The sequence below is a fragment of the Staurois parvus genome, unplaced genomic scaffold (genome assembly GCF_062004578.1).
Source record: "Staurois parvus isolate SC_StPar_1 unplaced genomic scaffold, SC_StPar_1.0 ptg000263l, whole genome shotgun sequence".
Taxonomy (NCBI): Eukaryota; Metazoa; Chordata; class Amphibia; order Anura; family Ranidae; genus Staurois; species Staurois parvus.
Genome location: NW_028318059.1, coordinates 1,758,885 through 1,903,063, shown reverse-complemented (window position 1 = coordinate 1,903,063; position 144,179 = coordinate 1,758,885). Strand labels below are relative to the sequence as shown.

The following is a 144,179-nucleotide window of genomic DNA, read 5'->3' as shown; positions in this document are numbered from 1 at the left end:
AGGTCCCGTTGAGTCCCCGTGAGCCCGCTTACCGTGGGTGTCCCTACAATCCGCATGTCGCAGAGTGCCATGAACTCCTGAGTGTCCTGATTGAGTGCCTTTCATAATAGTTCAATAAAGCTTTGTGTGTTCCCTGTCTTCTTTGTGTGTTCTGTCCTGCCTACTCCTCCGTCACACTGTACTATTCAGTTTTCTTTTGAATTGACTGTTTTATGTCTTTTAGTTATACTACGACGCACAGGTTGCGTTTTCCTTAGTCATTGTTTTCTATGTTACTTTCTGTTGAAACAGCATGGTTTCTTTGATATGGTTCCCTACATATGTTTGCTTCATATTCAAACCACAGCAACATGTCTTTACGATTATACTCTTGCAATGTTAAAGGCTTAAATTCAGTGAGGAAGAGGTCAATAGCCCTTAGAGCAGGGGTGGGCAACTGTGGCCCTCCAGCTGTTCGTGAACTACAAGTCCCATCATGCCTCTGCCTTTGGGAGTCATGCTTGTAACTGTCAGTTTTGCAATGCCTCATAGGACTTGTAGTTCTACAACAGCTGGAGGGCCACAGTTGCCCACCCCTACCTTAGAGATTTCCGCCAGTCTAAAGCTAATCTTATCCTAATTCAAGAAACACACTTTAAAAAAGGTAGCTCATTCCACTTTGCTCTTAGGTACTTTCCCACAGCATTTTCCGCTATGGATGAAACAGGTAAAACAGGAGTTGCCATCCTCATTAAAAAGGGATGCCCGAGTCGGGTAATATCCTCGGTTTCAGATCCTCAAGGTAAATATATACTGCTCCATTGCCAATACTGTGATAAACATCTTACGATCCTTATACAGTGATAAACATCCTGTGATCCTTAATGTTTATGCTAAAACGCTAATCAATCAGCATTCTTTACTGACATTTTCTCCCCGCTTCTGAGTACATAACATCCTTTCACGATCCTTGGTGGGGACTTCAATCTGTCTATGTCGGCTATCGAGATAGGAAGTCCCTCCGGGGTCAATTATCCTCAAAACATGTTCTGAAGCAATCTACATCTTTCCGTCAATGGACAAGGGGACACAAACTGCTTGACATTTGGAGAATACAGCATCCGACTGCCAAACAGTTTTCTTTTTGTTTCAGTTTTCTTCCTCCCCAGGGCACCACATCTATACCATGCTAGACTATTTTTTACTCTCTTCTCCTCTACTTAAACAAACGGTTAATACTGATATAGTCCCAAATTCCTGGTCAGACCACTCTTTATTGACATTAGATTTGTTTCTGGATCAACTACATGCATGCATGTCACTGGCGCTTGAACAACACACTTTTACGAAATGTGGAGGTTGCCACCTCCATTTCCAAAGCCTTCCGTGAATTTTTCTACCTAAATGTAGGTTCAATGTCAGCCTCCTCAACATTGTGGGAAGCTCACAAAGCATTCATTAGAAGTTGTTTTATTATGGAAAGCTCACGTCTTAAGAAGTCAAGGCTCCACCAAAGAATTGGTCTTATGACCCAATTAGTCAATGCAGAGAAAAAGCTTATAGATATATCCACTGTATCGAAACTTCAATTAGTGATTTGACTTAAGGAACAACTCAAGCTCCTTGAGGCTAATTCTGTTGCCCAGCAACAGGAATTTTACCATTATGCTAACAGGCCCCATAGGATGTTAGTTAATACTGTAAGTTGAACACAGTGGCTAAATGGTTAGCACTTCCGCCTGGCAGTACTAGGGTCGTTGGTTCGAATCCCAGCCATGGCACTACCTGCCTGGAGTTTGCATGTTCTCCCTCTGCCTGCGTGGGTTTCCTCTGGGTACTCTGGTTTCCTCCCACACTCCAAAGACATGCTGGTAGGTTAATTGGATCCTGTCTAAATTGTCCCTAGTATGTGTATGAATGTGAGTTAGGGACCTTAGCTTGTACGCCCCTTGAGGATTAGGGACTAATGTGAATGTACAATATATATGTAAAGCGTTGCGTAAATTGACGGCGCTATTTAAGTACCTATAATAAAGAAATAAGTTGAAAACTCAATCGTACCTGAATTTTTGTTTCAGGCAGATGGTACCCCTACGTTTTGTACACAACAAATAGCACAAGTGTTTGGAAAATATTATCAGAAACTTTACAATTGTCCAGCATCAGACATACATACTCCTTTTCATAAAGACTGCTTTGACACTTTCATTTCCACCCTTCAAATTTCCAAATTAAAAAAGGAGGATAAATTGGTCTTAAATGCACCCATTACTATGGAGGAATTATGTGCTAATGTTAAGGAGTTGCCATCTCATAAATCACCAGGACCAGACGGATTCTCATACGCATATTATAAACATTTTATTGCTGATCTAGACCCTACCTTATTGGAATTTTGCTCCTTCTTGTTGAAAGGAGATATCCCACACCCACAATTCCAACATGCCTATATTTTGTTCATCCCCAAACTGAGGAAAAACTTAACGTCTCCAGCCAATTACAGACCAATAACACTTTTAAACACAGATTACAAAATCTTTACAAAAATTTTAGCAAATTGTTTAGCCCCTCTGCTACCTAGACTCATTCATAAGGATCAGGTGGGTTTTATTTTGGCGAGACAGGCAGGAGATAACACTAGGCGTACAATTAATTTGATAGATGTACTCCAGGGCGCACAAACTCCAGCATTATTACTAAGTTTAGACTCTCAAAAAGCTTTTGATTGCTTGGGATGGCCTTACATGTTTGAATTGCTGCGTTATGGGGGAATCCAGGAGCATTTTTTCAATGCTATCCAGGTGCTATTTTCCAATCCAACCACTCAGGTTAAACTCCCTTATGCCACTTCCACCACTTTCCCTATGCTGAATGGTACTAGACAAGGCTGTCCCCTGTCCACACTCCTGTTTGTGTTATGCCTCGAACCACTGGCAGTGGCAATCAGGACACATCCTGACATAGCAGGAGTTACTGTGAAAGGGAAAGAATATAAACTCTCACTTTTTGCAGATGATGTTCTCCTAACCATAACCAAACCTCACTTGTTGCTGCTTCCTTTGTATAAACCTTTACAATCCTTTAGGGATGTCTCTGGCTATAAAATAAACACTTCAAAGACGGAAGCCATGCCCCTAAATATTTCACCCCAAGATCTCATGTAACTTCAACAAAATTACCCTTTTCACTGCTCTCGTGCACTGTGTCTCGGCTATTAAATACCTTGGTATTCACATTACTCCAACCTATGCCCAGCTATTTGAAGCTAACTATCCCCCATTATTTTGGAAAATCTATACTCTTCTTAATCAAAGATATCCTTTTTGGGTAGAGTAAATGTCTTAAAGATGACCGTTCTGCCGAAACTGCTCTATTTTTTTGAGACCCTACTAATTGTGATCACCCTTGCTCAATTACAGGACTTACAGAAAGCATTTCTTAAGTTTATCTGGTACGTTAAAAAGCCTAGGATAGCAGGGATGGTTCTTTTATCCTCTAAAACTTCTGGAGGTCTAGCAGCACCAGATATTACCAAATATTACTTAGCTACTCACTTGAGACAAACATTAACATGGTTTGCCTAGAAGCCCCATAATAGATGGGCAGAGATTGAACTAAATTGTATCCGTCCGATCCACCCTTGCTCACTGCTACGTCCACATCATTACAGTGCACCCCTCCCCCCAGCATCTCTGTTGTTAGAATTCATGAAATTCACCCTTAAGATTTGGTTAACCTGTGTGAAAACACACCAATTACTGTCTGGATGCTCCCCATTGTTGAATATATTGTAAAATCCAGAGATTCCGGATAGCTTGTCCTATCTGCAAATACACCCTTGGGCTGATTGTGGAATATTTCAGCTTCGCCATTTGATCAACCATGCTTCACGCAGGATTTGATCGTTTGAAAAGATTAGAGCATGGAAATACACAATACCTATGTCAGCCAGATAAACCTATTTTGTAGTTTAGTCAACATTAGACTGCCCCACTGACTTTGAGAGGATAGCTATTAAAGGTCCCTCCCAGCAATATCTTATCATCTCTCTATATAAACTGCTTCTTAATACGGAACATGTGGCTGAGAAGCCGCACCAATATATGCAGAGATGGGAGGAAGAACTTCAGTGTTCAATTCCTTTAAAATGTTGGCAAGCGATATGGGACTCTGCTGCCAAATCCTGTCCATGTGTTGTATACAAAGGAAATATATAAGGTGTTGATGCATTGGTATAAGACTCCCGTAGTACTCCACGCAATTAGCCCAAGTATATCTGATAAAATGCTGGAAATGTGTGGATGGAGTGGGTACATTGTCACATATCTTTTGGTTCTGCCCGCAGATTGTGGGATATTGGGTTATGGTTCAAAGGGTTTGGGAACACGTACTCAATGTTGCTCTCCCCCTAGGTCCACTTCATTATCTTCTGAGCCTACCCTTTAGGGATATTCCCAAACCATCTAAATGGTTGGGACAGCACATTTTGATAGCTGCTAGAAGGGTGATACCGCATTTTTGGAAGTCGGTAGACGCACCATCTCAAAACCATTTCTTAGGAGCAATCTCTGAAATAAGGGAAATGGAGTATGTCACTGCCCTAGTAGGTGAGCATTCTGGTATTTTTCACTCTATTTGGGGGTCATGGGATTATTCTCCTTTTGGTAGATTCTCTCCTTCCCCTCCTCTAACATCCCCTCCTATATAATCTGGACTCTAGATTATAAACAAAAGGCCTTTGACAAATATTGTAAATCACTGTAGTTTGAAGATAGGCAGGTTTATAATGATTCATGATCTCAAAAAATGCTGATTGACATTAAGTTCATATATATTCATGTTTCTCTTGACATTGCTTATTTTTGAATTGATGATAGATTTCTGGCGCTGTAACTTTTATACACATTGTGTTTCTGTTGAAAATGTGTAATGTTTAAAAAATTGGGCTTTGGCACTTAATAAAAATTTACAATTGAAAAAAAACAAAAAATCACCAGTATGGATATTTAATATAGGAATACCAGGTACCTGGGAATCAAGGGAAGCACATCCCCACAGGAACTGACAACACAAATAAAAAAATAATGGATTTTCAAGGTGCCAAAAGCATGCAAGGAACATGTATAAAAAAAAAATCAACATTTTATTACAACATAAGTCTTGTTGAAAACAACACTTTCAAAGCATTGATAAGTAGTAAAACCATCAAAGAAAATAAACGTGGCTTGAATAAATGTGCAGTCACTTCAACTCAAACAAAGGACAACAATTACAGATATATAATATACACATAAAGACATAAAGAGAAAAAGAAAAAAATGTATACAGAAATATACAGTACAATAGTGAATGGATAACTTGGAAGGCATCTTACCGGGAGTGCTCAAGATCACTTAATGGGTAACAGTACAGCTCCTTATGGTGTGTCATTTTTATAGGTTTATTATGAAAGCAGTACAAGTAATTTTGCCAAATGGCCACATTTTCATCCACAGTTCTTTTCCCGACCGCCAAACAACTATCATAGTTCACTATGTGAAATGTGATTGTGGGCCTTTATTGGAAAAGCCCACCTTTTTCCAAAGGATTCATGACCATGGTGCCATTATTTCCAAAATAAAAAACTAAAAGGCTCTTCGCCCCGCTGCACCCCACAATGCCCTGCGCTCTTACAGGGCACTGTGAGAGCAATCAGTGGTGAAAGCAATGCTTAGGCCAATCACAGCACAATTGGGCGGAGCTAGCTCCGCCCACTCGTTTACATCCAGCAAATATCAGATTGCGACGAGTGCTCGGCAGGTGCGGACAGGTCGGTGGTTTTTTTTTTATTATGGTGAGTCAACGCCATTGTGGCAATGCTGAATGCCATGATTGATGGTGGATTACAATGATGGAACCATTTTTTTTTAATTAAAATACTTTTTTTTGTTCAATTAAAGGAATTTTTCAAAAGTCTGGCGTCTTTATTTTTTCTAAATGTAACCCTTTAGTTCCTCTTACTCATTCATAAGAGGGGCAGCATCAGGGTACCCTGATACTAATGGCCCACCCTGCCCACAGACCCCCACAACCACCGGGCCACGGTTGTGGGGAAGAGGCCCTTGTCCCCATCGAGATGGGGACACCATCCCAATGCCAAGGGCCTGCAACCTAGTAGGCTGGAGGGGGAGGGTGCTAGATCACTCCCCCTTTCCTGCCCAGCCAGGCTTATGCTCAGATCAGGGGTCTGGTAGGAATCTATGGGGGATCCCATGTTTCCCCCCCCCACAAGTCCCAAAAACTTGCATTGAGTTCGAAGTTTGCAGTTGAACATTCATTAGGTTTGAACGTTCCACTGCGAACCAAACATGGGTGTGTTCAACCCATCACTGATAGCAGGATCTTCTGATATGGTGTGCATGTGAATGACGTCACCTTTGGGAGGTGGATGTGCACATGCGCATTGGAGCCATTAGGCATCCACATCCCATGATGTCAGACACTGGTGGGATGGGAAGCGTATTTAAATCCCAGTATGCTGCGGTCATTTTGCCGCAGCTTCTGCCACCGGGTATGCCATTTGGATTATTCCTCATATGATGCTGTTGCTGGTAAGAATGACAAGTACTATATATGCCCCTTTGGGCAGTTTATATCAAGGTCAATGATTTAATCGTTAAGCCTCTTTTGAGGTTATTGTTTATGTCTTTCTTTGCTCCCTTTTTTGTGTAGCACCATTATGCAACTAGTGGTCGGACTCCCCTTATTTCAGATTGTGATAATGCTTGCACTGTGTGGGTTTGTGGATTAGGCGGTCAGGCTGTTACATTATAATTCATTGGACCTTTCATGTTTGCTTCTCTTTCATCTTTATTAAGCGGAAGGTATAATGGAGGTGTTACTTTGCTTCATATTTCTGTTATCTGCTAGAAATTTAGACTTCTAAATTAATTTGTTTTTGTGCTGTTGCTTATCTGTAGGGTGATGCATATGTGCGTTTTTCCCCTCCTATGGCTTGCTAATATACCTGTAGGTACTCCTAGTGGTGCATAAACAGAAAAATGCATTTTTTGGCTGTTACCCATTAAGTGATCTTGAGCTCTCCCAGTAAGATGCCTTCCAAGTGATCCAACTCACTATTTCTGTATACATTTTTTTCTTTTTCTCTTTATATCTTTATTAGAGATGAGCGAAGTATTCAAAAATTCGATTCGACTGATTCGGCGAATTCGTGGAAAAATTTTGATTCGAGTCGAATATATTCGCTGTGAATTTAACTTAAAAAAGGGTGTTTCTAGGCTTCAGAGAGACTTAATATTAGTGCAGAACACTGTACCTTTAATTTAAATGCCCTTGGAGTCTGCTGGGGAAGAGAAATAATACTGTCAGTCAGTATGACATGCAGATGAGTGCCGTCGATCTTAGAATCACCGCACACTTCACTCATTTGGGCAGTCACGGGGCCAAAACCAGAGTGTGGAGCCACAGTGTGGCGGTGGAGGCAGCAGCAATGGGAGGCCATACAGCACCCTATGACAAAAATGGAAACCACCAGCAGTGTGAGGAGACCTGAAAGTGGCACATGGCAGAGTGTGGCGATAGAGACAGCAGCAATGGGAGGCCGTACAGGGACCCATGACACACTCTGGACCTGGCAGCAGCATGAGGAGGCGGTACAGGGGCCCATGACAGATTACGGGCCTGGCAGCAGCATGAGGAGTCAGTACGGGGGCCCTTGGCAGATTACGGGCCTGGCAGCAGCAATGGGAGGCCGTACAGGGACCCATGACACACTCTGGACCTGGCAGCAGCATGGGGAGGCGGTACAGGGGCCCATGACAGATTACGGGCCTGGCAGCAGCATGAGGAGTCGGTACGGGGGCCCATGACACACTCTGGACCTGGCAGCAGCATGAGGAGGCGGTACAGGGGCGCATGACAGATTACGAGCCTGGCAGCAGCAACTTGGACAGGAGGACGTTCAGCTTCTGCACCGTCGGGTGCGTGCTCGCAAACTGTTGTCTCTTGGAAACGGATTCCAAGAAAGACTGCTGACGGAATCCGTGAAGAGGAGTAGCAGGAGAAGGAGCATCTGAACAAGCGGAATATGCCAACAAGCGACAACAGGGGCCCATGACAGATTACGGGCCTGGCAGCAGCATGAGGAGTCGGTATGAAAGTGGCACATGGCAGAGTGTGGCGATGGAGACAGCAGCAATGGGAGGCCGTACAGGGACCCATGAGAGACTCTGGACCTGGCAGCAGCATGAGGAGGCGGTATAGGGGCCCATGGCAGATTAGGGGCCTGGCAGCAGCTATGGGAGGCCCGTAATCTGCCAGCACCCTATGACAAAAAATGGAACACACCAGCAGTGTGAGGAGACCTGAAAGTGGCACATGGCAGAGTGTGGCGATGGAGACAGCAGCAATGGGAGGCCGTACAGGGACCCATGAGAGACTCTGGACTTGGCAGCAGCATGAGGAGGCGGTATAGCGGCCCATGGCAGATTAGGGGCCTGGCAGCAGCTATGGGAGGCCCGTAATCTGCCAGCACCCTATGACAAAAAATGGAACACACCAGCAGTGTGAGGAGACCTGAAAGTGGCACATGTTTGGGGCATGATTCATGGCGGATTTAGTCAGTTGTGTCAGGAACTGGTGGTTTGAAATCCAGACTAATCCACGCCTGATTCATTTTCACAAACGTGAGTCTCTCCACACTTTGGGTGGACAGTCGTGTCCTCCGCGGAGTTGCAATACCTCCTGCCGCACTAAACACGCGCTCCGATGTCACGCTACTGGCCGGGCATGACAGCCTTTCAAGGGCAAATTCAGCTAGTTGGGGCCAAAGGTCAAGTTTCGTTGCCCAGTAGTCAAGGGGATTGTCTACCTCGGTTGGCAGGGTGCTGTCCAAGTAGGCCTAAGCCTGTTGTTTGAGGTCCTGCTCCAGGTCCACCTGATGCTGCTGCTGCTGCGGCTGGTTAGTAGTTTCCTCACTGCGCTGGTGAAGAAAGCTACTCATCATCGACTGCAGACTGAGGCAGCCGCTGCTGGTGGAGCTGCCACTGCTCCTACCACCCCACCCCTCCCCTGCTGCCATGGCAGCGGAACGCGAGCGCACAGGGCCCACAGTGTCTGAGGATGGACGTTGGCGCAGACAGGCAGAGACCAGCTGACTACATAGGTGGTTTTTATAGTACGTTATTTTGGCCTCCCTCTCAGCAGGTGTGAAAAAGGCCACCATTTTTGAACGGTAGCGAGGGTCCAACAAGGTGGACAGCCAAAAGTCATCCCTCTGTCTGATGGTTATTATTCGGCTGTCGCTACGCAAGCAAGCGAGCATGCTATGGGCCATTTGTGCCAAGGAATGCGAGGGACTCCCTGCCTCCATCTCCACAGCATACTGCCACGGTGCGTCTGGGTCCTCTGTCTCCTCTTCCTCCTCCTCTACCAGATGCTCCTGCTCCTCCACTCCTGTCCGCTGAGTGGAAAAACCACCCATTTCACTCAATAATTCCTGAGCACCAATGTCCTCCTCTACCTCCTCCTCTTCTTCCTGTCCTGCCCCCACAGGGGTCATGTGGCGTTGAGATCTGTGCGCCACGTCTACCGCACCCTGACCAGTCATTGTTAACAGCATTTGTTCCAGGACGTGCAACAGAGGAATGACGTCGTTCATCCCATAGTCCTGCCGACTCACGAATAGCGTGGCCTCCTCAAAGGGCCTGAGCAAGCGCAGGTGTCACGCATGAGCTGCCAATGGCTGACATCTAAGTTACACAGGGAGTACCTTTATCCGCTTTTAACATCAGGAAATCTGTGATGGCCTTTTGCTGTTCGTAAAGGCGGTCTAACATATGTAGGGTTGAATTCCATCTTGTTGCAACGTCACAGCATGAGGAGTCGGTATAGGGGCCCATGGCAGATTAGGGGCCTGGCAGCAGCTATGGGAGGCCCATAATCTGCCAGCACCCTATGACAAAAAATGGAACACAACAGAAGTGTGAGGAGACCTGAAAGTGGCACATGGCAGAGTGTGGCGATGGAGACAGCAGCAATGGGAGGCCGTACAGGGACCCATGAGAGACTCTGGACCTGGCAGCAGCATGAGGAGGCGGTATATAGGGGCCTATGGCAGATTAGGGGCCTGGCAGCAGCTATAGGAGGCCCGTAATCTGCCAGCACCCTATGTCAAAAAATTCAACACACCAGCAGTGTGTGAGGAGACCTGAAAGTGGCACATGGCAGAGTGTGGCGATGGAGACAGCAGCAATGGGAGGCCGTACAGGGACCCATGACAGACTCTGGACTTGGCAGCAGCATGAGGAGGCGGTATATAGGGGCCTATGGCAGATTAGGGGCCTGGCAGCAGCTATAGGAGGCCCGTAATCTGCCAGCACCCTATGTCAAAAAATTCAACACACCAGCAGTGTGAGGAGACCTGAAAGTGGCACATGGCAGAGTGTGGCGATGGAGACAGCAGCAATGGGAGGCCGTACAGGGACCCATGACAGACTCTGGACTTGGCAGCAGCATGAGGAGGCGGTATATAGGGGCCTATGGCAGATTAGGGGCCTGGCAGCAGCTATGGGAGGCCCGTAATCTGCCAGCACCCTATGTCAAAAAATTGAACACACCAGCAGTGTGTGAGGAGACCTGAAAGTGGCACATGGCAGAGTGTGGCGATGGAGACAGCAGCAATGGGAGGCCGTACAGGGACCCATGACAGACTCTGGACTTGGCAGCAGCATGAGGAGGCGGTATATAGGGGCCTATGGCAGATTAGGGGCCTGGCAGCAGCTATGGGAGGCCCGTAATCTGCCAGCACCCTATGTCAAAAAATTGAACACACCAGCAGTGTGTGAGGAGACCTGAAAGTGGCACATGGCAGAGTGTGGCGATGGAGACAGCAGCAATGGGAGGCCGTACAGGGACCCATGAGAAACTCTGGACCTGGCAGCAGCATGAGGAGGCGGTATATAGGGGCCTATGGCAGATTAGGGGCCTGGCAGCAGCTATAGGAGGCCCGTAATCTGCCAGCACCCTATGTCAAAAAATTCAACACACCAGCAGTGTGAGGAGACCTGAAAGTGGCACATGGCAGAGTGTGGCGATGGAGACAGCAGCAATGGGAGGCCGTACAGGGACCCATGACAGACTCTGGACTTGGCAGCAGCATGAGGAGGCGGTATATAGGGGCCCATGGCAGATTAGGGGCCTGGCAGCAGCTATAGGAGGCCCGTAATCTGCCAGCACCCTATGTCAAAAAATTGAACACACCAGCAGTGTGTGAGGAGACCTGAAAGTGGCACATGGCAGAGTGTGGCGATGGAGACAGCAGCAATGGGAGGCCGTACAGGGACCCATGACACACTCTGGACCTGGCAGCAGCATGAGGAGGCGGTACAGGGGCCCATGACAGATTACGGGCCTGGCAGCAGCATGAGGAGTCAGTACGGGGGCCCTTGGCAGATTACGGGCCTGGCAGCAGCAATGGGAGGCCGTACAGGGACCCATGACACACTCTGGACCTGGCAGCAGCATGGGGAGGCGGTACAGGGGCCCATGACAGATTACGGGCCTGGCAGCAGCATGAGGAGTCGGTACGGGGGCCCATGACACACTCTGGACCTGGCAGCAGCATGAGGAGGCGGTACAGGGGCGCATGACAGATTACGAGCCTGGCAGCAGCAACTTGGACAGGAGGACGTTCAGCTTCTGCACCGTCGGGTGCGTGCTCGCAAACTGTTGTCTCTTGGAAACGGATTCCAAGAAAGACTGCTGACGGAATCCGTGAAGAGGAGTAGCAGGAGAAGGAGCATCTGAACAAGCGGAATATGCCAACAAGCGACAACAGGGGCCCATGACAGATTACGGGCCTGGCAGCAGCATGAGGAGTCGGTATGAAAGTGGCACATGGCAGAGTGTGGCGATGGAGACAGCAGCAATGGGAGGCCGTACAGGGACCCATGAGAGACTCTGGACCTGGCAGCAGCATGAGGAGGCGGTATAGGGGCCCATGGCAGATTAGGGGCCTGGCAGCAGCTATGGGAGGCCCGTAATCTGCCAGCACCCTATGACAAAAAATGGAACACACCAGCAGTGTGAGGAGACCTGAAAGTGGCACATGGCAGAGTGTGGCGATGGAGACAGCAGCAATGGGAGGCCGTACAGGGACCCATGAGAGACTCTGGACTTGGCAGCAGCATGAGGAGGCGGTATAGCGGCCCATGGCAGATTAGGGGCCTGGCAGCAGCTATGGGAGGCCCGTAATCTGCCAGCACCCTATGACAAAAAATGGAACACACCAGCAGTGTGAGGAGACCTGAAAGTGGCACATGTTTGGGGCATGATTCATGGCGGATTTAGTCAGTTGTGTCAGGAACTGGTGGTTTGAAATCCAGACTAATCCACGCCTGATTCATTTTCACAAACGTGAGTCTCTCCACACTTTGGGTGGACAGTCGTGTCCTCCGCGGAGTTGCAATACCTCCTGCCGCACTAAACACGCGCTCCGATGTCACGCTACTGGCCGGGCATGACAGCCTTTCAAGGGCAAATTCAGCTAGTTGGGGCCAAAGGTCAAGTTTCGTTGCCCAGTAGTCAAGGGGATTGTCTACCTCGGTTGGCAGGGTGCTGTCCAAGTAGGCCTAAGCCTGTTGTTTGAGGTCCTGCTCCAGGTCCACCTGATGCTGCTGCTGCTGCGGCTGGTTAGTAGTTTCCTCACTGCGCTGGTGAAGAAAGCTACTCATCATCGACTGCAGACTGAGGCAGCCGCTGCTGGTGGAGCTGCCACTGCTCCTACCACCCCACCCCTCCCCTGCTGCCATGGCAGCGGAACGCGAGCGCACAGGGCCCACAGTGTCTGAGGATGGACGTTGGCGCAGACAGGCAGAGACCAGCTGACTACATAGGTGGTTTTTATAGTACGTTATTTTGGCCTCCCTCTCAGCAGGTGTGAAAAAGGCCACCATTTTTGAACGGTAGCGAGGGTCCAACAAGGTGGACAGCCAAAAGTCATCCCTCTGTCTGATGGTTATTATTCGGCTGTCGCTACGCAAGCAAGCGAGCATGCTATGGGCCATTTGTGCCAAGGAATGCGAGGGACTCCCTGCCTCCATCTCCACAGCATACTGCCACGGTGCGTCTGGGTCCTCTGTCTCCTCTTCCTCCTCCTCTACCAGATGCTCCTGCTCCTCCACTCCTGTCCGCTGAGTGGAAAAACCACCCATTTCACTCAATAATTCCTGAGCACCAATGTCCTCCTCTACCTCCTCCTCTTCTTCCTGTCCTGCCCCCACAGGGGTCATGTGGCGTTGAGATCTGTGCGCCACGTCTACCGCACCCTGACCAGCCATTGTTAACAGCATTTGTTCCAGGACGTGCAACAGAGGAATGACGTCGTTCATCCCATAGTCCTGCCGACTCACGAATAGCGTGGCCTCCTCAAAGGGCCTGAGCAAGCGCAGGTGTCACGCATGAGCTGCCAATGGCTGACATCTAAGTTACACAGGGAGTACCTTTATCCGCTTTTAACATCAGGAAATCTGTGATGGCCTTTTGCTGTTCGTAAAGGCGGTCTAACATATGTAGGGTTGAATTCCATCTTGTTGCAACGTCACAGCATGAGGAGTCGGTATAGGGGCCCATGGCAGATTAGGGGCCTGGCAGCAGCTATGGGAGGCCCATAATCTGCCAGCACCCTATGACAAAAAATGGAACACAACAGAAGTGTGAGGAGACCTGAAAGTGGCACATGGCAGAGTGTGGCGATGGAGACAGCAGCAATGGGAGGCCGTACAGGGACCCATGAGAGACTCTGGACCTGGCAGCAGCATGAGGAGGCGGTATATAGGGGCCTATGGCAGATTAGGGGCCTGGCAGCAGCTATAGGAGGCCCGTAATCTGCCAGCACCCTATGTCAAAAAATTCAACACACCAGCAGTGTGTGAGGAGACCTGAAAGTGGCACATGGCAGAGTGTGGCGATGGAGACAGCAGCAATGGGAGGCCGTACAGGGACCCATGACAGACTCTGGACTTGGCAGCAGCATGAGGAGGCGGTATATAGGGGCCTATGGCAGATTAGGGGCCTGGCAGCAGCTATAGGAGGCCCGTAATCTGCCAGCACCCTATGTCAAAAAATTCAACACACCAGCAGTGTGAGGAGACCTGAAAGTGGCACATGGCAGAGTGTGGCGATGGAGACAGCAGCAATGGGAGGCCGTACAGGGACCCATGACAGACTCTGGACTTGGCAGCAGCATGAGGAGGCGGTATATAGGGGCCTATGGCAGATTAGGGGCCTGGCAGCAGCTATGGGAGGCCCGTAATCTGCCAGCACCCTATGTCAAAAAATTGAACACACCAGCAGTGTGTGAGGAGACCTGAAAGTGGCACATGGCAGAGTGTGGCGATGGAGACAGCAGCAATGGGAGGCCGTACAGGGACCCATGACAGACTCTGGACTTGGCAGCAGCATGAGGAGGCGGTATATAGGGGCCTATGGCAGATTAGGGGCCTGGCAGCAGCTATGGGAGGCCCGTAATCTGCCAGCACCCTATGTCAAAAAATTGAACACACCAGCAGTGTGTGAGGAGACCTGAAAGTGGCACATGGCAGAGTGTGGCGATGGAGACAGCAGCAATGGGAGGCCGTACAGGGACCCATGAGAAACTCTGGACCTGGCAGCAGCATGAGGAGGCGGTATATAGGGGCCTATGGCAGATTAGGGGCCTGGCAGCAGCTATAGGAGGCCCGTAATCTGCCAGCACCCTATGTCAAAAAATTCAACACACCAGCAGTGTGAGGAGACCTGAAAGTGGCACATGGCAGAGTGTGGCGATGGAGACAGCAGCAATGGGAGGCCGTACAGGGACCCATGACAGACTCTGGACTTGGCAGCAGCATGAGGAGGCGGTATATAGGGGCCCATGGCAGATTAGGGGCCTGGCAGCAGCTATAGGAGGCCCGTAATCTGCCAGCACCCTATGTCAAAAAATTCAACACACCAGCAGTGTGAGGAGACCTGAAAGTGGCACATGGCAGAGTGTGGCGATGGAGACAGCAGCAATGGGAGGCCGTACAGGGACCCATGACAGACTCTGGACTTGGCAGCAGCATGAGGAGGCGGTATATAGGGGCCCATGGCAGATTAGGGGCCTGACAGCAGCTATAGGAGGCCCGTAATCTGCCAGCACCCTATGTCAAAAAATTGAACACACCAGCAGTGTGTGAGGAGACCTGAAAGTGGCACATGGCAGAGTGTGGCGATGGAGACAGCAGCAATGGGAGGCCGTACAGGGACCCATGACACACTCTGGACCTGGCAGCAGCATGAGGAGGCGGTACAGGGGCCCATGACAGATTACGGGCCTGGCAGCAGCATGAGGAGTCAGTACGGGGGCCCTTGGCAGATTACGGGCCTGGCAGCAGCAATGGGAGGCCGTACAGGGACCCATGACACACTCTGGACCTGGCAGCAGCATGGGGAGGCGGTACAGGGGCCCATGACAGATTACGGGCCTGGCAGCAGCATGAGGAGTCGGTACGGGGGCCCATGACACACTCTGGACCTGGCAGCAGCATGAGGAGGCGGTACAGGGGCGCATGACAGATTACGAGCCTGGCAGCAGCAACTTGGACAGGAGGACGTTCAGCTTCTGCACCGTCGGGTGCGTGCTCGCAAACTGTTGTCTCTTGGAAACGGATTCCAAGAAAGACTGCTGACGGAATCCGTGAAGAGGAGTAGCAGGAGAAGGAGCATCTGAACAAGCGGAATATGCCAACAAGCGACAACAGGGGCCCATGACAGATTACGGGCCTGGCAGCAGCATGAGGAGTCGGTATGAAAGTGGCACATGGCAGAGTGTGGCGATGGAGACAGCAGCAATGGGAGGCCGTACAGGGACCCATGAGAGACTCTGGACCTGGCAGCAGCATGAGGAGGCGGTATAGGGGCCCATGGCAGATTAGGGGCCTGGCAGCAGCTATGGGAGGCCCGTAATCTGCCAGCACCCTATGACAAAAAATGGAACACACCAGCAGTGTGAGGAGACCTGAAAGTGGCACATGGCAGAGTGTGGCGATGGAGACAGCAGCAATGGGAGGCCGTACAGGGACCCATGAGAGACTCTGGACTTGGCAGCAGCATGAGGAGGCGGTATAGCGGCCCATGGCAGATTAGGGGCCTGGCAGCAGCTATGGGAGGCCCGTAATCTGCCAGCACCCTATGACAAAAAATGGAACACACCAGCAGTGTGAGGAGACCTGAAAGTGGCACATGTTTGGGGCATGATTCATGGCGGATTTAGTCAGTTGTGTCAGGAACTGGTGGTTTGAAATCCAGACTAATCCACGCCTGATTCATTTTCACAAACGTGAGTCTCTCCACACTTTGGGTGGACAGTCGTGTCCTCCGCGGAGTTGCAATACCTCCTGCCGCACTAAACACGCGCTCCGATGCCACGCTACTGGCCGGGCATGACAGCCTTTCAAGGGCAAATTCAGCTAGTTGGGGCCAAAGGTCAAGTTTCGTTGCCCAGTAGTCAAGGGGATTGTCTACCTCGGTTGGCAGGGTGCTGTCCAAGTAGGCCTAAGCCTGTTGTTTGAGGTCCTGCTCCAGGTCCACCTGATGCTGCTGCTGCTGCGGCTGGTTAGTAGTTTCCTCACTGCGCTGGTGAAGAAAGCTACTCATCATCGACTGCAGACTGAGGCAGCCGCTGCTGGTGGAGCTGCCACTGCTCCTACCACCCCACCCCTCCCCTGCTGCCATGGCAGCGGAACGCGAGCGCACAGGGCCCACAGTGTCTGAGGATGGACGTTGGCGCAGACAGGCAGAGACCAGCTGACTACATAGGTGGTTTTTATAGTACGTTATTTTGGCCTCCCTCTCAGCAGGTGTGAAAAAGGCCACCATTTTTGAACGGTAGCGAGGGTCCAACAAGGTGGACAGCCAAAAGTCATCCCTCTGTCTGATGGTTATTATTCGGCTGTCGCTACGCAAGCAAGCGAGCATGCTATGGGCCATTTGTGCCAAGGAATGCGAGGGACTCCCTGCCTCCATCTCCACAGCATACTGCCACGGTGCGTCTGGGTCCTCTGTCTCCTCTTCCTCCTCCTCTACCAGATGCTCCTGCTCCTCCACTCCTGTCCGCTGAGTGGAAAAACCACCCATTTCACTCAATAATTCCTGAGCACCAATGTCCTCCTCTACCTCCTCCTCTTCTTTCTGTCCTGCCCCCACAGGGGTCATGTGGCGTTGAGATCTGTGCGCCACGTCTACCGCACCCTGACCAGCCATTGTTAACAGCATTTGTTCCAGGACGTGCAACAGAGGAATGACGTCGTTCATCCCATAGTCCTGCCGACTCACGAATAGCGTGGCCTCCTCAAAGGGCCTGAGCAAGCGCAGGTGTCACGCATGAGCTGCCAATGGCTGACATCTAAGTTACACAGGGAGTACCTTTATCCGCTTTTAACATCAGGAAATCTGTGATGGCCTTTTGCTGTTCGTAAAGGCGGTCTAACATATGTAGGGTTGAATTCCATCTTGTTGCAACGTCACAGCATGAGGAGTCGGTATAGGGGCCCATGGCAGATTAGGGGCCTGGCAGCAGCTATGGGAGGCCCATAATCTGCCAGCACCCTATGACAAAAAATGGAACACAACAGAAGTGTGAGGAGACCTGAAAGTGGCACATGGCAGAGTGTGGCGATGGAGACAGCAGCAATGGGAGGCCGTACAGGGACCCATGAGAGACTCTGGACCTGGCAGCAGCATGAGGAGGCGGTATATAGGGGCCTATGGCAGATTAGGGGCCTGGCAGCAGCTATAGGAGGCCCGTAATCTGCCAGCACCCTATGTCAAAAAATTCAACACACCAGCAGTGTGTGAGGAGACCTGAAAGTGGCACATGGCAGAGTGTGGCGATGGAGACAGCAGCAATGGGAGGCCGTACAGGGACCCATGACAGACTCTGGACTTGGCAGCAGCATGAGGAGGCGGTATATAGGGGCCTATGGCAGATTAGGGGCCTGGCAGCAGCTATAGGAGGCCCGTAATCTGCCAGCACCCTATGTCAAAAAATTCAACACACCAGCAGTGTGAGGAGACCTGAAAGTGGCACATGGCAGAGTGTGGCGATGGAGACAGCAGCAATGGGAGGCCGTACAGGGACCCATGACAGACTCTGGACTTGGCAGCAGCATGAGGAGGCGGTATATAGGGGCCTATGGCAGATTAGGGGCCTGGCAGCAGCTATGGGAGGCCCGTAATCTGCCAGCACCCTATGTCAAAAAATTGAACACACCAGCAGTGTGTGAGGAGACCTGAAAGTGGCACATGGCAGAGTGTGGCGATGGAGACAGCAGCAATGGGAGGCCGTACAGGGACCCATGACAGACTCTGGACTTGGCAGCAGCATGAGGAGGCGGTATATAGGGGCCTATGGCAGATTAGGGGCCTGGCAGCAGCTATGGGAGGCCCGTAATCTGCCAGCACCCTATGTCAAAAAATTGAACACACCAGCAGTGTGTGAGGAGACCTGAAAGTGGCACATGGCAGAGTGTGGCGATGGAGACAGCAGCAATGGGAGGCCGTACAGGGACCCATGAGAAACTCTGGACCTGGCAGCAGCATGAGGAGGCGGTATATAGGGGCCTATGGCAGATTAGGGGCCTGGCAGCAGCTATAGGAGGCCCGTAATCTGCCAGCACCCTATGTCAAAAAATTCAACACACCAGCAGTGTGAGGAGACCTGAAAGTGGCACATGGCAGAGTGTGGCGATGGAGACAGCAGCAATGGGAGGCCGTACAGGGACCCATGACAGACTCTGGACTTGGCAGCAGCATGAGGAGGCGGTATATAGGGGCCCATGGCAGATTAGGGGCCTGGCAGCAGCTATAGGAGGCCCGTAATCTGCCAGCACCCTATGTCAAAAAATTCAACACACCAGCAGTGTGAGGAGACCTGAAAGTGGCACATGGCAGAGTGTGGCGATGGAGACAGCAGCAATGGGAGGCCGTACAGGGACCCATGACAGACTCTGGACTTGGCAGCAGCATGAGGAGGCGGTATATAGGGGCCTATGGCAGATTAGGGGCCTGGCAGCAGCTATAGGAGGCCCGTAATCTGCCAGCACCCTATGTCAAAAAATTCAACACACCAGCAGTGTGAGGAGACCTGAAAGTGGCACATGGCAGAGTGTGGCGATGGAGACAGCAGCAATGGGAGGCCGTACAGGGACCCATGAGAGACTCTGGACCTGGCAGCAGCATGAGGAGGCGGTATATAGGGGCCTATGGCAGATTAGGGGCCTGGCAGCAGCTATAGGAGGCCCGTAATCTGCCAGCACCCTATGTCAAAAAATTCAACACACCAGCAGTGTGAGGAGACCTGAAAGTGGCACATGGCAGAGTGTGGCGATGGAGACAGCAGCAATGGGAGGCCGTACAGGGACCCATGAGAGACTCTGGACCTGGCAGCAGCATGAGGAGGCGGGTTATAGGGGCCTATGGCAGATTAGGGGCCTGGCAGCAGCTATAGGAGGCCCGTAATCTGCCAGCACCCTATGTCAAAAAATTAAACACACCAGCAGTGTGAGGAGACCTGAAAGTGGCACATGGCAGAGTGTGGCGATGGAGACAGCAGCAATGGGAGGCCGTACAGGGACCCATGACAGACTCTGGACTTGGCAGCAGCATGAGGAGGCGGTATATAGGGGCCCATGGCAGATTAGGGTCCTGGCAGCAGCTATGGGAGGCCCGTAATCTGCCAGCACCCTATGTCAAAAAATTGAACACACCAGCAGTGTGTGAGGAGACCTGAAAGTGGCACATGGCAGAGTGTGGCGATGGAGACAGCAGCAATGGGAGGCCGTACAGGGACCCATGACAGACTCTGGACTTGGCAGCAGCATGAGGAGGCGGTATATAGGGGCCTATGGCAGAATAGGGGCCTGGCAGCAGCTATGGGAGGCCCGTAATCTGCCAGCACCCTATGTCAAAAAATTCAACACACCAGCAGTGTGTGAGGAGACCTGAAAGTGGCACATGGCAGAGTGTGGCGATGGAGACAGCAGCAATGGGAGGCCGTACAGGGACCCATGACAGACTCTGGACTTGGCAGCAGCATGAGGAGGCGGTATATAGGGGCCCATGGCAGATTAGGGGCCTGGCAGCAGCTATAGGAGGCCCGTAATCTGCCAGCACCCTATGTCAAAAAATTCAACACAACAGCAGTGTGAGGAGACCTGAAAGTGGCACATGGCAGAGTGTGGCGATGGAGACAGCAGCAATGGGAGGCCGTACAGGGACCCATGACAGACTCTGGACTTGGCAGCAGCATGAGGAGGCGGTATATAGGGGCCTATGGCAGATAAGGGGCCTGGCAGCAGCTATGGGAGGCCCGTAATCTGCCAGCACCCTATGTCAAAAAATTGAACACACCAGCAGTGTGTGAGGAGACCTGAAAGTGGCACATGGCAGAGTGTGGCGATGGAGACAGCAGCAATGGGAGGCCGTACAGGGACCCATGAGAGACTCTGGACCTGGCAGCAGCATGAGGAGGCGGTATATAGGGGCCCATGGCAGATTAGGGGCCTGGCAGCAGCTATGGGAGGCCCGTAATCTGCCAGCACCCTATGACAAAAAATTCAACACACCAGCAGTGTGAGGAGACCTGAAAGTGGCACATGGCATAAGAGACTGTGGATTTGGCAGCAGCATGAGGAGGCGGTATAGGGGCCCATGGCAGATTAGGGGCCTGGCAGCAGCTATGGGAGGCCCGTAATCTGCCAGCACCCTATGACAAAAAATGGAACACACCAGCAGTGTGTGAGGAGACCAGAAAGTGGCACATGTTTGAGGCATGATTCATGGCGGATTTAGTCAGTTGTGTCAGGAACTGGTGGTTTGAAATCCAGACTAATCCACGCCTGATTCATTTTCACAAACGTGAGTCTCTCCACACTTTGGGTGGACAGTCGTGTCCTCCGCGGAGTTACAATACCTCCTGCCGCACTAAACACGCGCTCCGATGCCACGCTACTGGCCGGGCATGACAGCCTTTCAAGGGCAAATTCAGCTAGTTGGGGCCAAAGGTCAAGTTTCGTTGCCCAGTAGTCAAGGGGATTGTCTACCTCGGTTGGCAGGGTGCTGTCCAAGTAGGCCCAAGCCTGTTGTTTGAGGTCCTGCTCCAGGTCTACCTGATGCTGCTGCTGCTGCGGCTGGTTAGTAGTTTCCTCACTGCGCTGGTGAAGAAAGCTACTCATCATCGACTGCAGACTGAGGCAGCCGCTGCTGGTGGAGCTGCCACTGCTCCTACCACCCCACCCCTCCCCTGCTGCCATGGCAGCGGAACGCGAGCGCACAGAGCCCACAGTGTCTAAGGATGGACGTTGGCGCACAAAGGCAGAGACCAACTGACTACATAGGTGGTTATTATAGTACGTTATTTTGGCCTCCCTCTCAGCAGGTGTGAAAAAGGCCACCATTTTTGAACGGTAGCGAGGGTCCAACAAGGTGGACAGCCAAAAGTCATCCCTCTGTCTGATGGTTATTATTCGGCTGTCGCTACGCAAGCAACCGAGCATGCTATGGGCCATTTGTGCCAAGGAATGCGAGGGACTCCCTGCCTCCATCTCCACAGCATACTGCCACGGTGCGTCTGGGTCCTCTGTCTCCTCCTCCTCCTCCTCTACCAGATGCTCCTGCTCCTCCACTCCTGTCCGCTGAGTGGAAAAACCACCCATTTCACTCAATAATTCCTGAGCACAAATGTCCTCCTCTACCTCCTCCTCTTCTTCCTGTCCTGCCCCCACAGGGGTCATGTGGCGATGAGATCTGTGCGCCACGTCTACCGCACCCTGACCAGCCATTGTTAACAGCATTTGTTCCAGGACGTGCAACAGAGGAATGACGTCGTTCATCCCATAGTCCTGCCGACTCACGAATAGCGTGGCCTCCTCAAAGGGCCTGAGCAAGCGGCAGGTGTCACGCATGAGCTGCCAATGGCTGACATCAAAGTTACACAGGGGAGTACCTTTATCCGCTTGTAACATCAGGAAATCGGTGATGGCCTTTCGCTGTTCGTAAAGGCGGTCTAACATGTGTAGGGTTGAATTCCACCTTGTTGCAACGTCGCAGATCAGGCGATGCTGTGGAATTCCGTTTTGCCGCTGCAGCTCAAGGAGGGTGTGCTTTGCGGTGTAGGAATGGCTGAAATGCATGCAAAGTTTACGTGACATTTTAAGGATGTCTTGCAGTGGGATGGTGGATTTTAGGAACCGCTTGACAACCAGATTGAACACGTGAGCCATGCATGGCGCATGGCACAACCTTCCTTGACTCAGAGCAGACACCATGTTCTTTCCGTTGTCGGTCAACTTGGTTCCGATTTTGAGTTTGCGCGGAGACAGCCATCTGTCGATTTCTCTGTTCATTACACTGAGAAGTTCCTCCCCTGTGTGACTACGTTCGCCAAGGCATACCAGGTGCAGCACAGCGTGACACCGTTGCGCCCTGCACATGTGATATGCCGGTCGGGTAATGGGACTTGGCACGGGGGTGGCGGCTGAGGACACGGCGGAAGAAGAGGTGGTAGAGGCGGACATCTTTGCCGGACCAAGGACGTGCAAACGTGGAGGCAAAAGCGGCGTGACCTGTCCAAGTTACTGGTGCGGCTGTGACGGCACCACGTTCACCCAGTGGGCCGTAAATGACATGTACTGTCCCTGACCGTAGTTACAGCTCCACACGTCGGCGCTGCCGTGCACTTTGGCAGAGACCGACATGCTCAAAGACTGGCCCACCATCTCTTCTACATGTGAATGCAGGGCTGGCACTGCCTTTTTGGCGAAGAAATGACGGCTTGGCACTCTCCACCGCGGCGCGGTACAAGCCATCATTTCTCGGAAAGGTGCTGAGCCCACCACTTGGAAAGGGAGGGACTGCAGCACCAGCAACTTGGACAGGAGGACGTTCAGCTTTTGCACCGTCGGGTGCGTGCTCGCAAACTGTTGTCTCTTGGAAACGGATTCCAAGAAAGACTGCTGACGGAATCCGTGAAGAGGAGTAGCAGGAGAAGGAGCATCTGAACGAGCGGAAGATGCCAACAAGCGACAACTCCCCTCAGCAGAGGTGTTGGAGCCTTGACTGGCTGATGGAGGGCGATTGACGTCGGGTGACGGAGCAAGTAACGGAGCGGGTGATGGAGCGGGGGCTGGGGCGGGCAGAACCGCCGTATCTTTATCACGGTTTTCCCAGGCCACCAAATGGCGACGATGCATATGCTGCCGCAACGCTGTAGTCCCAACATGGGCCCCCTGGCCACGCTTGACTTTCTGGCCACATAGTCGACATACGACTACATTTACTTCCTCTGGCGGCTTGACAAAAAATTGCCACACCGCCGAGTAGGAAACTTTGCCCCCGATACTCCTCACTGGCTGACTGCTGCTTCCTCCATGCACACCGGCACCACTACTGGCCGTGGTGGTAGGCTGCAGTGGAGCTGGTGCTCTACTCCGTGGCCGTTTGGCTCCACTGACACTGCTGCGACCCTGCTGCTGTCTCCTGGGCAACCCACCGACTGTTTCGCTCGCTGCCAAGCTGCCACCCTCTTCTCCTGATGATGCGGAAGAAATTGCCTGATGACGACGAGGCTGCCAAGTGCGATCAACCTCCTCATCATCAAGTAGGGTCTCCGCCTCACTACTAGCCCCCTCGGCTGCGTCTGGGTCAGGAGACAGACCTGTCTCTAGACCGGCTACCAAGCCACTCTCCTCGCCACTACTTCTTTGCCTGGCTGCTGAAAAGGCGGATGTCTCCCCCCGTTCCTGACCGCCCTCTGTTAGCTCTTCCTCACTGTACAGTGGGGCTGAGCCCACAGCATGCGATACTTCGCTTGGTGAGGGAACACCAAAGGACAGGGGCAGGTAGAGGACACGTGATTTCAGTGGGCTTGGTCCCGGGCCATGCCAACTAACGGTTGTGTCTGACGTACCCACCGACCGTTGGCTGTAGGTGTCAGATATGACCTGGGAAGAGGAAGATGACCGAGCCAACCAATCGACGACGGCAGGGTTGTCGGTGGAGACACGACCACTGGATGACACCGGGAGCACTGGCCTCTGGCTGCGAATAGTGCTGCCTCGACCCCTTCCTCTGCTGCCACGTCTGCTCGCTCCTAAAACATTGCCTCCTCTGCCACTCCTCTGCATGTTGTCTGAAATACTCTTTAATTCAACGATTCTGTGTCCCTGAGTAACAATTCTGTGTCCCTGAGTAACAATTCTGTGTCTGTCCCTGAGTAACAATTCTGTGGCCCTAAGTAACGGTTCTGTGGCCCTCAGTAACAATTCTGTGTCCTTCAGTAACAATTCTGTGTCTGTCCCTGAGTAACAATTATGTGGCCCTAAGTAACGGTTCTGTGGCCCTCAGTAACAATTCTGTGTCCCTGAGTAACCTTTCTGTGGCCCTAAGTAACAGTTCTGTGGCCCTCAGTAACAATTCAGTGTCCCTGAGTAACAATTATGTGGCCCTAAGTAACAGTTCTGTGGCCCTCAGTAACAATTCTGTGTCCCTGAGTAACAATTCTGTGGCCCTAAGTAACGGTTCTGTGGCCCTCAGTAGCAATTCTGTGTCCCTGAGTAACAATTCTGTGTCTGTCCGAGTAACAATTCTGTGGCTCTAAGTAACAGTTCTGTGGCCCTCAGTAACAATTCTGTGTCCCTAAGTAACAAATCTGTGGCCCTAAGTAACGGTTCTGTGGCCCTCAGTAACAATTCTGTGTCCCTAAGTAACAATTCTGTGGCCCTAAGTAACGGTTCTGTGGCCCTCAGTAACAATTCTGTGTCCCTAAGTAACAATTCTGTGGCCCTAAGTAACGGTTCTGTGGCCCTCAGTAACAATTCTGTGGCCCTCAGTAACAATTCTGTGTCCCTCAGTAACAATTCTGTGTCTGTCCCTGAGTAACAATTCTGTGGCCCTGAGTAACGGTTCTGTGGCCCTCAGTAACAATTCTGTGTCCCTGATTATCTTTTATGTGGCCCTAAGTAACGGTTCTGTGGCCCTCAGTAACAATTCTGTGTCCCTGATTAACGTTTCTGTGGCCCTCAGTAACAATTCTGTGTCCCTCAGTAACAATTCTGTGTCTGTCCCTGAGTAACAATTCTGTGGCCCTAAGTAACAATTCTGTGGCCCTAAGTAACAATTCTGTGGCCCTCAGTAACAATTCTGTGTCTGTCCCTGAGTAACAATTCTGTGGCCCTAACTAATGTTTCTGTGGCCCTAAGTAACAGTTCTGTGGCCCTCAGTAACAATTCTGTGTCTGTCCCTGAGTAACAATTCTGTGGCCCTAACTAATGATTCTGTGGCCCTAAGTAACAATTCTCTGGCACTCAGTAACAATTCTGTCTGTCCCTGAGTAACAATTCTGTGGCCCTAATAACGTTTCTGTGGCCCTAAGTAACAGTTCTGTGGCCCTGATTAACGTTTATGTGGCCCTAAATAACGGTTCTGTGGCCCTCAGTAACAATTCTGTGTCCCTGATTAATGTTTCTGTGGCCCTAAGTAACGGTTCTGTGGCCCTCAGTAACAATTCTGTGTCCCTCAGTAACAATTCTGTGTCTGTCCCTGAGTAACAATTCTGTGGCCCTAAGTAACGGTTCTGTGGCCCTCAGTAACAATTCTGTGTCCCTGATTATCTTTTATGTGGCCCTAAGTAACGGTTCTGTGGCCCTCAGTAACAATTCTGTGTCCCTGATTAACGTTTCTGTGGCCCTCAGTAACAATTCTGTGTCCCTCAGTAACAATTCTGTGTCTGTCCCTGAGTAACAATTCTGTGGCCCTAAGTAACGGTTCTGTGGCCCTCAGTAACAATTCTGTGTCCCTGAGTAACAATTCTGTGGCCCTAAGTAACGGTTCTGTGGCCCTCAGTAACAATTCTGTGTCCCTGAGTAACAATTCTGTGGCCCTAAGTAACGGTTGTGGCCCTCAGTAACAATTCTGTGTCCCTCAGTAACAATTCTATGTCTGTCCCTGAGTAACAATTATGTGGCCCTAAGTAACGGTTATGTGGCCTTCAGTAACAATTCTGTGTCCCTGAGTAACGTTTCTGTGGCCCTAAGTAACGGTTCTGTGGCCCTGAGTAACAATTCTGTGTCCCTGAGTAACAATTCTGTGTCTGTCCCTGAGTAACAATTCTGTGTCTGTCCCTGAGTAACAATTCTGTGGCCCTAAGTAACGGTTCTGTGGCCCTCAGTAACAATTCTGTGTCCCTGAGTAACGTTTCTGTGGCCCTAAGTAACAATTCTGTGGCCCTCAGTAACAATTCTGTCTGTCCCTGAGTAACAATTCTGTGGCCCTAACTAACGTTTCTGTGGCCCTAAGTAACAGTTCTGTGGCCCTCAGTAACAATTCTGTGTCCCTGAGTAACGTTTCTGTGGCCCTAAGTAACAATTCTGTGTCCCTCAGTAACAATTCTGTGTCTGTCCCTGAGTAACAATTCTGTGGCCCTAACTAACGTTTCTGTAGCCCTAAGTAACAATTCTCTGGCACTCAGTAACAATTCTGTCTGTCCCTGAGTAACAATTCTGTGGCCCTAACTAACGTTTCTGTGGCCCTAAGTAACAATTCTCTGGCACTCAGTAACAATTCTGTCTGTCCCTGAGTAACAATTCTGTGGCCCTAAGTAACAATTCTGTGGCCCTCAGTAACAATTCTGTGTCTGTCCCTGAGTAACAATTCTGTGGCCCTAACTAATGTTTCTGTGGCCCTAAGTAACAGTTCTGTGGCCCTCAGTAACAATTCTGTGTCTGTCCCTGAGTAACAATTCTGTGGCCCTAACTAACGTTTCAGTGGCCCTAAGTTAAAATTCTCTGGCACTCAGTAACAATTCTGTCTGTCCCTGAGTAACAATTCTGTGGCCCTAATAACGTTTCTGTGGCCCTAAGTAACAGTTCTGTGGCCCTCAGTAACAATTCTGTGTCCCTGAGTAACGTTTCTGTGGCCCTAATAACGTTTCTGTGGCCCTAAGTAACAGTTCTGTGGCCCTCAGTAACAATTCTGTGTCCCTGAGTAACGTTTCTGTGGCCCTAAGTAACAATTCTGTGGCACTCAGTAACAATTCTGTCTGTCCCTGAGTAACAATTCTGTGGCCCTAACTAACGTTTCTGTGGCCCTAAGTAACAGTTCTGTGGCCCTCAGTAACAATTCTGTGTCTGTCCCTGAGTAACAATTCTGTGGCCCTAACTAACGTTTCTGTGGCCCTCAGTAACAGTTCTGTGGCCCTCAGTAACAATTCTATGTCTGTCCCTGAGTAACAATTCTGTGGCCCTAACTAACATTTCTGTGGCCTTAAGTAACAATTCTCTGGCACTCAGTAACAATTCTGTCTGTCCCTGAGTAACAATTCTGTGGCCCTAATAACGTTTATGTGGCCCTAAGTAACAGTTCTGTGGCCCTCAGTAACAATTCTGTGTCTGTCCCTGAGTAACAATTCTGTGGCCCTAACTAACGTTTCTGTGGCCCTAAGTAACAATTCTCTGGCACTCAGTATCAATTCTGTCTGTCCCTGAGTAACAATTCTGTGGCCCTAACTAACGTTTCTGTGGCCCTAAGTAACAGTTCTGTGGCCCTCAGTAACAATTCTGTGTCTGTCCCTGAGTAACAATTCTGTGGCCCTAACTAACGTTTCTGTGGCCCTAAGTAACAATTCTCTGGCACTCAGTAACAATTCTGTCTGTCCCTGAGTAACAATTCTGTGGCCCTAACTAGCGTTTCTTTGGCCCTAAGTAACGATTCTGTGGCCCTCATTAACAATTCTGTGTCCCTGAGTAATGCTTCTCTGTCCCTAAGTAACGTTTCTCTGTCCCCAAGTAACGTTTCTGTGGCCCTAACTCTGTCCCTAATACAGAGCGGTCTGCCTCTCTTGAATGACTGGAGGCAAATGAAGAATTCTAAAATGGCCGCTATGTGGCCCTAAGTAACGGTTCTGTGGCCCTCAGTAACAATTCTGTGTCCCTGATTAACGTTTCTGTGGCCCTCAGTAACAATTCTGTGTCCCTCAGTAACAATTCTGTGTCTGTCCCTGAGTAACAATTCTGTGGCCCTAAGTAACGGTTCTGTGGCCCTCAGTAACAATTCTGTGTCCCTGAGTAACAATTCTGTGGCCCTAAGTAACGGTTCTGTGGCCCTCAGTAACAATTCTGTGTCCCTGAGTAACAATTCTGTGGCCCTAAGTAACGGTTGTAGCCCTCAGTAACAATTCTGTGTCCCTCAGTAACAATTCTGTGTCTGTCCCTGAGTAACAATTATGTGGCCCTAAGTAACGGTTATGTGGCCCTCAGTAACAATTCTGTGTCCCTGAGTAACGTTTCTGTGGCCCTAAGTAACGGTTCTGTGGCCCTCAGTAACAATTCTGTGTCCCTGAGTAACAATTCTGTGTCTGTCCCTGAGTAACAATTCTGTGGCCCTAAGTAACGGTTCTGTGGCCCTCAGTAACAATTCTGTGTCCCTGAGTAACAATTCTGTGGCCCTAAGTAACGGTTCTGTGGCCCTCAGTAACAATTCTGTGTCCCTGAGTACCAATTCTGTGGCCCTAAGTAACGGTTGTAGCCCTCAGTAACAATTCTGTGTCCCTCAGTAACAATTCTGTGTCTGTCCCTGAGTAACAATTATGTGGCCCTAAGTAACGGTTATGTGGCCCTCAGTAACAATTCTGTGTCCCTGAGTAACGTTTCTGTGGCCCTAAGTAACGGTTCTGTGGCCCTCAGTAACAATTCTGTGTCCCTGAGTAACAATTCTGTGTCTGTCCCTGAGTAACAATTCTGTGGCCCTAAGTAACGGTTCTGTGGCCCTCAGTAACAATTCTGTGTCCCTGAGTAACGTTTCTGTGGCCCTAAGTAACAATTCTGTGGCACTCAGTAACAATTCTGTCTGTCCCTGAGTAACAATTCTGTGGCCCTAAGTAACGGTTCTGTGGCCCTCAGTAACAATTCTGTGTCCCTGATTATCTTTTATGTGGCCCTAAGTAACGGTTCTGTGGCCCTCAGTAACAATTCTGTGTCCCTGATTAACGTTTCTGTGGCCCTCAGTAACAATTCTGTGTCCCTCAGTAACAATTCTGTGTCTGTTTCTGAGTAACAATTCTGTGGCCCTAAGTAACGGTTCTGTGGCCCTCAGTAACAATTCTGTGTCCCTGAGTAACAATTCTGTGGCCCTAAGTAACGGTTCTGTGGCCCTCAGTAACAATTCTGTGTCCCTGAGTAACAATTCTGTGGCCCTAAGTAACGGTTGTGGCCCTCAGTAACAATTCTGTGTCCCTCAGTAACAATTCTGTGTCTGTCCCTGAGTAACAATTATGTGGCCCTAAGTAACGGTTATGTGGCCCTCAGTAACAATTCTGTGTCCCTGAGTAACGTTTCTGTGGCCCTAAGTAACGGTTCTGTGGCCCTGAGTAACAATTCTGTGTCCCTGAGTAACAATTCTGTGTCTGTCCCTGAGTAACAATTCTGTGTTGCCCTAAGTAACGGTTCTGTGGCCCTCAGTAACAATTCTGTGTCCCTGAGTAACGTTTCTGTGGCCCTAAGTAACAATTCTGTGGCCCTCAGTAACAATTCTGTCTGTCCCTGAGTAACAATTCTGTGGCCCTAACTAACGTTTCTGTGGCCCTAAGTAACAGTTCTGTGGCCCTCAGTAACAATTCTGTGTCCCTGAGTAACGTTTCTGTGGCCCTAAGTAACAATTCTGTGTCCCTCAGTAACAATTCTGTGTCTGTCCCTGAGTAACAATTCTGTGGCCCTAACTAACGTTTCTGTAGCCCTAAGTAACAATTCTCTGGCACTCAGTAACAATTCTGTCTGTCCCTGAGTAACAATTCTGTGGCCCTAACTAACGTTTCTGTGGCCCTAAGTAACAATTCTCTGGCACTCAGTAACAATTCTGTCTGTCCCTGAGTAACAATTCTGTGGCCCTAAGTAACAATTCTGTGGCCCTCAGTAACAATTCTGTGTCTGTCCCTGAGTAACAATTCTGTGGTCCTAACTAATGTTTCTGTGGCCCTAAGTAACAGTTCTGTGGCCCTCAGTAACAATTCTGTGTCTGTCCCTGAGTAACAATTCTGTGGCCCTAACTAACGTTTCAGTGGCCCTAAGTAAAAATTCTCTGGCACTCAGTAACAATTCTGTCTGTCCCTGAGTAACAATTCTGTGGCCCTTATAACGTTTCTGTGGCCCTAAGTAACAGTTCTGTGGCCCTCAGTAACAATTCTGTGTCCCTGAGTAACGTTTCTGTGGCCCTAAGTAACAATTCTGTGGCCCTCAGTAACAATTCTGTGTCTGTCCCTGAGTAACAATTCTGTGGCCTTAACTAACGTTTCTGTGGCCCTAAGTAACAATTCTCTGGCACTCAGTAACAATTCTGTCTGTCCCTGAGTAACAATTCTGTGGCCCTAACTAACGTTTCTGTGGCCCTAAGTAACAATTCTCTGGCACTCAGTAACAATTCTGTCTGTCCCTGAGTAACAATTCTGTGGCCCTAAGTAACAATTCTGTGGCCCTCAGTAACAATTCTGTGTCTGTCCCTGAGTAACAATTCTGTGGCCCTAACTAACGTTTCTGTGGCCCTAAGTAACAGTTCTGTGGCCCTCAGTAACAATTCTGTGTCTGTCCCTGAGTAACAATTCTGTGGCCCTAACTAACGTTTCTGTGGCCCTCAGTAACAGTTCTGTGGCCCTCAGTAACAATTCTGTGTCTGTCCCTGAGTAACAATTCTGTGGCCCTAACTAACATTTCTGTGGCCCTAAGTAACAATTCTCTGGCACTCAGTAACAATTCTGTCTGTCCCTGAGTAACAATTCTGTGGCCCTAATAACGTTTATGTGGCCCTAAGTAACAGTTCTGTGGCCCTCAGTAACAATTCTGTGTCTGTCCCTGAGTAACAATTCTGTGGCCCTAACTAACGTTTCTGTGGCCCTAAGTAACAATTCTCTGGCACTCAGTATCAATTCTGTCTGTCCCTGAGTAACAATTCTGTGGCCCTAACTAACGTTTCTGTGGCCCTAAGTAACAGTTCTGTGGCCCTCAGTAACAATTCTGTGTCTGTCCCTGAGTAACAAATCTGTGGCCCTAACTAACGTTTCTGTGGCCCTAAGTAACAATTCTCTGGCACTCAGTAACAATTCTGTCTGTCCCTGAGTAACAATTCTGTGGCCCTAACTAGCGTTTCTTTGGCCCTAAGTAACGATTCTGTGGCCCTCATTAACAATTCTGTGTCCCTGAGTAATGCTTCTCTGTCCCTAAGTAACGTTTCTCTGTCCCCAAGTAACGTTTCTGTGGCCCTAACTCTGTCCCTAATACAGAGCGGTCTGCCTCTCTTGAATGACTGGAGGCAAATGAAGAATTCTAAAATGGCCGCTATGTGGCCCTAAGTAACGGTTCTGTGGCCCTCAGTAACAATTCTGTGTCCCTGATTAATGTTTCTGTGGCCCTCAGTAACAATTCTGTGTCCCTCAGTAACAATTCTGTGTCTGTCCCTGAGTAACAATTCTGTGGCCCTAAGTAACGGTTCTGTGGCCCTCAGTAACAATTCTGTGTCCCTGAGTAACAATTCTGTGGCCCTAAGTAACGGTTCTGTGGCCCTCAGTAACAATTCTGTGTCCCTGAGTAACAATTCTGTGGCCCTAAGTAACGGTTGTAGCCCTCAGTAACAATTCTGTGTCCCTCAGTAACAATTCTGTGTCTGTCCCTGAGTAACAATTATGTGGCCCTAAGTAACGGTTATGTGGCCCTCAGTAACAATTCTGTGTCCCTGAGTAACGTTTCTGTGGCCCTAAGTAACGGTTTTGTGGCCCTCAGTAACAATTCTGTGTCCCTGAGTAACAATTCTGTGTCTGTCCCTGAGTAACAATTCTGTGGCCCTAAGTAACGGTTCTGTGGCCCTCAGTAACAATTCTGTGTCCCTGAGTAACAATTCTGTGGCCCTAAGTAACGGTTCTGTGGCCCTCAGTAACAATTCTGTGTCCCTGAGTAACAATTCTGTGGCCCTAAGTAACGGTTGTAGCCCTCAGTAACAATTCTGTGTCCCTCAGTAACAATTCTGTGTCTGTCCCTGAGTAACAATTATGTGGCCCTAAGTAACGGTTATGTGGCCCTCAGTAACAATTCTGTGTCCCTGAGTAACGTTTCTGTGGCCCTAAGTAACGGTTCTGTGGCCCTCAGTAACAATTCTGTGTCCCTGAGTAACAATTCTGTGTCTGTCCCTTAGTAACAATTCTGTGGCCCTAAGTAACGGTTCTGTGGCCCTCAGTAACAATTCTGTGTCCCTGAGTAACGTTTCTGTGGCCCTAAGTAACAATTCTGTGGCCCTCAGTAACAATTCTGTCTGTCCCAGAGTAACAATTCTGTGGCCCTAACTAACGTTTCTGTGGCCCTAAGTAACAGTTTTGTGGCCCTCAGTAACAATTCTGTGTCCCTGAGTAACGTTTCTGTGGCCCTAAGTAACAATTCTGTGGCCCTCAGTAACAATTCTGTGTCTGTCCCTGAGTAACAATTCTGTGGCCCTAACTAACGTTTCTGTGGCCCTAAGTAACAATTCTCTGGCACTCAGTAACAATTCTGTGTCTGTCCCTGAGTAACAATTCTGTGGCCCTAACTAACGTTTCTGTGGCCCTAAGTAACAATTCTCTGGCACTCAGTAACAATTCTGTCTGTCCCTGAGTAACAATTCTGTGGCCCTAAGTAACAATTCTGTGGCCCTCAGTAACAATTCTGTGTCTGTCCCTGAGTAACAATTCTGTGGCCCTAACTAACGTTTCTGTGGCCCTAAGTAACAGTTCTGTGGCCCTCAGTAACAATTCTGTGTCTGTCCCTGAGTAACAATTCTGTGGCCCTAACTAACGTTTCTGTGGCCCTAAGTAACAATTCTCTGGCACTCAGTAACAATTCTGTCTGTCCCTGAGTAACAATTCTGTGGCCCTAATAACGTTTCTGTGGCCCTAAGTAACAGTTCTGTGGCCCTCAGTAACAATTCTGTGTCCCTGAGTAACGTTTCTGTGGCCCTAAGTAACAATTCTGTGGCCCTCAGTAACAATTCTGTGTCTGTCCCTGAGTAACAATTCTGTGGCCTTAACTAACGTTTCTGTGGCCCTAAGTAACAATTCTCTGGCACTCAGTAACAATTCTGTCTGTCCCTGAGTAACAATTCTGTGGCCCTAACTAACGTTTCTGTGGCCCTAACTAACAATTCTCTGGCACTCAGTAACAATTCTGTCTGTCCCTGAGTAACAATTCTGTGACCCTAAGTAACAATTCTGTGGCCCTCAGTAACAATTCTGTGTCTGTCCCTGAGTAACAATTCTGTGGCCCTAACTAACGTTTCTGTGGCCCTAAGTAACAATTCTCTGGCACTCAGTAACAATTCTGTCTGTCCCTGAGTAACAATTCTGTGGCCCTAATAACGTTCCTGTGGCCCTAAGTAACAATTCTGTGGCCCTCAGTAACAATTCTGTGTCTGTCCCTGAGTAACAATTCTGTGGCCTTAACTAACGTTTCTGTGGCCCTAAGTAACAATTCTCTGGCACTCAGTAACAATTCTGTCTGTCCCTGAGTAACAATTCTGTGGCCCTAACTAACGTTTCTGTGGCCCTAACTAACAATTCTCTGGCACTCAGTAACAATTCTGTCTGTCCCTGAGTAACAATTCTGTGACCCTAAGTAACAATTCTGTGGCCCTCAGTAACAATTCTGTGTCTGTCCCTGAGTAACAATTCTGTGGCCCTAACTAACGTTTCTGTGGCCCTAAGTAACAATTCTCTGGCACTCAGTAACAATTCTGTCTGTCCCTGAGTAACAATTCTGTGGCCCTAATAACGTTTCTGTGGCCCTAAGTAACAGTTCTGTGGCCCTCAGTAACAATTCTGTGTCTGTCCCTGAGTAACAATTCTTTGGCCCTAACTAACGTTTCTGTGGCCCTAAGTAACAATTCTCTGGCACTCAGTAACAATTCTGTCTGTCCCTGAGTAACAATTCTGTGGCCCTAATAACGTTTCTGTGGCCCTAAGTAACAGTTCTGTGGCCCTCAGTAACAATTCTGTGTCTGTCCCTGAGTAACAATTCTGTGGCCCTAACTAACGTTTCTGTGGCCCTAAGTAACAATTCTCTGGCACTCAGTAACAATTCTGTCTGTCCCTGAGTAACAATTCTGTGGCCCTAACTATCGTTTCTTTGGCCCTAAGTAACGATTCTGTGGCCCTCATTAACAATTCTGTGTCCCTGAGTAATGCTTCTCTGTCCCTAAGTAACGTTTCTCTGTCCCCAAGTAACGTTTCTGTGGCCCTAACTCTGTCCCTAATACAGAGCGGTCTGCCTCTCTTGAATGACTGGAGGCAAATGAAGAATTCTAAAATGGCCGCTATTTATAGCTCGACCATTACACAGTGCTGGCTGCCTTTCTGCTGATTGGCTAATGCGATCACATGTCATTAAGGAATGCATTATGGGTCAGCGCGCCTTGTCTGCGCGCCTTCCCAGACATCCCCGCTCCGTCGCCGCACATGTCCGCCGCCATTTTAGGAAAAATTTCGATTCGCGCGTCCGAAGTAGGCTATTTTTCGGATTCGGCGCGAATCGAAAATTTTCCAATATTCGACTCGAATTCCACTTCGCCTACTTCGATTCGCTCATCTCTAATCTTTATGTGTATATATGTCTGTAATTATTGCCCTTTGTTTCTAGGGCCGTTTCTATGCAGTTCTTTAAAATCTCTTGAAGAAGCCAATGGTTGGCAAACATTTTGAGTTGAACTGACTGCACATTTATTCAAGCCACATGGATTTCCTGTGATGGTTTAGCTACTTATCAATGCTATGAATGTGTTGTTTTTACCAAGACTTATGTTGTAATAAAATGTAGATTTTTGATATATGTTCCTTGTATGCTTTTGGCACCTTAAAAATCCATTTTTTTTACATTTGTGCTGTCAGTTTCTGTGGGGATGTGGTGCCCTCGATCAGCAGGTACCTGGTATTCCTATATTATGTATCCATACTGGTGTTTTTATAAGTGCTTGCATTAACTTTCATTCAACCAAATTTGTCAGAGGGGCTGGGGATATTCTTGGAGTTTTATTAATGTATATTGTGACAGTGCTGTGCCCTGCCAAGATGTGAAAAAAGTTTGGTATCTCCAAGGATTCTCATCTAGGCAGGTCAAGGGTATCCAGGGTGCTTGTATCACAGAGAGGAAACTGTTTTCCTCTCTGGTTGTTAAAACCTGGTTTCCCGACCTGGAGCCTGGAGATTTATTAAAGACTTTGGGTGGGATGAAAATCTCCAAACTTGGGTTCTGATTGTTGGAACAACCAGCACACTCATTGTGTTCTGCAATTTTTATGAGAATCAGGATTATAGGTTGTGGCTTTTCTTGAGAGACAGAAGGTCTCCTTTCCCCAGGAGTCAGGGAGGCTTCATGGGGCAGCCAGAGCATCTACGTCTGGCCAATGCAGGAGGAGATGGTGACAGGACTGCAAAGAGTGGAAAGTGGGTAAGCTGTGAGAGAGCTAGGTCAAAGAAGCTGAGTGAGTTGATCGGGGGGATCAAACCTAAGGCTTGAGGCCTGAAGAAACCATTGTGGCAAGAGTGAGCCAGGAGAATGAAGTATTTTGTCTTGCAATTAACAGTGAAGGTGGAAATCCCAGTGAGGACTATGGATTTTTGTGAACCTTTTCCTCCTTCTTAAAAATGGGCCACCTAGCCCTAAAACTACATTTTGGAGTGGACTCAATTCACTGGGAAGCACTACAACTGTCCTAAACAACCCCAAACACCACAATATATTGTATACATTGATGAGCCATAACTTTATGACTACCCCCCTAATATTGAATAGATCCACTATTTGCCACCATAACAGCCCCAATCTGTCAAGGAATAAACTCCACTAGACCTCTGAGGGTATGCTGTGGTATCTGGCACCAAGTCATCAGTAGCAGATCTTTTAAATCCTGTAAGTTGTGAGGTGGGGCCTCCATGGATCAAACTTGTTTTTCCAGCACATCCCACAGACGCTCCATTGGATTGAGATCTGGAGAATTCAGAGGCCAAGTCCATACTTCAAACTCATTGTGTTGTATTCCCCAAACTATTCTTGAATCATTTTTTCAGTGTGGTAGGGCACATTCTAATGCTGAAAGAGGCAGCTCCCATCAGGGAATACCAGGTCTATGAAGGGGTGTATTTGATCAGCAATAATGCTTAGGTGGTACATGTCAAGTAAAATCCACATAAATGGCAGGACCAAGATTTTTCAGCATAACTTTGCCCAAAGCATTACACTGCCTCTTCTGGCTTGCCCTCTCCCTATACTGCATCTTGGTGCCATCTCTTCCCCAGGTAGGCAATGCACATGTACCTGGCTATTCACATGATGTAAAAAAAAACATGCTTCATAAGACCAGACCACCTTCTTCCATTGCTCTCTGGTCCAGTTCTGATGCTCATGTGCCCATTGTAGACACTTTTGCCTGTGGACACCGATCTGCATGGGTGCCCTGACCGGTTTGGGGCTATGCAGCCCCATAAACTGCAATGCCCATTGTTCCTGCTTTTAACACGTCAACTTCAGTGACAACATATTCTCTTGCTGACTAATGTATCCCACCAACTTCCAGATACCATTGTAATGAGATAATCAATCTTATTTACGTAACCTTTCTGTGGTCATAAAGTTTTGGCTAATCAGTGTATGTTAGCTCCAAACTGTAGTTGACAGGCTGATCAACTGAATAGCTGACATAGCTGATAGTTTCAGCTCTAATAATAAAGGTATGCCCTTGAATTGCATACATCATTTTGCACCATTGAGATAGCACCTTTGTTGACTGATGGTTCAGAAATTAGAGACTTTATTGAGGGTCTTACATTATGGTGGTGTACTCTTTGTTAACATTCTAGTGTCATTGGAGGAAGTTGCAAGGTTGTAGATCCAATTCCTCAATCAGCCTATATGCTGTATATGTGCTAATTTCTTAGAAAATATTTAGAGCAATTTCAGACTCTATTGATTTTATTACCTTGTATCTTCTTCACATTTGAGCACTGACATTTTTACCTTGTTATTTAGCATAAATATTGAAATCCAATGCCAATAGTCTTCACAGTGTGCTTGCTGTATATTTCAAGGAAAAACCATACAGCAGGTATCCTCCCTTTTCCCAGAAAGATCCATGTATATCATGTATTGGTCACAAGAGCAGGTTCACAAATGAAGAGCATCATGCTTACTCCGCTATCCAATTTCAAGTCTACATCAGGTATATTACACATCTATGGCTGATTTTATTTAGAACAATCATATGTCCATCATAGATAATGTAAATCAATTGCAATGTTCAATGAGATTGCCTCCATTTGGGTTTTTCTGTCAACCTATACATTGAATCAGTGTTTGTATATTCTATCTTGCAATCCATTGACTTATATTTACAATATCCTTTCAGAAAAATGGATAACTTGATTTACAATATGTGTTTTATACCACTGTATATCTAGGCAGCATCTGGCTGTTCCCAGTACAATGTTGACAAGACTGGTAGAATAGTGATTCTATTTGATAATCAGGAACTTACAAAGGTCGTATACCTTTCCTGCATGAGTACAATCAAAGCTTTGATGTTGAACAGTCAAGCAAATCTTTAGGGTCATGCAGTAAAAATAGGTATAACTATATGAAGACCATATAGGTAAGGAATATAGACATCATACAGCCAGAATTTCAATATGTTCTATTTATTTTCCATGCAGATATTGATCAGAGAGGGGAGTTGTCTTTAATACATACGCACGTTTTCATTGAGGAAGTCGTTCATTAAATTTTTCTACCATCAGCCCATTTATCTATGTTAGTACAACACAAACACATATATTAAAAAACCCATGAGTCTTGGTTGAATCCATAACTAATCATTTTAGTTTGGTTCAAATATAGATTTTTGATTGGGGATTCCCAAACTATTGACAATTTTGAGACCTCGAGGCCTTTTTTTGGGAGGTGTCAAACCCTTACATATACCCAATGAAGTGACTGGCCTCAGGTGATACCAGAGACTATACAAATCCTCTACTTGTAGCACTACCCCCTTAGGGGCTGCTGGATTTGATTTGGATCCTCCTATGCTCTGCATGGCCAGGCAACACACATTTTCCACACTTTGCACACTGGTGTCAAAGAAGACAAGAAGAACTTGGTTTTGTGTTTTTATTAAGGGGTTAAGAACTTGGATGGGGTCTGGAGGTACTGTATATGGGATGCCCCAGGTACTGTAGAACCTGAGAAAAACTCCTTAGCAACTATGTACAAAATGCAGATAGCAACAATCTCTTCTTAGAGAGAGCGCTAAAGGTTTTTTTTGTGTTCCTCCTCAGACCCCGGATGATTCCTCCTCTTCACCCAGCTGCCTGAGGTGTCCCTCTGCAAGGGGGCTCAGAACCTGGCAATTTAGCACAAGCAGTCCTGGATGAGAAGCTTGCTGAGTCTTTCACCTGACTGCCCTCTCCCTTTATCCAGCCCAGGGGTTGTAAGAGTACTCACATTGTCCTTTCCTGCCAGTTTAGTGGGTTGGTGGCTGCCTTTAGGCCTTTTGCTGTACTGGCTCCTTCCCTGCTGCTCAGGATGCCCTCCCCAGGAGATGGTGGCAAGTCCTCTTTTCCAGCAAGCTGCCTTTAAGTTGTACCTGTTTATATACAGCTGTCTTTCCCCTACATCCATTCAAAGTGAAGACATTACACAGGATCTCACAGTTTTGAACAGCAGGGGTTACACATTGCTGAGCTCAGTGAGGAGAGCACTGAGAGATAATTGAAGGAAAGGGACACGCCCCCTTCACACAGCACATAGTAACAGAACTGAGACTATGAATCTGCTAGTGGTCCCTCCTCTGTCACCTTTTTTCTCTTGGTGTCAGGAAAGCTTGTCAGAAGTGATTCATGCTATTAGAAGAGGAAAGAGCAGACAGAAATGACACTTGGTGATCCAAATTGAGACAATTAAGTACACTCCTATAGATTAGTATAGAAATAATTTTTTCGCTTTGCATGTGATGGATATCAGAGTCGCTTCCATTGGGCACCATAACTAACTTAAATATTCCTGTCTTTAGCTGTTATGAGTACTTGAGTTGTGAGTACAATAAAAATGTTACCGCATTGACTGTATTACTAGAGTTGGAGTTTTCTTCTCAAACAGTAAGCAAATCAAAATGTGTACACAGAAATTAAGCTTTAATCAATATTTTATTAACAATAGGTTAAGATGTCTGCAAGTAAAACTAGAATACATTTTCAGGAAATTATACATTTTGCCCTTTAGAGCAACACATGTGGACTTAAATAAATAACAGAAAAATAAATAGATAATCTCTTAAATCTGTACTTGTCCTCTCACATTGTACAATGACGGGCTATATAATATTACTTATTAATTCATTACAAAAACTTTAAACATACCTCTATGTCCAAATTCATATTTTAAGAAAAGGATAGTGAAATGAGTACATTTTCTACTGTATTTATAACGTGGACTTTTCCTCTTAATTATAAAAAATTAACAGATCATTTTGGCTTTTTAAAAAAAATAAAGAATTATTATTAAATCATGATAATGTAACAAGTGCAGTAACCAATTGCAACTAATCAAATTCTATCTTCCTAGTTTTACTAATTCTTCACTTATATGTGATCACTGGATTTACCTGATGATTTTGAAATAAAAGTCATGACATATTTAGCTCTCATAAGATAAGGTATTCTTCTAATTGGCTTTAACACACAGTTTCTTCAATATGGGTTTAATATGTCAGATTCTATTAGCCTAGTTATAAACTTAGGAAAACATTTTAGCAAAGAGTTTTTTCATCATCATCATCATCATCAGTATTCTATTTCAATGTATTGTTTATAACTGTTAAACAATGTTACATAGAAAGTTATTTATATAATAAAATTATGTTACAATATAGCATTTCTGAGATAATTTAAATGAACTGATTACATAGAAATCTATTTTATATAATAACATGCTCTGAGGGCCCATTCACATTACTGTGTTGATGTATTGCATTGCTTTATGTACTTGTGCAATTCAGTGCCACTCATACTGCACAGAACCCTAATGCACTTTGTTGATAGCTGTGCATTGCAGCACAGCACATTGCATGACAACGCAGTGATGTTCATTGTACTGCTCTGCCAGAAATGGTACATATACCATTTTTGGTGAATTTTGGTGCAATAGGTAGCCTGGTTAAATAAATGGGCTACCAAGCACAATGCATATAGTAAACCTGGGTTCACACTTTTCTAGTTTGGTGCATTGCTGTTTTTTTGTGTATTAACATGAATTGTGTTAATGCAGGCTGTTGAAATGACTGGGTTGGCAGTGCATAAAAATGTTCAAAAATACATTTGGAAACACAACATGCCACAAAATGCGCTGTGGTTACTGCAATGCATTGCCAAAACGTTTGAGCCCAGGATCATGGACCCTAAAACCTACAGTATGTACACTACCTTTGCAACAGTTTTTGTATACAATACAGAAATCCAAATCTGTATATTTTCATGGCTTAAGTCATTATTCTGTACTAGACAGTTTGGCATTTTGTATGCGATGCTCTGTATTATATTGTTTTAGCTGTCACATATTTTGTAGCTTCTGCTTATGATTAGTGCAAATAATTTAAAATATTTAAAGTGGTATTAAAGCCTTGTTGTTTTTTTTTAAACATGCTATGTGCAGTAGTTTTGCACAGAGCAGTTCCGATCCTCCTCTTCTCGGGTCCTGGCTTCTCTCCCTTGAGCAGTGCTGCTTGCTCTGGGGCATGGATGTGCCTGCTCCTGAGGCACTGCTCTATGCATCCAAAAGACACATAGAGCCGCGGCTTGACCCTACCCCTCGCTCTCTCCTCATTGGTTCACTGGCTGTGATTGGGGGAGGCATAGAAGGTTTTTCACTTTCATGCATACAATACATGAAGGTAAAAAGCCTTCATCCTTTAATATCACTTTAAGAAAACCTATCAGATTGTACCACCTTGCATTAACAATAATCTTTAGGTAATGCCTCCAGTACACTCGCAGTCCAAGTGCATCTCAATGGGGTGCTGAGGTTCTGCATTAATTTGGGGGAAGTAGAAGGGTGATCCTATGAGCAGATTTTTCAAAAAGTTTGCATTTGCATACGGTAGGTGTTAAAGTATGCATAACCTAAAAGCAAAACTTTTTTTTTTTTTAACTTTGGACAGTTTGGAGAGGGATTAGAACACCTATTAGGTTTTTATTGCTATCCGCGTCCATGTTAGCGAGATTCATCCTCTCTGTTAGTCCTGTTTGTCATTATCATTGTAAGTGAAAGTGGAAGAGAATCCCAAATTTTGGGATGTCCCCAGAAAAGTAATAGAGAGAAAAATCTTCCAATGGGGACACTAGTTCTGGTGATCTGGGGGTCCAAAATGGATTCCCTTAATTTGCATGGATTTCCTCTCACTTCCTGTTTTAACTACGGGACAGGAAGTAAAGGTAAATTTTTCCAATGGGACAGAGATGGCAAAATAGTTTTACTTTAAGGTTTTAAAATGTCCAGGGCATCCTGTAACAATGTACTCTGAAGTCCCTGGTGGAAATCATCATCTGCAGAACCTAATCTTCATTGTTAGGGTTTTAGTTGTCTTTTAATAAAATATTGTGTGAAATGACCTAAAATTAATAATTTTCTGGGAAATAGTAATATCATTGTGACGAGTGACATGTTATGGAATCATGCCTTTCTACATTCTTCAAAGAAATACTGTATGGGCAATGTATAATATGAGGAATATATAGCACTTTCCATTTAAATATTTAGTCTACACAATATATAATAAAATGTATACTTTGTAAAACATTTTCAGCCTCTAGGCTGGGATCAGCAGTGCGGAAGAGCATATGGGCCGCTGGAAAGGTACATACACAGCACCAAGTTTTATAGATTGCCTTGAGTTTTAAAGTGAAAAAGTTTTGTAGTGACAGGGTCTTTTATAATTATTCAGGTTAAAAAATATTAACTATATTATAATTTTGCTCACAATGTAAAAAAAACAACATTTATGACAATTTTTGTATTTCTTTTTTCGCTCACACTGCTCACCTGTCCATATATAACACTCATCAACTCCAGTCATGTTAAGAATACATACACTCCTGTAAATCTACTGTACACATTGCAAGAATATTAGTGAAATCATTGCACATCCTTTACTGCTTTTGTTGTGTAGATTTTGAAATAAACCAAGGTGTCTGAATTATATAACCAAAAGATCAGTCCAACTAATAAACAAAAATGTAAAAACTACAAAATGCTGTGTTTAACAATTATACACATATTCATTTTTAAAAATGATTTGTAGTATTTGCCTTTAAAAATAATCTTTATAACCAATTAATTTAATTTATAATCTAATCCTAATTTATAAAAATAATAGGAATAATTTTTGAGTGCTCATTACACTGCCAACAAAGACAATGGCCTTAAGCTAACCATGCACAGTAAGTGCTGATTCACATATCTGTGTTGCGTCGGGTTTCCCAGCTAATTGACACAGTAGCTGTATACCCATTGAGGTCAGGTTTACATCAGATTCAGGACAGGATCAGCTCAGGACTGTATCTTGTTTACACATGTCAGGTTTAGAAACAGTTCCGATAGACGTCAATGACCTGAACTGGACCTTTAAAACCACATATATATGAACTGGCACTTTTTTTTTTTAGCTCAGAGCTTAGAACTTGATTTTTTCTTAGCTCAGCCTATGGACTGAACAAAGTAATATGAACAGATTCCTCCATGCACAGAGTAGATGTACAAATCTCCCATTGCGGCTATTGTTTTTTGTTGTGGGCTTAATGAAACAGATCTAACAGATACTTCCAGCAATTCTATAGAATGCAGATGCACAAATCTGCTGCTGCTGCGGCTTTTCAGAATACCCAAACATCTTCATCTATTTGGATGCAGCCACCATTCCATTGACAATATTCCATCTGGCTCTGTTGATTTTTCAAGCTCATTTTGTCGAGCAGGAGGGTGGCAAGAGGGTAACCAATGGGGCAAATTTCATCCAGTTCACCAGAACCAGCCAAATTTTGCACAGTGCATGTCCAGCCTTAATTCACTGAAGTCAATACAGCAAGCACTAGAAATTTAAATCGATCAAGCAAAATCATTTTTAAATATATAACATCTTTTTAGCATACCAATTAATACCATAAGTATATCTTATTATTTAAATAATATGTGGATGTGACATTTGAAAAATGTAGGGGTTTTATTTATAATCCATACATTCATATTAATAGACTGTATATACTATATTTATTTTTTTATTTACAATTTTATGTTTTATCTTTAAACTGCCTTCAACATATTTCTCTTTACATTTTGTAAAGCCTTGAGGTGGTAGATCTTTAGAGTTTCTTCACTTATGTATTTCTTTCATTTATCTAGAAGGCCTACATCCTAGAAATGATTTGTTGATCAGAGCAATGTTATCCCTTATGTGTCTGTATGCACAGGGTTACACAAGCAGGTAAACAACAAGGTAAATACATTTTACCATTGCTGGCAGCATGAGTAAATCAGTCCCACTAATTGCAAAGGTTCCTTAATATTGGCACCCCAGCCACTGCCTTGCAAACATGTACCCAAGGTGCATAAACATTATTTATGCCAAAAATACATGATGGCCTCAGTGTTCAGTACAGAATAAAATATTATTGAGTAAAGGATATAATCAGTATATTCTTTCCCCAGTTCAATTCACCCACCTTATACTCTCTCCTTAGATCCCTACTCAGTTTAGTCTAGATAATCCCTAAACTATAATCTGAATATATCCAGATTTAAAGGGTGTGCTGTATGAATCAGCACTACTTGTATATTTCTTAAAACATACATATACATAAACCTCTGATATGATATTAGTTGATCAGTAAGCATTTTCTAGCTCATGATGATTGGATTTATGTCTAATCCTGGCAAGATGAGGCTTCTTGTTCTTGGAAGTCCTCGCTGTTTCCTTGCCAATATTTTTCAGCTCTGACTGGTTGTGGAAGCGAGTGTAGCGCTTGCAGCGACATGATGTGACCACTCTAATCTTGTATGTCCGTACTTCATTGTCGGGGCATAGGAGCTGAATACGTTGTGTGTGGCTGTGGGCTGGCACACAACGGTAATCTGATGAGCTCTGGCGCCACCACTTTCCTCGACCGATGGAGTTTGGTAGGAGATGAGAGGGTAAGCATTGACCAGAACAAACTAACTCTTTGGTTGGCTTTAAGCTGCGGCATGGACCATCTGTTATATACTGCATGGAATGCAGCTCTCTACAGCTGAACTCAGAAAGGTCTGAAAAATAAAGAAAAAATAGACTTTATGTACATACTGATAATGTGACATAACTTTAAAAGTTAACTCATACAGTATATAGTGAGCATCAGATAAGAATTAAATTAAAATTTCCTTCTACCACATACCAGAGTGGAGCAATCCATTTTGAACAGTTGTACAAACTCCTTTCCTGTACTGAAAATATTTAGTTTGAGCTTCTCACTGAGTGCATTAGAAGCTGCAGCAAGGCAGATAGAACACCTTATTTCCTAGCTTGAGGATGCCCAACATCAATATCCACAACAGGGTGCTATGATGTTTTTTTTTTAGAATCTATGTACAACACCCTGTCACAGCATGAGGAAAGTACTGCCAATAACCGGTAATTGTCAGAGAAGTGATGATCAGTGCCCTGATGATCAATGCCATCCACCTGTGCCCATCAGTGTCATCTACCTGTACCCATCAGTGCCGCCCACCTGTACCCATCAGTGCCACCCACCTGTGCCCATCAGTACCACCCACCTGTGCCCATCAGTACCACCCACCTGTGCCCATCAGTGTCACCCACCTGTGCCCATCTGTGTCACCCATAAGTGCTGCCCAGCAGTGCCACCCCATCAGTGCTGCCTATCAATGCTATCAGTGCTGCATATCCGTGGCACCTCATTAGTGCCCATCAGTGCAGCCTCATCAACGCACATCAGTGAAGGAGAAAAATTACCTGTTTGTAAAATTTTATAATAGAAACAAAAACTTTTTTTTTTTTGCTCTTTTGTTTTTTATAGTGCAAAAAATAAAACACCCACAAGAAAGCTCTATGTGTGTGAAAAAAAATTATAAAATGTCATATGGGTACAGTGTTGCATGGCCGCACAATTGTCATTCAAAGTGCGGCAGCGCTGAAAGGTGAAAATTGATGGCAAGCAGAATTCAGACAAGCTCAACAGCACCAGAACATCAAGAGCAGACCTAACTAATCCATCACAGAACTCTGTTAAGCAGAGAGCTCAAATAGATTTCCCTAACAGCCTCTCTGTTAAGCAGAGAAATACAGCTATGCCTAACCTAACTATACAAATCCTAGCACCTGATTAGGAAGGTTCTATTTTTACAACAGTGTGCCCCTTTATATCAGAGTTTCCCCTTACTTCAGAGCCCCCCTTGCATCAGTTCCTCCTTTACATCAGTGTCCTTTCTTACATCCTTTATATCAATGTGCTCTCTTACATCAATTCTCCCTTACGTTAGTAATGTCTTCTATGAATCAATGTCCCCCCTTATATCCATTTCTCATTTTACATCAATTCCCCACCTTATATCAATGCCCCCTCACATAAATGCCCCCCTTACAATAGTGTCTTCCTTGCATCAGAGCTCTCCCCTTGCATCAGTGCCCCCTTACATAAGATTCCCCCCCACTCATTAAATCAGAGTATCCCCTTACATCAGAGTATCCCCCTTACATCAATTCCCCCACCCCTTTACAACAGTGTTATTGCTGGGAATGTCCTACATTTCAGTATAGAAAGAAGGAAGTGATCTTCCAGCACACACAACACACAGTGCTGTACAGTCAGTGACGAGCCTTCCTTCCTAGTCCAGCTGTCATCTGTTGATGTGGAGAAGGAAGGATCAGCTGGGCTCCATTCTACTCCATCCTCTGGATCCTAGAAGAAGACAAGCTGTGCCCGCCCGAGGAAGGTCTTGCCTGGCTCGGTCGGTTGCTTCTTTCTCATGCATGCACACATTTTCCAGGCAAGGTTGCAGAGTGCACAACAACCTGAGAGATGAATTTCTGGACTGCCACTCAATGAGAGTCAATGCCATCGCTGGGCAGGAGTGGTGATGTTGTCACTAATCCTGTCAGCGGCGGCGCCCCTCTAGTTTTGCCCCTGAGTGCAGGGAAAGGTTCCTGACAAGTAGGGTCAGATCAGGCACAATGGCTAACAAGAGGAAACATCCAGGCTAATAACATGGAGCTCTTTCTAACAGCATTATAGTGCTTTTTTGGTGCACTGCAAACAGCCACCCCTTCAGTGGAAGCCCACTTTTGATAATACAAGCCAAAGAAAGGTAACGCCATCTGACATATTGTCTTATTTCAGTGCCTAAAAGATCTGTCGTTATTCATTACTGCTAACATATATACAATATACAAGATGATAGCAACATTAAGAACTGTGTGTGTTCTCTAGGTATCCTGGGCCTAGGCCCTGCTGAAAAGCTGCTCCAGCCTGTAAGCATTGTGGAAAGCTATCACCAGTGGTTCAGAGCAGATAACCTAAGCCAAGCTTATTCACTCACTATACATGCCAAGAAAAGTATCATTGCACTGGAGGTGGAAGCAATGTGTCCCATATAGTATACATATATTATAGTCCTCATTATCTGTATATGTGATTGTTTAAAGTATATTTATAGCCATACATTTTTTTTTCAGTTTTGGGTAAAAGAGAGAATGGTTGGTTAAAACCCATGTGCTCTTTTTTTGGTCTGCACCCCATTGGGGAGATTTCCCTTACTTTCCTTTCCTGGGGACACAACAGGAAGTGAAAAGAAATCCTATTCTAGATAGTTATTAAAGGAAAAGGCGTCCCCACTAGAAGATTTAACACTTCCTGTAAAATGGTGGATTGCTGGTCTTTTTCTGTCCTGATGGCAACGGTTACAGGACAAATACAGAGGGTGAATCTCCTCAGTGGAGACTCAGACAGCAATATAAACATGGCAGAAGTACTTATAATACCCTATTGATCCAAAATTTAAAAAAATAGAAAAATGTATAATGATGTTAATGGCTTTGAACCATATGTGACCCTGAACAGTAAAGAGGACTCTGATTTCAGCTACAATGACAAGTGAAGCTACTTAAGCACACTGGGCCTATTGATTACAGGAATAACTATTCTTGTCATTCTTATTTTTCCTTTTCTACAAAAAATGTTACTTTACACCAGGCGAAATGACCTCTATTTTCTGTCTACAATATGAGCACACAGACTTTCTCATTCAGTCAATAAAATAAAGGCTGAACAGAAAAATGCATGCTGTTACAAATCCACTCACCAGATTTAAGGCCTGTGGTTAAATGAACAAACTAAAAACTACTGGATATACATTAATTATATTGTATCCGCTGGCAAATATGCTGGATTCAAGCCTCCAGAAATGATCCAGTATTGTATCAATGATGGAGAAGGATCCGGGAGTTCTGGTAGATCACAAGCTTAATAATGGCATGCAATGCCAATCTGCGGGTTCTAAACTGAGCAATATCCTCTCTTGTAATTAAACAGGTATAGACTCCAGAGAGAGAGATATATAATTTTACCCATGTAAAAATTGTTAGTAATACCTCATCTGGAATATGCAGGTCAGTTTGGGCACCAATTCACAAATCATTCACATTGGGGAGCTTGAGAAAATACAGAGAAGGGCAACCAAACTGATAAGAGGCATGAAGAAGCTCGGCTATGAGGAAAGATTAGAGGAACTGAATTTATTCTCTCTTGCGCAGAGGAAAGTAAGGGGGGATTTTATCAACATGTATAAATACATCAATGGTTCATATAGTGAACTCTGTGTACAGTAATTCACCCTTAAGTCATCACAGAGGACAAGGGGGCACTCTTTACGTCTGGAGGAAAAGAGATTTAATCTCCAAATACGGAAAGGTTTCTTCACAGTAAGAGTTGTTAAAATGTGGAATAGACTCCCTCAAGAGTTGGTTCTGGCCAGCTCACTGGATTGCATTAAAAAGGCCTGGATTATTTCCTAGATACACATAATATAACTGGATACTAACATTTATAGGTAAAGGTGATCCAGGGAATATTCTATTGCCTCTCTGGGGATCAGGAGGGAATTTATTTTCCCCTGCAGAAACAAATTGGACCATGCTTTGTTGGTTTTTTTGGCTTCCTCTGGATCAACTGTGGGTAAAGGATTATAACTGGGTTTTTTTTTGGTTGAACTGGATGGAGTTTTGTCTTTTTTCAGCCAGACTAACTATGTAGCTATGTATTATTTGCGATAAAATGCATAGCCTTCTTCTTATAAAGTATACCGGCTTGGCACACCAGGGATTAAAGCTTTTGTAAACCCAGTTACTAAAATCTTACATAATCTTCAAAGTCACTTCAGGACCACCATGTTACACCCCCTGTCAAGGCTATTTTTCAGTGCTGAAATAGTTTGATTGTCAATTTGCTTTGTTTGATGTTTAAAACCATATTTTTTTGAAAAGTGCAAAAACCAAAGTGATCCTATTTTTTGCCACAATTTTTTTAGAGGTTAAAAAAATAAATTAATGCATGATTTAGACATGTGAACACAGGGATTTTTTGTTTGGTTTCAGATGCATTCGTTCTTTAAAAAATTAAATTTTGTCATATTCATTATGTTCTACCGAATCATATTAGGAATTTTGTTGTGTATCTTCTGCATGCATTATGGAAATTCGCTGGCCCTGGTGGATTTGAAAAATTTAGCAGTTTTTCCAGAAGTTTGCTCTATATTTGATATATTATCTAATCAAAAGGATTTGATATTTTCGGACTCTTGTCCATACCACCAGGTGGAATGACATGAGCCAATTGGACAATATTAACTGGTGTCATATGCATCTGAATTTAACGAATGGAACATAATTTAGATCCATTCGTTATCTGAATCCATATTTTATCAAATTAATAAAAAAACTGAATTCATTTTCCCACGGGTTAAAACTGCTATCGCAGCATGTGACATCATCCGGAGCAAATGCATTTGTTATAAACAGGAATTGCAGCGCTCAAACAATCCAAAAATGTACTGTATCCACATACAAATTCAACAATGGACAACAATATAAATATCATATACAAAAATTACATATACAAAAATGAAAGTCCAGTAGTGCTTTGCTGAATAATTCTAGACTATGGAATAATGAGCTATATAGTCCCACTGTTCACTGTAAGAAATCTTCACCCAGTGATCCAGGACAATCAAGGGTGTCACATCCACCAATAGCTGAAATAAAAATTCACCAAAAGATGTTGCTTTTTAGAAATAGAACAGCAATATACGCTTGTATAATGATAAACTTACAAGATGAGATCCTCCAATACATCAGGAAAATCAATTATCCTCTTCACATTGCGTTCCACCAGATGTCAGTACATGCACTCTAATCCTCCAAAAACTACCAACAAAAACTTCTCATAGTGTAATCGTTTTAATAATAGAGAGCAAAAGTACACCTATGATTCATAGTAGCCAAATAAAAACAAAGAAGTATTAGCCGCTCTGCATTGACTTACATAAGGGGCCACCTTATGTAATGGTGGCGCAACCTCCAGTAATAATACCAATAACCCAATGCCAATCCACATGACAGAGCATCCTCAGGGGTTTCTAAACAAACAATAACAGTGGCCATCAATATGTAGCCCATCTGTATAGACAGCGAGGCATCACTTCCAGTCTCTGCCATTTTCCAATGGTCGAAGAAGGTGTAACAACATCACTTCCGGTATCAGCACCATTTTCTTATAGTCTCAAAAGACCAGGACACTGCTGCCATGATATTGAAGATAACCTACAGGATCTTATAGGCTACAAAACTAGACAGTAAATATCTATCTGAACAATATTAAATGAGTGAACTAGTCACTCAGATGGGCTACATAAATTGATATTAAACATAAAATTGCATTACATAGTTTAATAGCATATTAAAAATATATATTAAAATATTTGAAAAAAATAAAAACATATACTGACATAAACCTTCTGGTGGGGGAGAAAAAAATTCCATATTATCAAGAATACATAAATAGGGAATAAAAATTAAATGAAAATTACTGGTATTGATAAAACTATTTATATCCCAATCCACAATTAAATCTAATTGGGCACAAGATTTTAATTCATACAACCATTTAATCTCAAGTTTTGATATGTCTCTTCTACAGTGGTGCCCTCTCCAATAGGGTTGTAATTTATCAATTGTCGTAAATTTGAGGCCCTAGGGTCTCTATTATGACATTGACAAAAATGTGCTGACAGGCGGTGTTTTTTAAAACCTTTTTTTATATTATAAACATGTTCCCTAAAGAGGTCCCTCAACCCACGGTTCAGCCCACGTACTGTTTCTGACATGGGCATTCCAGTAAATACACTATATATTTAGATTCACATATAATACATGTATCAATAGAATATTGTTTATTGGTAACCGTTGAAGTAAAAGTTAATACTTTTTTCTTTCTAACATTATTGACCGTACAAATCATTCATCTATTACAAGGATAAAATCCCTTAGAATGCATGAATAAAGAAGGTGAGGTTTTGGGGGGATCAACTATATTTGGAGCCAATTTATCCCTCAAATCAGACGCTTTCCTAAAAATAACCTCTGGTTTATCGGGCAGAATCTCTCAAAGTAACGGATCTGTTTTCAATATATTCCATCTCCTCTTAAGGATCAATTTAATCTGGGTTTACTGAAAGCATTTGTTAATTTCATTATAACAAATTCATATCATGGACATTTGTTACTATGTTCATTCAGAGATTCATATACATTGGTAGTTAGTGGCTCTTTAAACCACCCCAAAATAATCCCACAGTCAATTGTGGTCAGTGGCATTTTAACTCCCCAACCTACGATTGTTTCTTCCTTAGCTGCAGCCAGAAGAATTTAAAGAAGAACTTCACTGTATCTGAGCACCACAAACTGAAAACACTATTTAATTCTGTTTAAATATTCAAAACAAACTCACCCATCCATCAATGTGTCCATGCTTTGCTTTGTTCAGAAATCACTTTGAAAAACACCCCCTTGTATTTGTAGTCACGGCCATCTTGAGTAAAGGCAGATGATTCCTGTAGCAATTACTTCACAGAATCCATCTGCCCTTAGTTCAGGCATGCAGATAGGAGGGTGTGCTTAACTGAGAAAACCCCTCCTACTCCTCCTCCAGACGAAAGCAAAAAATGCCCATGAAGACTCCTGGGATGTATGACATCATTTTGGCCTTGCCAGAAACCAGGAATCAACAGAAGAAATGTAAAAAAAATATGAAACAAGTATTAGTAATTTACTTTTCTAAGGATTAAAAGTAGTCAATGTGGATTTGGAGAGTTTAGTTCCACTTTAATGAATAGATTCAATCATTAAATTGGTTGTAAACCTCAGACATGAAATATGAGCAAAGCATATCACTCTATAGTGTGTACTTGTCTCAATTAAGAGCACAAGTGTCATTTCTGCCTGCTGCCTACTTCTTCTGCAATCAACTTGAGTCACTTCTGACATGTTTTTTGACACTAAGAGAAAAATGGTGGCAGGGGAGGGACTTAAAGCAGACTGACAATCTCAGCTCTGTTCCTATGTGCTGCATGGGGGGGTCCCTTCCATCCAGGGGTGGACTGACCATTTGGAAACTCGGGCACTGCTCGAGGGCCTGGGGTCAGTAGAGGGCCCTATTAGATGCCCCTGGTACCTTTTTCATAGGCTTTTTTGAGTTTGGGCAAGGGCACAGGGGCCCCATGATCCCCTATTGCCCCATGAGTTGTCAGTCCGCCCCTGCTTCCATCCAATCAGCTCTCAGAGCTCTCCTCACTGATGTAGCTTTAGCTCTCCACCCCCTGATTTTCAAAGCTTAGAGATCCTGTGTGAATTCTGCACTTTGAAAGGAAGCAGGGAAAAGATGGCTGTAAATAAACAGGTAAAACTTATGTAGGAGGACTTGTTTCATCTCTGTGTATCACCTGAAACTGGTCAGTTCGATGGATACATGTAAGCGTTTACAACCATTTTTCAATCCTCCTTCTCCCTTCATCTGTTGTGAGAGCAAGGGAATGGCTGACAAATGTGCTACACTCTTTATATTGTTGATCACTGTGATTGGCCATCATAGCGGTCACATGGTGTCATGATTCCATCTGGCTGTTTAACTACAACAATTGCACATAGAGTGGTTAGCATAGTAATGTAATTTCAGTAGTCATTTTCAATATTTTTTATATCTGCAGATATTATTTAAATAGCACCTAGTATTCCTGCCATGAAGGCCCTAACTCTTACTCTTAAAGGAAACAACACTCTGTCCCGTGTTCCAATTGTACTCCTGAGTTGTCATCCTGTGGACTTGAATTACACAGACTAGACAGTCATGGTTCACTGTCATCACCATCAGAACACCAACTCTAAGAAATGCCATGCAGTCAAAAATAGAGTGCTTGCATTTAGGCAAGAATTGGCTACAGGAGATAAGCAACAAAGTATTTGTACGGAAAGAAAATCGAGCTTTAGCAAGCTAAATGTTATTCATTTGGGCTTTACATTTACAGTCAGAAAACTACCTGGGGGTTATTTCTTAGGTCCTACCTCCTGTCCAGTGAACTATCAAAGAGATTATTTGGACCTTTTACCCACTAACTTTAAATAATTTGGTTGAAGTACAAAAGAAACGCTCTTTCAGAGGTCTCCAGCACCAGAATGACTGAAACTCAATACTCTCACTGCAAAATATATTCCCATGGGCAACAAGTTTAAAAGGCTAAAAATCAAACCTAAGTTAAAAAAGCTATAGATAATAAGAAAAGAGCTTTTATTAAATATAAAAATGAAGGAACGCTATCATCATTTAAACATTACAACGAATATAACAGATAATGCAAAAAGGAAATAAAGGCCGCAAAAATTGAAATTGAATGACAAATTGCAAAAGATAGCAGGACCAACCCCCAAAAATTCTTCAAATATATTAATAGTAAAAAGGTCCGGTCTGAGCATGTAGGCCCTTTACAAAATAATCTAGAGTGGGTGACTGGGGACAAAGAGAAGGCAAGTTTATTAAATACCTTCCTCAGCTCTGTGTATACAAAGGAGCATGGGGGAGCTCTTGTCCATAATGGGCATGGTATTGACACCAATGATCCAGATGATCCACATTGGCTCACAATTTATATGATCCAGAAATATTTAGACAGAATAAAGGTGAATAGAGAGCCTTGACCGGATGGCATACACCCACGGGTCCTTAAAGAATTGAGCTATGTCATTTCAAAGCCATTGTTTCTAATTTTTAGGGGCTCTTTAATGACTGGCATAGTACCACTGGATTGGCGTAAGGCCAATGTGGTGCCAATATGTAAAAAGGGGTCAAAAAATATTTTATGCAACAGACAGCATGGATTCATGAAAGACAGAAGTTGTCAAACAAATCTGATTTCTTTTTAGGAGGGGGTGAGCAAAACCTTGGACAGAGGGGTGGCGGTGGACGTGGTATACTTGGATTTTTCAAAAGCGTTTGACACAGTTTCCCACACATGGCTAATGTGTAAGGTAAAGTCTACGGGCTTGGAAAAATGAGTATGTAAATGGATAGAAAACTGGCTAAAAGATCGTATTCAGAGAGTTGTGGTTAATGATTCATACTCTGAATGGTGTGGGGTCATCAGCGGTGTACCCCAGGATTCAGTGTTGGGACCCTTACTTTTTAATATATTTATAAACGATATAGGGTCTGAGATTAAAAATCCCATTTCAGTCTTTACAAATGACACCAAGCTGTACAGTGGAATAACGTCCTTACAGGATGTCTTCAACTTACAAACCAACCTCAATGCACTGTTTAATTGGGCAACTATGTGGCAAATGAGGTTTAATGTTGATAAATGTAAGGTTATGCACTTGGGGGCTAAGAATATGCATGCATCATACATACAGGTGAAACTCAAAAAATTAGAATATTGTGCAAAAGTTCATTTATTTCAGTAATGCGACTTAAAAGGTGAAACTAATATATGAGATAAACTCATTATATGCAAAGCAAGATAGTGATGATTATGGCTTACAGCTCATGAAAACCCCTAATCCACAATCTCAGAAAATTAGAATATTGTGAAAGGGTGAAATATTCTAGGCTCAAAGTGTCCCACTCTAATCAGCTAATTAAGCCATAACACCTGCAAAGGGTTCCTGAGCCTTTAAATGGTCTCTCAGTCTGGTTCAGTAGGAATCATAATCATGGGAAAGACTGCTGACCTGACAGTTGTGCAGAAAACCATCATTGACACCCTCCATAAGAAGGGAAAGCCTCAAAAGGTAATTGCAAAAGAAGTTGGATGTTCCCAAAGTGCTGTATCAAAGCACATTAATAGAAAGTTATGTGGAGGGGAAAAGTGTGGAAGAAAAAGGTGCACAAGCAGCAGGGATGACCGCAGCCTGGAGAGGATTGTCAGGAAATGGCCATTCAAAAGTGTTGGGGACTTTCACAAGAAGTGGACTGAGGCTGGAGTCAGTGCATCAAGAGCCACCATACACAGACGGATCCTGGACATGGGCTTCAAATGTCATATTCCTCTTGTCAAGCCGCTCCTGAACAACAAACAACATCAGAAGCGTCTTACCTGGGCTAAAGAAAAACAGACCTGGTCTGTTGCTCAGTGGTCCAAAGTCTTCTTTTTCTGATGAGAGTAACGTTTGCATCTCATTTGGAAACCAAGGACCCAGAGTATGGAGGAATAATGGAGAGGCACACACTGCAAGATGCTTGAAGTCCAGTGTGAAGTTTCCACAGTCTGTGTTGATTTGGGGAGCCATGTCATCTGCTGGTGTTTGTCCACTGGGCTTCATTAAGTCCAGGGTCAACGCAGCCATCTACCAGGAGATTTTGGAGCACTTCATGCTTCCTTCCACAGACGAGCTTTATGGGGATGCTGACTTCATTTTCCAGCAGGACTTGGCACCTGCCCACACTGCAAAAAGCACCAAAACCTGGTTCAATGACTGTGGGATTACTGTGCTTGATTGGCCAGCAAACTCTCCTGACCTGAACCCCATAGAGAATCTATGGGGCATTGCCAAGAGAAAGATGAGAGACATAAGACCGAACAATGCAGAAGAGCTGAAAGCCGCTATTGAAGCATCCTGGTCTTCCTTAACACCTCAGCAGTGCCACAGGCTGATAGCTTCCATGCCACGCCGCATTGAGGCAGTAATTGCTGCAAAAGGGGCCCAAACTAAGTACTGGGTACATATGCATGCTTATACTTTTCAGAGGTCCGATATTGTTCTATGTACAATCCTTGTTTTATTGATTGCATGTAATATTCTAATTTTCTGAGATTGTGGATTTGGGGTTTTCATGAGCTGTAAGCCATAATCATCACAATTATGACAAATCACAGCTTGAAATATCTTGCTTTGCATGTAATGAGTCTATCTCATATATTAGTTTCACCTCTTAAGTTGTATTACTGAAATAAATGAACTTTTGCACAATATTCTAATTTTTAGAGTTTCACCTGTACTAGGGGGAGTACAACTGGGGGAAACGATGGTGGAGAAGGATCTGGGAGTTCTGGTAGATCACAAGCTTAATAATGGCATGCAATGCCAAGCTGCGGTTTCTAAAGTGAGCAAAATCCTCTCTTGTATTAAAAGAGGTATAGACTCCAGAGAGACAGAGATATCATTTTACCCCTGTACAAATCATTAGTAAGACCTCATCTGGAATATGTAGTTCAGTTTTGGGCACCAATTCACAAAAAGAACATTGGGGAACTGGAGAAAGTACAGAGAAGGGCAACCAAACTGATACAAGGCATGGAGGAGCTCAGCTAAGTCAGGACCTCTACTGAGCAAAGCTAAAATGGAGGGCCAGCATGACTGGGGGCTTGCAGACGAGGCGGAGAATGGATTGGGGTGGGAGTATATGCAGGAGGTGGAGGTGGTTACTCACCTGATTGGAGTAAGTGAACTTGAGGGTGGTCTTGCCAGGATGAGGAGAGGGGTTGGGACTTGTCAGAGGTCAGTTGGAGCTTGTGCAAGCATGGGTGTGGTTTCTCCCTCCCTCCCTAGATCTGTTTATTGTTTTGTTTTGCTGTTTTGTTTTTTTTTTTGCTTTGGTAATTGGTTTGCCCTTTTGTGTTTGTTGTGTTGTTTGTTTTGTGTGGGTTAGTTGATTTTGTTCTCTTTTCTTGCTCAGCATTTGGTGTCCTGTGGTGTTTGTCTGGTTTTCTGTTTTTGTCATGGCAGCCGGCAGGGGTCGCTGGGTCTTTGAAGGCAGTGCTGGAGTGATAATTTGGTAGATTATGGTTTGGGCCCATCGTAGGTATGGGTGTTCCTTCCCAATTATAAGGTCATGTTGGTAACGTGGGAGTTCATTGGCTGTATGTATCTGGGACTACATAACTGTAGTATGTCTCCGAGGTGGTGTAGTAGCGGCTGGGGGCCTTTCCATTGGGTGTCAGATACAGCCGAGTTATTTATGTCAGTAACAGTGCCTTCAAAGACCTTGGACCCAGTTGGGATCATTACTGGCAGTTATTATTTGATTGTACTGTAAGAAGTGTTATGTACAAGTTATGTTAAATAAATGGGCTGCTATGGCTGGTTTTACAACAAAAGGAGAGTCGCGTGGTTGTTTAGGCGGGGGAGGTTGAAGGGGTGGTTGTTTTAAGGTTTAGGTGGTAAGTATTAGCCTCGATATTCTACATGTCCCTCAGTCATGAGGAAAGATTAGAGGAATTGAATTCATGTGGTAAATAAGGTAAAATGTTGATAAATGTAAGTTTATGCACTTGGGGGCTAAGAATATGCATGCATCATACATACTATGGAGAGTACAACTGGGGAAATCAATGGTCGGCGTGTGTGTGACTTCACTGGCTAGGCCACACCAGCAGATGAGTGCCATGTGTGAGCACAAAAGCGTGTATTGATCTCTGGAACTGAGATCAATATTTTTGCTAAGAGACTGATTATTTATTTGATGAAGGAATCACAGGTGAGCACCAACTGCTTTCAAGATTGAGTTTATTCACTGAAGATATATTTTTGATTGGACACTTGTTTACTCTTTATATGGTGGACTTTCATATGGCAAATTGAATATTTGTTCACTTTTCATATGGTGGATTGCACTTATTTATATAGTTTGTTTAATGTTTCCCCATATGCGGTATCATTTGTACACATTGAACTGGTATATAAGGAGAGATGCGCACTAAATGTATGATTATAAGAAAACATATTTGCACCAGTAGCGGCGAATTCTCATTTTATCATCAAAACTACTAAAGATTACTGAGAGTCATATTAAGAGGACAGGAACTCCTACAACTTAACCACTTCAATACCTGGCACTTTTACCCCCTTCTTGCCCAGGCCAATTTTCAGCTTTCAGTAATGTCGCACTTTGACAATAGTGCGGTCATGCAACACTGTACCTCAATTTTTTTTTTTTTCTCACACAAATACAACTTTCTTTCGGTGGCATTTATTCACCACTGAGTTTTTTTATTTTTGTTAAATAAACAAAAAAAAAAAACCTGAAACTTTTGAAAAAAATTTTTTTCTTCATTTCTGTTATAAAATTTTGCAAATAAATAAAATTTATTCATAAATTTAGGTCAAAATGTATTCTGCTACGTTTCTTTGGGGAATATACTCCAAATTAGTGTATATTATTTAGTCTGTAGGAAAGTTATAGAGTCCACAAACTATGGTATATACCGTATATCTCATAATCGATCAATCCTGATGTACTGACGGCCCATCTCATTTCTTGAGGCCGAAAATGCCAGGATAGTACAAATACCCTCCAAATTCTAATAAAAAAGAAAAAAAGTATAATTATTTTTTTTACATATGGTTACTAGTCATATGATGACACTGTACTGCACTGGTAACAGTAAAAAACTATTTTGTTTAAATTTCTTCATTTTCCAAAAAATTGTGACAAAAAAATTACAACTTCAAAAAACTTGTCATGCCTCTTACTAAATACATTGGACTGTCTACTTTCCAAACAATGGTAATTTTGGGGGTATTTGTACTGTCCTAGCATTTTTGTGCCTCAAAAATGAGATTGGCTGTCAGTACATTAGGATTAATCAATTTGCAGACGTATGGTATATCCCACAATTTGTGGACTCTATAACATTCCTACAGGCTAAATGATAAACACTGATTTGGGTTATTTTCCCAAAGACATGTAGCAGAATACATTTTGGCCTAAATTTACAAAGAAAGATTATTTTATAACAGAAACAAGGAAATTTGTTTTTCAAAAGTATTGGTTCTTTCTTTGTTTAGCAAAAAAATAAAAAAAAAATTGATTACCACCAAAAGAAAGCTTTATTGAAAAGTTTTATTTTAGTACAGTGTTGCATGACTGCGCAATTGTCGTTCAATGTGTGACAGCACTGAAATGTGAAAATTGGCCTGGGCAAGAAAGGGGTGAAAGTGTTTGGTATTGAAGTGGTTAATTTCTGCCTGTTCAAATATGTTAAAGTAAAAACAATTCTACTGGCTACCATTACTTTTTCACATGAATGTATGTCTGCTTTCCTTGTATACAGCCTGTGGATAAAGTTCAAACTGAACATTTTCAGAACGCAAAACCATTTGCATCTATCCAGCTTTCTCCTTTGGTTCACCGAAAGGTCTTGTGTGAAGAAATGTTTATCCCCAGGAAGACTGAGGCTGCACACAGCTTTAAATCCTTTCCTACAATCAAACATATCAGTGCTACACTTACTGGTGGATTACTGCAGGCAGATCTTTTCATTTAAAATTCCACAAATGTGAATTCTAGCCTGGCAGAACATGTAAAGCTGCGATGACAGTTGATGAAAACGTTCAGATTAGAAGCATTAATAAAAATAAAGCTACACAAGTAAACTAGAGCATGTATACAGCTAAAACTCCAATCCGTAATTTCAGTTCCTCAGGAACACTTTAGGAAGCCTTTATTCTGCACATAGCTGTTGCAGCTGCTGGCAAGCTGTGAGGACAGCATGTAGCCCTATAGATCAACTACAAAACATATTATGCCAGAGGCACTTCTAAATTTAACCGCTTCCCCACCGCCCTATAGCACAAATACTGCTACAGGGTGGCAGGGCTGTGCAAAGTACGTGTATACATACAGTATATGTGTGATTTTGTATTTCTGTGTAGGGGGCGTGCGCCCAACCTGCTCCAATCACCGAGTCCTAGCCAGAGATTCCCTGCCAGCACCAGATGATCACCGACTATCACTGACGGGAGAGAGGTCTGTATGTAAACAATACAGATCTCTCCTCTGTTAGCTCCAGAATGCTACTTTGTATTGCTGTGCATAGCACAGCAATACAAAGTAGCATGCCTTCCTAGTAAAGAACACACAAAGCACACAGTTAACCCTTTGATCACCCCACACGTTAACCCCATCCTGCTCAGTGTCATTAGTACAGTGTCAGTGCTTTTTATTAGCACTGATCATTGTATTAGTGTCACTAAGGATGTCAGTGACAACTAGTCAGGCCCCTCCCCCCAGTGTCAGAATGCCCACCACAGTCCCGCTATAAGTCGCTGATCACCACCATTACTAGCAAATATAAAGAAAAAACATTCCAGTATATATACCGCCATTTGTAGACGCTATAACTTTCACATAAAGTTAATTTACACGTATTGGGTTTTTTTTTTTTTAGCACAGACATGTAGCAGAATACATTTTGACCTAAATTTATGAAGAAATTTGATTTTTTACAAAATTTTTACTGGATAGGTTTTATAGCAAAAAATCGAAAATATTGTTTGTTTTTTTTCAAAATTGATGGCCATTTTTTGTTTATAGCTCAAAAAAATGAAACTGCAGAGGTGATCTAATACCACCGAAAGAAAACTCTATGTGTGGGGAAAAAAAAGGATACAAATTTCATTTTGGTGCAGCGTTGCATGACCGCGAAATTGTCAGTTAAAGTAATGCAGCGCCATATTACAAAAAATGGTCTGGTCAGGAAGGGGGGTAAATCCTCTGGAGGGCAAGTGGTTAAATAGGTAGCTTTGAGCTACAAGTTACAAAACGTTCAAGTGTGAATGGGGCCTTACCATAGATTCACACCTAAGCGTTTTCTGCAGCATTTTGCAGAAACGCAGTACAGTCCATTTAATATGATTTCCTATGGGTGCATTTTTTGGAAAGGGTCAGGGACTTTTTTTTAACGCCAAAAGTTGCATTTTTGGTTCTATAGACTTCAATGTAAATGCTGCAGAAAAGCTTGTATTGTGTTTTGATGCATTTTAAATCTGCCTAGCAACAAGAAAAATTTTAAAAATGAAAAAAAAAAACCCCACAAAAAACTCAAGTGCAAAAATGCAAAACACAATGCAGAAATGGAAATGGCTCAAACGCAACCTGCATACGTGTGAACTTAGCTTTGGAATTCAGTTAAACCTCTATGGCAGTGTTTCTCAACTCCAGTCCTCATGGACCCCCAACAGGTCATGTTTTCAGGATTTCCCTCAGATGAAACAGCTGTGGTAATTACTAAGGCAGTGAAACTGATCAAATCACCTGTGCAAAATAATGGAAATCCTGAAAACATGACCTTTTGGGGGTCCATGAGGACTGGAGTTGAGAAACACTGCTCTATGGGAAGGAAGGCATTTGATATCCAATTCCCACGAGTTCAGGTAGCCATCCTAATGAGGAAGCCTTTAACCTCCCTGGCGGTATGATTATTTCAGATTTTTGGTGCTGAAAGCGGTACCATTTTTTTGCATGGAAATATGTATTTTTTTTATTGTAGGCTGTAATTTTTAGGAAAAACTCACTGAAATCTGTCCGAACAAGAGTCTAGTAAACATCCCGGGTATGATAAAATTTGAAACACAAAATCATAAATTATAATTTAATAAATAATCATAAAAATAATATAAAAATAATAAAAAATTTAATTCAATAATATAATCAAACCAAAAACACTGAAATGTGAAATAGAGCGCCAAGTTCGCACATTGCTGAGCTCAGTCGCAAAATCGTTTTCAGTTTCTGATGACGAATTTCCCCCACGAATCATTATCACTCAATTCTGTAAGTGGTTCTGATTTACTATCGCTGTTCTCTAGCTGATCTAAACCGCTTTTGACCTAAAGGGACACTTTTTGGACGCCATGGACATTTCTCAGTTTCCAGGCAGAAAGAACAGACAAAATGCAGGCAGGGCGCAGGACAAAGCACTAGGGACAATATGTATGTGAAATAGGTTGAAACAGCAATGTTTTACTGTGTAAAATGAAAAAAAAAAAAAATGACATTTTTTAAAATTTTTAAATTTCCCGCCGCCGCCGGCGGCGGCGCCCGTACGTCCCGACGTCACAGGGACAGGACACAGAAGCCGGATGCCGGCATCGGCCGGAGGAGATGGCCGGGGACGCTGCAGGGGACACATCGTGGGAGCGCAGGGTAAGGTAAGTGAAGAACACATGCCGGAGCAGCGCCGCATGGTATTCCCGAGTGTAGCTCGGGGTTACCGCTTTTGGTACTGAAATGTTACCCCGAGCTACACTCGGGAATACCGCCAAGGAGGTTAAATAGGGAATCACATAGCACTTGGGCATGCTTTGAGTGAGTTGCAGGTTAGGAAGTGGAGCTCCCTGGTTATGAACAATGTTTATTGCAAGGACAGGTTCCTGGTGAGTAGGGACAGCATAAGGGACACTGAGGTTGATTTACTACAGCTGGAGAGTGAACAATCTGGTGCAGCTGTGCATAGAAACCAATCAACATCCGGGTTTTATTGTCAAAGCTTAATTGAACAAGCTGACGTTAGAAGCTGATTAGTTACCATGCACAACTGCACCAGATTTTGATCTCTCCAGTTTTAGTAAAACCCCATTCACACTGAAGCTCAAAAATGCTCAAGTTAAATCCAAATATTTCCACTGACCCCTGTTCACATTTTAGCATTTTGTCGCCTGTAAAACACAGTTTAAAAAAAAAAAAAAAGTACTTGTGCTACTGTCCCCATAGACTTGAATGAAAATGCTTGAACAGTGGGAATGAGCATTTTTTTCAGGTGGTTTCAGTTATCTTCAACTATGTAGTACAAGGGTCTGCCTAATTGGATACAACTGGAAGTGTTGTTTAGGTTTGCCTTTGTATTATATAGTTTTTGGTAAATCTAAGGCTAGGTTCCCACCAACGCAGTTTGCATTTGATCTGTTTCTGCAGTGCATTTTTGCACATGCGGTTTTTTATATGTTTTGCTTTTTTTTCTTGTTCAGATTTAAAATGCATCAAACACGCACTAAATGCTTTTTTGAAGCGTTTCAATTGAAGTCTATAGAAACAAAAATGCAACTTTTTGCATTTAAAGTCCCTGACCCTATCCAAAAAACGCAGCATGTGAAAAGGCAGAGATGTGAACCTGCCCCATAGGAAAGCATGTTAAATGGACTGTAGTGCGTTTCTATAAAATGCTGCGGAACCAGCTTAGGTGTGCACCTAGGGTAAAGCAGAATTCTCAAGAAAATTGTATAATGCTTAAGTGAGTTTAATTACCATAGTATTTAGCCACATAACCTGGGTAATTCATATGTGTTCGATTTTAAAGGGATGAGGTGGCAACCCTAAGCACACACATGCTTGGCAAATTGGGATGAGTGGTTGTGTCCATGCAGTCACTGCGTCTCTATACACTTACATGGGCAGTATCTGGCAGCTTAAGTTGCATGAACACATGGTTTATTCATAGTCAGCACCCATGTAAATAAGGGCTATCTACTAGATCTGGTCACTGATCTATACAAGGAGCAGTGATACATAATTGTCACAGGAAGGGAGGAATTGTCTTCCAAGATTCGCTTTTCCAGGTTGCGCAAGAAGCAAGATCGCAGTACAAGAAGAGAGCAGAGTGTTCAGATTTGAATGATTTTATTGCTTTCCTTGTGAATTTCGAGAATTAATTTATTTACCGAGTCTGCAGCTGCAGAGACCAGCTAGCAATGTTTTTTAAGCTCATTGTTATATATTAAATATTTAAATCTCCATAGCCAGTTGATCTACTTTAAAGAGATATTAAACCCAAAAGCAAATAAATATTATTTCAGATTACAAATTATTACAAATGACTGTATTCGTTTTCTCTTTTAGGCTTTCTTTTCTTTCTTTTCACCTGGTGATGCAGCAAGTAAATCTGTAGTTTTTCAATGGAACAAGCTATCCTGCAGATGTATCAGTCAGTGTTGAGACAAGCCATTTACCACTAAGGGGGGGATGCTTATAAAGTGTTAGCTGGAGTTCATCTTCAATTTGTTAGTGTATGTAAATCTGTTAGTGCATCTAACACTTCCCTCCCCCAGATTAACAATGTTGCTGTCCAAAGGTGCCTCCTGTACTCTTTCATCCTGAGTGGAGACACTTTAATACAGGAGATGTGTTACTGACAAGATCACTAGGTGAAAACAGAGGGGGAAAGCCTAAAAAAAAGAAAACTAATGCAGCCACGACCATGTAATGATTGGTAAGGTGTAATATTATACATTTTAGCTTTGGGCTTAGTATCTCTTTAAATCAAACCTGTCACTTTGACCATTCCACCTATTGGAGCCCTTGTTGGTAGTGTCCAGTACCTGTAAGTATGGGGGATCCTGTGTAGCCAATTGTATTCCTAAAAATTGCCACCTCAGGTTGCATGTAGCTCTTTGCCACGTTGTGTTATGCATTTTTGTGTTATGCATTTTTTTTTTTTACTGCACTTTTGCAGGGCTACTTACAGAAGCATTAGTCAAAGGTTTTGGCTCTAACACAGCCAAACCTGTATTCCATGTAGCATAGTGTGGTACTACTCCTTCTGAATCCACCTACATGTCTGACAAACAAACTGCCCTTATTTCCTTATACTTGCAATGGGAGAAAATACTGCTTTTATTAGACACTGAAAAAAAGATTCACTTTTTAAAGCATATATTCTCTACCCTGGGGGTGTCATGTCTAATTCAAATGCTTTCGCAGATGAATGGATTTGCAAATCCAACTTAACAAGCCTTCCAGAATTTTGGAGTAACATAGCCTAATGCTTCAAAGCACATATTAAATGTTCCTTGTGGCATCAAGACAGGCCCAGGTTTTACTTTATAAATGATTTACAGTAGGTGCAGGAGTGAGGATGACCACATTTGCCTTTTATGTCTAGGATTGCTGTTTACGCTCTGTTGTATTTGGTGGATTCATTGTGAAATCCTGTTGAAGTTCAACAGAAATTGGCAAATGTAAGTGCTAACAGTTCACAGAACCAGCATGTTTATGTTCACAGCTATTTAAACTATATGCTACACTGCTCAAAAACTTAAAGGAACACTTTGAAAACACATCAGACCTCAATGGGGAAAAATATGCTGGATATCTGGACTGCATAATGAGTTAAGAACGTTAGGATCCCCCATCGTTTGATGGAAATGAAAATTATCAACCTACAAAGGACTGAATTTAAAGACACCCCGAAAATCAAAGTTAAAAAATTATGCAGGAGGCTAGTCCATTTTGATGAAATTTCATTGCAGCAACTCAGAATGGTACTCAGTAGTTTGTATGGCCCCCACGTTCTTGTATGCATGCCTGACAACGTCGGGGCATGCTCCTAATGAGACGACGGATGGTGTCCTGGGGTATTTCCTCCCAGATCTGGACCAGGGCATCACTGAGCTCCTAGACAGTCTGAGGTACAAACTGACAGCGTCGGATGGACTAAAACATGATATCCCAGAGGTGTTCTATTGGATTTAGGTCAGGCGAGCGTGGGGTCCATTCAATGGTATCAATTCCTTCATCCTCCAGGAACTGCCTGCATACTCTTGCCACATGAGGCCAGGCATTGTCGTGCACCGGGAGGAACCCAGGACCCACTGCACCAGCGTAGGGTCTGACAATGGGTCCATGGATTTCATCCCAATACCTAATTGCAGTCAGGGTGCCGTTGTCTAGCCTGTAGAAGTCTGTGCGTCCCTCCATGGATATGCCTCCCCAGACCATCACTGATCCACCACCAAACGGTCATGTTACAGGCAGCATAATGTTCTCCACGGCTTCTCCAGACCCTTTCACGTCTGTCACATGTGCTCAGGGTGAACCTGCTCTCATCTGTGAAAAGCACAGGGCGCCAGTGGTGGACCTGCCAATTCTGGTGTTCAATGGCAAATGCCAATCAAGCTCTATGATGTGGGGCAGTGAGCACAGGGCCCACTAGAGGATGTCGGGCCCTCAGGCCACCTTCATGAAGTCTGTTCCTGATTGTTTGGTTAGAGACATTCACACCAGTGGCCTGCTGGAGGTCATTTTGTAGGGCTCTGGCAGTACTCATCCTTTTCCTCCTTGCACACACAGGTACTGGTCCTGCTGATGGGTTAAGGACCTTCTATGGCCTTGTCAAGCTCTCCTAAAGTAACTGCCTGTCTTCTGGAATCTCCTCCATGCTCTTGAGACTGTGCTGGGAGACACAGCAAACTTTCTGGCAAGGGCACATATTGATATGCCATCCTGGAGGAGTTGGACAACCTGTGCAACCTCTGTAGGGTCCAGGTATTGCCTCATGCTACTAGTAGTGACACTGACCCTAGCCAAATGCAAAACTAGTGAAAATCAGTCAGAAAATACGAGTAGGGAAAATATGTCAGTGACCTCCAACTGTAGAACCATTCCTGTTTTGGGGGTCGTCTCATTCTTGCCCATCTAGTGCACTTGTTAATTTAATTAACACCAAAGCAGCTGAAACTGATTAACAACCCCCTCTGCTACTTAACTGACCAGTTCAATATCCCAGGAGTTTAATTGACTTGTTGCTATACTCTGATTAAAAAGTGTTCCTTTCACTTTTTTGAGCAGTGTATATACTATATACAGATATTTAAAAGAGAAGTATGGTCAAAGTATACTGTATATTAATTAGTTTCCATGAAAGTTATAGCTTCTACAAGCTATAACTTTAGCTTGTACTTATATTGGGGTTTTTTTTCTTAATACTGCTAATGAGGTTGATCAGTGACTTATAGTGGGACTGTATTAGTGCGACGGGCAATCTAACACTAACTGACACTGGGTTGGAACTAACTTCCACTGACTTCACCAGTGATGTTAATACAGTGATCAGTGATACTATACGCAGTCACTGTACTAATGTACACTGGCTGGGAAGGGGTTAACATTTCAGTAATCAAGGGGTTAAATGTATGCCTAACATGTTAAGCTGTGTAATGTGTGCTGCTTTATACTAAATATCTCTCTGTTTATTCTCCCTGCTTTGTAGGGAGAAGAAACAAAGAGATTGTTCCCTCTGTAAGGAGCCCTTAGTTTGTCAACAAATGGGCCTGCGTTGTGATTAGAGAAAACCGATCAGCAGATCCTGGCCATACATCAGTGGTCAGGACCGGCTGACAAACCCTCGCTGTGTAAAATCACAACAGGAGTCAGCAGGCAGGGGAGCGCGTGCATGTACGATGTACCTGGAAGAGGCCAGTGACGTATAGGTATGTCGTTGTGCCTGTACTAGCCATCTGCTTGCAGTACATCGTGGGTCCACAAGTGGTTAATTTTGACAAGCAAAGGAGGTTATCCGCTGTACCTCATACTCAATAGTAGCAGTTTTGCTGTTTAAATAAGTAAAAACAATCTATTCCTGGTTTCCCAAATCATTTTTATCTTTGTTTCTGGCAGCCCAAACACGTGATCTAGTGCTGCTGTGGAACTCCTGTTTACCTTATACAATTCTTCCATCATGCAACAAAGCTCTTTAATCCCTGTATTCCTTTGAAAACTGAAAAAAAAACATTGGTTTGTTATTGAAAAAAGTTCAAGAATTCTCACTCCCCTCAGGTACATTTTACAGCATGGAGTTCATTCTTGCTGTGCTGTAATCCATATTAATAGTAACTCATCAAAGCTACTTTTCAGTATCTGAAATGCACTAAGAGATTGTTTAACCACTTGCCTACCAGGCACTTATACCCCCTTCCTTACCAGGCCAATTTTCAGCTTTCAGCGCTGCCGCACTTTGATTGACAATTGCACGGTCATGCAACATTGTACCCATATGAAATTTTGATCATTTTTTTCTCACAAATAGAGCTTTCTTTTGGTGGTATTTAATTGCCACTGGGCGCTTTACTTTTTGCGCTATATATAAAAAAAGTGCAAAAAATTTGAAAAAAAAAATTTTTTTCTTTGTTTCTATTATAAAATTTTTCAAACAGGTATTTTTTCTCCTTCACTGATGTGCGTTGATGAGGCAGAACTGATGGGCACTGATAGGCGGCACTGATGGGCACTGATAGGCAGTACTGAGGTGGCACGGATAGGCGGCACTGATAGACAGCACTAATGAGGTGTCACGGATAGGCGGCACTAATATGCAGCACTGATAGGTGACACTGATTATGGGTACTGATAGACGGCACTGACTGGCATCACTGCTGGGCACTGACTGGCGGCACTGACTGGCACAACCCCTGGGCACTGACTGGTGGCACTGACTGGCTGCACTGGTGGGTGGGCACAGGTGGGTGGCACTGGTGGGCACAGGTGGGTGGGCACAGGTGGGTGGCACTTCTGGGCACAGGTAGGTGGCACTTCTGGGCACAGGTGTCACACTGCAGAGTGGCACAGGTGGGTGCACTGCTGGGCACAGGTGGGTGCACTGCTGGGCACAGGTGGGTGATCTGCTGGGCACAGGTGGGCGGAGCTAGTGGCCGCACTGCTGGGCACAGGTGGGCGGAACTTGCGGGTGGCACTGCTGGGCACCGATCATCAGGGCACTGATCATCAGTGTCCTGATGATCGGTGCCGATCCCCGCTGTGACAACTGCCGGTTCTCGGCAGTACTTTCCTCACGATCTGACAGCGTGAGGAAAGTGCAGCCGAGAACCGGCACTTGCATTTCCCTGTGATCAGCGTGTCATTGGACACCGCTGATCACGTGGTAAAAGGCCGCTGGGATCGGCCTTTTACCACATCACGTGATCAGCTGTGTCCGTAGGACACAGCGATCACGGAGATCGCCGGGTGCGCGCCCTCTGGGGCGCGCAGGAGAGCGCGTTCTGGGGGGACGTCATATGACGTCCACCCAGAACTGGCCGGCCGCAGTGAAGCCGTCATTCGGCTATCTGCGGTCGGCAACTAGTTAATTGTTGCTGGTTGTTAAGGGTTACATGCAAATTATGGATAATGCATTTTGTAAACTCTTTTTGAGTAAAAAAAAAAAAAGTTATTTCAGTAAAAAGAGATATGCAGATTTATAAGCAGTGTATTGAGGAATAAAATGTTAAGTGTTTTACCTCAACCCCTGGTGCTTTGTCACAGTGTTTGCCCCCTTTGAGGTCACCAGCTATGATAACCCCTGGGTCCTTTTTTTTATTTGTTAGTTGTCAGTGTGAAGGCTTCCCAGCATGGCTCAGCTTGCTTATTGTAGTTCTACATACCACCAATGGACATGAAAGAGCTCTGTGATATAATTGGCAGCCTTTAAATGGATTGCCCTGGTTGAAATTAATTAAAACCAGAATGCAAACTGTATTGCTGCATTTGTGAAATCCATTCAGTAATTTCCTGTGTGGGTGTCTGAGGCATGCTTGTTCTGAGAATGATATCAGGCACTGAATAAAAGAACATTTCTTCTCCGGTTTAACACTGGAATCATTTATGAACGGTGTAAACTGGGAAATGAGATTATGTGTGTTTGGATTCCATCTGCAGATACACAAGCCATAAAACCACCCTATCTGTGCTCTGAATAAATGTGTTTTCTCCAAGCGGTCCAGTATTATTTCACAACTGTTCAAAGTATATGTAAACCTTAACAATGAAGTTCTCTTATTTTCTCCCTTTTGTTTAAATATATAATTGCAAGTGTTTTATTTTATTTCTGCCCTAAGTACAACAAATACCTGTCGATCCTGCCAGAATCCACTATTGTCCTATGTATGTTACAGGCTTATCTCAAACAATGTTATCACCCTGCCAGCAGTTCATAGTTCCATTAGAATGGAACTCTCTCAATTAACATTCAAGTGATTCTAAGGGCTGGTTCACACCTCTTGCAGTCCGATACATTTTTTTTCTGCATCAAAAATGAAAGGATAGAAGGTTATATGGTTTCCAATGGCATAGTACACACCAGTGTGGTCAGTTCGAGTTCCATAAAAAAAAAGTAGAACATACTTCTTTTTTCTGCACTTAACTGTACTGGAATGCAGTAAAACTCACCAAAAATGCACCAGAATGCACTAACGATGCAAATGCCCATGTCCTTATTTAAGGTGAAGAAAAAAAAGAGTGGACAAAATGCACCAGAACATGTGCTTGCAGTAATGCATCCAGAATACATCCATACTGTGTTTCTATGGTGTGAACTGGTCCTAAAGGATGGACATTTTTTACCCTAATGCATTGCCTGCATTAAGGTAAAAAAAAATTTCCCTATATTTGTATTACCCCCTTGTATACATACCTGAGCCCAATCTCGATCCAGTGCTGTGCCCATCTGCAGCGGCTCTCTCCTCCCACTCTGCACACAGAGGCAGCAGTAGGAGCCATTGGCACCTGCTGTTGTCAGTCAAATCCTATGAGAGAGAGAGGGTGTGGGGCTGTGCCACATTGTGTGTCAATAGACACAAATATCCTGACTCAGGAACAAGCCCACAGGTGCACCCTTGTAGGAAGCAGCTTCCCATTATGGAGCATAAAGAAAAGAAAAGCCCAGAGTGCAGGTGTGTTAACTGAGAAAAGGAAGTTCAGGGTCACTACCCAACCTATTGCACAGAGCAGGTAACTATAAATGTTTATAATTTTAACAAAAAAAAAAAAAAGCTTTACAATCACTTTAACTATTTTTAATCCTTATTCTACTATCATCATTAGTAAATAGATAGGAGTGCATATTCTATATACTGTACACTATATTGCCAAAAGTATTGGGACACCTCTCCAAATCATTGGATTCAGGTGTTCCAATCACCTCCATGGCCACAGGTGTATAAAATAAAGCACCTAGGCACGTGGACTACTTCTACAAACATTTGTGAAAGAATGGGCCGCTCTCAGGAGCTCAGTGAATTCAAGCGTGGTACCGTATTGGTTGCCACCTGTGCAATAAGTCCATCCGTGAAATTTCCTTGCTATTAAATATTCCAGGGTCAACTGTTAGTGGCATTATAACAAAGTGGAAGCAACAACAGCAACTCAGCCACGAAGTGGTAGGCCACGTAAAATGACGCATACTGAAGCGTGCAGAAGTCACCAATTGTCTGCAGAGTGAATAGCTAAAGACCTCCAAACTTCATGTGGCCTACAGATTAGAACAACAACAGAGCGTAGAGAGCTTCATGAAATTAGTTTCATGGTCGAGCAGCTGCATCCAAGTCTTACATCACCAAGTGCAATGCAAGGCGTCGAATGAAGTGGTGTAAAGCACGCAGCAACTGGACTCTAGAGCAGTGGAGATATGTTCTCTGGAGTGACAAATCATGCTTCTCTGTCTGGCAATCCGATGGATGTGTCTGGTTTTGGCGGTTGCCAGGAGAACGGTATTTGCATGACTGCATTGTGCCAAGTGTAAAGTTTGGAGGGGGGATTATGGTGTGGGGTTATTTTTCAGGGTTGGGCTTGGCCCCTTAGTTCCAGTGAAGGGAACTCCTAAGGCATCAGCATACCAAGTCATTTTTGGACAAATTAATGCTCTCACCTTTGTGTGAACATTTGGGGGATAGCCCCTTCCTGTTCCAACATGACTGCGCACCAGTGCACAAAGCAAGGTCCATAAAGACATGAATGAACGGGTTTGGGGTGGAGGAACTTGACTGCCCTCAACCTGACAGAACACCTTTGGGATGAATTAGAGCGGAGACTGCGAGCCATGCCTTCCCATCTGACATCAGTGCCTGACCTCACAAATGCGCTTCTGGGAGAATGGTCAAACATTCCCATAGACACACTCCTAAACCTTATGGACAGCCTTTCTGGAAGAGTTGAAGCTGTTATAGCTGCAAAGGGCAGGCCAACTCAATATTGAACCTTACAGACTAAGACTGGGATGCCATCAAAGTTAATGTGTACGTAAAGGCAGGCGTCCCAATACTTTTGACAATATAGTGTACTTTCATTTCTTCAGTTGCTTCCTGGTTTCTGGCCTAGATCAAAATGATATCATACATCCCAGGAGTCTTCTTGGTCATTTTTTTTCTTTCATCTGGAGGAGGGGTGGAGGGATTTTTTTCAGCTAAGCACACCCTCCTGCCTGCATGCCTGAGCTAAGGGCGGATGAATTCCAGGAAGTAAATGCTACATTAATTATGTGCCCATACTCTAGATGGTCACGGCTAGAAATGCTAGGGAGTATTTTTCAAAGTGATTTCTCAACAAAATAAAGCATAGAGACATGGATGGATGAGAGAGTTTGTTTTAAATATTACATAGATACATAGTTAACATGGATGAAAAAAATCCATCCAGTTTAATAAACAAAACACACACGCACACACACACCCTGTATATACACTATCCTAAAACTACAGTTGATCTTGAGGAAGGAAAAAAAAACGAATAAAGCATGATCCAATTTGCTCAAGCAGGGAAAAAAAATCCTTCCTGATTCCCCAAGACGCAATCGGATATTCCCTGGATCAACTAAACTAAAAATATTGAGAATATTGAGAATAGATTAATTAGTGTTTTTGGTTTGTTGTGCTCACATTTAGTTTGATAGTTTAATTCAACTTTTAAGATTCCGTCCAACTCCATCTCATCGTGTTTAGGCTTCATGCACACTGGGTGTTTCAATAATGCTGGTAGAATTAGCTGTGTAAAGTCGCGTTAACAAAAAGAGTTTTTCAGCATTTGTTAGCATTTCTGCATAAGCATTTAGCCACGTTTTTCCGTGTTTTTTTTTTTTTTTTACACAAAAAAAATTATTTTTTTTGCTAAAAAAAATGCCCCAAAACGCCGGTTTAGCATGTTTTACTGCATTTTTCAGCATTAGAGCATTTTACAGCTAAAAGACTCCTCTAGAAACCCATTAGTTCTGGGTTTGTTTTCTAGCCAAAAAAAGCTGATTAAAGTCTATGTGTGCATGAACACATAGTATAACATGTTGGGGAATTTATTGGTTGTAGAAAAAAACACCAAAAGCCAGAAACAGCAGCTGTAAAAACATCCAGTGTGCATGAGGACCTATAACTACGTCCACTACTCAAACTTGTTAGAAAATCATTCTCTGTAAAAGATCATTTATTAGCAGAAACACCAAACTTAGCATGCATGGAATTCCAGTTCAAAATCTATCTTCTTCTGTTCAAAGCACATAAATGATTAGAAAGGGCAACCAAGAGCAACTTTGAGTGGTGAGTGTGCTGCAGACCAGGCTGGCGAGAGGGTGACAAATTAAGCAAAAGTTGTTGTTTTTTTTAAAAAAATGTAAAATCTGGAATAACTGTTCCTATCCTTTGTTTATTTACAATTGTAGTGCTCTCTAGTGCTTTTTTGTTGTGAGCTTGTTGGAAGCCTGGGTTGAGTCAGTCTGGGAGTGAGGTAGTGGGTTCACTTCAGGACAGGCTGGGAGGCTCTACAGGTCAGGGTTTCTGGAGCCCTCCCAACCTTCCAGAAACTTCTAGCACTTTCTGGAAGAGGGGCGGAGAAGGGGAAAAGGCCCAGATTTGCATCTTTAGGGGAACTTGGCTAATCCCCATCAGGAGGCTGGGCATTGCGATCAAGGGCAACCCTGTTAGAGCCTGTACAGCACGGGAGTCAGGTGGAAGATGGACTGAAGGAAGGTGCTGGATAGTGGAGCTTGGGAGTTGACCCCAGGGAAAGGAGTGCCTACCTACAGGTTGGTTGCTGGACAGACGGATCTCCACTGTGCCAAGTCAACTTGGGAGGACAATCCTGTAAGCTGGGAAGGAGCCAGCCCAGCTTAAGGCCTGAAATGTCAGGGCAGGAGCTGAGGAACCAGGATCATACCTCTGGGTGCCGCTGATGCAGCCACCGAGGTGGTGGACGCAATAGGCGGAGAAGCAGCGGGAGAGACCACCGGAGTGACTACCAGCCTAATAGCACCTGGAGCAAGGTGTGCAGTGCGTGCAAGCAGAGTTTGCAACTCCTGAGCGAACTGATCCAACAGGTGATCCTGTTGATCGAGTCTGGCGACTAGCGTTGGGAGCGAAGGCGTGCCTGCACCGTCAGGGTTATGGCACTTGTGTAATGTCAGGGCAGGAGCCGAGGAACGGACAGGCAGGCCTAACAATGTAACGCACTGGCTGACGACAACCACCACCCACAGACCGAAGTCCCTCAGGGCGCGGAGTCTAAGTCCCAGGCTGCCCTTCACCAGGGCCCCTGATGGTGGGGATGGACTTGACGCAGCCAGGAACCAGGTCGCGGCCCCCGAGACACCTCAGCTGCGGTAATGGCCGCCGCCAATGGCGTGTAGCTGGTGGAAGAGACAAAAGAGTAGTCAGACAAGCCGGGGTCAACAACAGCAGGACAAAACAGTACAGGACAGCAGACGAGAATCACAGGTCACAAGCCGGGTTCAGCAACAGAGGGTCAGATCAAAGGAGAATACAAAGAATAGTCTAGTCACAAGCCGAATCAGATACCAGGAGAGTCACGAGAGTCAGAACAGAGTAATAGCAACACCAAGACACAAGTGCAAAGAGCATGTGCGGGCCACAGACTTATATGTCATCAGCCACACCCCTCTGGGGGATGGACCACAGAAACCTGAAGGCATAAAAGGATTCCCATCATGCACAGCAGAATCCAAGATGGACGCCAGCACATGGAGTAACATAACCTCAGGGAAAAGGTAGGACCTTGACATGAAAGCAGCTGTAACCCACCAAGCTGACAGGACAGTGTGAGTACTTCTACACCCCCTGGCCCAGATAAAGGGAGAGGGCGGTCAGGTGCAAGACTCAACTAGTTCTCATCCAGAACTACTTAGGTGGCAGATTTTGAAATCCCTTGCCCAGGGATACCGTCAGTGTAGAGGGCAGTGCAGGAGGAAGGATTCATCTGGTCTAAGGAGGTACATCAATGGGACTTCAGTGTTCCTAAAAGAGACCATGCTGTTTTTTGCCCATTCTCCTCTGACCTCTGACATGAAGAAGGCATTTTCGGCCACACAATTGCGTCTCACTGGATATTTTCTCTTTTTTGGACCATTCTCTGTAAACCCTAGAGATGATTGTGCGTGAAAATCCCAGCACATCAGGAGTTTTTGAAATACTCAGAACAGCTTGTCTGGCCCCAACAACCATGCCACGTTCAAAGTCACTTAAATCCCATTTCTTCCCCATTCTGATGCTCGGTTTGAACTTCAGCAAGTCATCTTCGCCACATCTACCTGTCTAAATGCATTGAGTTGCTGCCATGTGAATGGCTGATTAGAAATTTGTTACCAAGCAATTGAGCAGGTGTACCTAATAAAGTGGCAGGTGAGTGTATAAAGTACAGTTACAATATGATTTGATACAAAAGGATTAGGAAGGTCTTACTCATGTAGTTTACAATCTAAAAGGGAGGGGTAAGTGGTACAAAAGGTAATAGCTGTGGGGAAAGAGCTGATGGTATGGTCAATGTAAAGCCATTAGGTAAAGCCGGGGTAGATATCTCTGAACAGATGAGCGTTCAGGTGTTGTGTAAAGAGTATGGGATTACCAGACAGGTTGGAGTAGGATGTTCCAGAGGATGGGAGAAGGTGACAAGAAAGCTAGGGAGCATGAAGTCCTGATAGGAGCACAGTGGACAATTTTGGTGACTTCAAGATAAGCTTGGTGATGTAGCTTGTAATATCTTTTATATAGTAAAACATTGTTGCTATCATTATCTGTAGGTCTTGGATTTAAATATTTTTCTGATTTGTGTTTGATTATCTTACTGTCAATTGTTCGTGTGAATGTAGAGCACAAGTTGATAATGATTGGGGATCTATTTTCTCAAGTAATACTAGATAAGGATTAAAGGTTATGTAAGCCCTGGCAATGATCTTCTCTTATTTGGTCTCTTTTAGTTGGTTAAACATACCATTGAAAAAGTGTTTGAGGAGCTTGTGGGCCACAATGCAAATGTTGACCTGGGGCCCCCACTACCTTCCACCATGCACCAAAATGCTCCCACCACTTACCAAGATATGATAGCTGTAGGGTGGCTGTCTCTCTCATCTCTCTCTCCTGCTACCATCTGTATGTGCAAACAAGGTGGGAGCAGGCAGGTTTGTAAGTAAAAGAGGAAACTCAGTAGGCCTTGTGACGTCCAGAGCCACATACAAGCCCACCGTTTTCACCCAACAGCTTACAGTGTGGCCTGCCTGCCCCCACCTTTTGTGCATGTGCAGGGCTGAACAGGGGCGGGATAGGGGTACTGTACTGGGCTGGGTGGGGGGCTGATCAGAGTGTGCCACTACAGATATCATTTTCTTTTTTTTTTAACACCTTTCTTTTATATGTTATTAAAACAGCACCCAGTTACCTCACTCATGGCCAGGCTGCAGTGATATGGAGGTGCAGGATATTAGGGAAAAGTAACACCCCCCTTCCTGGTAATGACACATGCCCTCCTGCCTCCTCTTGGTATTAACAGATGACCCATCCTTCAAGAGCCATCCCCCCTTCAGATAATCATAGATGACCCCCTCCTTCTGTGAAGACAGATGACTTCCCCTCCTGGTAATGACACGTCCCCCCACCAAGTAATGACAGATGACCCCCCCCACTAGGTAATGACAGATGACTCTTTCCCTCCCACCAGGTAATAACAGATGACCCTAACCCCCCACCAGGTAATGACAGATGACCTTTCCCCCCACCAGGTAATGACAGATGACCCCCTCCCCCTACCAGGTAATGACAGATGACCCCCTCCCCCCACCAGGTATTGACAGATACCTTGTCCCCCACCAGGTAATGACAGATGACCCTATTACCCCACCAGGTAATGACACATGACCCCCTCCTCCTGTGAAGACAGATGACTTCCCCTCCTGGTAATGACACATGTCCCCCCACCAGGTAATGACAGATGACCCTTCTGTAGCAATTGTGCACACAGATATGGACACGGTCATCCATATTGTATCTCTCTCCTCCTCCAATCCCCCCTCCCTCTCTATTGAGTGACACGTGGTCCCTGTGCTCTAGGGTTCAGAAGTGCACAGGCAATCAGGCACAGCGGGACAGCTTCATGGTTATAAATCCCAAATTAGCTGGTGCCCAGGTGTCTGTTAGCTTCTCAATCTGAGAGAATCGTAAAACCATAAACCAGTACTTCACTGGGCTTCAAAGACATTCCAGCTAGCTGTAAAACAGACTCACATTTAGAAACCCACTTTTCCATATAATTTTATATCTTGTGCTGGGAAATAATTACATAAAAACCAAGCATATATTCGGTTATCTCAGTTTAATGCAAGTCGTCTGATATTGTCAGGAATCTAGGAATGACCAGAAAGGTGTGGACTGACACAGGGAAACGCAGGTTTCAGGTATAGTATAATAATACAGGTTATTATTAGCCACCCAGATATATATACATAAACGCACAGTGAACAAACCAACCTTCCACTAATCTTAGTAGGTGCAGGAACACAGGCGTAGTCAGGGCTGGAGAGGTGGAATGGTCAGGCCGGCCGTAGGGTTCTGTAATGACCGTTTGGTGGTACCTCTAGTGGTCCCCAGGACAGGATTCCCCAGGGCGCGGAGTCTAAGTCCCAGCCTGCTTATTCACCAGGGCCCCTGATGGTGGGGATGGACTTGGAGCAGACAGGAACCAGGTCGCGGCCCCTGAGTACACCTGCTAGTGGTAGAGGGATCTGCCAGAGGTATGTGCAGGTACGGCTGGATCCGTGCAGGATGGATGGATGGCAGAGTAGTTAGCGTGGTCAGACAAGCCGGGTCGGTAACGGTGGAGGCAGATCAGTACAAAGCAGCAGGCAAAGAGTAAACGGGTCACAAGCCAAGGTACAGCAACAGGAGGTCAAACAGCATAGGAGTAGGCAGAAGAATAGTCAGGGATGAGCCAGTAGTCAGAACAGGAGACGGTCAACAGAGATCAGGATCAAGCCGGGTCAGCAACGAAGCAGGAACACAGGATACAGGTACAGAGGCTCATGGGAAAACATACACCAAGGCCCAGAGCACAGACCTGGTCATGCCTTATATACACCTTTCGGCAATCAGCCCCAGGTTTGGCTGATTGTGAGCTTCTGGCTGCTAAGAGCACCCGCTGGTCAGCTCTGGTACTGCAGCCCACACGGCAGGTGAGTCCCACCACCAGTGCTGAGAGCACCCGCTGGTCAGCTCTGGTACTGCAGCCCACACGGCAGGCGAGTCCCACCACCAGTGCTGAGTCCATTCCTGACAGATATCTTACACCCCCTAGTTCAAATCTACAGGAGAGCAGATATCTCCTTAACCATCTCAAGCAGGTATGTCATATTTAATATCTAGATGTTCAGCAGATGATTCTGCTTATTAATCTACTAGTGGCTAGGCTGCTACATGCACCTAGGGTAGGTTATTGATCATGATATAAACTTAGAGGGATTTGGGTTCTAGCTTGGGTCTCCACCTAAACACCCCTCCCCAAATGAGGCGATTGGTTCTCTGCTTTAAGGAGACACCCTGCTGAGTTCCTAGAAAAAGGCTGTTATGCTGGGAGCAGTTAAGTGGAAGTTGAAGAATTCTCCCTTTTAACACCAGGAACCAACTTTGGGAGAACGGTACCCTTTTACTCTGACACTTGAACGCTGCTTAAACCAGGGCTGACGGCAAGTACTTTACCTCTCTAAACTTCTTTCTGTTATCTCTTTGCTGTGTTATTGGTCTCTGTATTTATATATATATATTGGCTACATCTTTTTCTGTAAATATTGTTATTGCACCCTTTTGACCTTTTTAGTAATAAATCCTATTATCTGAAAAATGTTGAACTGTTTCTAAAGCTCTTTAATGCAAACTACGAATCCCTGTCTCTGAAGAGCGCTATTGTGTGTTTTTAAAACCTCTATATATCTCTGCCTGTGGTGACAGTGGTATACAGACGATTATTCAAACATCATAGTGTTATTGCTAATATTGGCGAGTTTCCTCCTGCTCTGTACAAAAAGGTGGTGGTGGCAGTGTGAAGGGTTAATAGCGTAATTAACCTGACCCAGTAACAATCGCTCTCAGGCTGCAGGTACATCGATTGTGGTCCATTAGCTGAAAAATCTTCGCACAGGGTGCAGCTGAGCGTGGCAGCACGGTTTTAGATTGGCTAGTCCTTTGGTCATGAGTTGGTGAGAAGGGCTGGGAGTTTGACACCACAATCGTCACACCTTCCCCCCCACCAGGTAATGACAGATGACCTTTCCCCCCACTAGGTATTGACAGATGACCCTCCCCCCCCACCAGGTAATAACAGATGACCCTTCCCCCCCACCAGGTAATAGCAGATGACCCTTCCCCCCCCCACCAGAAAATGACAGATGATTCTTTCCCCCTACCAGGTAATGACAGATGACCCCCTCCCCCCACCAAAAAATGACAGATGACCCCATTACCCCACCAGGTAATGACAGATGACCTCCACCTTCAGGTGCCCCCCTCCTAATAACAACACATGGCCCCCCAGGGAATTACAGATTCCCCGCCATCCTTGTAATGCCACATTATCCCCACCCCATGCTCACAATGACAGATTCCCCATCCAGCTCTACCTCTGCTCATCCTGCTCAAACTGTCAACAGGAGTTGTGGGGAGCGGTGGGGCGGTGTGCGTCTGACAATGCCGAATCCTCCATAGATACTTCAAGTGAATAAGTGTTTTCACTCTAGGACAAGAAGTGTGTTACTGGCAGGATCCCCAGGTGAATATAAGAAAAAATCCAGAAAAAAACATGTGTGGCTACTACATCTAGGGACTGATAAACTGCAGTGTTTTAGATTTGTTTCTTGAATTTAGACACACTTTAAAGCAGTCAAGATTTCACTTTTTTCTCCATTATAGTCTTTCACCCCCGCATGTTAGGATGAAAAAAAAAAAGATGTATTATACTTAAATGATTTGTACAGTCCCATAAATAATATACTGTATTACTTTAAGTGACTCTCTTGCTTTTGTATAATCCAGGGATCTCCAAACTTTCCAAACAACGGGACAGTTTACTGTCTTTCAGTCTTTTGGGGGGGCCGAATTGTGGCCAGTGGAAGTAGAAAATGTTCTAGTCCAGGCATCGATGAGCGTAAGCAATGCCTCAGGTGTGGTGTTCAGTTGCATAGTGCTTGTGGTTAGTAGGAGAAGGAATAGTGCCCCATCATTGGTATTACTGGGATGAACAGTGCCCCGTCATTGCTATCAGTGGGAGGAATAGTGCCCAAATATTAGTTTTAGTGGATTGAATAGTGTTCGATTATTGATATTAGTGGGAGGAAGAGTGTGCTGTTAGTTGGGCGAATTATGCCCACTGTTGGTGTCAGTGTTAAGAACAGTTCCTCAAATCAGTGGGAGGAATAGTGCCCCAAGGGCTGGATAAAGGCTGGCAAAGGGCCACATCTGGCCCTCGGGCTGCAGTTTGAAGACCACTGGTATAATCTAAAAAGAAATCCTCCCTGCAAAGAAAACTTACCTGTCCCACTGCCTGCACTGCTGAACTTCACTGGTTTGAAAAGGTAGGCTTGGTGAAAAACCTTCATCACCTGGCACACTTTAAGGTCTATCAGATGCTTATCCACTGCTGCGCTTTGTGGTTCCTTCAAGCGGCAGAACGATACTACTGTGTTCTCCTGAGTGCTCTGTGATACCATAGAACATAGCAGGGAATGCAGGCATCTGACTCTGCTGGAAGGATCAGATGCTTAACATTGTTCAGAAAGTTTCTCTTCTGAAGGCGGTGGAGTTTGGTGGTGCAAGCAACAGGACAAGTAAGTAATAGCTGTTTTCTTTGCATGTATGACTACTTTATAGTTTATAAAATAGCAATAGTCACTTTGTTCTGTTTGAATGTCCATATAAAAGAACATCTGGGTAGCAGTGACCATAACATGATTTCATTTATTGTTAGCTGTAAACAGCAAGCACATATGGGAAAAATACAAACGCTCAATTTCAAGAGAGGTAATTTTCCAAGGCTGAGAGCTGCTCTCCAAGACTTAGACTGGGAGGGAATATTGGCATTGATGAACACAACACAGAAATGGGAGTTCTTCAAAAAGACTGTATGTGAACATACTGCAAAATATATTCCCATGGGCAACAAGTTTAAAAGGCTAAAAATCAAAGCTATGTGGCTTACGGCCAAAGTTAAAAAGGCTATAGATAATAAAAAAAGAGCTTTTATTCAATATAAAAATGAAGGAACACTATCATTGTTTAAACATTACAAAGAATATAACTGAATATGCAAAAAGGAAATAAAGGCAGCAAAAATTGAAAATGAATGACAGATTGCAAAAGATAGCAGGACCAACCCCCAAAAATTCTTCAAATATATTATTAGTAAAAAGGTCCAGTCTGAGCATGTAGGCCCTTTACAAAATAATCTAGAGTGGGTGACTGGGGACAAAGAAGTCAAATTTATTTAATAACTTCTTCAGCTCTGTATATACAAAGGAGCATGGGGGAGCTCTTGTCCATAATGGGCAAGGTATTGACACAGCTCCAGATGATCCACATTGGCTCACAATTGATATGATCCAAAAATATTTAGACAGAATAAAGATGAATAAAGCACCTGGAGTGGATGGCATACACCCATGGGTCCCTAAAGAATTGAGCTCTGTCATTTCAAAGCCATTGTTTCTAATTTTTAGGGACTCTTTAATGACTGGCATAGTAACACTGGATTGGCGTAAGGCCAATGTGGTGCCAATATTTAAAAAGGGGTCAAAATCTTTACCAAGTAATTACAGACCTGTTAGTTTAACTTCTATAGTTTGGAAGATACTGGAGAGTTTAATAAAAGACCACATAGATGAGTTCTTGTTGGAAAAAAATATTGTAAGCAACAGACAGCATGGATTCATGAAAGACAGAAGTTGTCAAACAAATCTGATTTCTTTTTATGAGGGGGTGAGCAAAACCTTGGACAGAGGGGTGGTGGTGGACGTGGTATACTTGGATTTTGCAAAAGTGTTTGACACTGTTCCCCACACATGGCTAATTTGTAAGGTAAAGTCTACAGGCTTGGGAAAATCCTTATGTAAATGGATAGAAAACTGGCTAAAAGATCGTATTCAGAGAGTAGTGGTTAATGATTCATACTCTGAATGGTCTGGGGTCATCAGTGGTGTTCCCCAGGGTTCAGTGTTGGGACCCTTACTTTTTAATATATTTATAAACGATATAGGGTCTGAGATTAAGAATCCCATTTCAGTCTTTGCAGATGACACCAAGCTGTACAGAGGAATAACGTCCCTACAGGATGTCTTCAATTTACAAGCCGACATCAATGCACTGTTTAATTGGGCAACTATGTGGCAAATGAGATTTAATGTTGATAAATGTAAGGTTATGCACTTCGGGGTTAAGAATATGCATGCATCATACATACTAGGAGGGTACAACTGGGGGAATCAATGGTGGAGAAGGATCTGAGGGTTCTGGTAGCTCACAAGCTTAATAATGACATGCAATGCCAAGGTGTGGCTTCTAAAGCGAGCAAAATCCTCTCTTGTATTATGCTCCAGATAGACTCCAGAGAGAGAGATATCATATTACCCCTGTAGAAATCATTAGAAAGACCTCATCTGGAATATGCAGTTCAGTTTTGGGCACCAATTGACAAAAAGAACATTGGGGAACCTGAGAAAGTAAAGAGAAGGGCAACTAAACTGATACGAGGCATGAAGGAGCTCAGCTATGGGGAAAGATTAGAGGAATTAAATTTATTCTCTCTTGAGAAGAAGAGATTAAGCACTTGCCGTCCAGCCGCTGTATATAAATGGTGGGATGGTGGCAGTCCAGGTGCGGGTTGCCATTCATAAACGGCGCTCGCCATTATGGACTGTGAATGTCTGTCACCAAACAATCAGAAACAGACTTCAAGAGGGTGAACTGAGAACCCGGCATCCATCCCTGTGCTCACTGCCCGGTACAATAGAACTCAATTGGAATTTTCCATTGAACACCAGAAATGTCAGGTCCGCCACTGGCACCCTGTGCTTTTTACAGAAAAGAGCAGGTTCAGCCTGAGCACATGTGACAGACGTGAAAGGGTCTGGAGAAGCCGTGGAGAACATTATGCTGCCTGTAACATGACCGTTTTGATGGTGGATCAGTGATGGTCTGGGGAGGCATATCCATGGAGGGACGCACAGACTTCTACAGGCTAGACAACGGCACCCTGACTGCAATTAGGTATTGGGATGAAATCCATGGACCCACTGTCAGACCCTACACTGGTGCAGTGGGTCCTGGGTTCCAATTTGTGCATGACAATGCCTGGCCTCAGGTGGCGAGAGTATGCAGGCAGTTCCTGGACAATGAAGGAATTGATACCACTGAATAGCCCCAGGCTTGCCTGACCTAAATCCAATAGAACACCTCTGGGATGTCATGCTTCGGTCCATCCGACACTGCCAGGTTGCACCTCAGACTATCCAGGAGCTCGGTAAAGCCCTTGTCCAGATCTGGGAGGAAAAACCCCAGGACATCATCTGGTATGCATGTAAGCACGTGGGGGCCATACAAACTACTCGGGATTTGGCCTGGCTCTCGTTCCATGGCAGACTCTATGTGAAGGGCAACCTGAAGCATCGCTCTGCGGAGAACCGTGGTTGTCCAAGAGTGGAGTGCGGTGGAGTGGAGGAGACGATGGACCATTTCTTGCTTCAGTGCCCCTTCAATATAGAAGTCTACAAGCGGGTGGGTGGGGCTCTGGGGATCCCTTTCCTTTCCCGCTTGAGTTACGCGGAGTGGTCTTACGGAGCCTTTCAGACTCACCGGGATTTTGATTTTGAGACACTTTTTCTAGTTAGCTTAGTAGTCCGTTACTACACGTGGAATGCACGGTGTCAGGTTTCCATTCGCAAAAAAGTCCTTCCTGTCGAGGTGGTGGTGAACAACATTCTGGGTGAGGTTGGGAAGATTCGGTGTCTTGAGAAGGACAGGTGGCGGCCGGGAGCCTGGACAAAGGCGTGGAGGAATGTCAGGTCCCCGTAGCTGCTGTCTGTCAGTCTCTGGGGGCGTGGCTTCTCTTTCTGTCCTTTCACGTCCCCTAGATTTTGTAACATCAGATTTTTGAAGAAAGGCTGCATGCATGGGATCGATGTATGGGATGAATGTGTGGGATCAATGTGTGGGATCAATGTATGGGATCAATGTATGGGGTGAATGTTTAATCGTTTCTTAGCCTGAGGGGGTGTTTAGGTGACGGTCAGGATTTGTTATTTTGCTGAAGTAAGCTGGTTTTGTTTAGTTATACATATTTTTATACTGTATATATGTAAATATGATTTTTATGATGTTTTTTGTTTGCAAGATTTTAATAAACAAAAAATTTACAAACTACTGAGTACCATTTTGCGTTGCTGCAATGAAACTTCAGCAAAATGGACTAGCCTGCTGCATCATTTTTTCACTTTTATTTTCAAGGTGTCTTTGAATTCAGTCCTCTGTAGGTTGATCATTTTCATTTCCATCAAATGATGGGGGATCCTTACATTCCTAACACATTAGCCAGTCCAGGGCAGTATAGATCTCCAGTATGATAATTTTTCTCATTGAGATCTGATGTGTTTTCAGTGTTCCTTGAATTTTTTTGAGCAGTGTGTGTATATGTATGTATATGTGTGTGTATGTATGTATGTATGTATGTATGTGTATATATATATATAAAAACATAAACGCAAGCCTGTGGCAGCTGGTTCACGCCCCTTGGCTGGGGAATGAGGGGAGATTATTTTAAGCTATAAAGACTGGCTATAATATACTTTTTACAGACCGCAATACCTCTAGGCACCACTAGAGGGAGACTTCACTCCAATCCAGCTGACTGACCACACACAGGCAGATGTGAACCTTACAAACAATCTGGTGCACTCTAAGGCTGGCCATACATTATACAATTATCTGCAGATTTTTGGTTTAGATTTACCAAAAACCATATAATAGGAGGACAAACCTAAACAACACTTTCAGTTGTATCCAATTAGGCAGGCCCTTGCACTACATAGTTGAAGGTAAATCTAAAGGAAATTGGGCAGAAAATCTGCAGATAATTGTATAATGTATGGCCAGCCTAAGGGCTTGTTTACACTTGCTTCAAAATACGGCATTGGACAAGCTTTTTTAAAGCACTGTGAATACCAATCAAAGCACCTGTCACTAAATAAAATGGTTAGCTTACAGTCCTGTTTACACATTGCATTTGCTTTGCTTCAGTGGTGTTTTTAAAGCATCTTCAAAGCCTCCATAGAAGTCTACGACAAAGCTCGCTTACAGTCCCTGCAACTTTTGAGAGGCTTTTATTCAACTTTAGCTTCACTTTGTTTTAGAGGAGTTGCAGGTATAAGATATCAACACACACACGGCATCTGCCAAGCTTCATTAAAGCTTAAAAAAAGCACCGAAGCATCTTCAAAACACCACCAAAGCATCACTGAAGCATGAAATACACATCAAAAAAACAAGTTGAAGCAGTAAACTGTCACTGAGAGCCCCGATTCTGGGTCACATGATCGCTGTGATAGCCTCTGATTGGCTATCACAGTGACCAGTCACTTTTTTTTTGTCTATGAATATATTTTGTATCTCTCTAACTCCTTGAAAAAAATAAAAAGATTGTTAAAAATAAATAAATAAATAATAAAAAATAAAGAAAAAATACCTAGATCAAGGTTTGATCTAGTTCAGTGCCAGGGTTAGTGTTTGGGTCAAAGGACAGGATTTTTGTTTTTTTTAATTGGTATTCGTGTCAGTTAGTCAGTGTTTTTCTGGGCTGTACTATGCACACTATTGATTCTAGGCTGTACTATGGGTACAAACAACAAATAACATACACATATATGGTATCGCTGTGATCGTCAAGAGCTGGAAAATTTATTTTGTGTTGTTATTTGGTGGTAGGTTATGGTAGTAACAAGAAACACACAGCTAAATTTAAAAAAAAATATTTTTGTTTACTACTTTAGGCCAGTTTTCCTTTGATAAATAAAAAATCAATAGATATCCATTACCATTTACTACCAAATGAAAGCCCAATTTGTCCTGAAAAAAACAAGGTATAATTCACCTGGATGTACAAAGTAGTTGTGATGATATGTACGATTTTACTAACACATGTCAATGTTGCAAAATTGTGCTTAGGCATTTTTTTACCCATAGGTGTGAATGGGTTAAGGCTGTACCAGAAATCCAACATTGGGTACAACTGACTGGAAGGACATCTCCCTACCCACCCACACAAGCACCCACCTATGACCAGTGACAGATCCAGTCAGTCCAGCGCCATCTTCAGCACGAGCAAGATGCAATTTAGTGTTTATGTGCTCGGTCTAAGTTCCTTGCTAATCTGTAACAATCTCTCTAGGAATATGATCACTAGCTTGGTACACAGAAGCCACTTAGTAATTTTATAATTTAATACCCCAAAAGTGGGCAGTGCTTAAAATACATAGAAAGAAAAAGAATTACAAAAGTATACAAAATAGAGAAAAAGATACATACAGTTGGCTGTTCACTATGAAAATAAAATTTTATCAAGGTTTATCCTATGGCAGAAGCTCACCAGAAATGGATCTAGGCTGGACTTTAGCTCTTTTGCCAGTCAACCCTGAGGGGCTGTTCCTGTCCCCACCTGCAGGATGGTCTGTGTTCTGAAGTGACCAAGATCAACTAGGCCCTGAACGGTTTTGATAGCTGAGTCGAGGTTTAGAATTACGACACCAGTGCATCGATCTGATTGAGACAATATCAATCACTGCTTGGCGGTTATGCCCATGCAGCATATAGTGACTTTCTCTTGGATTCTACATACATTGTAAATGGAGTTTTATACATAGCCCAAAATGTGTACAATCAGAAAGAATTATTTTCATCTCATTGCAACTAAAATTTTAGTTTTTATAAGAGATAAAATAGATTCCTCTGATCTTTTGATATAGGGGACAGTTTTAGGCTCCATGTACATGAGCCTACCCTGACCGCCAGCCACGGGAAAGCACAAAACACAGCAACCACGGTACCGCGGCCCTTAGGCTCCATTTACATGAGCAGCTCCTAAACTTGATGTTAGTAGCTTTTGGCATTTTTTTGCCAAAGCTCCTAAACTCAACTCCATAAAAAGCCTATGTGTCCATGTCCATTTTTCAAATGCAAAATGCATCACAAATGTGTCACAAACGCACCAAAAATGCATCAAACACAGCAGAAGCTCAATACATGCTTTCTGCAGCATTTCCATTGACGTCTATAGAACCAAAAACGCTACTTTTTGTGTAAAAAAAAAAAAAAGTCCCTGACTCTTTCCAAAAACCACACCTGGTGAAAATGCACAGGTGTGAACATGTCCCATAGGAAATTATGTTAAATGGACTATACTTTGTTTCTGCAAACTGCAAACCGCAAACCGCTGCAGAAAAAACTTAGGTGTAAACCTGGTGCACTCAGAATCTGGTGCAGCTGTCTGTGGGAGCCAATCAGCTTTTAACTTCAGCTTGTTCAATTAAGCTTTGGCAATAAAACCTGGAAGCTGATTAGTTTCTATGCAGAGTTGCTCAAAATTCAATGCCTGGTATACACTACCAGGGTTACATAGTAAGGCTGGCCATACATTATACAATTATCTGCAGATTTTTGGTTTAGATTTACCAAAAACCATATAATAGGAGGACAAACCTAAACAACACTTTCAGTTGTATCCAATTAGGCAGGCCCTTGCACTACATAGTTGAAGGTAAATCTAAAGGAAATTGGGCAGAAAATCTGCAGATAATTGTATAATGTATGGCCAGCCTTAGTCTGGTTGAAAAAAGTTTTCCAGTTCAGCCAACAGAGGGGAAAATATACACTACCCCATACCCATAACTGATCCAGAGGAAGGCAAAAAACCCCCAAAAAAGCATGATCCAATTTGCTCCTGCAGGGGAAAAAAATCCTACCTGATCCACCCAAGAGGCAATCGGATATTCCCTGGATCAACTTTACTTAAAAATATTAGTATCCATTTATATTATGGGCATTTAGGAAAGAATCCATGCCTTTTTTTAAAGCAATCTACTGAGCTGGCCAGAAGCAGCTCTTGAGGGAGTCTATTCCACATTTTCACAGCTCTTACTGTGAAGAAGCCTTTCAGTATATAGAGATTAAATCTTTTTTCCTCCAGACATAAAGAGTGCCCCCCTGTGATGACCTTAAGGTGAATGACTACACCAAGTGGTCTGAACGATCGAAAATAAACCCTGAAGAGCTCAGAAGGAACCCGCTGTACTAACTATCCAATGTTAGTAGTGATTTCCCTGCTGAGCTACTGTGTTCTGACAGGGGGACTGCCCCCCACCAGAACACACTGATCAGCACTCGAAGCCATTGGCTGCCAAAACTGATCGGATGCCAACTGGATGCTGGCTTTCCATGTCAGCCAGCTTCTGTTGAACCAGCCGATATTTGGCCGATTTTTATGGGGCTTTACTGTCTCCAGTTTTAGTAAGTAAGCCTCCATTTCTACAACTCATTATATTAGTTTGATAGTCAGTGGGAAGAATGCTTCTTACATTACATTTCTGGTCATTGAGAAGAATTACCCCCTTGTAGATAGCTAAAAAGATCAATAGGGTCAGTGGGAACCTATCTAAGAGGCAGAAATTGGAACCTTGGCTGAGAAACCCTGCCCTGGAAGCTGGAAAACACTAAAGTAGACATCGCTACTCCAGTGATCTCCACTTGCTTCCACGTCCTGCACTGAGCAGTTGCCCTACTGCATTGTGATCACAGAATGTCAGCTACTCAGAACACCCAGAAAATGCTTTGCATTTTTTTAATAAATGCAAGGCATTCCCTGAATGGATGAGGTGGAGAGGCAGGGCTCTTTCAGAACCACAAAATACTAACCTGAGTGACTGTCTTCTGGCTCTGTGAGAGTTAACAGCAGACTCTGCTACTGAGAAAAGGTCTACCATTGACCCGCCTCCTTCTACTCTCTTTACCAAACATATTGCTCATATTACTATTCTCCCACAATGCATTGCATTCTTTAAATGAGTAGGGGAGATCCTGTTATTTAACTGCTCCACACCTACTATGCAACACCTACATTTTAGCTTTTGCCATCACAAGAGCCCCTTTATGTGATAGTGTATTGCAGGTTCACTTTAAGGAGACATCAGGGGTCTCTTAGACACCTAGGGGTTTATTTACTAAAGCTGGAGAGTGCAAAATCAGACTCACTTCTGCATAGAAACCAATCAGCTTCCAGGTTTCATTGCCAAAGCTTCATTGAACAAGTGGTTAGAAGCTGATTGGTTTCTATGCAGAAGGGAGTCTGATTTTGGACTCTCCAGCTTTAGTAAATAAACCCCCTAATGTCACCCTTACACTCTGTCAATGTTTCATATATATATATATATATATATTTTTTTTTTTATACCTCATATTCACTTGTGAATTGGAAGACTACCAAAGGTATATTGAAAGTCCCACACATGTACAGTTCACTTTGGCCTCTGAAATTTGGGATGATATCTTGGTAGTCTATTGACTATCTTAAATTATCTGCACTCTTCACTTTACCATACATTTTCAATACTTATCTGGGTCATTCTTCGCAGGGTAAATAGTTGTTCCGCAATCAGCTTCTACCCTGGTCACAGCAGCCAGGGATTCAAAGCTCTGAGCCCGGAGGGGAGCAGCACTTTCCAGAATATGTACACAGGATCAAGCAGCTTTACAGCCATCCACAACACTTCTACTATCAAGCCAGCATCCAGGAGTAAAAAAGATAAACAATCTCCCAGCTGATACAGCAGCCAGGAGTTTGTTTACATGTCAGCTGTGCTGTGGGTGTAGTACTTAGTGTAGTAGCTCGTGGAACTGAAAGGATTAAAGAAACCCTTAAAAATTCTATTTTACATTCTCTGCAATAGAAATGCTGTTCTATACTTGCCTATCTAGCAGCTTGTGTCTTCTACCTTTGCATTGTTCAAGCTCTACCATCTCTATTAACCAATTTCCCACCGCCCTATAGCAGAAATACTGCTCCAGGGTGGGAGGGGTGTGCAAAATCACATATCTACATGTGATTTTGCATTTCTGGGTAGGGGGCTCGCTCCGCCACCATCGGCCTCACCTGTCAATCACCGGGTCCCGGCCAGCGATTCCCCAGCGGCAGCTGGCGATCGCCGTATGTCACCGATGGGGGAGAGACCTGTATGTAAACAATCCAGATCTCTCCCTTGTCAGCTCCTGCACATTGCTTTGTGTGCTTACAGTGTAAAGCACACATAGCCCACATAGTAAAACAGCACACAGTTAACCCTTTGATTACCCCAGATGTTAACCCCTTCTTGCCCACTGTCATTAGTACAATGTCAGTGCTTTTTATTATCACTGATCACTGTATTGGTGTCACTAGGGATGTCAGTGACAGTTATTCGGTTCCCCCTCAGTGTCAGAATGCCCACCACAGTCCCTCAATAAGTCGCTGATCATCACCATTACTAGTATAAAAAAAAATTCCAGTATCTATACTGCCATTTGTAGACGCTATAACACGTCTTTCAAGTAAACCAATTAATTTACACGTATTTGGATTTTTTTTAGCAAAGACATGTAGCAGAATACATTTTGGCCTAAATTTATGAAGAAATTTGATTTTTAAAATTATTTTACTGGACATGTTTAATAGCAAGTCAAAAATATAGTTTTTTCTCAAAATTGGCAGGCTTATTTTTTCATAGCGCAAAAAATTAAAAACGCACAGGCGATCAAATGCCATCGAGAGAAAGCTATATTTGTGGGAAAATTAAATTTGGGTGCAGCATTGCATGACCGCGCAATTGTCAGTTAAAGTAACGGAGCTCCGTATCGCAAAAAAAATGGCCTGGTCAGGAAGGGGGGTAAATCCTCTGGAGGGTAAGTGGTTAAACTCTTGGAGTTTCATATGGCTGTGTCCCCTGCCATGTTGTGGTTCCATCCTCTGTTACTGCCATGTCCTGTAGTCAGTATTGGTCAGAGGCAGGAACCACAGCGTGGTGGATAACACTCAAAAGTGTCAAATGCTAAAGCGTCTGCAGTGCTGGAACAGAATGGCAAGAATTCTTCTATTGCAAGGAACATATTTCTTTAAAGACTGACAGGGGTCTTTTTAAGTTTATACTGCAAATGTGATGTGCACTCTTTTAAACATATTTAAAGCAGTACTAAACTAAAAAGCAAACATGTATTATATTGAAACTTACCAATTCTTAGATGTGATGGTTGCATTAGTTTTCTTCTTTTAGACTGTTTCTTCTATTTCATCTGGTGATCTGACCAGTAAGTCTATTGTTTTGCAAAAGAACAAGCTCTCTTGCAGATATAGCAGTTATGAGGATGAGACAACTCATTTAACACTGATAGGGGTGCTTGCAACAATCATTATATATTTATGTAAAACCTTTAGCCCAAAAGTTAAAAAAAAAACTGCTGCTGTAACTGTTTATAAAGTGTGAGCTGGAGTTTGTCTTCAATTTGTTAGTTTATCTAAAGCTGCTAGAGCATCTAACGCTAGCCTAATCCCAAACTGACAATGCTGCTGTCCAAAAACTGTCCACTGTGCTCCTTCATCCAGAGCGGAGGCACTCTAATACTGTAGTTGTGTTACTGACTAAACCATATACAAATGGAGAAACAGAAAAAGGGCGCACCGACCTAGTGCATTATCGTTTAAAATAATTTATTAAAGAAACAAAAATAGGTATCATACTCACAATGGACATAATAACACAGGCATGTCAAACTGATCAAGGTGTATGATCCTCTGAGGAAGAGGTTGTGTCCTCGAAACGCGTTAGCCAGTTGGTCATCCAGGGTTCCATCGTATGGACTCGGATGTTGTTTGGATCATACACCTTGTTCAGTTTGACATGCCTGTGTTATTATGTCCATTGTGAGTATGATACCTATTTTTGTTTCTTTAATAAATTATTTTAAACGATAATGCACTAGGTCGGTGCGCCCTTTTTCTGTTTCTCCATTTGTATCCAGTGTATTCGGACCACCCCGGTCTGTTGAGGGCAGCAAGCAGTGCATATTCCAGAAAATTCCAGAACATTCCTATTGGGTCTACTGAGTCCTTTCCTAGCGCAGGAGTAAAGTGTTTGTTGTATTGGACTGACTAAACCATCAGGTGAAAACAGAGGAAAAAAGAAAATGAATGCAGCCACCATATCTAATGATTGGTAAACTTCAATATATTACATTTAATAATTTCATAACATAGTTATAATCTGTCTATCTATCTATTATCGATCTGTCTATCTATCTGCCTATCTGTAACTAAATAAAAAGGCGAGTTCATTCTAGTAGATAATAAGCAGAAAATCATCCAATTGCAATAATTATTCCTTGGTAGATTCAGGAAAATGACTGCAGTGTTTCCTGAGTAAATTAAACTCCTCCAGGGTATGTATCTTACACTTTTTTGCCTGATCAGATTTTTCCCTACTCACAAGCTGACTACAACTGTTTTACAGATTTTATGTTTGCTTATTTGGCAATGCCACGGTATTCCATTATTTCTATGCCATAAATGCAAACTAAATGACAACACTGTAAATAAAAAAAATAATATGTATGTATTTTTACCTATGCACACATATACGTCTATGCATATTTACCATATTATAAATTGGTTTACAATTATTTATTAACTATAATGTTAGGAAATTAAAGGTTCAAATATAAAAACACAAATATATTACAAACATAAATTATAAAAGAGAAAAAAAGTTGAAAAAAGTTTTTTTTTTCTAATTGCACATCATATTTTTTTACCATACAATCATAAATGACTCTACACTTAATATTAAACACAATTTTCTTAGCATGTACTGAAACTTTACAACTTTTTTATTGCCTTATTACCTTTTTGATCAGTAGTTTGATGCAGGTATCTTCCTCCATGCTTAGCTTGGTTCAAGGTATAATTGTCGTTGGTTGTAGTACTTTCTACTACGGTCTTGGAATTTTCTGTGTCATCTGGTTTGATTTCAGTAGCATCATTCTTGAAAGATGGCCATGCCAACACAGGATCAAGTACAATGTGAGAGAGTGCAAAGGCACAGCACACAGCCAGAGGAATGTACATGATGCTGAACCTTCTTGCTCGGTCACAGTCAGCCTAAGGATGTTATGCAGACACATATTATTCTCCTTTTTTAAATGTTTCCTTCAACAGAGCCAGCCAATGGTTGAAGGGATAGGAAGGGCTTCATGCCAACTTCATTCATAGTACATAGGTGTTAAACAAGGGGGAGTGGTGTGCTAATTCAGCATTACTAGTTCCACTACTTGCGGTCCCTCCTACCATTCCATAGCTCAGGCAGCCAAATTTATCCTTTTGGTCCCCGGCTGTGACAGCAGCCTGGAAACTAGCTGAGAAAACTCCCACACTGGATACAGCACTTTGCTTATGAATGCTCAAACAAACTGTGAAGTAAATACAAAGCCAAAAAAAATGCTTTTTAACTGAAAACTAAAGAACTAACCAGTCTGTCCCTCTTGGTTTCTCTAAGCACTTGGAGAACAGGATCTAATTTGCTGTCTGAGAGGAAACTTTAAATTGACATCAATCGTTATTTTAGCTCATGCAATACCTTCCAGAGGAAAAACAATCACTGATGTCTAGAATGACAGATCATTAGTATTATTAAATTATATATTTTTGTCCAGTTTTTCTGTCTTCTTCAATTTGGATTATTAAAATTTATTTATATGCATATTTTTTTTTCTCTTTTTATTTTTTAATTTGAATGTCATTTTATTGACAAGATTTGATTAGAAATTAAGTATACATTTTAGAAATATCATACACATTCAGGCAAATGTATTAAATGAGTAGAAGCTGTTTAATTAAAGGATAACTTTTACACCATGTTACAGGTTTACACCAGTATTTTATTTATTTTAGATATTTATACAGCACTATCACATTTACACAGTGCTTTACATATATATTATACATTCACATCAGTCCCTGCCCTCAAGGAGCTTACAATCTAAGGTCCCTAACTTATATTCATACATACACATACTAGGGCCAATTTAGACAGCAGCCAATTGTATAGGGCCAATTTAGATAGGACTCCATACCAGCATGTCTTTGGAGTGTGGGAGGAAACCAGATTACCCAGAGGAAACCCACATATGCACAGGGAGATCATGCAAACTCCAAGCAGGTAGTGCCATAGTCAGGTTTTAAACCAATGACATCAATGCTGCCGGGCAGAAGTACTACCCACTTAGCCACTGTGCTATAAAATGTAACATGGTGCCAATGTGACCCACCCCATCCTCAAAACACCCAACCTTCCCCAGTGACAACCTGTGGGGGTTCTTCTCCCCCCTGCAGCCACGGTCACTTTTGAATTTGTCTGGCTGTGTGATTCTCTAACTGCACAGCCATGTCATTCATTAACAGAAATATATGATTGAATGAACTACAAGTCCCATCTGCCACCGTGGCAGAGGGACTTGTAATTATCAATGAAATAGGAATGCAGTGATCATCACACTCGTAGTACATTGACATTTCTTCCAGCTCTGCAACTGAAAATCAGTACGTTGCTGCATACAGGGAGCTGCAAAAGCCTAACATTGTTCGCAAAAACTACTGATCATAGTTGCAATGCTTTGCAGGCTCATATGCCAAAAAGATAATACACGCTGATTGTTTTTTTGCTGCAAAAATATGTTTTTTTAAATTTTTTTCAAATGTGGATTTAACCTTTAGCTAAATTGAAGTTCACATTGCAAAGTGAAAGTAAAAGGAACATTAAAACCAAACTCCAAGCACAATAAATTTATTAGGGTTAAATTAGTTGCCTACTCCTTTAAAGCCACATGCCATAATGTACACTTTATTCTACAACTGGCAATATTCTTATTTGCATGTTGGGGAAAATACAACCCCTACTGTACTTTTGGGGTCTTGGTTTGCAAGTTCTGCAGGTCTCATAGACTTCAGCACTGATGATGCACCTTTACCTCCCTCTCTTCTTGGCTATTCATCAAAGCCTGGGGCTGTGTGTTTTGTGAACAGCCTGGAGGAGAGACATGTGGAGATGTGAAAGCACACAAAAAACAACTCCCAAATGGATATAACATACTGAATGGTCCATGATCTTCTTTCTGTGGCATAAAGCAAAGTTAAATGTAATGCTATGTTTATCTTTACCTTCCTTAATTAGCTCCGGTGCTCCCCCTCCCTCTTCTGTAGGGTACATATAGTGCGTCCCACACAGAGTAAGTTGCAGGGGCACCGCAAGACATATATCACATATTTGTTGGAACAAGTGATAAACTGTCTGATGGAAAAAACATTGTTAATGTTATCACTAAAAGAGGACTGGCTATGTCAAATAAGTTGGTAGGTTAAGCAACCCCGTTTGTTACACTGGAACATACCAACCCAGTCAAAATAGCTTCTAATATCCATAAACGTCTTACTATCAGGATTTTTTGGTTTACTTGGTGCAATAAGGTTTTTTAACATCCGTGCCCTCCTAACAAACAATTTGGGGTACAGATGGATGGTGGGGACCTACTCTAGGATCAGAGCATAGAACATGCCAATGTTTTTGATGATGTTGGATATAGCCCTATAATTACCACTGAAACCTTTGATAAATCTAACAATATAATTATAGGGGGCAGTGGGTATCTTGGCACTGGGAGGGTTTTCCAACTAGGATTCACAAGCTCTCCTTAGAAGGTCCTCAAGGTACCGCTTTTCCTTAAATTTGTCAATATAATGTTTTACTCTGTGAGATATAGTCCTGAATTTTAGAACAATTTCTCCTGAGTCTATGAAATTGTCCCTTAGGTATATTATTCTTCCAGGTGGGGTGGTTGCACCTAGAATAATGCAAATGCATGTTGGCACCAATCGGTTTAGAATAATTTTTGGTAACAATAGAGCTATCTTCATGTGTCAACTCCAGGTCAAGGAAAACCAGGCTGTCTGGAACAACAACATGGTTAGAACTAAGCCTCAATTTATTTTTATTACAATGATTGTCAAAGGCCTTTAAAGCGTCCATGTCACTGTCCCAAATCACAAGTATATCATTGTTATACCTCTCATAGAATTATAGATATCTAGAATAGGGGTTGTTGTTTCATATGGAAAGTTCTTCCCAGTATCCCATCGTGATATTGGCGTACCAGGGAGAAAAGCTAGTGCTCATCACTGTTCCTTTAATCTGTGGAATTTGCTGAGAAAGGAAAAATAATTGTGTTCTAAGCAAAATGTTGTCCCTTTCAATACAAATTGAGCCTAGCAAGATTTCATGGGAGAATTTTTACAAAGAAAAAATTTAGAGCCTACTTCATGCACAATTGAAGTATACAGGGAATGGACATCGAGAAAAGCCCACATGTTCCAGCTCTCTCACCTGTAACAGTGGAGAGCAATAATGATGTGTCCTGAGTCAGGTATGAATGAAGGTAGTTGTTGAATGGTTAGTTGTAAAAACCAATAAATATATTTGAATAGTCCACTGATGAAGCTGTTGGTACCTGCCACAGTCGGTCTACCAGGAGGGTTGTCAAGGGACTTATGCACCTTCAGTAGGTGGTAGAAATACGGGAAGCTGCTTGAAGGGGGCAATGAAAATTGCCTCTCCCTCTTATTCAGCACCCCATCACTACCAGCCTTATCAACTAATTCCCTCAGAGCTTGCTGAAAAACAGGAAGGGGGTCATCTCGTAGCAACATATATGTATTAGTGTCAGATAAAAGCCTGTAAGACTCATCAAGGTGATCCTTCTCGTTTAATGATGACATTGGGGTGATTTTCGAAGGAACGCAGAGCTTGTCCATTTTATTTCCGAAAAATTAGTCACTTGACCTTCATATCACATGTGGTAACTTTAGTTTCCATCTCCTATGAATACAGACTGATACTTACGTGATTTATAATAAAGCTTACCTATAAGTTAAATGAATATCTTATTTATTTCATGTACTTATATAGTGCCGTCAATTTATGCAGCGCTTTACATATATATTGCACATTCACATCAGTCCCTAACCCTCAAGGTGTGTACAATCTAAGGTCCCTAACTAACATTCATATACAAGAGGCAATTTAGACAGGATCCAATTAACCTACCAGCATGTCTATGGAGTGTGGGAGGAAACCGGAGTACCCAGAGGAAACCCACACAGGCAAAGGGAGAACATGCAAACTCCAGGCAGGAGGTGCCGTGGCTTGGATTCGAACCAATGACCCTAGTACTGTCAAGCGGAAGTGCTAACCATTTAGCCACTGTGCTGCATCTTCTAAATGTTTAGGAGATATTCACAATTTTTTGACAGCTAGCACACGCTCTCTTAAGGAACAGCATTCCTGTGCCGCTCCTTTAGAGCACTATACCGTGGCTTGATATTCCCACGCTCATGCACAGGAGTGACATCATCGCGGCTTGGCCAGTCAGAAAGCTGGAGCTCATGAAAATGGAAGCTTCTGCAGCCAGGATAACACGCTACTGGAGGGTTCATTTTAATGTAAGTTCTTCATAATGATATTATCTTGCAGGGGATTTTTTTGCAAGCTAAGGTTTACTATTACTACTACTATGTTACTGCATTAAAGTACAGCTCCACCCATAAGGGGAGGTTCCGCTTTAAGGACTTGTCCTCCGCTCCCTGTGAGGAATTGACACCTTTGGGGAGTGGGTACCCAATGTTGACAGGTACCCGCTCCCACTTTTGCTCCTACTAGGCAATCGTAATCAGAAGTTGTCCCCCCCCGCAGTCTTCTGGGACATGTGATAGGTCCCAGAAGACTACAGGACCATTCACAAGGTGCTGCCTTACTTGCTCATGTGCAGTGGGCATCCAGCTGTGAAGCCACAAGCTGACGCAGCCCAGTGCCCACACTTAAGATGCCAGCACCGGGGAGAGAGCATGGTCAGCAATTGTAAGACAGATGAGTGGCTTTTTTTAAAAAAAAAAGCCTGCAGCTACAGTTTTTGTAGCTACTGACTTTTATTTTTTTCAGAATTGACTGGAGCTCCACTTTAATTACTTTGTCCAGTTCTGGGAGGGCATCATATGACATCCTCCCAGAAGCGAGATCCTGCTGCGGCGCACACCCAGAACTCTCTGTTATCACTGTGTCCTTCAGACACAGGTGATCACATGTCATGGTAAAGGGCTAATCACAGCGGCCATTTACCACATGATCAGCTGTGTCCAATCACAGCTGATCACGATATAAACACAGTTGCTGGTTATTGGCAGTACTTTCCTCAAACTGTCACAGCGTGAAGAAAGTACTGCTGACAAACGGCAAGTGTGAAATGAGACATGTACACTGATAATCAGGGCACGGATTATCAGTGCCCTAATTAGCAGTGTGGCCGCAACAGTGCCCATCAATGCCAATCAGTGCCCATCAGTGCCACCTATGAGTGCCCATCTGTGCTGCCTATCAGTGCCCATCTGTGCAGCCCCATCAACGCACATCAGTGCAGCCCCATCAACGCACATCAGTGAAGGAGAAAAACATTTTTTTTCAAAATTCGTTTTTTTTGTTTAGCAAAATAAAGTGCTATTTGTGTGGAAAAAAAGGATAAACATTTCATATTAGTACAGTGTTGCGTGACGTGCAATTGTCATTCACAGTGAGACAGCACTGAAAGGTGAAAATTGGCCTGGGCAGGAAGGGGGGTAAAAGTGTCTGGTAGGCAAGTGGTTAAAATGTATGACCAGCCAAAAGATTTTCCTTTAGTTTTGGATAGAGTGGGGATGCATTAGAACCCCTGCAAAATTTTTACTGCTTGGTTAGATAGGTTTCCCCTCATTTACTACTCTAGTGGCAATGATTTTACTGGACAGTAAGTGGGGGAAATTCTTGCATTATTTAGTTCTAAAAGAAACTCCACTCTTCCTTTTTAACTTCCCTATAATAGAGAAGAGAGTCATGTCTCCAGTCTACACTTCTGCATGTTTTTTCTTCTCCTTTTTTTCATATAAGGATGATGAAAAAGTCCCCATTCTCTGAATTGCCTCCTACAGACTTCTAACTCTGTGATGCCTTTTGCTGGATAGTAGAGTTCCAGCAGTGTTGTGAGAGAGTGAAGCAAGGGGCATTACTCCCCTCCTTTGTATGCCCCAAAACAACAGTTTCATCCATTTATATTGCTTTGTTGTCTAGTGGGATATGTACTCCCTGAGCGGAAAAAGTGCACAATAAGCATGGCCAGAGAACGTAACCTTCTTCATGCAGCTGGGACAGTCATGTTACCATAACTAAAACAGCAGGTATCTCTGTACTTCTTTTCACATTTTTATTATCTGTTAAAGTTGGAAGGCACCCCCCTCCTCCCTCCACCCCTTCTCACACCCCCACCTTCCTTTTTCATCTACCTCCCCTAACTCCAACTTTCTCTTCCTTCTCTTACCCCCCCAGTCTCCATAGTCCCTTACCTTCTGAACAACCAGTTGGAAGTCATTGTGTAGGCAATCTCCCACTGGAGCCGTTCCGCCCTGTAGGACTGGTGGTGACTCTTGTGCAACCTTCAAGGCCTTCAAGCCACATTGAGGCCCTTTTTTGAGCTGTTTGAAGCTAATTATGTATAATTGATGCATATGTATGTATAAAGGAATTCCTTCTATTGGTAATGTTATGCTTGAGTCTTTCATCATTGCTCCAACCTGTGCTGTGCTTTTTATTTATCACATAATAAAATAACATGACATGACAATAACCAGGGGCATGAAAAAAAGAAGCATTAAACCAAAATTAAACCTTCCTATCCATTTTTGCATCCAGGGAAGCTGTCATCTTAGCCTCTGGTTGATCTGCAGTGGTCATGGTGCTGCACATATAATGAGTTAGGACACCAGCCATTAGATGGCTTGACAGTTCAGTTGACAGAACAAGCAACTGTGACAGTTATTGTTCATGGTGTACCTAGAATGTTACAATTAAACCAATGGGTTTAGTTCCATTTTGAGCATTTTTATTCCTGGAGTTGACCTTTAAACTGGGAAGGTCTAAAACCCAAAACCTACCATAGCCAAACATCTCAAATTTCTAGGGAGTTGAAATGCATATGTGAGGCAGCAAAGGGATGGTCTGAGTCACTAGGGTTTCTGCAGCTGGATACCATGCATTCCACTTATTACCCCCAATGTCAAGCAGCATACCACATAACAGACATGGGTTACAATCCTTCAAAAGTTAAAAAAATTACATTAAAAAAATAAAAAAGACAAAATTAGTGTTTGGCCTCCTTTTCACCTTGTTCAATCTCTCCATACGCCGGGATGCTCAGTATGCTTTGCTTCATTGTCCCATACCGGGCCTCTTCGCTCACCAACAGAAGTTGGCTTCCTATTTGTTTTTGTCGGCCACTAGAACAATTGCTCAGGCATGGAAGCGCTCGTTCACCTTCAGGGGATGCGGGACCGTATGACCACTATAAGGCTCAATGAACAGATGTTGAGTATCTGTAACGACTCCCAATGGAAATTCTTGAAAATATGGGAGCCGTGGTTGCAATATGCCCTTCCCACACTCCCCCCGGCTAGTCTGGGTTTGCGATGTTGCTTGGTATTGGCGTTCTCAGACCCCTGCTCTTGGTCTTGTTATCTTTTTCCTTTTGTACTCCTTTTTCCTTTTATTTTTCTGTTTTTTTTTGGTGTGGCAGTGGATAGCTGCCTTTAGTTTGAGTTACTGCCAGTGTTATACTAATGTTTTTGCCATTTATGTGCCATTGATAGCCCCTGCGTGGGAGCACCTTTTGCTCTGTTGGTGTTAGAGCACAGTTTTTGTTTATGTGCAATTGATAGCCCCTACGTGGGTGTGTTTTGTTGCTCCTGTCTTAAACTGTTTATAAATGAATAAAAACATTGAAATACAAAAATACAAAATTAAAAGGAATCTGCAAACAAAATGTAATCTTCTAAGTAGCTGTTCCCCCAAAAGTCACATCAGTTGTTCACACCTTAATATTTTTCTCCATCAAGTCTTGGGAATGCATTATTTCATGTATGTCTATTTCCTGACTGATTCTCTGAACATCCACAATTTCTGCTTATAGTCACTCTGGAAGATTTGTGGTATAGTGTCTTAGCATAGATCAGGGCTACTGAATTAAAATTCAGGGGTCCGGTCAGTATAATTTTCTTCCAGCGGAGGTCCGAGTGTCTTGTTGGTGCTATGACTTACATCCTTCACATCACAACCTCTCATGCACGTCACTTCCCCCCCCCCCCAACACACACACACACCACCACCTTTAGGGCCCAAATATCCTGTCTCTTTTGGTAAAATACAGGGTTCTGCTATGTGGGCTCCTGTTAGTGTGAGATCCAGGAACTGGTGTGGTAGTGTGTATTTATGTGCATTGCACTTTGTCCTTTTTTTTTTCTTTCAACTTTATTGAAATGTCAAAATTACATTTTATTCATTTTTATGCACCACAGCTCAGTTGCGGTGCATAGAAACAGACTGTACATGGAGCCTGCAGGTGAGCTCCAACCCATTTCAGAGAAATTCACACAGTATGCATTTTGCATTTGCACTGCTCAGCACCCAGGGGCATTCTTGAAGTGTGAACAGGACACAAAGAAAGCAATTGGTTTCTATTGCCCTTGCAGATACCTGTGTTTTTCTAGTGCAGAAAAACATAGATCACTGCACAAGTGTGAACAAGCCCTTACATCAGTGTCGTCAGCCCCCTTTAACATCATAGACACCCCTTTTATATCACAGACCACCCCATCACAATTCTCCCTCCATATTACAGACTCCTGTCCGTTTTATAACATCACAGCACTCCCCCCACCCGGCACTGTCCTATCCTTATTTACACAAGACGGGACACATGGAAAGTTTTATTTTTTATTTATTTCAGGTACTTATATAGCATCATCAATCTATGCAGTGCTTTAGATTCACATATTGTACAATCACATCAGTCCCTAACCCTCAAGGGGCATACAATCTAAGGCCCCTAACTTACATTCATACATATACAGTACATACTAGGGCAAATTAAGACAGGAGCCAATTAACCTATCAGCATGTCTTTTGACAGTGGGAGGAAGCCCATGCAGGCACAGACAGAACATGCAAACTCCAGACAGGAGGTGCTGTGGCTGGGATTCGAACCAACAACCCTAGTGCTGCCGCGTGGAAGTGCTAACCATTTAGCCACTGTGCTGCCCCAAGTCTGGATATTTCATGTTAAAGGTAGGTGAATGATTGCTTGGACATCCCCGCTGACTAGCAACCAATGACCTGCTTCTTAACTTGGAAAGTCCCGCCCTTTGTCCAGACTTGCTGTGCTTCCCATCTTGTGTGAATAAGGTAGAACAGAGAGTGCTGTGAAGTTATGAATGGGACAGACCTGCTGCACCTCCCTTGTGCTCTTCCTTGAGGATGATATTGGCAGGCAGGCAAGCCAGTTGCCGGCAAGAGGACACTCAGGCAACTATTTGGCGAGGCTGTAGTCCGAATCGGACTTTTATTAGTCTGGATCCAGACTGCGGTCTGACATTTAGTGATGCTTGGCATAGATCATCAGTCTCTGCCCTCAAGGAGCTTGTAATCTAAGGTTCCTAACTCATATTCAAACATACACATACTAGGGCCAATTTAGCTACAGGTAAGTAGTGCCATGGTTGGAATTTGAACTGATGAGCCTAGCGCTGCTAGGCGGAAGTGCAAACCACCTAACCACTATGCTGCCCCATTTGATCATGCCTGGTTTAGTGCATGGTCTTGCCTCTCCCATTTGCCCTCTAAGGGTATTTTCAAAATTTGGTAGCCGGGGTTGTCACACACTAGCAGAAACTATAGGTCCCCCATTATTCCACCTACCTCTTTAGCAACAGATGACTCTAGTCACTGTTCTTGCATAGATTTGCACTTTCATTGAGATCACAACAAATCTAGACACACAGAAATATGGGGTCATTTTCTTATCCCCTTTGATGAGCCGAGCACCAGGTTCTAATTTGTTAATATATTGGTATTCAATTTCAGAATTTTTAATAATAATAAACACACTTCCCCATCCATGAAGATACTAATCAGAAACACCAGATATATATGTTCAAATTCCCATGGCAATAGGGCTGTGCTAATGCTCTCCAGAAATCAGTGGATGCTTTAAAGTGGTTCTAATGTCAAAGTTTTGGTTTTTTTACCTTTAATGCATTCTACACATTAAGATACACAATGCTTCAACACCTGCTTTAGCCCTCTGCCCCTATAAATACTGTATGATAATAATAATAAACGCTTACCTGGTTCCTCTCACCACTCCAGGTCTGTATTACTGCTTCTCCATTTCCTGGTCTCACAAGAGATATTGAGGGCAGTTGGAGCCCTTGGCTCTTGTTGCTGTGAGTCGATCTCCTGTGAGGAGGGAGTGGGGGCATAGCTTACTGAAACTATGTGTGTCTATAGATGCACACAGCCTGGCTCGGGAGTGCATCCACATGGGTGCCCCCTTAGTACACAGCTTGCAGAGGGGGCACCTGGAGGAAGGAGGAGTGGACAGCGCTGGTGGGGGACTCCAGAAGAGGATGTAAGGGACCACCAGTATATCATTGCACAGAGCAGGTAATAACAATATCTTTTTAGTTTTAAAGTAATAAATATCCTTCAGTATCAGTTTGAGTGGGAGGAGGTCCAAAATTTGTAATTTAATTGAACATTTAAAGCAATGAATGGAAAATGAACTCAAAAGTTTGGAAGAAGAAAGACCAATGCACAGCAATGCCCTGTGTGTGACTGGGATGGGGGTGACCATATAAGCCAGCCTTTCTCAACCAGGGCAGGGTTCCACAAGCAGTTGCTAGGGGTTCCTGGAGCTGTGGCTGATTGACCTCTCATTTGATAGTATCCGCTTAGATCCAGGGTCAACGCCACTTGACAAACTCAATGGCATGATACCAGTGATCTTTTTTAGCTATCTGTAAGGGTGGCATTATGACCACCACCACAATAAAGGGGGCTTTCTTTTCACTGACCCCCAAAGGCTGATCTAAGCTGTCCCAACAACATTATGAAAGAGGCACCATTTTAAGCTACCCAAAGCATGCCAATTATCTGTCAAGTTAAACAATTTTACACCAAAGCTGTCTATAATCAATAGTTTTTTTATAATAAATAGATAAATCTATCTGTAGTCAATAATGGCACTCAGAAGTGTAACTAGAAATGCAGGACCATTAACCCAGGGTGTAGAGAAAAATGTAGTTGAATATCATATCTGACAGTGAACAAGACTAATTAAAAATGTTTGTGAGGTTTTTGAATGTGGGTGACAGCTTAATCATGCTGTTACAATTCTCACTGTCTTCACTAATATAACAATCCAAAGATCATAACAAGATGAAAATGGTTGCAACTTGCCTGAAGTGAGGTGTGGCAATAAAGTATCCTGCAATGTGTCTGCTCGTATATGAACATTTCCCACAGACTACACCAGTCACATCCATGACTTTAATATGACTGCTCCTACCACATAATATTCACCCTAAGCCTATGAACTGCAGCATGAGGAAGCAAACCTGGTTCCCCAAAATACTGACTTTCAGAAGGTGAGTAATGCATATGCACTCTAGGGTTTCAGCAGCATATTGGTGAGGAGTGGGGGCTGTGTACGTGTCTTAAAGTGTTACTAAACCCACAACAGTAAAATCAGTCTGTATATGCAGTAAAGCATGCTTGTTATACTCACTGTGGAACCTAAGGGGTTAATCCTCTGTATTGTGTAAAAAGACCATTTGATCCTGACTTCTCTGCCCCTCCACTTACTCAGATGTCCACATCTTATCTCCGTATAAGACAGACTGAATCCATAGCCACATGCACATGCTCAGTTTAGTATGTATTGCTAGATAGGTTTTTTTTTTGTCTTGGGAGAGTGCATGTGATCAGCACTGTCCAGACAGAGGTCAGGGGTTTTGCATCCTCCTAGAGCAGAAAGAAAGCTTCTCCTACAAGCTTTAACCAGTGCTCAGCGGAAGTCGCAAGACTGCTCTAACTGCTGATGAGAAAAGGTATTTAGCAGTTTATATTTACTAAACTAATTGCACTTCCATGTTCTTCGACGATTTTGGGGAGTGGTGGGGGGTCGGACGATCCAGTGCAGGAATAGCAGCTGATGAGGAAACTTCATTTACAGATTTATTGCCAAAGCTTAACTGAACATGCTGAAGTTAGAAGCTGATTGGGTACTATGCAAAACTGCACCAGATTCTGAGTGTCCCAGTTTTAGCAAATCTCCTCCAAGGTTTTTGAAAGTAGGGTGAAGGGGGAAAGTGCTCAATAGGGAAGTGACTGCTCTAGGCTTCAGTGAAATAGATGCCTCCAGCAGGAAGAATCGGAAACAATGCTGAAGGCAATTTACAGCACACACTATATTTGGTAGCATACTGATTAATGTAGAATGTATGTTTCTTACTAAAGAACATTATTTTTTTTATCAAGTTGTTATGGGCCAAAGCACACAGCATAGACCAGGGGGTTCATGTATACAAAATTTGTAGAACAAACCTTACAAACACCTGCATGACTCCAACCAAACTTGCTGTATTCTGTGTGATATTTTTTCCTATGGTTGTAAGCACCATCTAGTGGCCCATATGCAAATATTTCCTGACTGAGGTATTTAAAAAAAAATAAAAAAAACTGCATTATGTCCACTAGATAGCATTTACGATCATAGAAGATAAAGAAATTATACAGAATACCACAAGTTTCAATGGAGCTGTGCAGATGTTTGACACATTAATTCAGTTAGTTTTTCACATAGACTCACAGGTGTCAGACAAGCCCACATGTTTTGTGGATTGGGAAGTGTGACATGGGGGATGTTGTGCTCTGTGATAAATGCATTTTAAAGAGAGTTCACGCTAGTTAGGAACTATATTTCAGGGCTTGGAAGGCCATGTTTATTAAAAGGAATCCAAATGAAAATGTTAGCCCAAGTGGTTACTCTCCAGCAGTACTGCTGCTATAGATACTGGTCCTTCAGACCACCAGGCACACAGCTTAGAGCTTCTGGGAAACACAGCTCCTCTGGCCTATTCCTCAGTTCGTTAACTCGGATGCACACAGCTCCTCTGGCCTTGTCCTCTGGCCGTTAACTCGGACACACACCACTCCACTGGCCTAGTCCTCAGGCCGTTAACTCGGACGGACACAGATCCTCTGGCCTAGTCCTCAGGTCATTAACTCGGATGCACACAGATCCTCTGGCCTAGTCCTCAGGCCGTTAACTGTCTCTTGCAGACATTCATACTCTGGCTGCCACATACAACCTCTCTGACTCCAGTAGGAGACCTTCATTCATTCTTGGGTGGAGCCCTGAGGTATTCCTAAACCTCCATTATAAGGACTGTGTACACCTGGGCAAACACCCTGCTGTTCCTCCACAACACCCAGACATTGGGTTGAAGATTCCGTCCCACCGAAGGCACTATGGAATCTCCAAACTAGGGAGCCCCATCCAGGACTACCAAAACCTGGAGAAAACTGCAAAATCAGTTTTCTCCATTTAAAACCTATGCTCCCTAGTCCTGCACTCAGCAAAAGTGAAAACCCTGTGTCCTTTTGATGACTAATTTCATAGTGACAGAGTCTCGTCCTGTCACAGAAGATTTAGTGTTAGTCTTTGCAAGAGGCTTTATTTTCAAACAACAGAATCACTTTAAGCTGAAATGTGAGCTTTAAATGACTTTATATACAAAATGTATTAATTCAGATCTCCTGATGTGAAGCTGCATGCCTGTTGAATAAGTATATTTTGTTGAAAAGTGGTCAATGCGTAGAGACTAATGGCAAAGGGAAGAAAAATGTACACATTAAACATTTTCCAACATATACTCCTGAATTAAGGAAATGTGGTCATCTATTCCTGCCCTTCGCAGAATTAAAGCTATCAAACCTAAACCTCCAAGCATTCATTTTATTTATTCTATGACATCCTTAGAGCAAAAATAAACCTGTGTTGTGTCTGAATCCACAATATAGTATGCGGTTATGCTCAAGGCATGACAAAACATACAGCAAAAACAAATACACTTCTTCCTCAGATTAGATATGATACTATCTTCCCAAATCTGTTTTTTGTACTCTCATAATCTAGGTGTCACATCTTAGATTCCTGTCTTCTAAAAACATTTTATTTTTACATTTCATGATATTACCAGATAATAATTGGCTCATTCTAAACATACAGTTGATATACAGTATATATAGTATAATATATATATTTATCAAACAAAGTAAACTTTGTTTAAAAGTGGAATATGACTATGTATGGTCCACAAATAAGGACACCATATCCCATATATACATATAACAATAAAGGCACCAAATCACTGTTTGGATTAAATCATTTATAGTTTAAAGTGGTATTAAACTCCAAACCAAAAAATGTATATATTACAGATGTGGTAGCTACATTAGTTTTCTTTTTTCCCCTTTGTTTTTTCCCCTGGTGATCAGACTCAGTCCCTTACTGCAAGCTGGCTGGTGGCTGCTGGTTGCTGATTATTATACAGAATTTATATAGCGCCAACGGTTTGCTCAGTGCTTTACATTATAGTGGGAGACAATACAGTAACAATACAGTTTGATACAAGAGGGATTTGAGGGCCCTGCTCCTTGGAGCTTACAATCTAGGAGGGCAGGGTGAATGGTACAACAGGTAGTCACTGTGGGGGATGGAGTGGTTGGAAGAGTAGAGGATTCCAGAATTAGCAGAGGGCGGGATAGGCTTCTCTGAAGAGAAAGGTTTTCAGTGATCACTGAAAGGCAAGTAGAGTAGGTGATAATCTGATAGATTGGGGTAGGGAGTTCCAGAAGAGGGGTGATGCCCTGGAGAAGTCTTGGAGACGAAGCAAGGGGGGAGGAGATGAGGGAGCTAGAGAGTAAGAGGTCTTGCGAGCAGTGGAGTGTACCGTTTGGGTGATAATTAGATATAAGATCGGTTATGTAAATAGGGGCAATGTTGTGGATGGCTTTATATGTCATTGTTAGAGTTTTGAATTTTATTCGTTGGGCAACTGGGAGCTAGTGGAGGGATTGGAAGAGAGGGGTGGTAGATACAGAACGGTTAGTGAGGTGGATGAGTCTGGCAGCAGTGTTCATGATAGACTGGAGGGGGGATAGTCTACGATGAGTTAGGCCAATGAGGAGGGAGTTACAGTAGTCGAGGCGTGATATGACAAGGGAGTGAATAAGTTGCTTAGTGGTTTCCGGGGTTAGGAACAGTCGTATCTTGGAGATGTTGCGGAGGTGAAGTCTACATGATTTTGTCAGCGATTGGATCTGGGTCTGGAAGGACAGATGGGAGCCTAAAATCACACCTTGTACACTGGCGTGAGGGGATGGACTCTGGATGGTGTTAGTGATATTTAAGGTGAAGTCAGTGGGGGTGGCACGGGCAGGGGGGAATACTAGGAGCTCAGTTTTGGAGAGGATGAGTTTGAGGAAGTGACATCCAAGTTGATCACTGTGAAGTTTTGTAACTCTGTCTCTTTTTTTATTAGTTTCTGTAATACAGTTAATATATATTTGGTTAATATATATTTTGTCTTTAATATTGGTGCTGGTGGCATCCTTTGGCACTTATTTTTGCAAATTAAAAGAAATTTAGCAGTTTCCTGTTTTGTTGATTTAATATTGTATGTTTCTTACATAGAAAAGTGACAGCAAAAATATACCAATTGGTCCATCGTCTCGACTGGTACATCACACACTGCACGGCATAGAACTACTGTCATGCCCCTCGCACACTCCCTCTGCCACGAGTTGAGTCCTCTGTGTAGAGAAATGCTGACACCCCCCTCCCCCTGCACCACCCGCTCTGCTGTGAGTTGAGTCCTCTGTGTAGAGAAGTGCTGAAGCTCCTGTAGGCAGGTAAAGTTCCTCTTTAAGGGTTACTCCCCCTAGTGAAGGAGTGGCAATATCTTTTATATAGTGGGAGGAGCTTGGGTCACAGGGAAACTGCCTGAGGCCACAGAAGGAGAGGAGAGCTAAGAGACATTTGGTGTGCTCTCCCGCTGGAGGAGTTTGCCCTTATTTTTAATGGGAATCTATGTTATGGCCTGTATCTGGTTGTAAGTACCACGCCGATTTTCTATTGTCATCAAGATGTAATAACATGTCTGCAAGATGCTATGATATAGCAGACTGGTATGTCCTGTCTTACCATTATCTGTAAATGTTATTGCCATATGAAATGGACTGTTTATTATCTTGCTACCAAGCAAAGAAGTTACTTTACAACAAGAACAGCTCTGTGTAATGTTCAAACAAGAGCAAGAGTAAAAGGGTAACTCCAATTTTGTGAGGAAAAAAAAATAGCAAATAAATAATATAGCATACAGTGGTGCTCAAACATTTGCATACCCCTGGAGAATTGGTAATATACAGTATGTACCATTTTTAACTGGTTCCTGCCTAGACTATAGCAATTTGACAGCTGGGCGGGACTTTCCTCATTCTGGGTGGATGTCATATGGCGTCCTCCCTGAATGTGGCCTTGTGGCCATACTGTGGGTGTGATCTGTCAATGGCTGTGTCCACTGGACACAGCCGATGACTGATTAGTGTTCTGGCCCACTGCCAGTACCAAGTGATCACTATGGCCAATCATAGCATTTTCGATTCATACCATTCATTATTACAATTCTGTTGTTAGCTGTGATTGGTCAGAGTGATCACATGGTGCAGACAGGGCCAATCACAGCCCATATGTCCCATATGATTAGCTGTAGCCAATCACAGTTGATCACAACAAAACTAACTGAATCGATTTCATTCAGTAAAATGCTTGCTTATAGTAGTGAAATGCACTGCTATAAACAATCATAATGTGTAAAAAAAAGAAATCCTGATCACTTTATGTTACTCTTGTCACAGTGTGATGACATACATTAAAAAGTGCTTGGTATTAAAGTGGTTTTAAAAAAAATGAGCGAGCAGCAAAACACATTTCTTTTATTTCTTATGGGATTCATATTCAACTGTAGGTCATAACAGAGAGGCAGAATCGTAAAACCTAAAATTTGCAGACAGGCAGGGTTTTAATAACAGTAGAGACCCTAGTGGTCTCTTCTGTCATAAATATCCCCCTGCCTGTCAGTGGGTAATGTGCTCTGAGCTGCACAAGGAACACAGAGTGAAGTTGGAAGCACAGAGGAAGCTATGACAGCGTTGTGCTGGAGGGCTCCATTTGCAGGTAGGTCTGTCATAATGTGCTATTGTGCAGTGCATACTAGAGCATTATGACTTAAACCTGTAGGGGATTATGACTTAAACCTATAGGGGACCCTATTTTTTAATTTAGGAGATGTCTTTACTACCACTTTAATACTGTGTATTGCCCCCTTTAACATCCGTGACAGCGTGTATTCTTTTGTAATAGTTGTCTATGAGGCCCTGAATTTTTGCAGGTGGTATTGCTGTGCATTCGTCTTGTCAAAATGCCTCCAGGTCATGCAAAGTTTTGATGAACATGCAAATGCACGTCTTGCATGATCCAAATGTTTGAGATCTCCCCAGTGTGGCTTGATGATATTAGGTCAGGAGACTGTGATGGCCACTCCAGAACCTTCACCTTTTTCTGCTGTAATCACTGGAGGTTTAACTTGGCTTTGTGCTTGGGGTCATTGTTGTGCTAAAATGTCCAAGAGCATCCCATGCGCAGCTTGTGTGCAGAAGAATGCAAATTGTTTGGCAGTATTTTTAGATAACTTGCTGCATCTATCTTGCCCTCAATTGTCACAAGATTCCCTGTGCCTCTAGAACTCATGCATCTCAAAACACCACCATGCTTCACAATGGTATTCTTGTCGCTGTTGACCCCTCTCCAAACATAGCACTTATGGTTGTGAGCATAAAGCTCTATTTTGGTCTCATCACTTCAGATTACAGTATGCCAGATACTGTGAGGCATGTGAAGGTGTTGTCTGGCATATTGTAATTGAGCATTTTTTGTGGCATTGGTACAGTAAAGACTTCTTACAGGCAATTCAACCCTGCAGCTCATTTTCATTTAAGTATCGTTGTATTGTGCTCCTTGAAACAACCAAACCATCTTTTTCCAGAGCAGCCTGTATTTCTCTTGAGGTTACCTGTAATATTTTCTTTGTTTCCCAAACAATTCTTCTGCAGTGGCTACACTCTTTCTTGGTCTACCTGACCTTGGCTTGGGATCAAGAGATCCCCAAAGTTTCCACTTCTTAATAAGTGATTGAATAGCACTGACTGGCATATTCAAGTCTTTGGATATCTATTTGTATCTTTTTCCATCTTTATAAATTTCAATTACCTTGTTACGCAGGTCTTTTGACAGTTCTTTGTGTTGCCCATGGCTCATTATTTAGCCTGCTCAGTACATCCATGTGAGAGCTAACAAACTCATTGACTATTTATACACAGGTACTCATTGTAATTTAAAAAGCCACAGATGTGGGAATTTAACCTTTAATTGTCATTTTACCCTGTGTGTGTCACCTTGTGTGCCTGTACAAAGGAAAAACATTCCAGGGTATGTAAACGTTTTGGGTGATTTCTGTTATCATTATGATTTAAAAAGGAGCCAAACAACAATGTGATAATAAATGGCTTCATATGATCACTATCCTTAAATAAAATACAGTTTTTGGCATGATAAGTCATATTTCTTTAAATATCATTGCCAAAATATCATGATTTCTGCCAGGCTTTGCAACCATTTGAGCACAAATGTATAAAAGTAACACATGTCACATTGTAATTGAATGCTATAAAAAATTGCCTTTCCTTTTCAATCTGCAGCACTGTAATTTTCTGTAAAATGTAATGCAATACGGTTACCTAGAGGCATTCTATACACAGATGGTGAACAGAAAACCTCCCAGAAACATAATTTCCTGCTTGTATGATTAGTTCACTGATTTTTCCAGAAGTCTGCACTGACATACAAGTCAGATTTTTAGCATCCCCTGCAACACAAATGTAATTTATGGTGAGATACTCCCAATGGGAAATCACATCTAAAGAGATGCAGACCCATCCACTTTCCTCATTAGAGCCTTGCAGGTGCAGCAGCTGATTGATCATTATGAAATCCATCCCATACAGATTCACTCTGCACATGGACACAGACATTATAACAAAAGGTAGGAATTTTCAGCAACATTTGTTAAAATCCTTGCAAAGCACATAGATCACCCAGAGGGGAATGTTTTTTCTCAACAAAAGTGGAGTTACTCTTTAAGTACAGCCAATTCCTGTAGTGAAGAGTTGTGTGCTTTACTGGTGCAAACCTAGTCAGTTCTGGAGTGGGTGCTGATGGAGAAAAAGGAGTCCTCCACCTATCAGTGAGGGAAAATCCCCTCAAGTAATATACATCAGATGGCCTGGGCCCCTGTGTCTCTTCAGCCCCAGGATGTCGTTTGGGCTTCTGGAGCTTCTGTCTGGACCATGTGCAAAACATAGGTCTATGTGTGATTACCCCAGGCGTAAAGGGGTTAATGTGTGGCTAGGAGGACAAGGAGAGGAGGTCAGCATTCATGCCCGTGAAGAGTATGTGAGTTGGGGATGAACATCAGTGTGATGTCCTACAACATTGAATGTAATGGGGGAGTCCTGTTGTGTGTATGGTGTATATCTCATTACAATGGTATCTGAAAGTTGGTGGGATATATTAGGCAGCAAGTGAGCATGTTCTTCTTGAATTTGATGTGTTGAAAGCAGAAAAAATGGGCATCACAGATTGTTGTGTATGGGGCTGTGTAGCCCATGCTGACCCTTCTCCACAGCCAAAAGCACCAACAATGGTCAAATGAGCATCAAACCTGGACCACAGAGCAATGGAAGAAGGTGGCCTGGTCTGATGAATCATGTTTTACATCATGTGGATGGTCGGGCGCATGTGCGTTGCTTACCTGAGGAAGAGATGACATTAGGATGCAGTATAGGAAGAAGGCAAGCCAGCAGAGGCTGTATGACACTATGGGCAATATTCTGCTGTGACACCTTGGGTCTTGTCATTCATATGAATGTTACTTAACACATACCACCTAACTAAACAAAACCTAACTGTCCAAAAAGACAGGACACCAATTCAAAATTAGCTCTTAATCCAAGGCACTAGTTTCTTTGTTTTTCACTAATTGTAACAGGAAATTCTGTCCAACAAATACGGCAATGGCATTTACACCAAGTCCCTATCTAATATGTTAAATGGCTGGAGCAGCTGTCAGCCAACCAGCAGGGGGCACTGACTGCAACAAATTGGACAAAAGCACAGGGAGCCCATGGTCCTGCAAAACTGATATCTGGAAGCTGATGGTCACCCTTCTAGAAATGCTTCAGAGAGAGCATAAACTGTCACAATCAACAGGTATTTATGAAACATTTACTCACACCAATAATAAAAAAAAATTGCCGGAGGGCGTGGCTTGGACCGCCTAATCCACTTGCTCCGACACACGGAGGTCTGCTGATACTCCTGCATGGGACACCCGCTGCTCAGACTGTGGGGAAATCAGAGCGCAACTCGTCCGCCCCTCGGTTCCGCTCTCCGCGGGACATGGGCACCCAGCTCAGCCGCCATATACCCAAACTCTTACGGACACAACCGAGGGAAGCAGCGGCCTCAGCACCATATGCAGATCAGGTCGCGAGCCCTGCACGGAGCCCACTCAGAGAGCCCTCTGTACTGACTGAGACGGCGGCATCTGTTCCCGCCAGCAAAACTCTCTCCATGGCTGATCTAAGAGAGGTGGCGGCGGACATTAAAGGAACACTATCAGCTGCCATATCTGATCTTAAACTTAATATGCAAGCAGTGGCCATGAGGCTGAAGGAGGTGGAAGGAACTTCAGCCCAGGGGAGGACTGACCATTTGGAAGCTCGGGCACTGCCCGAGGGCCCGGGGTCAGTAGGGGGCCCCATGAGATGCCCCTAGTACCTCTTTCATAGGCTTTTTTGAGTTTGGGCAAGGACACAGGGGCCCCATGATCCCCTATTGCCCGGGGGCCCCATGAGTTGTCAGTCCACCCCTGCTTCAGCCCGCCATGATGCTGCACTACAGGAGGTATGGGGCACTGCTGAGGCCCATACTGCACATATCCGTGAACTTCATAGACATTTGGAGGACTTAGATAATAGAGGCAGATGCAACAATCTGAGGATCAGCAGCGTCCCAGAAACAGTTGAACCAGGCCAGCTTCCCCATGCGATTTTAGTGATACTGAATGACCTCTTAGACAGGTCCCCTGACACGCCGGTCGAAATTGACCGCCTATCACAGAGCGATATGCCCCAGAAGCAGAGATACGGACCCTCCTAGGGATGTAATATGTTGCATTACCAGCTTTCGTGTGAAGGAGGAGATCCTACGGCGGGCGAGGAATAGAAGCCACATCGCTTATCATGGGGCTGAAATTACACTTTTTCAGGATCTATCCCATATTACTTTACAGCATAGGGAAGATCTCTGCCCCCTACTCAAGCTCCTCCAATCCAGAGGAATCGCATACAGATGGAAGTTCCCCTTTGGGTCATACAGCAATGCTGCGGGGCCCTAAAGACCTACGACTGTTTTGTGACACTCTAGGTATACCGGTAGTGACACTTCCGGGCTGGTATAATGGTGTTCGCCTGCCATCTTTACCTGAAGGGGAACCCATGGAGCTCCAGTTCCAGCATAGACCCACGACAGCCAGACGCCCTAGATCTCCGTGTCAAGAATCGCCAGCACCTGCAAACTGATGCTCCCCACATGAAGGCAGCCAACCAGATTCCCCTGCACATCGTAAAACCCGACGTGACTAATGCCAACATGGAGGCCTGTGGCCCCCTGATTTCTCCACAAAGAAACCGTCTCATATTATAATTGGCTAGATCCAATCTACAGCAGATTTTTTTTGAGGTACGCATTTGTGAACTCCTTAGTCTCAGGAAGGAGACTCCTGTGTTTTTGCTATATTACATATCAGTGATTACACAGGTCTGCAAAAAAAGTTTTTTCAAGAGCTGTTTTGGTTAGTCCACATAATCTTTGTTTTTTGGTGTGCTGAATCCGAAAATGACCTCCATTTTGTCATAGGACATCACATTTCCTGACAATTTAGGTAACTATGTTAAATAAGGCAATACCTCAAAATAAATGGAAATAGACTTATAAAATTAAAGTTTTATTACAATTTTTTCATGAAAATCCTTTTTTGAACTGAAATGAGCTCAACTACACACACTAAACTCGATTCTTCTTCCCTGTGAGGTTCCTCTTGGTGCATTTACGCTTGTGAGTAGCATCTGGAATGTCTCTCTGAAGCATCCAACAGTAGTCTGCCATCATTGTAATGCTCCATTTTCCCTGGTATCTCCTTTCCATCTCTTTAATGTCTTGGTGGAATCGTTCACCTTGTTCCTCACTCTCAGCTCCCAAATTTTCAGGAAAGTAGTCAAGGTGGGACTGGAGGAAATGCATTTTCAAACTCATCAGGCAACCTAAAGCTTGAAATGCTTTCAGCATTCATCCGACAATCTTTTTGTAGTGAGGATCTTTGTTATTGCCTAACAATTTCTGTACAACTTCCTTAAATGCAATCCACCCTTCTTTTTGAGGATCCGTCATGGTATTGACAAACTCTTGATCAACTATAAGCCTTCTAATGTCTGGTCTGACGAACACACCTTCCTTCAATTTTACCTCAGACAGGCCTGGAAACTTGGTGACCAAGTATTTGAAGCATTCTCCATCTCTTGGAAGTGATTTTACGAATTGCTCCATCAATCCCAATTTTATGTGGAGAGGTGGTAGAAGAACTTTATGGGAAGGTACCAAAGTTTCTCGGAGGACATTTTTTTCACCGACTGTTAACACCCTGGGCTGCCAACTCTTCTTGGTCCAGTGATTTTGTCGGTCTCGACTGTCCCATAGACACAGAAAACAAGGGTATTTGGTATACCCAGCTTGTTGCCCGAGCAGCATGCACAAGACCTTCAAGTCCCCACACAATTGCCAACCGTGGTCTTCATATTTAAGTTTACGAAGAACCAATTCCAAGTTCTCGTAGGTTTCCTTCAAGTGTAAGGAATGACCTACAGGTATGGAAGCGTAAAAAACACTGTTGTGGAGTAAAACTGCTTTGAGACTTCTTTTTGAAGAATCTATAAAAAGACGCCATTGCCCTGAATCATATTGAATTTTAAATTGACCCATCAGACCTTCGCCATCGATGCAATAAACCAACTTGTCTTCCTGGGTGAAGTAAGGAACGAACTCCTTTTCACGATGTGTGAACCATGAAGATGACACTCCTGGCAACAATAAATTCCTGCTTTTCAGCCTTGATCCAAGGCTTTGATCTTTTGGAAGATTCAAGTCTCTTACCAAATCATTCATCTCTTCCTGAGAAAACAATTTTGGTCTTGTATCATCTTCAAAGTCAGAACTTGATTTGTCATCTGGTTCAGGTATGACTTCACCTTCATCGGAGCTAGGTATCTCTTCCAAGGTAGCAGGGTCTTGGGTACTGGTATATCTGTGCCATGGGGGATGGGACGAATTGCTGAGTGAAGATTGGGGTAACAGTCGTCACTATGGTTCTTTTGCTCTCGCCATACCATAGGAATCCCATAACAGAAAGATTTTTTCTTACCCTTGAACCTTGGACTTTATCTTGATCTCCAATTTTTAGTCCAAAGTATGCAAAGTATACTTTTTTCACAAAGTCTGTAAAATTCTGCTGTTGCTTCAACACTGTATATTCACCACAGATGAAACAGAAACTGTCTGGCGAATTAATACACTTTCACGGAGCCATAACATAACGGTTGAAGAATGACGAGCTAACACAAACTGCGATGAAAAAGTGTGAATAGCCTAGAACCAAGAACCTGATGAGGATTCGTGCACAAGTGTGGACTGCAGGAGAGAGCAGCTCTGTGTCTGTACATGAGATGTCACAGTGCTGGCCACGCCCCCTGCACTGACTGGAGCTGCTGCTATCTGCCCTGTGTCTCCCTCCCACTAGATTCTTCAGGAAAGATTAGCTCCTTCTACCATTAGAAGCACAGACTCAGGGCTGAGGCTTACACATACAGTATGTTGCTGAGTGTGAGGGACCGCCGAGCGGCACCACTAGCACTCCACTGGTCAGGCGTGCCCAGAGCGCGGAGTCTAAGCCCCAGGGTACTTGTTCACCAGGGCCCCTGATGGTGGGGATGGACTTGTAGTACCCCGGGACCAGGTCGCCACTACTGAGCACACCTGTCAGTGGTAGGGGTGTTCGCCAGGGGCTCCAACCAGGGAGAGCCAGATGTGAGGAGGTCGGGTGACCCCGATGGGATGGATGGATGGCTGAGCAAGTGCGAAGTCAGACAGGCCGAGTTGGTAACGTAGAGGACGGTAAGGTACAAGGGAGCAGGCAGAGAATCGTCGGGTCGCACGCCAGGTCAGCAACAGTAGGTCAGATCTAATGAGGGGCATCCAGGGAGAGAGGTCAGGCAAAGCAAGGGTCTGGGCAGGAGAAATCAGCAGGTCAAGAACAATCCGGGTCAAATAACTTACAAGGCACAGGTTCAGAATCACAGGAAGCAGGTAAGACCAGAAGGCAACGAAATGACAGCTCAGGGACATTTAAATATCCCGCCCTGCGCTGCCATTGGTGCCCAGCGGGCGGCCGCGGCTTCTACTGCGCATGCGCGAACTCGAACGCCGCGGCCGGCCCAGACCTAGTGCCCGTGTCCCTGCACAGGGCGGAGCAGTGTGCCTGCGTCGGGACCATCGCGGCAGGGATCGAGGGGATCCCTGACACTGAGTATCCCAGTAGTCCGACATGTCACTCAGAGCAGCACTTGTATTCACCCCCTTTCCAGGGGGGGAGGGGCTGAGATTGTTTACCTGCAAATAACAACAAAGAGCCAGAAGAGAACTAGGGAAATGAGGAAATAGAATTTTTTTCCCTAAAACTTGCTTAGCTTATGTATATATTGCTGACCATCAGATTTACAGTGCTATATTTTTTTTACATAACTCGGACAACCCCTTTAAGGTTTTTTTGGCATTTTATATCTTAAATGCACATATGTGAATTAATTAATAGTAATTTGGACTTTAAATTTGGTTAAAAACCTATAATATAAAAAAAATACCAAAAATTTTAAAATTTTTATAAATTTAAAGACAATTTTGCATTTTGTGGCAAATCATGATGTCTAGGAGTTTTTTCAATATTTTATTTGTTTTCTGCACACCAAAATACATGGAAATTAGATGAAAATAATCAAACAGCTTTTTAGTCGCAGATAATTATCTAACTTGGGACAGTGAAATCCCGCAGTACTTTTGATACCATGTGTAGGCCCCACCTTCCTCGGTATATTTCAACCTGGAATTTGAGTGCTCACAACTAGTACCTGAAGGTTGTAGGCCATTATCACACAAACCTGTGTGAAGGTTTTGTATATCACCAGTGAATTGAACATTTTGGTGTCTCATCAATGAGATAGTGATTTCCCTTCATACATGTGCCTTATGAAAGAAGTCTATTTGGCGTTCATTGTATAGAACCACCAGGTATATTGTCAGTTACTGCTTAATTGGAAAAGTGACCACTTTTTTCAGGACTGCTCATTTCCCACAACCTGGCTCCCTACCAGGGGGAATAATGTTACTGACCCATATACTAGGTCATACATGGTGTCCATGTAGTGTTTATGTTACTATTGTTTGATTGTTTGCTTTTTGCCCCTTCTATACTCTGCCCATTGGGAGGTATAATTCTCAATATAGGGCCCTCTTATGAGTCCTCTATTGTAAATCCGCTTAGATATATGCCTCAGCTAGTGCACTAACCCGCTTAACTCTTATGACAGTAAATCTTGTTGAGGTATACTCAGTTTTAGAATACCTGAAGTAACATCCATACATGAGTGGGTTGTTGCTCTGCTAGCTCTGCGGAAGATATGAATTATATTGTTATCTGGAGTTGTGCACCCGGCCTTGTCTGAGCGGACCTTATATACAGTGGGGCAAAAAAGTATTTAGTCAGCCACCAATTGTGCAAGTTCTCCCACTTAAAAAGATAAGAGAGGCCTGTAATTGGCATCATAGGTAGACCTCAACTATGAGAGACAAAATGAGAAAAAAATCCAGACAATCACATTGGCTGATTTGGAAAGAATTTATTTGCAAATTATGGTGGAAAATAAGTATTTGGTCAATATCAGAGGTCAAACGTTTCCTGTAAGTCTTCACAAGGTTGGCACACACTGTTGCTGGTATGTTGGCCCATTCCTACATGCAGATCTTCTCTAGAGCAGCGATGTTTTGGGGCTGTCGCTGAGCAACACGGACTTTCAACTCCCTCCAAAGGATTTCTATGGGGTTGAGATCTGGAGACTAGCTAGGCCACTCCAGAACCTTGAAATGCTTCTTACGAAGCCACTCCTTCGTTGCCCGGGCGGTATGTTTGGGATCATTGTCATGTTGGAAGACCCAGTCACGTTTCATCTTCAATACCCTTGCTGATGGAAGGAGGTTTGCACTCAAAATCTCACGATACATGGCCCCATTCATTCTGTCCTGTACATGGATCAGTCGTCCTGGTCCCTTTGTGGAGAAACAGCCCTAAAGCATGATGTTGCCACCCCCATGCTTCAAAGTAGGTATGGTGTTCTTTGGATGCAACTCAGCATTCTCTCTCCTCCAAACACGACAAGTTGTGTTTCTACCAAACAGTTCTATTTTGGTTTCATCTGACCATATGACATTCTCCCAATCCTCTTCTGGATCATCCAAATGCTCTATAGCAAACTTCAGACTGGTCATGTACTGGCTTAAGCAGGGGGACACGTCAGGCCCTGCAGGATCTGAGTCCCTGGCGGCGTAGTGTGTTACTGATGGTAGCCTTTGTTACGTTGGTCCCAGCTCTCTGCAGGTCATTCACTAGGTCCCCCGTGTGGTTCTGGGATTTTTGCTCACTGTTCTTGTGATCATTTTGACCCCACGGGGTGAGATCTTGCGTGGAGCCCCAGATCGAGGGAGATTATTAGTGGTCTTGTATGTCTTACATTTTCTAATTATTGCTCCCACAGTTGATTTGTTCACACCAAGCTGCTTGCCTATTGCAGATTCAGTCTTCCCAGCCTGGTGCAGGTCTACAATTTTGTTTCTGGTGTCCTTCAACAGCTCTTTGGTCTTCACCATAGTGGAGTTTGGAGTGTGACTGTTTGAGGTTGTGGACAGGTGTCTTTTATACTGATAACAAGTTCAAACAGGTGCCATTGATACAGGTAACCTTGCAGACTAAGATGGCCACTGTTAAGGTGGTCTCCATTAATGCAAAAGGATTGAACCTTCCAGAGAAATGCTCACAACTTCTGACGCTCATGTCTGGCATGCAGGCTGACGTAATTTTCGTACAGGAAACACACTTTCGCTCAGACTGCATACCGAAATTATCCAACCAGAACTATACAACAGTATATCATGCCACCAATTCTCAAGCCAAAACTAAGGGCGTGTCAATACTGATATCGAAGCAGTTACCATTGCAGGTAGACAGGTCCCTGCCAGATGAGGAAGGCAGGGTCATCTTTCTCAAGGGATTCTTGTAGGGAAAACCTTTAACCTTGGCGAACATATATAGTCCAAACACGAATCAGGTGGGATTCTTTGGAAAGATCACTCAGGCCCTTGCTGCCTTTCACTCAGGAATGCTGATATTAGGAAGTGATTTTAACCTGGCACTCAACCCCCTCGAGGATACCTCTACAGGTTCTGTGTCGATACCTTTCAAAGCGCTCAAATGGATAAAGCTTCACATATATGAGCTGTTGCTCCATGATGCCTGACGCACACTGCACCCCAACACGAAAGACTACACTTTTTTCACATCTCCACACAAAAAATACTCTAGAATAGATTACCTTTTTCTGACCTAGAGAGATTTGTTTTTCTTAAAAATAGCTACCATAGAAGCAATGGTCATATCAGACCATCACCCTATAACCATGACGATACAGTTTCTTATACATCTTCACAGTACCAAATCCTGGAGATTGGATGCATCACTTTTGATGGACTCCGTGCAGGTAACCCAAATCCTGAATTGTATGACGAACTTCTTTGCTGAAAATGATACACCAGACATCTCCCCCCTAGTACAGTGGAAAACACACAAACGTGTATTACGAGGAACTTTGCTGAGTATAGAGGCAAAGCGCAAGAAGGATTCACAGGCTGTCATGTTAGCACTGTTGCGCAAGGTAAGGTCAGGAGAAGCAACAAACGCACTCTAGTCTCGGCAGCCGTAGCAGAATTGCTTGATACACATACAAAGTTATTGGAGGAATTAGGTCGTAAAACCAGGAAGAAATTTGTGCTTTCACAGAAGCTCTTTTATGAACAGGGCAATAAAAGTGTAAACTTCTAGCCAAAGCTATTCAAAATAAAAAGGCGATATCTACGATACAGCAGGTATGTTCCTTACAGGGAAACTTGATCTCTACTACCCCAGAGATAGCGCACCAATTCTAGACATATTGCTCTAACCTATACAATTTACCACCCGCTGACAGACCGACTACCGACCAGAGGTCCAGAATGGAGATTATAGATGACTTTTTTACAAAATATAGTCCAAAACCGATAGATGCAGATGCGGCACGTAAAATAAACAATCCTCTGACTATGGAAGAATTTATCTCTGCAGTGAAGCAATTGAAATCTGGAAAGAGTCCAGGGCCAGATGGTTACTCTGCAGTTTATTATAAAACATTCTCTGAAATGCTGGCACATCCCTTTCTGAAAGCCTTTAACTCTCTTGAACATCCAGATGTGGATATGACCCATCTTTCGGAGGCCCATGCAACGGTCATCCCTAAACCAGGAAAAGATATTGCACTAGTTTTCAACTATCGCCCAATTTCACTACTCAATGTAGATCTAAAAATCTGCGTAAAAATTCTAGCAAATCGGCTTCTCACAATTATACACTCTATCATCACCAAAGATCAAGTTGGTTTTGTACCGGAAAGGGAAGATAGAGACAACCCAATTAAGGCAGTAAACATTCATCACTGGCTCACTACCTCTCAACAACAAGGCTTTTTTCTCTTTGGATGCAGAGAAGGTGTTTGACAGACTAGCCTGGGATTACTTGCAATCGGTTCTCCAGAGGTTAGGTCTAGGAACCCAATTACTAAATTTCGTTATGGCCCTATATGCTAACCCTACAGCAAGAGTACGTGTTAATGGGAGTCTGTCGAGCGCCTTCTCCATCCATGATGGGACACGGCAGGGTTGCCCCATCCCCACTGCTCTTCATACTCAAGCTAGAACCTTGCCTTAACCGCATTCGACAGAACAACAATATCAAAGGCAATCGTACAAAATCGCAACAAAACAATACAAATTAGCGGCTTTTGCAGTCAACCTCCTGCTCTTCTTATCTGAATCACATACTACTCTCCCCAACTTACTGCAGGACTTCTCCCTCTTCCAATTTATTTCCAGCTTTAAAATCAATTTTGGCAAATCTTATGCTCTGACCGTTACCCTGCCAGCGCCCATGGTTAAGCTTTGTAGAGAAAATGTCCCCTTTTCTTGGCAACTGGAGGCCATCATGTACCTTGGTATCCAGTTGCCAAAATGCCTCAACAAATTATTCACCAGAAATAATGTTCCGCTTTTACGCACTGTGACGGAACATCTTAAAAGATGGGATAAACCCATGTTTTCCTGGTTTGGGAGAGCGGCAATTTTAAAAATGAATGTGCTCCCACGCATTTTGTATATCCTACAGACCATATCAATTGAAATCCCCAAGACCTTCCTAAAAGCTTATCAGAGGATATGCTCACGGTTCCTAAAAAAACCCACGTATTAGCTATAGCCAACTGACACTGCCAAAGCAGTTAGGAGGAATAGGATGAAATTCTACTGGGCGTGCCATATATCCAAAATAGTAGACTGGCATGTCCCTGGTAAAATTAAAGATTGGATTAGTCTGGAAGCTTCCTTTTTGGATTTCGGCTAGCTAGCAAACACCTGCCTTCTGCTATTCAAGTGCATCCTTCTGCTATTCAAGTGCAAACCGACCATTCTCACCTTTCACGCAGCATGTAAGCATACTGAAATCTCCTCGATCCCAGGCCCTATGACCCTTATCAGAATGAATCCAGATTTTCAACCAGGTATGAAACCAAGATTTATATCTGACCTCTCCTCAAATGCAGTAATCCGGGCCCATCAGTTCTTTCACGCCGGACAGCTAAGGGATTGAGAATACTTCACTACGCAACAGCCAGCTATAAAACTCTCCCCGTGGACATACCTCCAACTTCGCCACTTTCTCACGTCCATACTTGATGTCTGTGTCTCGTAGTCTGACAACACTTGAAAAAATGTGCTTGAAAACTGCTACACAACAACATGTCATTTCCACTGTTCATGCTCTCCTTGACAGTTATATATCTGCCAATTTGGGGCTAGCATGTCCAAAATGGTCTAAAAACCTACAAACTGAACTTTCTGCTGAGAATTGGGAACAAATATTTCACAAAGCACATAAAGGTACGGTGAATGTATTGACCCAGGAGACTAATTACAAACTGTTGTCCAGATGGTATAGAACACTAGATAGATTACACAAAATTAACCCGGCGCTTCCAAATGTTGGCGATGCCAACAAACAGTAGGAACTCTCCTGCATAGCTGTTGGGAATGCTCAAAAATTCAAACTTTCTGGACAAAAGTTCACACACTGATACACCAAGTCACCTCTGACTCTCTAGAGTACTTACCTGCTCAATACCTAGTGCACTACTCCACCTCACCTAGTTGGGCCTATCATAAGTCACTAGCAATGCGCCCAGTGAATGCAGCAATGGCCTGTATACCGGTACACTGGGGCTCCCCACTCGTTCCCTCACTGAAAGAATGGTTCAGACATATAAACAGAACAGAGGAAATGGAGAAGTTTGTAGATACAACTAAGGACTCTCCATCTAAATGTATAAGTACTTGGCTTTGCTGGATTAATTTCAAAGCTACCGAGACTTACCGTGCAATAGTCGACTAACGACATAATCTATTAATCATTAACAAATTTACAGACTTTTTGACAATTTCTAGTGACTCGAGCAATAGAGTACGCTCTCCTTTTTACTTATGATACATGTGACGATCACGGCGTCAGACCCCAGCCCTTCTCACCAAACTCGTGACTGAAGGACTAGCCAATCTAAAACCGTGCTGTCACGTGCGTAACAATGCTATGCCCAGCTGCACTCTGCAGAAAGATTTTCCAGCTTATTGACCACAATCTGTGTACCTGCAGCCTGGGAGCGATTGTTACTGGGTCAGGCTAATTACGCAATTAACCCTTCACACTGCCACCACCTCCTTTTTGTACAGAGAAAGAGGAAACTCGGCAATATTAGCAATACACTATGATGTTTGAATAATCGTTTGTATACACAATGTCACCGCAGACAGATGTATTCAGACGTTTAAAACACACAGTAGCGCTCTTCAGAGGCAGGGATTCTTAGTTTGCATTAAAGAGCTTTAGAAACAGTTCAACACTTTCAGAAAGTAAGATTTATTACTAAAAGGTCAAAAGGGTGCAATAAAAATATTTACAGAAAAAGATGTAGCCAATATATATATATATATATATATATATATATATATATACAGAGACCAATAACACAGCAAAGAGATAACAGAAAGAAGTTTAGAGAGATAAAGTACTTGCCGTCAGCCTTGGTTTAGCAGCGTTCAAGTGTCAGAGCAAAAAGGGTACCGTTCTCCCAAAGTTGGTTCCTGGCGTTAAAAGGGAGAATTCTTCAACTTAGCTCAACTCAGCTTAGCTTAGCTCTCTGCTCCAAGCATATCAGCCTTTCTAGGAACTCAGCAGGGTGTCTCCCTGAAGCAGAGAACCAATCGCCTCATTTGGGGAGGGTGTTGCATGCGGAGACCCAAGCTGGAACCAAAATCCCTCCCAGTTTATATCATGACCCATAACTTACCCTTGGTGCATATAGCAGCCTTGCCACTAGTAGATTAATATGCAGAAGCTTCTGCTGAACGTCTAGATATGAAATATGACATACCTGCTTGAGACGTTTAAGGAGATATAATTTTCTGCTCTCCTGTAGATGTCAGCTAGGGGGTGTAATATATCAGGTGACTTGTATGAAATTGACCGATCTGAATATATGCCTGGTCTCCTTGTAAATCCATCATATTCCAAGATATGAAATCATGTTGATGTCTGTTTTACGGCTTATCTGGAATGTCTTCGAAGCCCAGCAAAGGACTGGTTTATGGTTTTACGATCCTTTTCCAAGCAAGAGTCTCGCAGACATACAGGGGCCAGGTTAATTGGGGTTTATAACCATGAAGCCCTCCCACTGTGCTTGTTGCCTGTGATCTCTGCATCATACAGACCAGATGTCACTCAACAGAGAGGGAGGGGGGATATTGGAGGGAAGCTGATTTGGGAGTAGAAATAATACAAGATGGAGGCCTTTGCCAAAATGGAGGTTCGCATTCATCTCTGTACGTACAATTGCTACAATACATATGCCCCTTTCCACTCCCAACTGAATCCACTTATACTGCAAAACTCTCCCTCATGGGATTGCATAGATTGGGAGGGGTGGGGGCAGCGGTTAGGGCTGACCAGACCCATAAGGTTTCTTCATTCACTATCTTAACTCCCTCATCACCTCTATCCTGATGAGAGACGCTCCTACACCTCATATTATTATTATACATTTTTTTTCTTTTTCTCTCCCTGCCTTTCTTTTTTCCTATCTATCTGCCCCCTCCCTCTCCCTATTTTCTCCTCCTCCAGTCTTTTTAGGGGGGAAAACTCGTAGACCGGACTCAAAGTACTGACTGAGGGAATGAATTGGCCACAGTGCAGGAAGTTTATTTAAGGCCCAGCTTCAGTAGAACCCCTCAACTTGCCTATGCATTGGCTTCTTCCTGTGTCAGGTCAGATTGCATATCTACCGCGTTATGTCATGGGAGCTTTCAATTCGATTATCCATAAGAATATCAGAAGCTAGATAAGCAAACATTTCATACAGTTTTAAATAAGAGGGGAAGGGGGAAAAGGGAAAGAGCACAAGTGCAGCTGTGTTTGGAGTATATGTGGCTGGATGTTCAGCCATTTTCTGTTTTCTCTTTGTATGTTGATTATACTATTGGATTACTGTACCAATAATGTTGTTCTTGAAATGTTGTGCTATATCATCTGCACTCAATGATTATATTCCAATATAAATCTTTTTTGGAAAAAAAAAGAAAGAAAAAAATTGTACAGCTAAATGTACAACATGTGATTATAAATTATATATATAATCTGCTGCATAAATTGTTGGCGCTATATAAATACCTGTAATAGGGGCGCATGCGCGGCCGGCTCGGGGATGGACGTGGCATAAGCACAGCTCCGTCCACCCGCCAGCGCTGAAGCGGCACACTACGACCCCAGGGAAAACAAACTACTCACGGCACTTCCCGGAAGGAAAAAAAGCCCGGGGCAACCAGGGAAATTAACCCACTTCTTCCCGGCCGTTCAGCCAGGAATCCAAGATGGCGGCCGCCATGTGGACATGCAGGGACACTGCAGCAATCAGGAGGAGGACTACAGGTCCCAGCCTGTGGATCCCAGGCTGCAGCAACAGCTTTATCCAGGGGACCCTGGTGAGTTGTCACCCCCACTGTCACCCACGTCCTGCAGCCCAGTTAAATCAAGGCCACGACTTGATAGTGACCCTGCTGACACCTGCCAGACCCTGAACCTTCCGCCTCAGCCACCATACCCCACCCTGCCTGACATAAACACATTTCCAGCATCAGACCAACCTCTAACTGAAATCTCCATGAAGAACATGCTAACACTACTGCGCCAAACTCTGCATAACGATATTTCTGCACCAATGACCCAAATTACCAATCTGGTGCAAAGACAGGAACGCAGGATCCGCCATATTGAAACCAACATAGCGGATATAGTGGAAGCGCATAATGATTTGATTGATGCCCATTCTGACCACACGTCAGACATCGAACAAATCAATCTAAAATTGGCCGACATAGAGGATCGATCACGCCGCAATAATATTAAATTCAGAGGGATCCCAGAAACGGTATCTAATGAAGCATTATTACCATATCTACATCAATTCCTCAAGCTGTTAATCCCAACACTCTCTGACGTAGAAGCCATAATCGATCGAGCACATCGACTACCTAAACCTTCATTCTTGTCAGCAACCATTCCTAGGGACGTGCTCGTCCGAATACACTTCTACCATATTAAGGAGAAAATTATGTTGGCGGCTAGAAATCCACCTCCACTCCCATCCTCACATGCGACTCTGCATCTTTATGCTGATTTATCTAAGGCCACGCTTTCCAACAGGAAAAAAATGATACCCATCACGAAAGCGCTTAGAAACCACAATATGGCCTATCAATGGGGATTCCCCACTAAATTAATCGTACGTCACCAAGGCAGAATCTATACTATTAAAAATCTAGAGGCCGGTTTGGACTTCCTTAAGGCCTGGAGCATTTTACCTGCTGATCCACAGAAGAACAACCCTGGTTCCGTTCAAAACATGGAAGCAACCTGAAGGGCTTAGCGGCACCAGCCGCGTTTACATCTTTCTCTTTGTATTTTTCTCTGGAGGCGATACCTGAATACTCCTAATTCTGGCGATCGGCCTAAACCCTATGGCTCTGAAATTCAAGGTTTTGATTAGATATGACCCATCCGAGGATCATATCCTGCTTGACCCCCCTTTTTTTGATGTAGCAATCCTGGCTACACTGTTTACTTGCTTTATGTTTTATTGTTATTTTTCCCTCCCCACCCATCCCTTCCAATGGCACCACTGACTATACATTTTTGACACAAACCTTCACCCTCGTGACCGTAACGAAAACTAGCAAAAAAAACACCCCAAGTATATTTGTACCTCGAGAACTCATTTACGAATGATTACCATCACATCTCTTAATGTGCGGGGCCTCAACTCCCCTTTCAAGAGATCGATGCTATCAAGAGAAATCCGGAAATCTCAAACAGACCTACTCTTCATACAAGAATCGCACTTCGCCACAGAAAAAGTCCCTAAACTCTATCTACATCACTTCTCTCAACTCTTCATGGCAACAAACATCAAAAAGAAGAATGGTGTTATTATCGCTGTTAACGACGCTCTTTCGTTCAAAGTCACCTCCACACTAATTGACCCGCAAGGCCGCTATATCATATTGACGTGCCAAATTAATGAGATCTCTTACACCCTGGTGAACGTATATGGCCCTAACAGTAAGCAACTTAAATTCTATCGGAAACTCTATACTCTCATCTCCCAACATCAACAAGGTAGACTTATTATTGGCGGAGACTTTAATGTTCTCAGTGACTCACTACTAGACTCTTCCTCTAGTAAGAAATCCTGTAACCCTAACTTCAACCCCTTCCTGCACGACCATGACCTATACGACGTATGGAGATGCCAACATGGTACGGAAAGAGATTACACCTACTTTTCACCCCCTCATCTCTCATATTCTAGAATTGACATGTTTATCACCGATAAATGGACTCTGCAACACGTGACTTCCTCCAGCATCGGTACTATCACCTGGTCTGACCACGCACCGATCACCATAGTCTTGGATGAAAACCGAAGGTCGACCATTCCACCTATTTGGAGACTTAACTCTGCACTTTTAAATACCCCGGAAAACCAGAAATTTATATTAGATGCACATGACCTTTTTTTTGACACTAATTCTACCCCGGAGATCTCTGTTACCACTCTTTGGTTGACATATAAGGCTTATATGAGAGGTATTCTCATCCAATTGAATTCTCGTATTAAAAAACAAAGGTCTCAGCAAATTGAACAACTCCTTGACTCTATACGCACAAATGAAGATATCAATAAACAGAATCCAAATGCTACCACAACTGCGGCGATAAGCCGAGATAGGGACAAACTACGCACTACTCTATTACACACCTATGATTTTAACCTCCAAAAAACAAAATCTCAATTTTATGCGCTGGGCAATAAAACTAACTCTCTTCTTGCCAAAACCATCAAACAAAAACGGCTTAAAAACAAAATTGCCAAGATTCAACACCCAATTTCTAATGTTCCATTGACTAACCCACAAGATATAGCTAATGCATTTGCGTCTTATTATCAATCCCTATACAATATAAAAGACGACCCAACCAACGAACCCGTCAATCGAGAACTTCCTACGTCATACTGAGCTTCCTCATCTTACACCTTCCCAACTAGCCTCCCTTTCTGTCCCGATCTCACCTTTAGAGATAGAGAAAACCATAAATAAACTCCCCATGAATAAATCACCGGGAAATGATGGCTTTACTAATGAATTTTATAAAATGTTCGCGCCCCTTCTCAAATCACACCTATCTGATCTCTATAACTATGTTGCTCCTAAAGGAGAATTCCCCCCTGACATGCTGCAGTCAATAATATCTACCATCCCAAAACCGGGTAAAGACCCCCAATTAGTCCAGAACTATAGACCAATTTCACTACTAAACACGGACCTAAAAATCTATGCCAAGATAATAGCTCAACGACTCCTCCCGTACCTTCCCACGTTGATCAATTCTGATCAAGTGGGATTCGTACCAGGTAGGCAAGCCCCTGACGCAACTCGACGACTTATATCATTGATACACCACCTTGAATCGAACAAACAACCTTCACTTCTCCTATCTCTTGACGCAGAAAAAGCATTTGACCGCATTCACTGGCAATTCATGACACTTACTTTACAAAAACTGGGAATTACGGACTGGATGCTGTCAGCGATTTTATCCCTCTACTCTTAACCCTCAGCTAGAGTCCTCACTAACGGTACGCTCTCGCAGCCATTTCAAATATCTAATGGTACTAGACAAGGCTGCCCTCTTTCCCCCATAATCTTCGCTTTACTCATTGAACCACTGGCATCCAACCTTAGAAATGACCCCAATTTCTCGGGAATTAAATTTCTCCAGCACGAACACAAAATCAGCCTTTTTGCAGATGACATTATTCTAATGATTACAAACCCCTACAAATCACTCACTTCAATACGTACGCACATACAAAACTATGCAGATGTATCTTATTATAAGCTCAACGAATCCAAATCTTTAATTTTAAACCTTCATACCCCTGCTCGGACCCAAAACCTCCTTACAAAACAATTCCCTTTCAAATGGGAAAAACATAATATCCCATACCTGGGGATTAAACTTACTCCCAAAACCAATCAACTCTATGTAGCTAATTTTCAGCCACTTCTTGACACAATCCCACAAGAGCTTAAGAACCTACGTACAACCACGCTATCAATGCTGGGCAGAATAGCTACTATTAAAATGTGTATATTGCCTAAAATTTTATATATATTTCGTACATTGCCTGTTCCTATGCCCTCCTCGTTCTTCTCTACAATTCAAAAAATCTTAAATAAATTCTTATGGAATTCTAAACGGCCTAGATGCTCTACAAACCTTCTGATACGCCCGCCCTCCAGAGGCGGAGCCGGCCTCCCACATTTGAAATCCTATTATCAGGCAGCCATATTGGACCAGTTATACTACTGGTGGCACCCGACCCAAGACAAAACATGGACTATTATGGAAACCGCTATGTATTCGCCAAATACCTTAACAGACTTATTATTTACACCTCGTTCGACACAGATTAGACCTTCACACGCTCACCCATGCATCCAAGCCTCTCTGACAGCTTGGCATGACTTCCTGACTTACACTCATTCACATAAGACTAATTTATGAATCCCGACCCCTATTTCCTCCCTTTACTTCTTATCCCCGCACTTGAACCTAACATCTTGGAAGACGTTGGGTATACGCTATATCCAAGATATTCACAACAATCATAAACCCGAGTCGTTTCAGACCCTTCAAGAAAGATTCCATCTTCCCGATACGGAACAATTCACTTATATGCGAATATCCCATTTGCTCCATAACACGCATATTCCACTTGAATTAGACTTCCCTGCTACTGCGTACCATTTCTACCACAAAACTTTTTATCCAAAGAAAGGAATCTCTACCTTTTATACATTACTTACTGAAGCACAATTTATAACTCATACATCATCCCTTACCAACTGGGAGACAAATCTCCTTCTCCCAACAACCCCGCAAACATGGCAAGTGACGTTCTCCATCACATACAAAGCCTCCAAATGTAGCTCCCACTGGGAATCTTATTTGAAAACTCTCCACCAATGTTACTTAACCCCTGCCAAATTATCCATCTATTACCCACAGCAATCGCAAAATTGCTGGAGGCGTTGTGGTGACACTGGTTCGCTCTTCCACTTACTATGGTCATGCAAATCCCTCAAGTCCTTTTGGAATAAAGTGTTCCAATTAATCTCTTCAGTTACAGATTCCCCAACGCCCCCTAATCCAGGGCTAGCCCTTCTTCATCTAACGATAGATCAATTTCCCGTTTGCTCACGCATCATTATCATACACATCCTGGCAGCTGCAAAGACTAACATTACGAGACTATGGCGTTCTACCTCACCCCCCCTATTAGCCCGCCTACTAGCTGATCTCAACTTGCAATGTGAGATGGAGCGAAGAACGGCCCTCCGAAATTCCTCCTACCACAAATTCACATTACACTGGTCTCGATGGCTAAAACATCCCAAATGTTCTATTGTCTGATTACAAACCCTAAACCTTATAAGATGCTACATTTGTAGTTCATTGGTGCCCTCATCTCCCCCCCTCACACTTTCCTATACCCCTTTTCATCCCCTGTTTAGTTCCTTTATGTTTTCATATTCACTGATAAGGTTCACAATCCAATGAGAATACCTCTCTTGTAAGTATGATTATGATAATTTGAACTCCCAGCCAGTTGGTGGGGGTTTATTACCTCGTCTTTTCATTCTATATGTTGTTTCATTTATGTGAACCTTGTATTCGAATGTTTCTATATAATGATATAACATGTTTTGTTCAGAAACCTTAAAACTCCTAATAAAAATTATTTGAAAATAAATACCTGTAATACGTAAATAATATAAATACCTGTAATACGTAAATAATAAAATAAAATGGAGCTATTTAAACAGCTTTAGTATTATATTCTTCAAACCTGAACTCCAGGGAACTAAAAAAAAATATCCTTGCAGTGTAAGGGTTAAATGCTCATTTTTGCCTAGGTAAATCCTTTGTACAATCTCAAATTTCTCTGACCAACAGGCACAGCCAATACCCCACTGTTGACATAAGCACTGCCTCAATCTTGCTTCCTGGCTTACGCATTTTTAGCAAGTATCCCTTTATCAGGACCCTTCCTTTAAATGTATAGGCTAAGATGCAAGAATGAGGCAGTACTGCTTTCAGCTTCATATCTGCTTTGAAAACTTCAGATGTCACAACATGCTTCAACATGCCCAGTCCCCATCCCATCTGTTCACAGCTGGTACAAAAAGCATTCCTTACATACGCAACTACTTTCCAGCTTCTATGCAGTGCACACTCCATGCTAAGCATGGTTAGCCAGAGCAAGGGGGCAGAGAATGAGCACAGCATGGTACACCCATGATATGTCACACATTAGCATCTGGGAAGGAGACAGTTCTGCATACTTGCCCTGAGCACTGGAAAGCCTGTCCTGGTACTGCCTGAGAAAGACATTTTAGAAGTGAACTCTGGATAGCATTCACTATATCACCTTTTTTGCAAACCACAGGAAAATAGGGCTCTTAAAATCAAGTGTAGTATTTTAATAATGAATATCCAATGACCAAATGGATGTATGGCTTGTTCTTCCCTTACATGTGCTCATTCGTGCAAGGTGTCAAAGCTTGCGCTGGAGTTCACTAGAACAAACTCTAAATATAAGAGGGACCTTTCCTGCAAATGCAACATTGTCTGTAAAATCTGAATAGCTTTGCATTGTTATTGTTCCACATACTTCCCTGTTTCCTTGTGTATGAAATGATATGGCTAGAGCCGTAATGCTGACTTTCAAATAACCAGTCAAGCGTATGTACTGTAGTTCATGCTGAGAATTCCAATGTCTTGTGTCAGTGAATAGAGTAATTGTATTGTAATTTGTATAATGCATATACAGTGGGGCAAAAAAGTATTTAGTCAGCCACCAATTGTGCAAGTTCTCCCACTTAAAAAGATGAGAGAGGCCTGTAATTGGCATCATAGGTAGACCTCAACTATGAGAGACAAAATGAGAAAAAAAATCCAGACAATCACATTGGCTGATTTGGAAAGAATTTATTTGCAAATTATGGTGGAAAATAAGTATTTGGTCAATATCAAAAGTTAACCTCAATACTTCGTTATATATCTTTTGTTGGCAATGACAGAGGTCAAACGTTTCCTGTAAGTCTTCACAAGGTTGGCACACACTGTTGCTGGTATGTTGGCCCATTCCTACATGCAGATCTCCTCTAGAGCCGCGATGTTTTGGGGCTGTCGCTGGGCAACACGGACTTTCAACTCCCTCCAAAGGTTTTCTATGGGATTGAGATCTGGAGACTGGCTAGGCCACTCCAGGACCTAAAAAATGCTTCTTACGAAGCCACTCCTTCGTTACAAAAATATATTAAAAAAAGCATGTGCAGTGCTCAACACCTCGATGAACAAACGCCTAAAAAAAATACTGTATCTGTGAATCACTAACAAAATAAATTCATAAGCTGTGAACCTTGAATCTATTTCTTATGATATATACATATAATCAGAGAACAAAATAAAAAGCAAATAACAGCGATGTCCAGTCCTGATTTAATCATCAAATATCACTATCCGTCACCATCTGTCATAAAGTTTTGCCATCCACCTTGATTCCAAAGTGAAAAGGTCAGTGAAACAACATGGATCTTTCAGTGAAAAATTGTGTGAAGCAAAAAACTGGTCTTCCCACACCTCTTACCTCCACACTGTGCACTTATAATATGCTCACTGGAAATATAAACCTTCCAATTATAGAACTTCACCAATGCTCAAACTCCAATAAGAACTTTGGATAAAATGGTTGGGGAATTGACTGCTCAACATTCAGAATCCACACACCTCCCAAATGAGGAATTCCAGATCAAAGGATTTTCCCCAGCAGGGACCACTTTTCCCTCTAAAAAAATATAGATGCATACATTATACTCACATTAAAAAAAAAAAGGCGCGTGTATCAAGAAACCATTGTATACTAAGTTTCTGGCAGGTCTCGCCAGAGATTACATGCAGCGTGCTGCAGTGGCAGTAATGACACAGAGTACGGTTGCAGATATCTGACAACTTGTATTGCAGCGTGTGCTCAACTACAAACAACCCCAGTGGGAGAACACCACTTCCAGTAAGGCTCTCAGTTCTGTTCAATGTAGAGATACAGTGGGTAAAGATGCATCAACAGTGTGTCTTAAGTGGGTGGAATGTGGCCTGGCCAGTCTGGTCCCAAAGGGGAGGCTTCCTTTGCAGGATTGCATGTCCCTAGCTCGTCCTTACTCCTTAGAAGCCTTTCCCTGCCTCTAATACTTTCTCTCATGGACTGGTACTCTTTCCCTACTCTAAACAGTGCACAAAAGCTCACCAAAACATGGGGGAAGGGACTTATAAAGCCTTTGCTGACCCAAGATAACTGCGAGGGGTCACTTGGATACTGCTTAGTCAATCGGACATTTGCCGTCAGGGATCAGGAAACCATTGAGAAACCAGGTTTCTCCTGACTTCCTCTTCAGGTTGTGGTACTACTCAGGTTGAGCCCATGTTTTGGGAATCTATTCATAAGAAGGATATCAGGGAACTGGAGAAACTGCAGAGAAGGGTCACCAAACTGATGAAAGGCATGGAGGAGCTCAGCTATGAGGAAAGATTAGAGGAACGGAATTAATTTTCTCTTGAGAAGAGGAGATAAAGGGGGGGATATGATCAGCATATATAAATACATAGGTGATCCAGGGGCAGACTGACAACTCATGGGGCCCCTGGGCAATAGGGGATCATGGGGCCCCTGTGTCCTTGCCCAAACTCAAAAAAGCCTATGAAAAAGGTACCAGGGGCATCTCATGGGGCCCCCTACTGACCCCTGGCACTCAGGCAGTGCCCGAGTTTCCAAATGGTCAGTCCGCCCCTGGGTGATCCACATAGTGAACTTGGTGTAGAGTTATTCACTGTACTGTCATCGCAGAGGACAAGGGGGTACTCTTTATGTCTGGAGGAAAAAAGATTTAATTTGCAAATGTTTTTTAACAGTAATTGTTGTGAAACTGTGCAATAGACTCCCTCAAAAGCTCGTTCTGGTCAAAGGCCAAAGGTCTGGATTCTTCCCTAAATGCACATAATACAACTGGTTACTAACATTTCTAGGTAAAGTTGATCCAGGGAATATCCAATTGCCTCTTGGGGATCAGGAAGGAAATTTTTCCTCCGCTGGAGCAAATTGGATCACGTTTTGCAGGGGAGAGGGGTTGCCTTCCTCTGGATCAACTGTGGGTATAGGATTGTGTATATAGAACTGTATATATTTTTTTCCTTTTTATTGGTTGAACTAAATGGACTTGTGTCTTTTTTTCACCAGACTAACTATGTAATTATGTATGTATGAGAAAGCAGATTGCACCTGTCTACACTAACCCCTCTTTGACAGATGCTGTCCTTAGTATCGCAATACAGTGAGAACAACAACAGCATTAAAAGAGCAATAAGGGTGAGGTTAAGGCAAAACAATAAAAGCAAGTCTATATAACATAGTCAGAATATCTTGCAGAAAGTTGCCCATGGTTAGACTGCAAAGGGCAATGGTTCTCTTGATTTTCAGTCACTTGGCAAAGGTTCATCTTCTGGTAGTGACTCAGGGTTCTCAGGACCCATGTCCTCCACTTTCTGCTTACCTGGGTACAATGTTGCATCCTCAGACATATCAGTACAGTCTGTTGTACTGGAGAGGGTTTCTGGGTCTCCTGGACTCCCAGCATCAGAGCTGCCAGTCACTATGTCGGTGGAGGCTCAAGCACAAGGGGAGGCAGAAACCATTCAGGGGCCTCCTGCATTAGTGAAAGAAATGGAATGTCAAATGCCTTCCAATCTTTTTGGAGTAATCACAGCTTAGCACACAGGGTATCAGCATGTTTCAATGGAGTTGCCTCTTTATGGACTTGGGTCCCTCAGAGACCGATTTGTAGACAGGGGGAGGGGAAAGGCTGCCCAACCACCTGCTACAGAATTTAAATAATTCAAGGTTCCCAAACCTTAAGAAACTTAGAGTGGAAGCATTCAAAATGCTAGTCATCTTTTAATTTACCATTATGGCGGTCATGCGGTCCTTCACTCCCTGAAACAGGACAGACGTTTTTTTCTAGGTCTGAGAGATGGTCCGCTTAGCGGACAGAAACAGGTAAGAAGTTAACTTCTGTTATTATGCAAAAAGGCCTGGACTAGGGCAATCTAAAAGAGTGTACAACAAGCCAAAAACTCTGGACCAAAAAGCTGTCAGACATGGAGAAGACCACCATATATGCAGCACGTTCCCCTTTTGGCCACAGTTTCTGAAACATCTGCCATTGTATCCAGGGATCATGCAGGCTAGTCTAGCAGGCATCCAATACCAGCGCATGAGTATTTTATAGGAGGATTCCAAAATAGTCTTTAAATAGTTGTTAAAGGAGAACTTTGCCACTGTCGACCAGGCGCAAAGTGCCACAGCCATGGGCTCTAGGGCCAGGATGAAAAGAGCTGGGGAGGGGGACATCCCTGGTTCGTACACCTGCAGATCTGGAAGAAGGGGTAAACAAGGCTGAAGATGAGGGATATAACTCCACAATCCAGGCCAAATGGAATCTCCGAATCCCCGCTGTGTACATAATGCCCTCCAGAAATACTATTCCTGCCTCCACACTACCAAGCAGACCTATTTGATTACTCTCATTAACACTTTCTCATCCAATCTCTGTCACCTCTTCTATACCTTCAACTCTGTTCTTCATCCTCCACTGCCTCCACCCACTAATTTACTCACTGCCCGGGAGATCGCCAATCACTTTAAAAAGAAAATCAAGACAATTTGTGAGGAGATCTACAATGCACAGATACCTCCCCTACTAAACACTCCACATCCACAGGAACAATCACTACTTCCTCAATTCAACCCCATTACTATAGACAAGGTTGCTAAACTTATTTCTAACACCCACATGCCCACTGAACCCTGTTCCATCGCAAATGCTACGGCCACACTCTGGCTTTATCCTACACTCTCTAACTCACATCTTCAATCTCTCCCTCTCTTCCAGCATCTTCCCCAATTCTCTAAAACATGCACTAATCACCCCCATACTTAAAAAGCCCTCACTAGACACCACAAATCTTAACAACCTTTGACCCATCTCCTTATTCCCCTTTTCCTCCAAACTCCTTGAATGCCTGGTATACAACCAGCTGAGCAACCACCTCACTAAGAATAACCTTCTTGATCCCCTTCAGTCTGGATTTCGCTCTCAGAACTCCACAGAAACTGCTCTCCTCTAACTTACAAACCATATACTTACGGCTAAAACCAAAGGATACTATTCTGTACTCCTACTCCTTGACGTCTCTGCTGCCTTTGATACAGTGGACCACTCCCTCCTCTTCAAAAAACTCTACTCCTGTGGTCTCCGTGACTGTGCTTTTTGTTGGTGCTCATCTTACTCATCCCACCGCACGTTCAGTGTCACTTAAAATTCTACTTCCTCTTCTCCTCTCCCTTTCTCCGTTGTGGTTCCCAAAGGTTCTGTTCTGGGATCCCTCCTAATCTTAATCTACACCTCCTATCTGGGTGAATTGATTGCCTTTCATGGCTTTCAATATCATTTCTATGCTGATGACACCCAAATCTATCTCTCTACCCCTCAGCTCACTCCATAGGTCTCCTCATGCATCACTAATCTACTAATAGACATATCAGCCTGGATGTCACACCACATCCTGAAAATTAATCTATCCAAAACTGAGCTCATCATATTTCTTCCCCTACGTGCCCCTTCCACTGACATCAAAATCAGCGGCTCTACTATCAACCTGTCCCCACATGTCAGGGTGCTAGGTGTAATCCTGGACTCTGAAATATCCTTTCAGCCCCACATCCAATCGCTGTCCAAAGCTTGCCGCCTCAACCACCACAACATCTCCAAGATATGCCCCTTCCTAACCAATGACAGCACAAAGCTTCTAACTTACTCCCTGGTCATCTCCCGCCTTTACTACTGCAATTCCCTCCTCACTGGCTTACCTTTGCATAGGCTATCCCTCCTCCAGTCCATCATGAAGGCTGCTGCCAGACTCATCCACCTTACCAACCACTCAGTGTCTCCCACCCCTCTTTGCTAGTCCCTCCACCGGCTCCCTCTCACCCAATGAATAAAATTCAAGATACTTACAACAACTTATAAAGCCATCCACAACACAGCCCCTAGTTACATCACTAAGCTGGTCTCTAAATATCCACCAAATCGTTTTCTTCATTCCTCCCAAGACCTCCTGCGCTTTAGCTCCCTTGTCACCTTCTCCTATGCTTGCCTCTAGGATTTCTCCAGAGCCACTCCCATCCTCTGGAACTCCCTTCCCCAATGTGTCCGACTATCTCCATCTCTGTCCACTTTTAGGCGATCCCTGAAAAATAATCCTTTCAGAGAGGCCTATCCTGCCCTCAGCTAGCAACTTTACATATATTTTGTCCATCAGCCCATCCCCCACAGTTATCACCTTTTGTATCTCTCGACCTTCCCTCTTAGATTGTAAGCTCTAACGAGCAGGGCCCTCTGAATGCTGCTGTATAAATTTGTATTGTAATTGTACTGTCTGCCCTTATGAGGTAAAGCGCTGCATAAACTGTTGACTCTATATACTGTAAATTCTGTATAATAATCATAATAATAATGCAAAATATTCCAGGAAAGGGAATCAATTGCTTTAAAAATGTCTAACAACAGTATGAAGCTGGGTTTCTTTTGATGGTTTAAGATGTGGATCAGGTGGATAACCTTATGTATGTTATCTTCAGCCTGCCTCCCAGGGACAAACCCCACCTGGTCTCTATGGATGAGAAACCTTCTCCAGAATAGTTTTTTTTTTCCCACAAAAAAACTTTATTAAGAAAGTTATGGCATACAATCAAAATGAGACCATCAGAGAATGATACAATTGACAATACAATCGTTTACATATCATTTGGTTAATGACCTATCCGCTCCACTCCGCTTGAAGCGACTTGAAGCTACCCACCACACATAGTAAACTTAAGCTTTTTCCATCAAACATAGAAAGAGGCAACCCAACGTATGCATAATAATTAGGCCAAAGATGAGCGTCTCGAATGAATGAAACCAAACATAGAAAAATAAACACGACAGAGTAATGGACAGCGAATATTAACGATCTTAGAATTACAATTGTACAATCAAAGATTATGACTTTCTGGACTTTTGTGAGCAAAAAAACAGCCGATAAAATAGTAATATCCACAGGGAAATAGGAAAAGTGTCTTGAATAACAAAATAGAGTGGACAAGAGGTAAATAGAAAAATCATAAATATCCAAGTGAAATGGAGGGGATAAAAGAAAGAAGAGAAACCACAGTAAAAAAGAAAGAGAAGCAAATAAATAGAGGAGAGAAAAAAAAGGGGGGGAAGGGAAGGGAGATAAGAAGGGGGTGTAAGAAGAAGAAATAGATATAAATACAAATAAAAATAACCATACTGAGTCTCCTTCTCAATGTAACACAGAAAGTACAGAGACAATTGAGAGTTCAAAGCTGGGTGTAGAATTTACACATCAGCTGATTGTGGGTTCGTGATTTTTTGATAATCTGTTGAAGATTGAAAATGTATCCAGCACATCCAGTTTCTATCCAGTCTATTTAAAGATGTAGCTATCAATTCCTCCATTTCAGCAGTATAATTGAGTCTTGAAAACCAATCCTTCAAGGACGGGGTTCTTGTTTGTTTCCAAAATACCGGGATACACATTCGGGCTGCATTAATCATATGCATAACCAGAGATTTGTGGTAGGATCGTCCCATAGATACAGAATGATAAATCAGGTATTGTATCGGGGAGAAATCTATCTGGTAGAAAGATACTTTTACAATGATCTCTTAAACTTGTGACCAGAATGGAATAATCTTGGGACAGTCCCACCAGATGTGGGACATTTTACCTGTCATAGAGCCATAGCGCTAGCAAGTGTCTGAAACCTGAGGAAAATGTTTATGACAGAAGTGAGGTGTTCTATACTACTGTGTAAGGACTTTGTAGTTATGTTCTTGAATTGAAATGTTCAAAGAACCCTTATGCGCAGTCAGACAAATATTCTCCCAATCCTTTGTAGAAAAATTAAGAGAGTGTTCTGTGTCCCAAGCATTAATGATAGGCTTGAGGTGTTGTGAATCAGGGCCAGAAAGTATAGAGTAAATAGAGGATATCAAGTGTCTCTGCGGTGTAGTGGACGTACACAAGGCGTCAGGGGGTGACTAAATTCCTCTCTAAACTTGGAGCTAGTCAGAAAGTGTCTAAGTTGTATGTACAACCACCAAGGTATAGGTAGTTGGGGAATATTGGATAAAATATTATCCCGAGCATGGAACCGACATTGTTTGAAAAACTGATGAGCCCTGACACTAGAACTTGACCTGTTCGGTCCGCGCAAGCCGGCCTCCAGACCCGGGGGAAGGAAGGATTGTTACCAATTGGAGTCATGGGACCAGGTATCCTGGCTAGGGAATCGTCTCTAACTTCCCCTCAGACAGCGCAATGTAGGAGTGATAAGCAGATGAGATTTGCAAGATTGGACGCTTTTGTTGGAAGAGCCATGGGATATCAGTTACAGAACCATTAGCCCAGTGTTGTTCTAAAGAAATCCAGTCCTTAAGGCTCCCATGTACATGCAAGTCCACCACTCTGGTCAAGAGAGATGCCCTATGATACTGCTTCAGATTCGGTAGGCCAATATCACCTCCCTCCTTAGAGGTCATGAGTCTTGCCAGGCCAAGTCTCGATGTCTGCCCTTTCCAAATGTATGCAGTCCAAATCGAATGAATAATTGCAAAGAAAGCAGATGTAATTGGATGGGAATGGTCTGTGACGGGTATAAGAAGCGGGGTAGAACATTCATCTTGAGTGCTGCAGCTCGACCAAACCAAGAGAGATTAGGATGCTCCCACTTAGTGAGGTCTTTTTTAATCTCTTGAATAAAATGGTGAAAATTTAATACATAAAGATCCAATAGCTTGGAGGAGAGTAGTATACCCAAATATGTAATTGACACTGGATGCCACGAGAAAGGAAAAGAGTCTTGGCATTCCTGGACAAGTAAAATAGATGAGACATTCAAAGCAAAAGATTTTAAAAAAAATATTTTGAAATTAGAGAGTTCCCCAAAATACTGTAGTACTGAAATAAGGACAGGAAGAATAGTTAAGGGTTCAGTCAAGAAAAAAAGAATGTTGTCCGCAAATTCCACAATTTTATAGGCCCTATGGCAGGGCTTGAAATTTCCGCTTGCCTACTCGCCAATGGCGAATCGAAATTATGGTGGGGGCGAGTGTGTCCCCCAGGGCCGTCTTGCTGAGCAGGCTTGGAGCTCAGGCCGGATCTCTCAGTGGCACTGGGAGCCATCAGACTTCTCAATAGCTGAGCACAGTGAAAGCAAAGCAAGGAGTGTGTGCTGTGCTCTCTGCCTCCCCCTAGAGTGCAGTACCCAGATCTGTGAGTGAACAACGAAGTACTGCAACTTTTTATGGGGGGGGGGGGGGGGTGTTGGTGTGTGTGTACGTGTACATGTGTGTGTGTTTGTGTGTGTCTGTGTATGCATGTACAATTGTACATGTGTCTGTGTACATGTGTCTGCGTGTATGTACATGTATGTGTGTGTTTGTGCATGTACATGTATGTGTGTGCATGTACATGTGTGTGTTTGTGTGTGTCTGTGTATGCATGTAAAATTGTACATGTGTCTGTGTATCTGTACATGTGTCTGCGTGTATGTACATGTATGTGTGTGTGTGTACATGTGTCTGTGTGTGTGTGCATGTACATGTGTGTGTGTGTTTGTGTGTATGTACGTGTGTGTGTATTTCTGTGTAAGTACATGTATCTGTGTGCATGCGTGTCTGTACATGCCTGTGTGTGTATACATGTGTCTGTATGTGTGTGTCTGTACAGGTGTTTCTGTTTGTGTGTGTTTGTTGGTGGCGAGTGTCACGGTAGCGGCGTCAGACCCCAGACCTTCTCACCAAACTCGTGTTTAAAGAACCGGCCGATCTAAAACCGCTAGGTGACGTGCGTAACAACGCCACACTCAGCTGCATCCTGCACAACGATTGTCCAGCTAACGGTCTACAATCTGTGCCTGCAGTCTGAATGCGCTTGTTACTGGGTCGGGTTAATTACGCAACTAACCCTCTACTGCCACCACCCCTTTTTGTACAGAGAAAGGGGAAACTCTCCTTATCAATTAATACACTATAATGATTGAAATAATGGTCGGTATAACACGGTCCGCAGGCCAGCTATACAGAGATTAAAACAAACAGTAGCGTCTCTTCAAAGCAGGAATTCGTGAATTGCAAGTAAGCGCTTAGAAACAGTTTAATACTTTCAGAAAGAAAGATATATTACTAAAAGAGTCAAACAGGTGCAATAAAATATTTACAAAGAAGATGTAACTAAGATATATATATATATATATATATATATATATATATATATATATATATATATACATAGAAAACAGCACAGCAAAGAGATAACAGGGAGAAGTTAAAAGGTTAAGTTACTTGCCATGTTAAGCCTTGAGGTAGCAGATCCAAGTTACAGAGCGAAAGGGTCTTTGATCTCCTGCTGTTACGATGTTAAAATTAGGAGATGTGTCTAGCTTACTTTTTAGGCTTACCAGCCTGTCTTTTAAAGTCCCCCAGCAGGGGGGGTGGCTCGGAGTAACTGGCCAATACCCTGTTTTGGGCAGGATAGTCAGATGGACTCTGCATTAAAACCAGCAGCTTCATAATCCATGATATGAAACATAGGTGACAACTGGATCTTTTAAAAATGTTATCCGGTTTGTGCTTCTGGGGAATGCCTTGAACTCTTGAGAAGGCTCTGTTATCTTTTCCCCGAGGTGTGAAGTTACACAGGTTTTTGGGACAGAGAGTCTCTGACTCTATGGGGGGGCTTTGTAGACTGGGCTCCCTGCTGCTCTATCTGCCAGTGACTTTTAACACACACACACATCTGTCACTGTGCCTCTCAGGAAGGGAGGGGGGAGGAGAATAAAGGATTGAGGGAGAAATGTATGCTCTTATCAAAATGGACGTGCCTTGACAAAATGGTGGCACTGCGTCCATCTCTGAGCGCAAGATTGCTACAGCGAGTAACTCTAAGGCCTGGTTGGTAGCTCAGGACTTGAAATTTTAAGCCCTGCCCTATGGCCTATTTGCACTCCTATTATTTCCGGATGTGATCTAATACAGCATAACAAGGGTTCAATCTTTAAAACGAAGATGATGGGGGAAAGAGGGTACTCCTGTCTGGTCCCATTTCTAATTGAGAATGCGTCCGCCAGATGGCCATTCGCCTTGACTCCGGCCTGAGGGTCAGTGTAGAGGCTCATAATCATGGATCCACAAAATGTAATAATTGGTAAAGGGATGAGCAAGCTGTCACTACGAGAAGGGGACTCGATCGGGGAAGAAAGAAGAAAAAAAAAGGGGGGGGGGAGGGCAGTGAAATAGAGAGAGCAGAAATAAGAATGGGTTAAGGGGAAAGCGAGAAAGGGAGAAAACGAGGGAAAGAGTGGAAAAAGAGAAATGGAGAAGGCTAAGGAGAGAAAATATTAAAGAAGCTGGGAGAGCTAACCAGATGTGCAGAAAGAGATGTTCCACAGAGAAAGGAGAGAGAATAAGAGAAGAAAGAATATTCCGGTTGGGTCTGGTAATGAATCTCTCACCGGAACACTAAGGTACAGCCTGGCCTTTTACCAGACTGATGTGCGGGTGTTAGGCGGTTGGTAAACGAAGAAGAGGATAAAGAAAGCACTCATCGGCGAGAGGACCACCCTGGGGCTAAGTGGTCCAGGGTATATCCAATAGAAAGAGTGCTAACAGAACAATCAAGAAATCAAGGAAATTCTCATCTACAATACTGCCTAGGAACCATCCCTGGCAGAAACAGAAACATAGTCATCCTACATTTTGAGTATCAAACCCTATGGAGGGTGCCTCAACTCCGGATACGAAGGACCGCCCTAGTCCCGAGACAAACAAGCCCATGGAGGAGGTGTAGGACAGCATCTCCCTTCTGGTCGGCGGATATTCTAATAACATCAGAACCATCGACCAGTTGGGGGGCTTCAAATCACTGCCATTCCCCTGTTCAGGAAGTTCTCAACATCACTAAAATATCTTAGCCACACATGATAGAACAAGGTAGAGCCTAGTCATGGCGGCGTAGGAGAGCACGGAGCGGGTGCTCTCCGAATCACCTACACCATCCCAGATGCCTGCAAAAGAGTGACCCGGGGACTTACCCACGAGTGACGGCTCCAGAGCGGGTCCAGCGGCCCGGGAGTGGAGAGAAGAAGGTGTGCTGGGCGGCGGGGCTTGCTGAAGGAGGTCCGGACTGACGTGCGGGGCTGCTGGGAGAGCGGGGAGTCACGGAGTCGACACGTGGGAAACCGCAGAGCACTACTGGGAAGGGGAGAAAGCCGGCCGGCATCCGAAGTGAGAGT

The 144,179-nt window shown here is 43.7% G+C and overlaps 1 protein-coding gene across 1 annotated transcript; it reads right to left on the bottom strand.

The window, feature by feature from the left end:
• Positions 1-39,225: 39,225 nt before the first annotated feature.
• On the bottom strand, positions 39,226-92,663 carry SOST (sclerostin). The gene is made up of 2 exons (XM_089681292.1): positions 92,221-92,663; positions 39,226-44,390 (listed from the first exon to the last, which is right to left on the bottom strand). The coding sequence occupies exons 1-2, from the start codon at positions 92,441-92,443 to the stop codon at positions 43,972-43,974; spliced, it is 642 nt and encodes a 213-aa protein (XP_089537418.1). The 5' UTR covers positions 92,444-92,663; the 3' UTR covers positions 39,226-43,971.
• Between the last annotated feature and the right edge of the window lie 51,516 nt (positions 92,664-144,179).

Excerpts from the sequence above, each read along its gene's own strand:
- SOST (XM_089681292.1), bottom strand. The coding sequence starts at position 92,443 with ATGTACATTCCTCTGGCTGTGTGCTGTGCCTTTGCACTCTCTCACATT. Across the intron at positions 44,391-92,220 it reads TCAAACTACTGATCAAAAAG|ACCTTTCTGAGTTCAGCTGT; the intron begins GTAATAAGGCAA and ends TTTATTTTTCAG.